This window comes from Hemibagrus wyckioides, linkage group LG11, assembly GCF_019097595.1.
Source record: "Hemibagrus wyckioides isolate EC202008001 linkage group LG11, SWU_Hwy_1.0, whole genome shotgun sequence".
In the NCBI taxonomy this organism is placed as follows: domain Eukaryota; kingdom Metazoa; phylum Chordata; class Actinopteri; order Siluriformes; family Bagridae; genus Hemibagrus; species Hemibagrus wyckioides.
The window spans coordinates 28,158,846-28,267,790 of record NC_080720.1 but is presented as its reverse complement, the minus strand read 5'-3'; the positions used below and the strand labels follow the sequence as shown (position 1 = coordinate 28,267,790).

At 40.8% G+C, this 108,945-nt stretch overlaps 7 protein-coding genes across 13 annotated transcripts; 2 read left to right on the top strand and 5 right to left on the bottom strand.

Annotated features, from left to right (window-relative positions):
- Positions 1-1,998: 1,998 nt before the first annotated feature.
- On the bottom strand, positions 1,999-17,255 carry acox1 (acyl-CoA oxidase 1, palmitoyl). 2 transcript variants are annotated; one of them, XM_058402528.1, is made up of 14 exons: positions 17,008-17,255; positions 15,030-15,189; positions 12,719-12,879; positions 9,954-10,061; positions 8,810-8,929; positions 8,359-8,474; positions 8,079-8,248; positions 7,662-7,824; positions 7,023-7,213; positions 6,677-6,853; positions 6,171-6,276; positions 5,034-5,177; positions 4,355-4,561; positions 1,999-3,312 (listed from the first exon to the last, which is right to left on the bottom strand). In XM_058402528.1, exons 1-14 carry the CDS (start codon positions 17,114-17,116, stop codon positions 3,262-3,264), a joined length of 1,983 nt encoding a protein of 660 aa, XP_058258511.1. In that variant the 5' UTR covers positions 17,117-17,255; the 3' UTR covers positions 1,999-3,261. The 2 variants fall into 2 exon arrangements, with proteins under 2 accessions (XP_058258511.1, XP_058258510.1); XM_058402527.1 differs by lacking the exon at positions 12,719-12,879 and adding an exon at positions 10,698-10,858.
- A 24-nt stretch (positions 17,256-17,279) lies between these two features.
- On the top strand, positions 17,280-20,832 carry ten1 (TEN1 subunit of CST complex). The gene is made up of 3 exons (XM_058402530.1): positions 17,280-17,516; positions 19,477-19,634; positions 19,717-20,832. Exons 1-3 carry the CDS (start codon positions 17,428-17,430, stop codon positions 19,848-19,850), a joined length of 381 nt encoding a protein of 126 aa, XP_058258513.1. The 5' UTR covers positions 17,280-17,427; the 3' UTR covers positions 19,851-20,832.
- Positions 20,579-40,032, bottom strand: evpla (envoplakin a). Its single transcript, XM_058402526.1, has 22 exons — positions 39,743-40,032; positions 36,399-36,498; positions 36,021-36,175; positions 34,860-34,983; positions 32,496-32,627; positions 32,349-32,390; positions 31,896-32,057; positions 31,691-31,798; positions 31,366-31,461; positions 29,860-29,970; positions 29,055-29,201; positions 28,427-28,581; positions 28,158-28,255; positions 27,889-28,058; positions 26,684-26,862; positions 26,413-26,551; positions 26,094-26,287; positions 25,853-26,003; positions 25,645-25,728; positions 25,440-25,547; positions 25,263-25,355; positions 20,579-24,628 (listed from the first exon to the last, which is right to left on the bottom strand). Exons 1-22 carry the CDS (start codon positions 39,811-39,813, stop codon positions 21,227-21,229), a joined length of 6,021 nt encoding a protein of 2,006 aa, XP_058258509.1. The 5' UTR covers positions 39,814-40,032; the 3' UTR covers positions 20,579-21,226.
- A 4,991-nt stretch (positions 40,033-45,023) lies between these two features.
- On the bottom strand, positions 45,024-64,139 carry srp68 (signal recognition particle 68). Its single transcript, XM_058402529.1, has 16 exons — positions 63,981-64,139; positions 63,400-63,466; positions 62,885-62,998; positions 61,949-62,144; positions 59,685-59,767; positions 59,113-59,222; positions 57,309-57,391; positions 56,495-56,635; positions 51,933-52,031; positions 51,760-51,827; positions 50,914-51,067; positions 50,356-50,450; positions 49,928-50,057; positions 49,129-49,204; positions 48,949-49,001; positions 45,024-47,355 (listed from the first exon to the last, which is right to left on the bottom strand). The coding sequence occupies exons 1-16, from the start codon at positions 64,066-64,068 to the stop codon at positions 47,128-47,130; spliced, it is 1,785 nt and encodes a 594-aa protein (XP_058258512.1). The 5' UTR covers positions 64,069-64,139; the 3' UTR covers positions 45,024-47,127.
- A 1,646-nt stretch (positions 64,140-65,785) lies between these two features.
- On the bottom strand, positions 65,786-74,022 carry polg2 (polymerase (DNA directed), gamma 2, accessory subunit). Of its 2 annotated transcripts, none has more exons than XM_058402060.1 (8): positions 73,509-74,022; positions 71,785-71,902; positions 70,334-70,439; positions 69,677-69,862; positions 68,371-68,511; positions 67,171-67,251; positions 66,166-66,266; positions 65,786-66,084 (listed from the first exon to the last, which is right to left on the bottom strand). In XM_058402060.1, exons 1-8 carry the CDS (start codon positions 73,900-73,902, stop codon positions 65,919-65,921), a joined length of 1,293 nt encoding a protein of 430 aa, XP_058258043.1. In that variant the 5' UTR covers positions 73,903-74,022; the 3' UTR covers positions 65,786-65,918. The 2 variants fall into 2 exon arrangements, 1 of the variants encoding a protein (XP_058258043.1); XR_009205964.1 differs by having other exon boundaries at positions 66,037-66,084; positions 66,166-67,043.
- A 1,855-nt stretch (positions 74,023-75,877) lies between these two features.
- Positions 75,878-83,876, bottom strand: LOC131361612 (probable ATP-dependent RNA helicase DDX5). Its single transcript, XM_058402945.1, has 13 exons — positions 83,712-83,876; positions 81,654-81,825; positions 81,442-81,538; positions 81,168-81,301; positions 80,793-80,858; positions 80,246-80,387; positions 79,949-80,109; positions 79,662-79,834; positions 79,432-79,542; positions 79,033-79,094; positions 78,886-78,945; positions 76,962-77,183; positions 75,878-76,667 (listed from the first exon to the last, which is right to left on the bottom strand). Exons 1-13 carry the CDS (start codon positions 83,750-83,752, stop codon positions 76,273-76,275), a joined length of 1,836 nt encoding a protein of 611 aa, XP_058258928.1. The 5' UTR covers positions 83,753-83,876; the 3' UTR covers positions 75,878-76,272.
- A 122-nt stretch (positions 83,877-83,998) lies between these two features.
- Positions 83,999-104,770, top strand: LOC131361610 (centrosomal protein of 95 kDa-like). 5 transcript variants are annotated; one of them, XM_058402941.1, is made up of 22 exons: positions 83,999-84,489; positions 84,648-84,721; positions 86,899-87,027; positions 89,224-89,331; positions 90,179-90,295; positions 91,419-91,491; positions 93,827-93,951; positions 94,386-94,603; positions 96,146-96,200; positions 96,417-96,484; positions 98,164-98,357; positions 98,485-98,602; positions 98,716-98,830; positions 98,918-99,096; positions 99,727-99,819; positions 99,995-100,148; positions 100,913-101,079; positions 101,528-101,602; positions 101,705-101,857; positions 102,287-102,433; positions 102,680-102,751; positions 102,890-104,770. In XM_058402941.1, the coding sequence occupies exons 1-22, from the start codon at positions 84,359-84,361 to the stop codon at positions 103,064-103,066; spliced, it is 2,742 nt and encodes a 913-aa protein (XP_058258924.1). In that variant the 5' UTR covers positions 83,999-84,358; the 3' UTR covers positions 103,067-104,770. The 5 variants fall into 5 exon arrangements, with proteins under 5 accessions (XP_058258924.1, XP_058258922.1, XP_058258923.1 ...); XM_058402939.1 differs by having other exon boundaries at positions 84,645-84,721; XM_058402940.1 differs by having other exon boundaries at positions 84,001-84,489; positions 84,645-84,721; positions 96,420-96,484; positions 102,890-104,769.
- The last annotated feature ends 4,175 nt before the right edge of the window (positions 104,771-108,945 follow it).

Sequence of the window (108,945 nt, the reverse complement as noted above, 5' to 3'; positions counted from 1 at the left end):
GGGCAAGCGTAAGGATTTGACAAGGGCCAAATTGTAATGGCTAGACCACTGGATCAGAGCGTCTCCAAAACTGCAGCTCTTGTGGGGTGTTCCCGGTCTGCAGTGGTCAGTATCTATCAAAAGTGGTCCAAGGAAGGAACAGTGGTGAACCGGCGACAGGGTCATGGGCGGCCAAGGCTCATTGATGCATGTGAGGAGCGAAGGCTGGCCCGTGTGATCCGGATCCAACAGGCGAGCTACTGTTGCTCAGATTGCTGAAGAAGTTAATGCTGGTTCTGATAGAAAGGTGTCAGAATACAAGGGGGACCAACACAATATTAGGCAGGTGGTCTTAATGTTACCTGATCGGTGTATCTTTCTGCTAATACTTTTGCGATGTGTTTGTGAGAATTTAGCGGCCATGTTTCACTCTGCTTTCTGTCGCAGTCAGACATTATGAGAATGTTTACAATAGTATTTAACGTTGGAAAAAATTTTCAACAATAAGAGACAACGGTCCACTTTGTTGATAGCTCCAAAAAAAAAAAAAAAAAAAAGATTTCCCATTAACCAGTGAACTCAACACACTGTATCCCATTTCCCCTTCGTATACTATGCACTAAATGCATCTACTCTTTTTGTTAAGGGCGTAGTTGGGACATAGTGTCATATTATGTAATGGAAGAGAATACTGAGAGAACATTTTATTTATTCCTTATCCTTTTTATCATTTAATGTTCCAGTATCTTGACTTATTTTGCCACATTTCATTTATACCTGCCTAAAATGTGGCAAAGCAAACCATCACAAAATTCCTCATCCTTGTGGGGGGTGCTTGTAGCTCAAGTGGTTAAGGCTGTGGGTGTTGATCAGAGTTCAAGTCCCAACAATGCCAAGTTGCCACCATTGGGCCCTTGAGCAAAGCCCCCCACACAAGCGTCCACACCGTCCCATCCCGTTCCAGCTGTCTCAGGGCTGACCCTGTGGTCTGACCCAAACCCTCCAAGGATGGGATATGCAAAAAAAAAAAGAATTTCACTGTGCAGTAATGTAGATGTGACAAAGGCGATGTAACTCAAATTGTGGCATTTATTCGCTTAAAAAGTGTTTAAAGATCCACATTTCGAAAATCTACCAGAAACAGCAGACCATCAAGGTACCTTTTGGATACTAATTTCAACATACTACAGGTTGGGACACACTAATTCTAATTTCAGATAGGACTAATTGAGAAAGCAGGGATTGTTTCCTGAAGCAAATCAGAGATATGGATACCAAGTATAAGCCAGCTTCAGTACATTCATGTCTTTTACGCACAGAATATAAGGATGGCACTGGGGGAAAAAACAGGAATATTTTCATTAAAAAGGGGGTAAGAGTCGGACTTCTCTCTATTTCTACTAATTGCCAATCCTGGTTTTCAACGAATTATAGGATGGTGTTTTAAACAAAACCTCCACAACCCCTTGGGTCATGCTCTATCAATGGTTTCACTGGTAATTGTTTTTGAGGGTTGGGCCAAAATAACATTTCTACAGTCAGTTTCTCAGGAATTCTGTCCTCGCTCTCCTTACACTCTTTTCATTCAACTCTAATAAAATATTCAAAAACATAGAAGTTTATTTCCTCATGCGGTGAATGGTCTATTCATGTAAAATCATCTAAAGAGGAACACAACACTACTTGAATGCAGCAATACAGTCACATTCTGCCTTCATATTAAAAAAATAATCTAGAGTACAGTAGTTTTTCATAAGACATTTGCTCTGTGGACAAATATTTACTCCGGCAACTTCGAATGAAAAGGTTACAAGTTCTAATGAAGTACATGTGGAAAGTCTCCGGTTCATTGTAAGCTGTTTTGGTTTTAAAAATATATGTAAATTTACATACATCATAATTCCGAATTTAATTCAAAGTGTACTGTACTTTTATAGCAATATGTTGGCCTAAGAAACAAGTAATTTCCACTGACTGACACCTACTGGTGAAAATTTGAAAAAAAACAAAATAAAAGGCTTGATTGGGAATATTTTATTTGACATAATCAAGTGATCAACCTAGACACCTGCTATCAGAAATATCATTTCTGTTGTTTTAGCATTTTTGTTCCAGAGTTAGACTGTAGTTTTATGACTAATTCATTGTAGCATAAATCAAAATCCAGACTAAGGTGTACTCTAACAACAGTAAGTTTCCTATAGAACAAGAGACGGAAATGAATTGCCCAGGAATAAAACTAACATGTCAAAAAATTAGGGTAGGATATTATAAGGTGACTAAAAAGATCTGTGCCATCAACAGATACTCAAACATCCATAATATTTAACATTCTAATCTCCTTTCTGTACAATCAGTCAGTGAATCAAGATTCATTCAACTCAATTTATGATGTCTGGTCAGAGAAAAATATTACTACACAACACATGTTGTATAAAGTGCTTTTAGATACTGGCATTAAGTCTAAATCTTACGTTTTCAAAAACATTTTAATTATATTAGCAATTTTTATTGCTGAAAAATTATTTCACTTAGAAAATCCTTTCTGAAAGCGGGAAAAATGGACATGTGAAATTTAGTAACTCGCGGGAGTACACGCTTTGCTGTGAATTTTAAGAAATGACAAACCATTACACATTTTTACATCAAAATGCAGTCTCATCAGGACAGACTGTAGTTCATGTTGCTCACATTTCTCTCCAAATATTAATGCTATAATCAACTGAAGTACAATATCACCTTTCTTTCCCAAAATAAGATGATATGCAATCTCCAAAAGATTCCAAAACATACATATAATGTAAATTTTTATAACAGTACACTTATCTGGACGCCTACAGTGGTAAAAATTAATAAGCGCAAATCAAAATCAATCAAGGAAATGAATCGATCTCCTGATTGCAATGTGCAGTGTTCTTTAGCCACGTACAGTACATCAATCTGGATCCATATTTATCATGTTCTGACCTGGGATCAGCAGCACTGTCTATATTACCAAGTTACCTAAAATGTCTGGCAGTAGGAGCTTGTCAGTTACGTTTCTACCGTAGATGGCTCCGATTTCACATCCTGGAATGCCACAAAGCCACAACAAACTTCCAAATCACTTCAGATTAAAAAATGAATACAAAAACAAAACAAAACCCTGATCCTAGAATAATGCTCCAATTCATACAGGCTGTTGCTACAGAGGATCTGACAGATCAATTATACGTGATTGATTCTCCACCTAGAATTTAGTGCCCTTAAATGTTAGTCGAAGGGAAGAGCCAGCTTCAACGCTCACAGTTTGGACTGCAGAGGTTTCATGTACTTGTAGAATGATTCATGGACCTAAAATGGAGGAGAGAGAGAGAGGGGGAAAAAAGAGACTGGAGTATAAATGGATGTGATTTCTTGCAAATGGAAAAACACAAAATTCAGAAATTTAACACATTATTAACTTACAATCCGGTGAACAAACGGTGCAGAATGTACAAGCAGGATAATGAATACTTCGTTTATTAAGTAAGTAGGGAAGAAAACATGACAGGGTTTGCCGTTATGGGAAAATAATCAACACCGTGATTTATCTATTAATGAAGGACGTTGGATGTTTTACCCATTTACAGATTATATATATATATATATATATATATATATATATATATATATATATATATATATATATATATATATATATATATATATATAGATCTATCTTCGGGTCACAGGGAGCCTCAGGCGTCATTGGGCATCAAGGCAGGATACACCCTGGACGGAGTGCCAACCCAACGCAGGGCACACACACACGCACACACACACACACACACACACACACTCATTCTCTCACACAATCAAACACTACGGGCAATTTAGAGACTACAATTAAAAGCAGGTCTATGGACTGTGGGAGGAAACCGGAGCACCCGGAGGAAACCCACCAAGCACGGGGAGAACATGCAAACTCCACACACACAGTGAGCGGGAGCGAGACTCGAACCCAGGACGCTGGAGGTGTGAGGTGATCGTGCTAACCACTAAGCCTCATTTTAAAACATATTTTTAATTTTGCAAACAATTTTTTTGTGGACAAACTGATATTTTGGTACATTCTGTATCAAAAATATAGCTTATATTTGATATTTCTGTCATATCCCTCACAGCTACTGCATGGTGTGTTGTACTTTGCCTCCACTAGATGAGTAAATGAGTAATTATTTACACAACCTAAAGTAATAAAATACTTGAACCTGCATTGAGGTTTATTCCAGGTATATAAGGACCTGTCTTATATAAGTCAGAATGAAGTCAAGTTACAATAAACTACAATAAAATCCTGTTAAGAAATGACAGAAGATAAAACAATAGTAAAAAGATGATATCGTTCCCTTACCTCCGTATGGTTGAGCGGAGATTTCTTGGCCCACTCGAACATGCTCTCGTAGACGTTCCCGTCGTAGCGGCCTAGCACCGAGTTCAGCATCTCGTCACGGTAGTCAAAGGCGTCCACCAGAGCCACAGCGTTGGGACGGATCTCAGCCATCAGGGCCTTAATCCTCTGAGTGATCTGAGCCAGCTGAGGAACTGTCAGTAGACCAGCCTGGAAAATGCACACGTAACAGAAAAGGTTTTAGTATAGCTGACTGTATAGGATTATATGCAAATTGGACGTCCCTTAATGCCTCAACCAATCAGCATTCACCCGGTTGATGAACAGCATTGTCAATATGTAGACATAATGCGTTATAGAGTGTGTGCATGGCATGTCAGTGTACCTCTGTGTGCCATGCTTTCCTACAAACTCCCTCTCTGCATTGTGACACAAACATGCTTCAATACAGAAGCATACAATAAACCTGGCTTTAGTATCATTACGTGCCGTTTTTCATGTACACCTGATTCGGACTCACTTCTTAGGCACGTTTACCAAATTACTAAATGCTACTGTTAATATATTCCTAAGAACATTGTGTCCTATGTGTTTTGAAATCAGTGCCATTGCTCTAATCAGTTAAAGTGACAAGAGTTTTATTAAGGAATTCATTTCATGGTTTATAAAACGTGTGTGTAACCTGCAAAAAGTCTCCCGAGTTCTTGGCAACACCGTGCAGGGCATAGAGCAGAGCAAGAGTGCTGAGGACAGAGTAGACGGCCGTGTTACTGAGCTCACTCAGCTTAGCAGCAAACAGCTTCACCACTACAAAGTGACAGTGGGCCTGGACACAAGGACGGACAGACGGACAGACACACACACACACAGAGACACAGTAAGAAACCCAGAATCTCATAGGGATCAAGAAAGACTACACATTAGTCTAGAAATGCACAGACAGCCACAAACACTGGTCAAGAATAACTGGAATTCAGTGGCTACATATTACTGGAAAAGAAAAGAAAAAAAAATCCAGGGTGGTGTGATAAAGCTTTAAACAGCAACCACATCATTGTAGAAAGCTGATCATGTCACTCTCACTATGTCTCCATTATAAAAAAAAAAACCCCATCAAATTCATGACAACCAGAGGCTAAAATATAGAATTTGTGTATGTTTTGTTGCGTCCATGTTCAGAATTGAATGTCCTGATCACGTCACTTCACAGCGATGCTTAATATGAAAGTAGAATTTGTAGCTTTTCATAAGTATTTATGTTTTTATCTACCCTACAAGGGACAATATTTTCATAGAAAAGTTCCATAAAACAGTTGTTTCTACCTTCAGAGTAAACTCAGTTCTGCTCTCGGTGATGCCCTGAGTGCTTGTTCATAAGCATCTAAAATCGATCATCTTCAATCACTAAAATTCAGCGTAATGGAGGAATACTCTCACACAGAAAACAGTGTCCTGACTCATTTTGTATCAGACCTACGGCGATAATTCATTTTTTATTAATTATTAATTCATTTTACAGCAGAAAATATCCAGTTCTAACCACATGCTCTGCTAGAATTAAACTCAAACTGAGGTCATTGCGGTACAGGGCTGAATCAGATACACAAGTATACAAGTCATTTGGATAATGACTATATAATATTATATACTATAATAATATAATATAATATAATATAATATAATATAATATAATATAATATAATATAATATAATATAATATAATATAATATAATATAATATAATATAATATAATAATATAATATAATAATTTATAAAAAAAGGTGTGGAAGTCAAACTGAAGAAAGTGTCATAGACGTACGTCAGAGGCACGGAGGAGCTCTAAGGAGCTGTTGTTCCAGGCGTCCTCTTGGCTCTTGCTGCGCTGGAGCTCTGTCTGCAGGCTCTTTGCTGCCGTTTCCACCACGCTAAGATCAAATACGTATGCATCAAGCTGTGTTAAAATAACATGCTGATAGAAGAATCATTAGAAATTGGCATTATTTCATTAAACTAATTGTGCTCAGTTTACATCGGTGGTGTTTTGAAACTTGAACCGGTTTAGCTCTTGCTGATCTCCTGAAGCAATAAACCCCAACCTGAGACTTTCACTCGGTTAAGATCTGCAGCTAGTCATTGAGTTTTATTTCTAAACCTTTTCATTGTGATAATTAAACAAGGCTATTTAAACAAACATATTTGACCTTTTTTCTTTAATATGTGCAATCACTAGCCCTGAATTTTGGCAGCACTTGAGAGTCTATAAGTCACAGTCTACAAGCAAAACTGTGATATTTAGTAAAGCTGTGCTCTGTGTGAGAGACATACTTGGCAGCACGGAGTTTGTAGGCCTCCACGAGGCTCTGCAGGTCGTTGATATTGATGACTGTGGGTCTGGACCCTGTGGGTTGAGGCTGAATACGCTGGTGAGATTCGTTCAAGTATGAGACGATGCCACTGAGCTGCTTTCCATCACGCGCTTGTCTGTAGCTCTTCACCAGGTAGCTGAACCACAGGAATAGACACGAATTCAGGAAACAACGACACTGTTATATCGACTGAGGTAACGCAAAGGGACACAAAAGTTTGAGGTAGATAAACTCAAAGTAATCAGCAGAGCAATTCAAACCTACTAGATGATTACAGTATGAGACTATTGGCAGTGTGTGTGTACCGGGCCGTCTGCAGCATCATGACGGTGTTCTCGCCCTCGTAGGTGCATGTGGCCGTAAAGGTGACGTAGATGTCCGGCAGGCCGCTGCTTCGAGAATAACCGTGACCTCCGCAGGCCATCCGACACACTTCAATCCCTGCATTCACAGTCGAGGTAGTGAACGCTTTCAAACCTGCAGCTAGAGCGTGGAGCTGAGAGAGAGAGAGAGAGAGAGAGAGAGAGAGAGAGATTTACAGTTAGCTAGGTAACACGCCTGATATTAGCAGTCAAGTATACATCAGTCAAGTATACATCATTTTTCATTTTATCCAAGTATGAATGACTGAGAAACAACAGAATGGGTGTGGCTTTATCGAGAATAATTCCAGGATGTGACACGGAGAATCAAGTGTAAATCTTGATAAAAACATAAAAATACAGAAAAGAATAGCATTAAAACTAGCATAGCATTAAAACTGCAATTTATTCAACATATACTCATGTAAATATAATACAGCATGTCATTAGCCACCTCTGTTTTCATAATAAGGACACTAAAATCTCCAGTATAGTTGCACTTCATATAATTCCTCGACTGTGCAAGATTATAAAGATTATTACAGTAACGGCACCCTGTTGACTGAACCCTCGTCCTCATACCTCGGGCAGCTGGCTAAAGTCTCCCTGGTTGATGTCTCCAGTGATGCGATTATACGTGTTCTTCATGTACTGGCCCACAAAGGTGAAGGCGTAGGCCGTTGCTAACAGCGGGAAGAGTTTATACTGCTGAGCCTGGTAGTCCAAGATCTGTGGCTCAGGCTCTCTGTGTGAAGAAGACACCAGATAACATTATGAGCTCATACGACTTCTTAGAAAAACCGAACGTGTGCGATTGTGAAAATAGAAACTGCTAACAACAAACATGGAACAAATAATAACTGAAGAATACAAACGCTTTACAAAGAAAAAACTGTATCAGTGTGTGTATTCATTGATAAAAGGTAAAGATTTAAAAATGCATGATTATTCATAACAGAGCTTTTGCAAATTTCTTTAGTATATGAAGAATGAAAGTACCCGGCTCGTAGCTCAGACTGATGACGGACAGCGCTGTAGCGGATGGCGATGGTGCAGGATTTGGACAGAGCGATGGCCGACAGTCCTACAATCATGGCGCGGATAAACACCATGGTGCCGTACGTCAGCTTATCACTGGGGGGCTTCACGTACGTGCCATCAGGTTGGACCTACACACACACACACACACACACACACACACACACACACACACACACACAAATATGCTATCGCTGGTGCTCTTTTAGTTTGCACTGGGTATAACTCGTGCGCTGCTCACCTTGGAGTACTTCATCAGCATATTCTCACGCGGGATCCGAATGTTATCCAGCTTCAGGAATCCGTTATCCACCTCGTCGAAGCCGAATTTGGGGCCAATGTCACCTACAACCACGCCTGCACACATGGTGGACTCAACAAATCACTATTCCTGCACATGCCATGCATAGAGTGAATCTACACAGCCACTAAATTCTGACTCTTTAAAGGAAAATCAATATAACGCGGTTCAACTTTCTCCGGCCATGAAAATAGCTCCACCCCAAAATGAATGCGAGCTGCTCATATCTGTCCCGTACATCAAACAGAACATTGGGGTCAGAGGCTTGTCACAGTTTACAGAGAGATCTGAAAAATACAAACTGATTCTTTAACATTCCATCAGTATATCCTGGTCATAGCTCTTGTTCTAAATGAACAAATAGCTGTTAAGGCAGAGAAACATAAAATACCTGGCAGAGGCTGGTGGGTTTTCATACAGCGTATAGGGACGATGAAGGCGTGGAGGCCGTGGCACTTGCCGTGTGTGTAGAGCTGCGCCAACACAATGGCGTGATTGGACGTCTTGCCCACTGCAAGACAGACGCACAAACACATCCTAGTTAATTCTCCTTCCTAACACAACTCGTTTCTCATCAGCAAGGGGTTTCTGGCAATTAAAATGCCACTTAACAGACACATGCACTTATGTACATGTTTTTCTACATGCATTTCACACCTAGGCCTTCACTGGTGTACTTCCTGAATTAATCCACCTCTATACCATCATTATGACGACACGTCAGTAGATACTTATCAACCACTAACTAGCAAAGTACCGCTCGTAGTTACTGATTTGAAAGTGGCGGACAAACCCCTTCCCCGGGTGGGATAGGCTTGCTAGCTTCGGGGGTTGGCTGACCTTTCTTCACGATCTCTAGCTTTTCTTGAAAAGTCCGCCTTGAAAATGCATTTGTAAGGACGTCTGCGACCAAATCGATTTCTTCTCCTCTGTCAGGCATTGTGAGTTAAAATATATATTTTATTTAGTTTGTTCGGTTCGCCGCCTCTGACTACTCCAATTATCCAATCAAAGGACGGGAAATTGCTGACGTAATCGTATGCCTGCTAGATGGCCCCAGTGACGCCAACTCGAAATCTGATTGGTTAATGTAACACTTATTTTAAACCACGGGCGCCTGCACTATTGATTCTGAAGGCCTTAAGGCAGATTTCTTTCACCCTGGCAACACATGATGTCAGCCACTGGCTGAAATATGATTGGATAAATACTCTTATCATAAATATACACTACTGGAAGCAGCGCAACCGAGAGAAAAGCTATGAAATGTAGAGAATAGACTATTGGGAATAATTTAATACAATTTTAAAGCAGAGAAGGCCTTGCTGGCCCTGACGGCCCATCACTGCTGTCTTCCCATTCCAATTTGTATAGTTAATTCTATCTTTGGACAAATTTTATTTCAAATTCTTCTCTTAGTTTAATAATACATTTTTGTATACTGTTGTTCTTATTCTTTTTTTATTTATTTTTTTATTCTCATTGGTAATACAGTAATTGAGTGGAGTGAAGAAAAAAAAAAAAACATCACTCACGTCCTCCTGGCCACCATTTGATGGAAGTGACCGTGGGGCTGTTCAGGACAAACTCCTGTGTGGAGGGGTCGTAGGTCGCTGTGGTCTCGAGTCCACGGATGTGCGTTCCTGAAGAGTATGGATATGAGCTCATACAGGACAAAAGCAGTGGAACTGAACATTAAACTTTAAAACACAGACAAATAGAAATCTGTTATAGAGAAGAAACAGGGGATGTCAAAGTCTCTAGCTTGCAGTCCAAAGTATTAAATATGGCAAGAAACAAAAGCTGAGGAAGAATTTAAAGTGATAGTTCTGCCAATAAATAAATAAATAAAACAATTTAACCTAAATGTAGTTGAGACTCGAGGCGTGTCGTAAGAAGCTGTAATGAGTTTCATGCTCATCGAACTGAACAGACTACATTTTGGGTAATTTGGGGTCAATGTCTTTTCATTTGTATCTATTTATTTTATTCACACAGTGGGTCTAGTAAATGTTTGACAGCCGTAACCTAGTCTGATCTCAAAAAAAAAAGTCAGGATTTGTTAAGAAAAACTCTGAGAAAAGAGATGTCAGGAGACTAGCAGGGTGTTAAGGGTTAGCATTAGATGCTGGACATGATCTGATTATAGTCAGGAATACAGAATGCTCCGTTCCACCACCAACAAAATATTTTTTTTTCCCCCTATCATATTTTCCCTGGTCTCTACACTAAAAAGTGCTTCAGATCTAGACATCTTATCTCCATAAATGTGAAAGTACCGTGCCCGAGCTCTGTCTGGGCATAGGTGCCGATAATCTCCAGGTTCCATGCGGGTGTGAAGAGGGTGTCCAGCTGATTCGGCGAGGCCTGGTTCAGCAGCGTGGTCAGAAACATGCCCAGGTGCAGGTCCAGAGGTTCCGAGCGTCCGTTGTGTACGCATCTGGGGTCGCAGGTTAAAGGGTTAAAGCAGGATAGAGTGTTTTTGGGGAGGGCCAGGCAGGAATTAAAGATGAAAAGAAGGTAACATGAAGGTAGTGATTAGTGAAAAGATATGAGTAAGCACGTTGGGTAGGGATAAAGATAAGGATAGTGTGAAGGGTGAAGAAATATGGAGAGAAAAACAAAATCTTGAATCTTGGTGCTGATTAACCATCACATCCAGAACATATCATTATTACTGGGTTCACAGATATGATCAATAATCAATCAGTAAATATATTATGCAGATAATCAATAGGAAATAAATAGATTTAAATGGTCAAATGTCTTGGAAAAAAAACAAAGTGAATAGATTCAGCATTTAAAATACAACATAGATCAAGACAGGCACAATTTAAGGAAGGTGTCTTTATGCTTGAATTCTGTCCCACGTGTAAATTTCTTTAGAAAACAAACAAAAATCCTAACCAATTGTTTGTAAGGCAAAAAAAAAGTTTGAGGCAGACTTCCTTAAGCATCATCACATAACATGTATCACCTGATAGATTATGTTTGGAATGAGAGGGAATTTCAATAAAACAAATTATAACAAAGTGGATTTCTTTCATTTCTAAACAGTGTGTTTTAAAATCAGCACAGAGCCCAGAAATCTGTACAGGAAGGAAGAAGGCAAGTCAGATTAATCCACCAACCATGCGCTTAGGTTCGTTAAGTTCACTGTCACCAGCCAGACATGCAAAGGAAAAAAGAAAGTAAGAAGAGCGAACTAAAAGATGGAGATACGGTAGGAGTCCTGACTGAGGTACTGAAGAAAAAGAGAATGGATTCTGTGCACAAAGGTTTTTCCTTCAAAAGCCTTTTTTTCTCTCGAGCGCACGTCCAGTGCTGTTAAAACGACACAAAAAGCGCTTGTGCTAGAATGCCTCTGGACTGCTGTCAAACACCCACACTGCCCACTAAGACTGCTGTCAGGGGTCAAAACCTTCACTCAGTCAGACTATTTACTTTGGACCGCAGTGATACAGAGTCTGCTACAGGACCTGTGCTTATCCCACCAGGTCTATATCCATTCCTTAAATCTCTGTATTTAGTTTTTTTTGCTATATTTTGTTATTTGTTATATTTTTATACCCTTGAATTCGGGTATTTAAGTATTTGTTTTTTTATATTCCTTCTTATTTTATCTATTACCTGTGCTTGTGGATATTGCTGGAAGCTGTGAATTTCCCTTTGGGATGAATAAAGTATCTAGCTATCTATTAAATCAACTAATACAGTTTTAAACAATTATACAGTGGTAGGAAAAAGGTTTTTTTTTTTTTTGCAAACCACTGTTTAAGTTCATCAAATATAATGTGCCTTATACAACACGTGCAGAAAACATTTTTTTTTTTTTTTTTTTAAAACAGTTGGCGGCAGAAATTGTGTTTAAATTAATAGAATGTAGTTTGGCGATGGGTGCCAAAACTTTTGCATACAATTGCAATTTCCCAAATTCTCAATTTTTCGATTCCATTGGCTGTTATGGACTGATTTGGTTCATTGAAAGGATTTTGCACATTATGTATTCCTATATACATAATATATAATATTTTATTTATTTATTTAGTAATTTATTTTAATGTGACTGTTAGGATTAGGGGTGGGTACTGTAACAACAAATAGCATCACAATTCTCGAAGTGCACGATTTCAACAAAATATACACGCCGTCACAATGAATAGAAAAAGAAAGAAATATTTCTACATGAACGTATTATTAGTTGTGATGAAATAAGACCAGGTTCTATTAGCAGACTCATGACACCCTGTGGATCTGAATGAACATGTCCCATAATTCCATGAGAATGAGAATGACTGACCGTGCCCCATTTCGGTCTGGGCGTACGTGCCGACCACCTTGAATGAATCGGCAAGCAGCAGCCATTTGTCTTGCTGCTCAGGGGTGCACAGGCTGGACAGTGTAGGGATGAACATCATGAAATGGATAGCGAAAGCCTCATGCGGGGCTCTTTGTGCCAGTCTGCAGGAATGTATGCACAGCTTAGCTACGCTTTATATGTTCATTGCCCTATTTGAAAGATTCTGCATCAGTATTGCTGTTATATACACGATTTACAACCCTAGAGCAAAGGGTCTGAGGTTTTTATCTGATATGCATGCATGACTAACTGCCCTGTTGCACAATTGCATATAATCCTGAATGCTGTAACCCAGTGAGTATCGATAAAATCGAGATCATGTGCGATAACAAACACAAATATAAACACACAAAAAAAAAACTAAGATTTCTAATCTTCACTGTCCAGAATCTGAGCTCATGATTCCTGCCAGGAGTGGAACCTGATCTTGGTGGTCTTCTGCTATGGTAGCTCCAGTTTGTGGCCATGCACTGGAGAAGGTCTGTGGTTGGTTTTGTGGTTCTGGCTGGGAAAGATCTCCTAACCGATGGGTCACAGACTTGACTTATTATATTCTTAAGATAAAAAAAAGACGTTCAAATGATTTAATACAACAGGGGAGGCTCCCAGCTACAAAGGGAATATGATTTCTTCACTGCCTGGTCACTAAAGAGACACACCTTTTTTTGGCTTCATAATTAATTCAATTCTAAGTGCTTTGTCATTGCTGAGGCGTAACAGAAGCTGAACTGTGTGACAGAGAGAACACATGTTTGTCTAACCTGCACTTCTTCAGTTTAAGCAAAAAATCTAACATTATCATCCTTCATTTTTTAATGAAGGACGCACAGCGTGACTACAATCTGACAACCTTTTAGCATAGGATTTATTCTCAATACACACTCTGATCCGGAGTACTAGTGTACTATCACACTCACAAACGTTTGGGACGTGGCCAAAAACCTGTACGGGCTATGTTAAAAATCAACTGCTAGAGGCAAGCTTTAAAAAATATATATATATTTATATATAAATAAACTGTACTTTGAAATAAACAAAGTATGTGGGATCCTATTAAAGTGAGCAGTAATATCAAATATTTTCCACTTATTCAAATATTCAGTCATCCAGTCTAGCTATTTAAAATATTCCCATGAGAACACACATCAAAATGAATAGTACAGAATGTAACTTAAAGGAAAGCCCACAAGGAAATAATCAATATAAATCATTCGTAAATAGATCCCAGGATCTCCTGAGGTAAAGTGTCGCATGTGTAAAGATCTATTATGGGGAAAACTAGGAGGTGGCAAACGGCTGTTGATCCGCACAAGCCAGGCAATGGATATAAAACTCCTTGAACTATTAAGCACAATCATAATTGTCATAATAAAAACAAACAAAAAAATCTAAATGGTTACAAACTTACTAGAAAAAATGCAAGCAAGCAAGAAACAAGAAACTAGTATAGTAGAGAAAATTCACTGCTTAAGAAAAGCTTCTTTTGTTATTCTTTTTCTATATGATCACGATAATAATATATATCAATAATTTTGGAACACAGTGTATATGCGCATCAATTTCACCTCAACCTTGCCTCCTGTAATAATAATAATAATGTCTCAATTCACAGTAATAATAATAATAATAATAGTAACAGTAAAAGTGAATCATTCAGTCTCAACCATCTTCTCTCATTCAGTTGTAAAAACTGGTTATCTGTCATGGCTATACTGGTTATCCTGCTCATGTTCTGGAGTCTACAAGTCCTTGTTTGACTCCTGAGGGCTGGACTAGGACAAACTTTTCCAGTTTATCTACAATTTATTTATTTCAGTGCTATGTAACATGACACCCAGGGCTGAGCTGAAGAGACTGGTCAGGTTTCTTCCTCCTAAATCCAGTCTACATAGTTTTTTTCCTTGCCACCATCCCACTTGGCCTGATCACACAGGACTAAAGCTTCTAAAGTGATCATAATCTGAGATGATATACATGATATGATGATATTTTTCAACATGATACAGTGGTGAAGAAAACTGTGAAGTTAGATCTTGTCTAGATCTACCCTAATGCCACATCTGAACATGATGTTTGGCTTTTGTGGATGGAAGCTCTCTGTGAAATATAATGGTACATGCTTGCAAGAAAATCTTGATATAGACTGGACGGGAAAAAAAAAACCCCAGTCATGCAGATGTGGAAATGAGAGACAGTCTGCAGCACAAGGGGAAGAAAAACAGTCTATAAACACTTTATAGAGTCTCAGTACCTCTTATAGAAGTATATCTCCTCAGGATCAGAGATGCCGTACTCCCGGATCTTTGAAAACATCTGGATGCTCTTCTTCACGGCCGCGTCATAGCGCTCACTGCGGGACAAGAAGTTTGGGTCTTCTTGCTGGAAGTCAGGGTCATTAATCACCAGAGATTCTGTAGCACAATGACAGAGGAGCAAATTAGCAACAGTAAACGATAACCAAGCAACATGTTTCAAATATTCTTTAAGGTTTAGGTAGAAGGATATGGAAAGATACTAAACGACCACAAGCTTATTAATAATACATAGTAAACAAACCATTTACATCCAGGGTGTCCAATATTATCCACAAAAGGGCGAAAGTGGCTGCAAGGTTGAAACATGATTTGATTCAGTGCTAGAGCTCATACTATGAGTCTCACTGAAAATATTGTCATGTATGCTGATCAGCCATAACATTAAAACCACTGACAGGTAACGTAAATAAGACTGATGATCTCATTACAGTGGCACATGTCAAAAGGTAGGCGCCAAGTGAACGGTCGGTTCATCGTTTTTTAAGAATTACAAGCGGGCCAGAGTAAGGTTCGAAAAATTGCCCGAATACAAAGTGCAATGGCATAGCCACAGTGTCCGTGCTGCAGACAGAATATTCACCATTTGCATTTACTTCAGATTAGATATATAGCCGATTATTCAGGGCAAACAGATATAAATACAGATCCTAACAGAAGGAACACATTTTTAAAAGCTTTCTACAAAAGTTTCACATGCCACTAGAGACGTACATCAGAACTGGGATCCTGCGGGACACAAAAACATTTAAAAAAAAAAAAAGGTGCATGTTTTACCTTTCCGCTACTCAAAGGAGGTCAAAGACCACATTGGACATACAGCATATATTCATTCATCCTTAGTAACTGCCTGATCCAAGCAGGGGGAACAGAAACAACTGAACTTCTTAGAAATGATTGTGGATGGGTAAAAACTAAAATAATAAGCTTAGATAGATAAAAAAAAAATAATTTAAAAAAAAGTGCACAAGTCTAGTAAACACCAATTATTACACAGAAAGAAAATTATAAATAATGTTTTAAATTGCAAAATAGATATTAGGAGCACTGAAGTGATTTAAATACACACACCAGCACTGCATTACACCTGGACTTCATACTGTATGTATTAGAGACTACTAAAATCTCTGTATCCAAACATCTGGAGAATGTGTGTTTCTTTTTACATTTTTAGTAATACAGATAGGATGTGTAATGTTACATCGTCATGGTGTAAAGTCATTTTCCTGCCCTTCACCATTAAAAAAACTAAGACTTAGTATTAGTATAGTATACATATAAGAGATTTAAAAACACACACAGCAGCACTGCATTACACCTGGACTTCATACGTATTAGAGACTATTAAAATCTTTGCATCCTAACATCTGGAGAACATGTGGCTCTGTTTATAAAACCTATAGTATACAGACAGGATGTTTAATGTTACATTTGAAGTGAATCGTCATGGAGTAAAGTCATTTTCCTGCCCATCACCATGAAAAAACTAAGAATTAGTATTAATATTAGTATAGCATAGTATATTTAAAAGCGAATAATAAACAAGCTGTAATGACTCCGATTAATGTAGGGATGAAGAATTAAGAAGTTTAACGCATTCAGAAGGTAAAACCTACAGAGTACAAAGTACTTAAGTAGGAATTTGTTGCAAGCAGTTTTGAGAGAATACAAAACTCATAAGTTATCGCAATAAAAAAATATACAGAATCGATCAAACCCAGTGTTTCCCCAAATACACTAAATTAACTGTAGAAGACGAAACAGTAGCTCTGCAGCCGCATGCAAGCTCTGAATGCAAAATAGCACATTGCTGCACAGTGTAGTGCCGAATAATACATTTAACAACCTCTATGTGTATTTTTTGTTTTATAAGTAAAAGATGATTAATATTCAGCCCCATGTCCTGTAAACCCAGACCTATTTCTCTTCTCCTTCTGGTCTTCTCCACGCTTCCGTCCAGTACGTTTGTGAGAATTTCCGTCTGGAATGTGGCATTTTCTCTTTCTCGGCGAAGATCCGGATTCATCGTTGCAAATCTGTTCCTTGGTTAAAAAAATAAAAAGCAGCACGACGTTCACACACACCTAAAGCGGATATTTTCTTTTGAGAAAAGAGGCGTATTATGTAACGTTTCAACTCTGGCCTAGTAGACGTGAACTTCGCTTCCGCATTAGGGGCGTCACGTGTTTGGACGTCTCGACCAATAGGAAGCCTGGAGTAGATGGGGCGGAAGTTTGCGTGTAGCGTCGAATAGCTTCAAACATGCTATTAAAAGTTCAGATTTGAGAAATAATTACCAACTTTAGCTATGTTTATCAAAGCACTTTTGATGTTGTGATGCTTCCCGCAGCGGCGGTTTTCCACTTCCCCTGGGAAATCAATACTGATGTGGTAAAAGACGGAGCCTCTATACGGACATTTGGCAGGTACACTAATCTGTGTTCTAATAACAGGCTGGTCGATATGTCGAACACATACCGTCACGATACTTGAATGGCGATACTCATGACAGACGATATCTAGTTTTGCTAACAAAGTGCCAGTAATTAGAAAAGGTTTTGTAGAAACTATGGCCATGTTTGTGCTAGTTTTTTCCCCTCCCTATTAGACAACATGTAACAGGTTCATATATCTTTACACAAAAAGCATATTATATTACTGTTATTTTTTTAAGGAGCCATTTTAAAGTGTAGGTTTATGAATATATAATATAACATTATGGCATTTGCAGCTATGACACCTATAAACCTCAACTCTTTTCACAAACCTTTCAAGACTTTGGAGCGTGGTGGTGGTGGTGCTCATGCAGCAAAAAGTGGATTTATGAGGTCATTGGGTTTATTCCTAAAGGTGTTCAGTGGGTTTGAGGTCATGACATGGACATAGTCATGGAATTCCTCCACAGCAAACATGCGAAACCATGTGTTTATAGACCTTTTTGCACAGGGACACAGTCATGATGGAACAGGAAAGGCCACCTTTGCCATACGGTTGCATAAAATGGCCTAAAATTCGTCCATCAGGCTGCCAGGTAGTGAAGTACAATAAATCAGTCCAGAGAACATGTTTCCACTGCTCCAGAGTCCAGTGATGGTGTGCTATATAATACATTATATGGTTTTGTGCAGCTGCTTGTCTATGAAAACTCATTTCACGAAGCTCCTAACACTTGATGTTGCTTCCAGAGACAGTATGGAAGAATTTAGATTTTTCACAGTACTTGGCTGCCCAGCTCTGTGAGTTTGCATGGTCTACTGCTTCAGGGATGAGTATTTGTTGCTTCTAGACATCTAGACCATTTCACCGTAATAGCCTTTACAGTTGACTAGAGCAGATCTAGCAAGGCAGCAATTTCATAAACAGACGAGACACCGATGGCATAATATGACAGTGGCATGTTTAAAGTCACTGAGCCCTTGCCATAGTTTTTCTGTGAAGATTGCATGGCTTTGCGTTTGCTTTAGTGCACATTTTAAGCAATGAGTGTGTCTGAACTCAGTAATTCAGGGTGTTGTCCACATACTTTTGGTCATATGGTGTATTTTTATGCGGCTTTAGGTGAATAACCTAAAAAAAAATGTTTTAATTTTTTAACGTTAAAGCCTACAGGTTTTGGCAGCTTTTTTTTTGTCAAAGTAAATGAAGAACAGTATCCAAGCAATTATTTTAAAAAGAAGAGTTTTATGCTTTTTATTTTGAAAAATGTGATGTAGTAGTGTGGCCCCCCATCAAGGGTTAATTCTCCCACCTTGCACCCAGTGTTCCAGATCCATAATGATCCTCCTGACTAGCGTAAAGTACTTGCTGAAGCTGGAAGAATAAATAATATATATATACACAGTAAGTGTATAACTGGACAAATTTTCCCATAATTTAGAACATAACACTTAAAAATAATACCACGTGGTTCTTTTCAGAACAAAGCTCTTATGTACAGATCACTGGACGGATGAAAGAAGGCCATTTGAATGTGGTATATATGTCAAATATTGTCTTACGATCACTTCCTGTCTTTGTAGAAGGCCCCAGAATGCATGATCCCACACACAAGAAGGTGTCCATGTGATCTGCTGTACATAGAACCACAGTTACATATATAACTTTTCTACAGAAGATTTAAATCACAGATCCATGTCCTAAAGTTACTCTCTTATATGTCCTCCACACTTTTTCCCTAGTCTAACACACCAGATTCAACTATTCAGCTAATTCACAGCCTTTCCTGACCTAAAGTGAGTATATGAGAGCAGGGAGAAAGTACACTAAACTGTTCAGTACAGAGGGTGAACTCCAAGAAGTCTGGTGAACTGTAATGAGTTGATCAGTGCTGGAAGAATACCTCCATGTGATCATGATAAGTTATTTTATGTAATTTTCTACTCCTAGACTTACAGATTATCTGCCGGAAGAGTCCAAGGCCATTCTTACATCCCATCACGCATCAGTGCAACACCAGGTGTCAATCCAGACCTCCTTTGTTGAGCCATTTGATCCAATAATTGGGGCTCAGTACATTGTACTCGGAGAGATCGAAAAGTCAGAGGGTATGTTATGTTTTCATGTACGCTGAATACATTACGTAATCAAATGACTTAACAGTCATGCTTGTCACATTTCTGCTTTCAGACCACGGCGAAGCCATTGTGCGTGCACGGGTCTTTAATTGTGTGGACGGCGTCGATGTTGCACTGCTACAGAAGGCCGTGAATGAACAGAGGGCATTTTTTATGGAAAGAAATGACGAGGCTAGTGCACAGTAACATCAATTTCTGAAGAAGCATAGCACATGGAGAGCTACAGCTGGGAACTTTAGACTGTGGCTTGGGCCAGGTCAAATAATAAAGATAGTGTTAAAATGGCATTATTAGCATTTTCATCAGACACACAAAAGCTTGTTTAAAGTCATAATCTCATGCATAAGAAATGCTTAATTGATTATTACACATCTTGGTGTGATATTAGAACCTATATGACATAAAGCTATTATGCAAAATAATAAAATAAATAAATATGGAAGTTGTAATCTTAGATTTAACCTGGACCACCAAGTTGCCACTGCTGGGCCCTTGAGCAAGGCCCTTAATCCTCTATTGTTTATGTGTAAATGTGATAAAAACAGATCTGCAAAATGCCGTAAATGTAATCTTAAAGAGTAGTGGTGACTCGAATATTTAAGGCTCTGGGTAACTGGTCAGAATGTCAAAGGGTCAAGCCCCAGGTGGACCACCAAGTTGCCACTCATGAGCCCCTTAACTCTCTCTGCTCCAGGGGCATTATATCATGGCTAACTTCTTAAGCTGAGGTATGTGAAGAAAAGTATTTCAGTGTGCTGGGTTTCTTCTTCATCTAGATAAAATGATACTGCATCAGGTATAATTCCTACGTAAACATTCAACTGTGTAAAAGTCATATTTTCCAGTTTGTATGCAGTGTTTGGTATGCATGTATGTAAAATGTCCATCATTTTCAAACCAAACTCACTAAAGTATTATGTACTGGTTGTTTTATTTGCTTTTGTGTTAACCAAACAAGACCTTATTTTTTCCATTTTATTTAACATTTCAGCGAACAATTATGTATATTTTATAACATTGTCAAGACGGGTGAATCTCTCAAAAACAATATTTAAATAATTATCCATATTTTAAGCAAATAACAGAAAAAAAATACCCAGCCCATCATCCCAAGTAAGATAAACTCTGAAAGATTTTTTTTTTTAATAACCATTAAGTAGAATATCTATATATATGGTTGTTATTTCTCACTCCATGCAAATAAAGTAAACAAATCTCTCCACAGCAGCAGCGAAAGCCCTTAAAAATGCTATTCTATCCAAAATTGTGCTAATAATTATATTCACTGTATATTAAAAAGAGCCAGTGCATGCCAGATAATAAGTATAATAAGCAAAATGCAGAGTAATCCCTATTAGCTGTGACATTAAGACACGTGTGTGCTCCAGTATTATTAGATATTACACAGGTGGTGTGATTTGGCAGCTCTTTTCTTCCTGAGATTTACAACAATATGAGCATCATTAGTATAAACATTACTGGGTTGCACTGAGTGGATTATTGTTCGTTTGAAAAGAATCTTCAGAACCTGCTGTGCTCTTCACTTAGGCTTGAAACATGTCTTAAGAGTAGTTGCCGTATCTGTGGCTCTTGTACGAAGGCGTGTAGCCGGCATCTGTAGAAGCTGCAGGAAGCATAGGGAGGCCTGAGTAAGGATCTGGCTTGCAGAGCGCCAAGGCTTGCTTGTAGTTGATCTTCTGCTTGGTAATTGGATCCGCTATGTCCTTGATGTAGTTTGCCTCTTCCTGAAGCTCTCTCATCATCGCACTGTCGATCATTTTTTCTTTGACCGCATCTACTATGTTTACTCGGCCCGGTTGATTGGGGCTGACGAGGCCACCCGTCAGATACTGCACCTCCATGTAACGCAAGGCCGTGTCTTTAGGCAGCCACCCCTTCTGAACAGCCTCTCCGATCGACAGACGTTCTTTAGTTACCGGATCTTCAACCCCGGTGAAGGCTTTCTGGGCATTGAGCAAGCGCTGCAGCTGGCTGGATTCGATCAGGCTTCGGTCTGCTGCTTTATGGACCGAATATCTTTCTCTGTTGTTGACATCCACAATACCGCCAGTGGCTGCTTGTGCCTCCAACAACCTCTGGGCTGTAGTGGGGTCAATCATCTTTCGGGCCAGGGCCGAGCGCACTGAAAGGCTTGTGTCGGTATCTTTGTCGTAAATTCCACAAATTGGGAGTTTCTCCTCAGAGGTACTGGGAGTGTATTTTTTATAAGGAGGAGGTTTCTGGGAAGTTGTTTGGCTGGTAACGGATGTGAGGGTAGATGGCTTATTCTTTTCTCCAGCCACGAGAAGCGCAAACTCAGAGATGTGCATCTTTCCATCTTTGTATTGCTGCAATTGATACTTGGTCAATCTGCCATCTCGGAGGGCATTTTTAATGGAGTATTGCTTTCCACTCTTGCGATCTTGCAATACAGACGTCTCACCATCAGGTCCCATTGTAGTGATCTCCTCCCAGTCACACTCCAGCTCCTGCAAATTGATGTACTGTATACGATCGATCAGCCCTCGACGGTAAGCATCATATGGTGACATGTCTTTACCGGTCTCAGGGTCCAGGATGCTAATTTTGGTGGAGACGTTCTTCTCCTGCGTACGAGTTTCTGAGGCGCTTTCCTCTTTTTTCAAGCTGTTCCTCAGCTCACTGATGGTGTTTTCACGCTTGTAAATCCGATCCTTCTCATCCAGAATCTCCCTCTCCAAGCGCTGAATGTCAGACTCCATCTTTATGCTCTTTTGCCTGTTCATTTGGGATCTTTCACTCATGAGCCTGGACTGCTGCTGGAATGAGATGCTGACTTCTTTTTGATCGCTCTCCAGGTCTCTCAGTTGTCGTTGGAGATCCTGTTTTTCTTTCAGGAGGTTATCCCTTTGACGTATAAGATTAGTCTCCTCTTGAGAAGTCGTCGTTCTTCTGCTATGCAGGCGCTCCTGTTTCTCGTTCACACGACGGATTTCATCCTCCAAGTCTAATCTGGCGTTTCTCTGCTGGAGCACCTGATCTCTCAAGCGAGAGAGCTGAGTCTCTACTGCTGGGTCTTTTTCTACCCTGACCACCTCTTTGTAGACCGTTTTCTCATAAGATTTCTCCTTTTGCAGGATCTCGAGCTGGATTTTCAAATTTCTGATGTCTCGTTCCAGACGCATGACATTGTTGCTCTCGTTGTCAAAGTCTGTCCTCAGGTTATTGCTCAGTTTTTCCAGTTTTGGATCCCTCTCTACTTTCAAAACTTCCTCCATAACAATATACTCCTGAACTGGTGGGGGTGCGTTCTCTAGCTCATTGATACGGTATCTAATTTGGGACAACTCGGTCTCCACCTGTATCTTCTTTTGCCTCTCGTCACTGTTCCTAATAGTCCTCTCCAAATCTTCTATCAGAGCTCTTAGTCTCTGCACTTCCTGATCTGCCTTCCTACGACTGTTTACTTCCTCATCCAGGGTTCTTCCCAGCCTCTCAAGCTCTACGATCTGCCTTGGATCTTTCTCTAATTTCACCACTTCTTGTACTACCACCTTCTCTTCTGGTCTTTGTCTCTCCAGCAGTATGTATTTGTTCTGAAGATCGAATACCATTTCCTCTATGCTTCTGCGGGTCTGTGCCTCATCGCGTACCTCCTTCCTTAGACGATCTGCTTCCTTCTCCAAGAGTGGATCGTTGATATACTTGACCACGTCTTTAGTGACCACCTTAGTCTCTATCTTTGACTTCTCTGCCTTCAGTTCATCCCGCTCTCTCCTGAGACGGCTCAGCTCGTCTTCTAAGGAACTGTAGTTTCTCTGCAGGGAATAGACGTGGTCTGAGAGCTTCTGAATCTCTCTCTGGTTCTCTGGGCTACGTTCTTCTTTCACCACCTCTTGGACCACTTCTTTGTACTCGATTGTTGGCTTCTGAGAGCGGAGAGCTTCCAAATCAATTCGGACCAAATTGATCTTTCTGTCGTAATCAGAGGTCTGCCTGTTAGTATCCTGGAATTCTCTCCTCAGACGTGCTATCTCTGCTTCAGTCTCTGGGGAAACCCTGTAGATCTCGTTAACAATCTCCTTGATGTCTATCTTTTGCTTGAGCTGGTCGATTTGGGCATACCGTGCCTGAAGATCAGACATTGCATTGAGAAGCATTTTATTCTGGTGTTGTTGTTCCTCGATCATAGAACGAAGCTTGCCAGACTCGCTAATGAGTATAGGGTCTTGTTCAACTTTCTTCACTTCTTTGGTCACGTACTTGGGCTCTAAGGTAGGGATGAGTCTTTCAAGATTGCTTATCTGACTGTTGATTTGGACTATTTGATTGGTCAAAGTACGGGCCCTTTCATCCTCATCTTCAATTGCCATCTTGCATGACATAACAGCCTTCAGCATCTCAGGATCTTTCTCTACTCGAACAACCTCTTTCTGTACCACTCTTTCTTTGATAGTGGGTCTCTTTTGCTCCAAGAGGAACATCTCAGATTTCAGTTGACCTCCTTGGCTTTCTTTAACTTTGACCTCATTCAACAGTTTGTTTATCTCATCCCTCAGTCGTTTAGCTTCCACATCCAACTGAGGGTCTCTTTCATATTTGGTCACTTCTCTAGTCACCAGTTTTGGCTGCGCACCCTTAATTTCTGTTTCCATATTCGAAATCTTTCTAGTAAACACCTCAATCTCACTTTGGATTCCGGTTCGTCGCAAGGCCTCCTCGTGGACTTTTTTCTGAAAGTCGTTCAAATCAGCCTCAAGCTTTGGATCACGGTAGTACTGTACGACCTCCTTCTCTTCCACACGTTCAACACCTTTCCTGCTCTTGAGGGACAACATCCTATCTTGAAACACTCTAAGCTCGTTTTCGACCTGGTTGCGTCTGCTAACTTCTTCTTCCAGTTTCCTCTGCAGAGTTCCAGCCTCTGCTATGCTTTTTTGTTGCAGTTGCTGTTGCTGCTGTACCATGGCTACTTTATCCTCTTTCTACAGAAAACAGAAAATCATACAGACAGTCTTGTTTTATATGTGACATCTCTAATAATCTGAATGATACTGGTAATTCCCAAAATATATCACATATTTTTGAAAATCTATTTTCTCTGGAACAACTTGAGGGTTCAGACAGCAGGGCAAACTCTTTTTGCCTTTGGAATTTGTGCCTGTTCTGGTTGTGCCTACATTCAGCATTGAATTTCTTTGTCATGTCGCACTCCAAAGAGGTGATTAATGCCTCATATAAACTTGGAACTTTATAGAATTTATAGTTTTCATAAGTTCTGTTTTTACCAAGCTTACAAGGGACAAAATATTCATAGAAAAGTTCCAAAAAACCTATTTCTCTGGCATGCCCCAAGTGCTTGTTCATAAGCATCTAAAATTGTCCCATAAGCTGATTTCTGTCCCACTGGCAGACTGGACTCCAGCATCTTGGTAATCTGATGTGTAGACTGTATGTTTGCATGGCAAATTACAACCAAAGCCAATTAGTTTGACTGAACTGTAGTCACCTTAACTAATTGGTTGTCATAGGAATTGGACAGAAAAATCAGATTTGGGCTGAACATAGCCTTCATAAAGCACACATCATAAGTAACTTGTAATAATGGCAGATTTATACCTGTGCAAGAAGATTCTTGGCCAAGTCCATCTGGTTGAGAAGCTGGCCATTTGAAGCTGCTGAATTAGCATAGCGGTTCACTAGGGCTTTTTCCTATATCAAAAATCAAGAAAGGAATTTAATGAACGTCAAATGCATCTGATTTGTTGTTGTGTGATTTTTTTCAATAAGTCTTACCTGTTTTGACACAGACTCTGCCAGAGTAGGGATGGAAACCATTCGACTATCTGCTGCGTCAGGGTTTTTCAGAGTAGCTCTGTACTTGTCGGAGTTGACACTGTATTCCTGTACAGGGTGGGGGAAAATGTTGACATGTTGACTTGTCTGTGTTTAAAGTTGGTTTAGATAATACATTTACATTCAACATAAATTTTAAGCTTACACTGAGGATATCTTGTAGATCCTGAGAGAGATCGACCATCCTGTCCACTTCATAACCTTTCCTTTTAATGTCCTCTACTACTCTCTGTGGAAAACAAAACCATTTTTTTAAAAAAATAATCATCGATTCTATCTATTCATAAGTTGTCACTTGGGTAGATAAAGTATTGTTGTAGTAAACATTGTGTAAATAGATGAAGTCCACTGACCTCTTGAGAAGTTTGCTTCGCGTGGACTTCGGCTAGGCCGTCCGATGGTCTGATCTTGTTGTTGGGCAAATTGTCCAGGAATGTGTCAAGTGACTGGGTAGCATTCTGGAAGTCATTATTCTTGCTGCTAGCCCCTTGTAAAAGGCTCTCCCTATGCACAATTGTAAAATAGGATTTGTTACAATAATAATAATCACATACAAGCAATTCACTTGGTGGGAAGATGCTGTTTTGTAGCTACCTGTCTACTAGCTGGTTGTTTATGTTAGCATAGCGGTTTTGCAGGCTTTTAACCTGAGTCTCCTGCCTGCGTATGTCAGGGCAGTACTCTTGATATCCCTGCTGGAGGGAACTGCACAGTTTTTCGGTCGTCTCTAGTTCCTTGTTCAGCTTCTGCATCTCAGGTTGGGCAGCGGCCACATCTTTCTTCAGATTCTGCGAATAAATTCGACAGTCAACAAGGGCTTGAAGGTTTATTATATACACATGCAAGTGGAACTTTTTCAGCTTTGTGTATTTCTTTTGGATTTCATTGCAAAGTGCCAAAATTCCTTGCTTACTTGGATGTCTTGGATGCGATTCGGAAGGCTGTTGGGAAAATCTAAAACAGCACCATCTCTACTCAGCTGCTTCTCGAAACCAGAAACCAACCCGTCCACTTTTCTTATTTGGTTCTCCAAGTTCAGGGATGCATTCGCCCTGCAACAACATCATAATAAGAGTAAGACTATGTATTAAACAACTGTAAAACATATGACGATGCATTACAATACAAAATTTTTTGACAAACCCTAAAAGGATTCTGTTTTATAAGCTAGATTTTTCACCTACTTCTTGGTGTAGAGGTCATTAAGAGCAGCCAGGCTTTCTTGTTTGTTTTTGGCCTGGCCCAGTCTCTCAGGCAAACTGGAGGACACTGGGCCTCTGAAGTCCTGGGATATGAGAGGATCGAGGTCCCTCTGTACAGCCGCTTTTTGTTGCTCCAGCTGCCGCAGAGTCGCTGCAGCTTTCTGCAGGAACATGGAATAAAATTGAACTGAAATTCATCTGAATTAATTGAAGATTTATACACCTAGAGGTGTTTGAGTCTGCTTTCCAAAGCTTTGGAGTCTGGAGGCTATCCCAAAGGAACTCATGGGACAAGGCAGGGGACATGCCGGCCAACCCATCACCTTCAGACACACACTCACACACCTATTCACACACTATGGACAATTTAGAGATGCCAATCAGCTTACCACGTGTGTCTCGGATTGGGGAGGAAACTGGAGAACCCATAGGGCACAGAGAGAGCATGCAAACTCCACACACACTCACTCACTCACTCACTCACTCACTCACAGTGTGAATCAAATATATATTGCAGTCTGGGAAAACCCTTCACATGGTGACATTGTGAAAACCACACAATTACAGCCCACAGATATCTAAAGAACTTGATTAAAATATGGTGAAGAAATGACAAAAGGGTTTCTTTTTTTATCAGACTTGGTCATTTTGCTGAAATCTATTTCAAAAGATGTCAAAGTGTACATAACTATATGGCTGAAGGTGTGTTCACACCCCATATGTGCTGTTTGAACATCCCATTCCAGATTTATTCCAGCGTTACAATAAGCTCCACTCTTCTGGGAAAGATTTCCAGTGAATTTCGGAGGGACTTCGAGTGTTCATTCAGCCATACGATCATTAGTGAGATCAGGCACTGATGTTGGGTGAGGAGATCTGGGGTGCAGTCAGCGTTTAAGTTTATCCCACAAGTTTAAAGGACACTCAAGATCTTCCAAGACAACATGGGCAAGCCAAGTCAGGGGAAATGGTGTAATGCTAAAGTGTACAAGGACATTCTATACAGTTGTGTGCTTCCAGGTTGGTTGGAAGACCCATGTGTGAGCGTCATGGTCAGGTGTCTACAAACTTTACAAACAAGTTTCCTTGTACAATGAAATTCTTTCTTTGCTGCCGACAGTAAATTTGATGGGCAGATAATAGGCAGAAACTCAATTTTTTCATCTGTTGGTAGTCTATTTTCTTACTTCTTGTTCCTTCAGACGATTATTAAGATCTGCAGCAGGGTTGCTGCTGATCAGTGGAGCTCTCATTCGGTTCAGCATGTCCTGTTCTGCGAGAGCCAGGTCTTTGTCCAGCTGATTCAGACGTCCACTGAGTTCTGTCGCTTTAGGGCTCTCCAGAGAATTCGAAAAACCTTTGGCACAAACGACACGTTAGGGATTGGTGTGTACACATTGTATTTTTGTAAAGTGTCTCCTCTGTGAGTTTGTCTTATGTACAGTGTGTTATGTACCTGATTGCACTGGTCGTGATGCTTCAGGGGCCTGAGTCTTCAGTGTGGACCTGACTGCTGCACGTCTTTTCTTCAGGTCCTCCAGCTCTTTGCCCAACCTACACACACATAACTTTAACCACTGCATTCTCAAATACCCTTTAATTAAACATTTGTAATGTTCTGAACATTTGTCTGTATTCTGTATGTTTTCTGATGTCATGACACCAAATTGCTCCCGTGACAAACCTTCTATAAACACTTCTAAAAAGCTTTCAAATGAGACTTACAGGTCCACTCTGTCAATGGCCTCTGTGTCAGGTGGAGGAATCAGGAAGCACACTCCAGGAAACGAGTTGATGGCCCCATCACTGGAATGCACGTCCCATTTCGCATTGTTGTTGTTGGACTTCAAGGCAAGCTTCTCACCTCTGGATACGGAGCCCTGGAAATAAAATCAAGTGTGTGAGAATATGTAGAATACATAGTGAGGTTAAAAGAGAACACACAGAAAAATACGAGATAACTCGTTTCAAAGGTTACGTGCTTAAATTGTGAGTTTTAGATCGAAACTAGTGCCTTGATATGGCAGCTGTAGATTAACGGCTAAAGGAATAATAAAATGTGAAGTTTTCCATCTTCTCCACTTTAATGTAGGCTTCGGAAACTTTGTATTTTATGAAACTGTTCAGAGGTGCCAGCTTCAACAACATACAGTATACTACAGGGGTGTTTTTTCCTCTCTGCCTGCTATGCATGATGTTATTAGCAATATTAAACTGTGGGTAAATAGTATTGAGGTGAATGTGTGCATTTAGACATGCACACTGGACTAATTTCCTGTAAGGGTCTGTCCCAGTTGCCTGCTCTGTGAAGGAATGGAACCGGGTCAGTGTGAAGTGTGTTAAATTAAGACACCTTGGGTGTGTTCCAGTCACACAGAGACTCGATGGTGGTGGCTCGGCTGGGGGCTGTGCGGCGGAGTTTGAGAGGAGCGATGGTGGTGCTGCGCTTTCTCAGATCTGCCAAGAGCTGCTCAGAGCGCTGAAGAGGCCTTTCCTCTGCCTGAGAGAGAGAGAGAGAGAGATATGAGGGAGAATCTTCTTCATTCAGCTTTTCCCTTCAGGGGTGGCCACAGCGAATCATCTCTCTCCACCTATCCCTATCTTCTGCATCCTCAACACTTGCACCCACTAGCTTCATATCCTCATTTATTCCATCCATATACCTCCTCTTTGGCCTTCCTCTTTGCCTCCTGCCTGGTAGCTCCATGTCCAACATTCACCAATATACTCACTCTCCCTCCTCTGGACATGTCCAAACCATCTTAATCTGTCCTCCCTAACTTTGTCCCCCAAACGTCCAACATGAGCTGTCCCTCTGATGTACTCGTTCCTAATCCTGTCCAACCGTGTCACTCCCAAAGAGAACCTCAACATCTTCAGCTCTGCTACCTCCAGCTCTGACTCCTGTCTCTTCCTCTGTGACACTGTCTCTAAACCATACAGCATGGCATAGAGGCAGTGTCACTGAGGATGAGACAGGAGTCAAGAGAGATGAGGGAGAATAATAATGATTAAATCACACCACAATCTCTGTTTAGTTAAGTTAATATCCAAACCATTGAATACAGAAATCCCTAAACTAGACTTTTATTATTTTATATTTTTCACACTTTTCCCCTCATATACATGGATATCATGTTGATATATTGAAATCTTACATCTAGCTGTAGCTGAACCTCGGTGTTAGACTTCTTCGAGAGAGTTTTAGGGTCCAGGGTGGAACTGAGGCCGGACAACGATTCGGACAAGGTCTCGGCATCCATTTGGTACTGTGCACAGAAAAGATAAATATCTTTTAAACATATCTGAATATTTTATACAGTGCATGAATTACAACATATTTCATACAGTCCATGTTAATCAGAAGTGTTCAATATTTACTCTTATAACTATGAAAGAAATGATATATATGGCTGTTCAGCAAAGATCCCACTTGAACACACAAGATGTTATACAAAAGGAGAAAACTTTGTCTAATGCACACTTAATTGTGGAGTTTTTGGTTAAATGTCACGAAAGAAAGGGAGAAAAGAAAGTATCCTAGAATATTCAACTTGTAGTGGAAAATATAAGCGGAGGGAAAAATCTGCACGCAAAATACATTTATCTTTACAGTTGATAATAAAACCGTCTGTGGGTCAGTTATCTTTAAGCTTCAAGTAACTGGTCCACGTTGCCAGTACAATGTCCTTTAATAAATCACTCATTTAGATCCCTGCTCTAATTTTAGTGCATATACTGAGACTTTAAAATTAGTGATTATTTATGATTTAGAAGAATTTTTCTTCATCTGATTGCAGAAAAAATATCTTGCAAGTCCATTATTTTTAGTATTTCCTATTAAAAGGTTACAAAAAAAAACCCCAAATATAATATTATTAAACTAAAATTCTAGACATTCTTCCTGATGTCAAGCTTGATATTTTAGCTCATTTTTCCAAGATTACTTCACCTGCTAATATGATACGTGCCACGGGAACTTTGGACACTTCCCCTGCCAGACCACCAGAGGGCCCCCTCCCCCCAACCCCTCAGCATTAACCCTTCAGCATTGAAAATTACTAATAATTATATATTATTATATATTATATTATAATTTGTATCTGCCTTCATTTTCCTGATACATGCCTCTAAGATTCTTTGCACTGTTAAAAATGTGTTTAGTGCCCGTTAACTTCTAACAAGTGACGATTATGATATGGGGTTCGAGTATCAAGAACGTCTTGAAGTATTGGTGTTTTAAAAAACTCTAACAAACTGTTGACACTAGCTAGCTAGGACCCGTAAGATAAGAGAAGATCGATTCATGCTCAATATTTTTGCATAAGAGAGTCTTAACACTTATTGCCTCTTACAACAGTTTTGTTTAAAACAGATTTTACCGCTTTTAGATTTTCATGTGCATGGTCTGTCAATCACAGGCTAAAATCCTGATTAATATGTGCATTTGGCTGACCGCTACATGACCCCCACCCTGAACAACCCTGTCAGAGAGCTTTCAGTATGACCGTATGACTCCAACTATCCCCTGACACGTCACCACACCCAGGGCATTACAACGCCTGGCTGACTTTCAAGATGGTTGCTCATGTTTGGCTGTTCAAAGCTATTCTGACTGAACGTGCTGTGCTTGTTCTGCCCGAACTCCTCCTGTATCATCTTACCTTTTTGTATTCCTCCACATTCTCCAGGTGTGTTTCCTGGCAGATGCAGAGGTTCAGAAATTTCTGCCATTCGTTCCTCAACTTGTCTCTGTGGCCCTGAAACACGAAATGAAGCTTACATATAACTGACAGTGTAATTAGCACTGGTGTCATTGGCCACACATTGTGTTTCAGCCTTGTCTAATAAACCAATAATGTGTGGAGCATCAGGAGTACACTCAAATATAATTTACCTACATAAACAAGAACTTTTTACGTTTTCTGTATTGTTCAGCAGTTCTAATTCAAATTACAGGATTACTCTTGCTCTCTTTCTCTCTCTCACCTGAATGGTGCTCGCTGCAGGGTGTTTCATTTCTATCAGACGATCTCCATCGTCCTGCAGTTTGTTCACCTCGCTCTCATGAGACAGCAGGCTGTTGTTTTTAAAATGCTACAGCGAATCACAGAGCACAAAACATTCAGCCTTCTTCAAACCTTAGCCTTGCTTTTAAACTTATGGGTAATATATAAAGAATCGAGAGCCTCACCTCATAGCGGCGCCGGACGTCGGACGGATCCACCATGCGGTCGCTCCAGTCCTGTTGGAGGATCTTGGCCTGCTCGTCGTTCAGGTAGCCGACTTCTTTGTTACAGCACTGCATGTAGTCGTACAGGCTGTTCAGGTAGTGCTGGCGCCATTTGGAGTTGTCCTGCAAACATACATGTGTAGTTCGTTAGCCTATTTTGCATCATTAACAGCGCTAACGTGGAAAATATTTGTGATAAACGCCTCAGAAAACAAAGCACACGTTTATATCCATTAAATTATTCATATTATTTAAAGTCATGGGTCAACAAATGTATAAAGGTTTATAGTTAGAGGCCTAAGGGTTGGGTGCCACTGGCTGAATTGACCACTTGCTAAAATACAAAAAACAATTCCTTTGATATCAGCGCTCCAGAGCCTTATTTTGTTTAATACTGAAGGAGTAATATCTTACCAAGAGATTGGCGTATTGCTTCTTGAGCTCAGCATATTCCTCCTACCACAACAAAGCAAAATGTCAGCATTTATTTTATGAACAGATAACAGAGCACTTGAAAACAGATCTTTGCTGTATGGTCTGAGTGGTAGGATCATGGCTGACCTTAGAGCTGGTGCTGTCTGGGCTGAGCTGTGTGTTGTAGGCTTCGATCTCCTTGTGTAGAATGTTGTGGGCTGCGATCTGCTTCTCCAGTTCAGACATAGTGGGCCCATATGCCTCTGAGTTGACCTCTTTCTGCAATGCACACACACACACACACACACACACACACACATGTAGTAAATATAAAGAGGCGAGTAGTCTAGTGAGAGCTACACGTTGTTCTTCTAAACAGGTACAAATGCAACACAATCTTGAATATGTAGTTATTTTGCTCCAGGCTGTAGCATAGGCTTCTCTTGTTGTTCCCATTTGAAGGCAAATGATAGAAGAAATTGATACCCTGTCTTTTCTTAACCTCAACTTGGCGATAAACCGTATCTTGATCATTCATAGTGAGTATAAATGCATGTATCAGTTCATATACACACAATATGTGTGACAGATTTCCTACTGAGGTGTGACTTCACGCCCTGTATGTAGGTGGGGTCTCTTTTATTTATACTAAATCTGAAAAGAGAGCGGCAGCACGGTGGCTTAGTGGTTAGCACTGTTTGAACCAGGGTTCGAATCCCAAGTTCAAACAGACAGGGGCCTTTCTGTGTGCATGTTCTCCCCGTGCCTGCGTTGGTTTACTCCGGGTACTCCGGTTTCCTCCCACAGTCCAAAAACATGTACATTAGGTTGATTGGTGATTCTAAATTGCCCATAGGAGTGAGTGTGTGTGGTTGTCTGTCTATATATGTGGCCCTGTGATGGACTGGTGACCTGTCTAGGGTGTACCCCTGCCTTTTGCCCAATGTGTGCTGGGATAGGCTCCAGCAGATCCCCTAATTAGGAATAAAGCTGCTATAGACAATGGATGGATAAAAAGAGAGCTGTTTGATAATGCTATACATTATCCAGTATCAAACATAACTGTCTTATTTAAGTGTGTATATAGAATAGGCAAAAGAATAAGGCTTTAAAGCTATCTCAAGCTTGCCATACATTATATCATACCAGCTACCAAATGCTTAACTCTGATTGGTCAGAAATTGTCGATTAATTTTCTAAACTAGACATTAGTTTCGGCTGCAAGGTTTAGATCAGTGAGCGTGTTCAAATATGCTGTGGCTATTTTTAGAAACTGTATGCATAAGGAATCGAACATCGGACATTCCAGAGACATGGATTAAAAAACGTCATTACTGTCATTGGTGTTATGGTGAAATTTTCTGTATGAAGAGCTCTTTGTATGTTGAATGGAGATAAGAGGAACTTGTTTCACGGATGTTCCTCAATAATAAACATAACTATAAATGATGATGAATTCTCCTTCTTTAATTAAGTATAATGGCTGTGGTTATACAATAGATGTATAAACATGTTGGGAAAAGAACAACATGTTTACCTGATGCAAAGCAGAGGCTTTGCATCAGTTATTTACATTTATTTCAGCTTTTTGAAATGATGCAATTCAGCACAGATATGATTCAACTCAGCTCTGATATGATTCAACTCAGATCTGATATGATTCAACTCAGATCTGATATGATTCAACTCAGCTCTGATATGATTCACCTCAGATCTGATATGATTCAACTCATCCCTGATATGATTCACCTCAGCTCTGATATGATTCACCTCAGCTCTGATATGATTCACCTCAGCTCTGATATGATTCACCTCAGCTCTGATATGATTCACCTCAGATTTGATATGATTCAACTCAGATCTGATATGATTCAACTCAGATCTGATATGATTCAACTCAGATCTGATATGATTCAACTCAGATCTGATATGATTCAACTCAGCTCTGATATGATTCACCTCAGATCTGATATGATTCACCTCAGCTCTGATATGATTCAACTCATCTCTGATATGATTCACCTCAGCTCTGATATGATTCACCTCAGCTCTGATATGATTCACCTCAGATCTGATATGATTCAACTCAGGTCTGATATGATTCAACTCAGGTCTGATATGAGTCAACTCAGATCTGATATGATTCAATTCAGGTCTGATACGAATCGATTCAGCTCTGATATGATTCAACTCATATCTGATATGATTCAACTCAGGTCTGATATGAATCGATTCAGCTCTGATACGAATTGATTCTTCAATTCAATGCTGATCCAATAATCATTCAGTCTTCCACTCTCTCTGTCTCTCTCTCTCTCTCTCTCTCTCTCTGGAAAAGGGAATTTGATTCTCTGTCCAGACTGAAGTTGGAGTTCCATTCCACCACTAAGGGACAGTCAGTTAGAATGTTTTGGAAAAGGGACCACACTCAATGTGAGACATGGGAGTCTGATCATAAACATGGTGAACATGGAGAATGGAGATTGAGTGATTTCCACCTTTGCTGCTTACCTGTTTCTGGTTAAACACCTGGATCCAGTTGATGCGCGGCTGAAGGCCAACTTCATTCATCTGCCTGTAGAGATCACGATAAAACACGCAGTCCTTCAGCCAGCGCTCATGAAGTCGACTCACACTAAACACACAAACACAAAACAGCGTCAGCATCACAACATAAGAAGTCATGCATATCAAAGGCAACACAAACACTATACGGCAAAGTGACGCTCATTTTCCTTGCAAAACCTGCTGTGTATGGATTGAGATTCAGACCCTGCGCCATCTAGTGGCCATTCAGTGAACTGGCGTGTGGCACACTTCTTTCAGGGTTATAATATAATATTTTATTAAATAGGAACATTTTGGGATGAATGTCTGTTTTATTTATAGTTTTTTCATGAAAAAAAAAAGATTAATCAGAAATGATTTGCTAGTAATAAATCAATAGTAAGTTACATTTAGATTTTGAATTAGATTTTAGAATTAATTTGCAAAAATCTAGGGTGTACAAAATACTTCTGAGTTTCAGATACAATTATATAGATATATGGATATAATCAGATATAATTATATATATTTATAATATTTATATATATAATTATATCACTGTATATCTCAATTTATATCTAAAGATATTACCTAATAATTTATTATAATTAAACACAATAAGATAATTACACAAAAAAAATGATATGATTTGCGTGTTCTTAAAAAATCAAGAAAAGAAGGACAAGGATAGAAGGAAAAAAATATTTAGAGAGATTGTGGAAAATAGTCGTTCCCAAAAGTCTGATTATATTATAAAACGTTTCACTTATTTTTCACATACAACTAAAGGGTATAATTATGAATGATGAGAAATGGAAAAGGGCTAAGTGTTTGCTTCTACAGCAATTACACAATATGTTCCAATATTTGCTAAAGCTTCAAGACTTTGGGATGCAGTATAGTGAGTGTGTTGAATAATAGTGTAACACAAGTGTGCAAACAACTCCTCCTCTTATATGGTCTTACATGGCTCCGTACAGCTACACAGTGAAGCTTGTTCACTTTTTATGAACTGTGTACCGTGTCACATGCATACAAATGCCCTCGATGCGACATTACTGAATGATTGGATGCAGTGTAAGGGAGTCTGATAGGGTAACTATCACCCCGTGTACGTGTACGCACTCTTTCTCGATCTCTCCTGCCTGTGGGTGATTCATTTTCTTGGCTTTGTCCAAATCCAGGAAAAGATCCTTGAGGAGCCCTTCGGCCTCAGCCAGACATTCGGAATTCTCCTTCTGGTGTTTAAAGGGAATGTTCTTCTTATCATTTTCTGCATCCTGAAAGAGAAACCAAGGCAGAAATGATGGTCTTTTTAATCATTCCTGTTTCTTGCATCTTCTACAGCCATTTTGGATACAGATTTATTGACAGTGCAGTTGAGTTACAGCCTAAGAAAAAGATGATGAAGAGAGAAAGAATGAGAGAGAGAGAGAGAGAGAGAAGGTGAAAAGGATGCCAAGAGTGGGATTAACAGAAATAGAGAGATAAATTTCGACTCACAATGACCATCAGGTCTTCAGCCCTCAGCACGTCTTTTTCCACTGTGTCAGCATACTTCTGCATGCGTGCGATCACTAAGGTCAGGTCATTCACCTGGGTCCTGTAGGAATCAAGGTCAGAAATCATGGTTAATGTTCATCCTGCAGTAATTAACAAGTTGTTGAAGTAACTTTGTCAGATTTTCTGCAGCCAAAGAAGAAGGCTCGGTGATGTCATATGATCAGGTTGAACCACTGTCACTTCAGGAAAACAGGACATGCCGGCATTTGTGTTGGAAAATAGAGGCAGCAAGAGCAACAGCGACACTGCTCTACTGGGAATTGTCCCCAGTAAATAGCATGTGTAAGGCATAATACATCCATCTATGTGTGGGACAGGATAACATGCAGGTCCTGATTGTTCAGGATCTTGTAAGGATGATGTGGTGGAAGTGTGCAGGGTGATTACACTATCAGAAACAGGAAGGGATCATTATGAATTAAAAAAAAAATATTTGTGTGTGTATGGATGTCAGTTGGCTGAGGGCTTATTCTCAACATCAGCATGTTAGTATTAGGGTGTGTGTGGTTCTATCAGCTGAATTTATCACATACATCAGTGCTGCTGTGGTTAGTAAACATTTAACACCATACCAACATCCAGGTGAAAATACTTCTACGGTCTTACATCTGCAAGACCGACCAGCAAGGTGAGCATATTTAATAATATTCAGTAAGAGCTCAGAGCTGAAAATAGTATAGAAAGAGTGAGATTTTCAGGTCTTTGTTGCTTGTGCCAGGCAAAGTGGCCAAACGAGCTGAGGCCTCTAACAGGTTTGGCATTATTGCTGACATGTTCAGCTGGTATGTGCAGTTTGGGTGTGGGGACAATGAAACTAAAGATACCTGGGTTCTGTGAATTCAGTGAATGTCTGTCATTCCACAACTAACATGCCCCCCCCACACACACACTTTCTCTCTCTATAATCTTTATCAGTTCATCTGACTCTTACTCTCACACTCAGTCGCAATCTCTTCATCTCGCTCTCTCTACCTTCTATTTTTTATATCCAGCACAAGCACCGAGCTATTGTTGGATTTATTGTCTTTCTTTCTAACCCACAGTTCACCTTGATATAAGTAGAACTGCAGTAGGAATTAACGCAGTACTCTTTGTTCACTACGTCGCAGTCACAGTAGCTATGCTGTATCTCGTTTTGTCCTGACCGTCTGCACGAGACTAAAAACATCCCACACCCACCGCTTTGTTGCTGTCCTGACATACAATTCAACCTGCTGTACAGTCCTGGTCAGCCCGAAAACATGACAGTGCGTGGTATTTTTAGGCTGGTGTACACCTTTACACACCCTCGCTCTAAACCAAACCTCTCGGAAAACACCAGCAATCAAAGCCCAGTGAGATAACCCGAGACCAAACAGTGCTGTAATCATTTTCCCATTCATTGACCAGGCTGGTTTTGTTCCTTCTCAACAATGCCAACAATGTTCCATCCGCCCTCATGTCACGGGCCTTCGCTTCTCTTCTGTACACACCCTGGCAGGTTCCACCTCCCTTGGACACAGATCTGAGGGGAAACCCCCATAAATCTCACAAGCCTGAGGAACTACACCGTCTCCGAGAATGTCAAACATGTACAACACAATTAGGCTGCGATTAAATGCCCATAAAGCTTTGGAGCACCATTTGTACACACTTGTAAAACCTGATTCTGCCTGGCTATGGGGAAAGACAGTCGACATTCTGATGCATATATTCATCATCGTGTATAGTTTTCTAGCGAACTAGACAAATGGATGTTCTTCGCAGCTTTCCATATTTCCACTCCGTAAATCCATTCTGTACTCAGTGAAGTTCGTTGAAGTTCAGTGACGTTATTTTATCTGGTTACACAAGAGGTGTGTCTGAACAAACGCTAACGGAAAATATTTGTGGTGATACACAGCTGTCAGGAACCTCGGTCCTTTCATCCTTATGGATAAAATAGGAAATTATTTAAGAGAAAATGTCAAGGTTTTCAGTCATCCAGGTCATTTCTTGATTTCACTTCTATCTCATATTTCTAATTTAGTCTTTTTTTTTTTTTTCCCCCTTGCTTCTTCGTCCTACTTTTTTGTATGGACAGGTCAATTGTTTGGATTCTGTTCCCATGAGGGTTAATTAATGTACAATTTATTTTCATCATTCTTGACCCATTGGCCTTAATATGCTACCAGCAGATTGAACATCCCAGTTGGTTTGTTCTTCTGGACCTTGTCATATGCAAGCACATGATGTTACTGGCTCCTCCTGGTGGAGCGTGTGAAATGCGTCTCATCCACACTCACGTCTTATGCAATCGTATCCCACACCTGCATGTCGTGATACATCTTTTCAGCCACTTATTAGCACAAACTGACCTTTAAAGACCTACAGTGCATCAGGAAGCCAGGAACATTATTTACCCGATGTTGCAAACTAAAGAAGCAAGTTCCTCTGGAAAAGCCACACTGGCACAACCATGACTAAGAGCTAAGCCAACACCTGTTAGAGGAACAAGTGGATTCGTTATGACAGCTTAACCACTCCAACATTCCTGGGTTGTACTCTCCCCTCTGATGACACTTCTTGTATTTCTTATATTCCAGGGTGGCACCAGGGTTCTACCTTGAGCCCACTCGTCTCTGAAGGGTATGTTTACAAAGCAAAGTGAATGCTTACTACACCACATCCGTAAGGGTACAGTGGGAAGACTGGCAAACTCATCGCTCATAATTCATCAAGGGCCAGGCACTTTTCTTTGATTCATTAACTCTGAGGGATTTTTCTGGCATGAGCTTTAGTCTTACACACATCACAATGACAAGAGTTCTATCCACACACAAGATCCTGATCCTGTGCTCTGCAAAACAGGAACTGTCAAACTGCACAAACAAAATTGTGTAAGCATTTGGTAACTTGCCACGGAGTTGAGTCAGGTGATAAACAAGGATTATTGTGAGGCAGTATTGTTGCCCTTCAGGACTGATGTCTAAACGATCAAATATCAAGTGTCATCTGGAATTTGACACTTAGCTCAAGATTGCAATTTCTCCGCAATTTCTCTTATAACATATACAATACATTCTCTGTTGTTTTAGGGGTTTAATGTGTATTCAGAGACAGCTATTTGAACAGTTTAAGAAGAGTTAAGATGATCTCATTCATGTCACACTCTTGCAAAGTGTGCAAAGGCCAAGGCCAAGTGTGAGATATATGATAGACCTGAGCAGCCCAGAGCTGACCGACTTTAGCCTCCTCCACCTGAGCTCCGGTTACAAGCACCTCCTCAAAACCATTCACTAACTCACACACACTAACACACTCACTTGGTCATCCTGGACGAAGCCTTGAAGGTGCTGCTGTCCTTGGTGACATCCTTGGTGCTTTTCTTAAACATCCTGCAGGTTCGATGTGAGGTGAAAAGTCACCCGTGTGTATATGCGTATATTTTTCTCAGCCTCTCAGCTGATCTTAAATCCCTTTTTTCGTTCACTGTTCGACTTCTTCTGCGCTGTGTCTGTGTCTCGTCTCGGTCACACACGCGTACACACACACACACACTCTCTGCACGACTCTGGTGGTGTGTGTCTCCTGAAATGTGGCGAACTGTTAAAAGATGGAGAAGTTCGCTTGTTTCTGCTCCGCCCTGAGGAACAAGTGTCGGACGACACCCAGGTGTACTGAGGGACCGGGCAGACCTGTTCTACGCACCCAGTTCTCTCATATACACACACACACACATACACATACACAGAAGTTTGTCATACATTCACAATGTGGGCCAACAGAGAATGCCTTCTGGAGTGTGTGTAATTTGCCAAAACCTATGTTGCATGCATCTCTTCATTCTGATGACTGTGCTAATCATTTCTATCATACAGGCTTCTTCCGTGTGACCTGTTAAGGATTTTATGTTTTCCATAAAGGGTCTCACTTTCTATATAGAACTTTCTAGAAAACTACAACCATTGAACATACAAAGGTCTTTCAGTTTTAGCTTCAGTTATCTTCTAGTTTCATTCAGCCCGCCATAGCCTCTGATTCATGTTGTTAGCTGTTTTCCTTTGACCTCTCTCATCTCTTGCTGACCCAACAACCATGCTGTCAGTATCAGTCCAGTCTCATTTTCCCAATTCTGATGTTTGATGTTAACTTAGAAAGACACTCTTGACCTAAGTGTATGCACTGCACTTGTTTCCACATGATTGCACTGGCTTATTGGTTTCCTAACACCTCCTGGGCTGGAGGTTCGTTTCCATCCTCGTGTAAAGTTTGCATGTTCTCCACGCACTCTGGTTTCCTCCCCCAGTCCAACGACATGTGTTGTAGATTTGCACCGCATCCAAGGTGATTTGTACCCAATGTCCTTCACAGTTTCCTTGTGGCCATGTGTAGGATTCAGAAAATAGATGGATGGACAGACCAAGGGCATGTTCTCCCCATGTTGCTCTGAGGATCTTCCAGGTTTCCTCCCATCTCCTCAATAACAAGCTGGGGATCAGCTGTACTAAACTGAGCCTAGATGTGATAGAAAAACCTATTTTAATTTTGTTTCAAAGTAAATATAAAGCAGTGACAGTAACTTATTCCAATATTGAGCAATGTAATCTTTATTGATTTAGCAATATTTGTACAGAGGCTGCTCCAGAAGACCTTCAAACACTGAATAAATAATTTCTCTAATAATTTGTCTATTATTAAAAAAGGTGGTTCACAAAATCTATCTATAAATATATATATATATATTTTTCTATAAATATATATATATATATATATATTTTTGTGATTTTAAAGAATGCAAGGTTATTTATTTATTTGCTTAAATGCATTTCTTGTGAGCGCTGTGAATGTACAATGAAGGGCAGCTTATGTTTTGGAATGTGGCACAGCCACTTTCTTTCAGCTGGGCCGTGGCAGAAAGCCCGCATTTCTAACACACTCACTCATCAGGGTGGGTGAGTGTGAGTCACAACCCATCTCTCTTTTCCTCTCACTCCCTTCCTTGCCGTCTCTCTCACTCCATCCACACTGTATGGGAATGTGCTGGGAAACAGCTTTTCAAACCGTAATCATCCTCTGGGCTCAGAATCTGATCCTTTCCCATTTTCAGTTGATGACGTCGAATGCATACGTGTTCAAATATTCAGTGTCATGTTAGTCATGGAGGAGTAAAAATACGCATGGGGTGTGTACAGAGGTGGACCTGGGTGAAATTATCCATGTTCCTGCCCCCTTAGAATCCAACCAAATTGAATGATTGCTTCCTAAAAATATTTGCAAATTAGTTTAAATCAAACTCCTCCTGTTTATCCAGTGAAGGTATGCTAATCTCCGGATGCTATTCTAGACCATTATGAAACATAAACTAATTTCTTTTTTAGCCAATGATAAATGTTCAAGGAAATAACCGTAGAAGATGTTGAGGTTCTCTTTGGGAGAGACACGCTTGGACAGGATTAGGAACGAGTACATCAGAGGGACAGCTCATGTTGGACGTTTGGGGGACAAAGTTAGGGAGGACAGATTAAGATGGTTTGGACATGTCCAGAGGAGGGAGAGTGAGTATATTGGTAGGAGAATGTTGGACATGGAGCTGCCAGGAGGGGGCAAAGAGGAAGGCCAAAGAGGAAGTATATGGATGTAAAAAATGAGGATATGAAGCTAGTGGGTGCAAGTGTTGAGGATGCAGAAGATAGGGATAGGTGGAGAGAGATGATTCACTGTGGTGACCCCTGAAGGGAAAAGCTGAATGATGATGATGATGATGATGATGATGAAGGAGGAGGAGGAAGAGGAGAAGGAGAAGAAGGAGAAGAAGAAGAAGAAGAAGAACCAGACCTCCACTATTAAAAAATGGACATTGCTTACTTAAACAAAAGCCAAACCTAAACCTCGGTATCCATTAATAATTCCACACCATCTAGTACAATACACAAAAAGGAAACCTGGTAAACTCCAGTGACTCTGTGGATGACTTCAAAAACTCCAGACTCCAATTCATCTTCAGCCAGAAAGCTTTTTTAACAGTTTTTCATTTTCTCAATCAACCAGTTACAAAAAAAATGCAGTTTAATTCTTGTCTAAATCAAACTTCCCCTTTAATCAGAGCTCCCGAGACCCTCCATTAAGAGAGCCAAAGCTAGTAGGGAATCAGTGAGCTAAGCAGCTACTTTCATTCCTGCACACAGTCTACCTTGAACAACTCCATTTTTCATTGCCAGCATTTTTAAATGGAGTATTTGTTCAAAGGCACCCATGACATGCTGTTACCATGATAGCTAAGGAGTCTGTTTGCTCAGAGGATGCCTTCTTGGGGTGTGTCGCCTACCTGTCTACTATTTGTCAGAGCTGCACATTCTCACTTGTTAATCTGGCACCCACAATTTAGACGGTTAGGCTAAATTGCCCCTAAGTGTGACTTAACCCTGTAAATGTCTTTACTTGGTGCCCTAGATTCCATTCGGGGTAAATTTCCACCTTGCCTCGACTCGGTCTCCACTGCATGTCTGATCAGGATGAAGTGATGAATGAATGAATAAACTCAAGTCTTTTAGCAGATGAAGTAGAATTTGGTGGAAAATACAACAAAATGTAGCTAGCAGAATGCATACAGGATGGCTACGTATAAATGTCTCAACAAAATGAATAAAATATAGCATCTGATACTTACTCTAACTACAAATAATAACCGGCTGTTATATTATTTTCTCCTGTGTGCTGCTGAAAACATGCTAGCATTCGATTCACAAGCTAGCTAATCAGCATGAAGGATACTGCAGATCATATTAAAACAAAACAAAAAACAAAACAAAACACTTCAAGCAACTAGTAAACAAACTTTAATGGCTTTTCTAATTACTGCTTCTCCCTTTTCCTCGCCGACAAGTCATTTGGAAGAAATGTTGCAGCTAATGCGCTAGAAAATACTTCCGGCTGCTTGCCAGTTTTTTGTTATTAAATTGTTGAATAAAATCTTATTCTACTTTCTTATTAATAAATGTAGTGTGTGTATAGTATATTTAAATGATTGTAAAAAAAAAAACTATAAGGTGCACAATTTATTTGGAATGGGATGGCAATCTATCACAGGACACCGCACACACACACGGGGGCCATGTCCATCTAACGGCATGTTTTTGCCAGGGGGAGGAAACCGGGGAACCCAGAGGAAACCTACACAGAATCTTAGCGTGAACAGTAACCCAAGCTCAGGATCGAACCTTGGACCTGCTGTGCCGCTCATGTTTGTTGTCTCAAAAAGAATGCTAGTTGTACAATTATGCTAGCTATACCTAACACAAATTTTTTTTTGTAAACGTAGAATTTCATCCTGATCATCTTTTTTTCCTCCGTTTATTCCCAATGCATGACATACATTTTTTTTTATAACAAGCAGAACAGCATTCATGCCGTCTCACTCACACGAGAATCGAATGAATGTCTTAACATTCTCGCCAGAACTGGTTGTACCGTGCAGGAGAGCCTCGGATGCTGATTGTGGCTGTTTTAGATATACGAGTCAGCTTCCAGAGTTGACTGAAGATGGCTAATTTACGATTGCATTATGTACCGATTCTACCCATCAGAGTATAAGGAAGCCTTTCATATTCCGAATCCTTATTTCGTGCATTATCCTTGCAGACATCTGTGTTTTTGCATAGGCATCAGATTGTGTGTGTGTGGTGGTGTGTGTATGTTGGTTTGCCTCAGGCCCAGAATTCATCTTGGCAGCTATCTGTGTTATGTTGTGGAATGTGTATAATGTGTGTCTTAGGCCACTGTGATAAAGATCTCTGGTGGAATTCTGGGAGGGGAATCAGAAAAATGAGACAGTCAAGGAAGGTAAAAATGCAAACAATGTGCACACACACACATATAGACAGACAACCACACACACTCACTCCTATGGGCGATTTAGAATTACCAATCAACCTATTGTACGTTTTTGGACCGTGGGAGGAAACCGGAGTAAACCCACGGAGGCACGGGGAGAACACGCAAACTCCACACAGAAAGGCCCCTGTCTGTTCGAACCCAGGACCTTCTTGCTGTGAGGCAACTGTGCTGCCCTCTAAGCAACTGTGCTGCCCCTTACTCCAGTTCAGTAGTCTAGTCATTACTGAATGGTCTCTCAGGTGTGTTAGATGGACAATCCACACGCTAAAGATAGAAAAGGAAGCAACACTAAGTTTGATTTAAAGCTAACAGCTAGTGCACTTTGACATTGTGCCATTGGGGCAGTTTGTACTCCAATATTGGTTCAAGTACAAGTTGACTTTCTAATATAACAAACATTAGACACCTCAGAGATCAGCAGCTACCTACTAGTATCTGTTTTGTCTAAAATTCTTGACTGTAGACAATCACCTGTCTCCTTTTCTTCTGTGAGATCCTTAACAGTCTGGCTTCATCTTGGATGACGTCTATTAGAAGGAGATCCCAGTTAGTGTGTAAGCAGGAGACTGAATTAAAAGCTTTAACTAATTGCTTAGGAATAAAAGTAGTATTAAATTGCCTTTTTCCAGATGTGTCGTCAATTTCAGTACATCGCTGTCGGAATTTATTTCCACCCAGTTGATACCATCAGAATAAAACACCATTCACTGCTTCTTCATTTATAGTTTATTCTTCTTTCTTTCTTTTTTTAAAATTTTTATTAGGAGCACTCAAACCAACTTTCATTTCATGGATCAACTCGCTGACAAAAACCATTTCAGCCGTTCAGCTCCGTCTTCCTATCTTTGCCACCATTTCTCTCCGTAAAACAATTATTAAAAAGAACCGAAAATAAATCGGGTACAACAAGTAAGCCAGAAATGATCAATAACGTAAAATAAAATAGAAATAGCGGATGAGACGAGTAGAGATGAAGTGTTGAGATGCAAAAACGGCAGCAGAGGTTTGCTTTGGTACGAGTCGGTACGAGCGACAGCAGCACCTGGCTATAGTCACGCTCCAGAGAGAGACCAGTAAACTTAGTAGTCATGTCGTGTGTGTGTGGGGGAAATGTTACGTTGCCTCAGGAGGCTCTCAAACGTGAGGATTGAGTGAACCTGTATGACTACTAGAACCTAGGAAAAAGGATTTCCTCCCTGCTTCTGGTCATCTACTGAAACCAGTCATTAAAGAACATGCAAACTGCGTACAAAATGAATAATGATTTTCCAAAGTAAATGTTACAGATTATCGGTTCATCTACAGGTCTACAAATTACACACAATGACTGAGGAGAGTGATTTTAAAAACACTCCATTCCATACAAACATTTTTTTAACCATGTCCATGGTGCCAGTGTTGATTTTCTGTATTGATCTGGCATCATTCAATGCTCTTCTACTGGCTACCAAATCAGTTCATTTCCAGCATGTAAAATGAACTGAAAATGAGGTGGGATTTAAAAGTAATATAGTTGTCAAATGTTTACCGCAACCATAAATCAGTGGTCTGCGTAGGACTGGCGAATGCAGTGATTAGGGATGCATCGATACCGGTACTGGTATTATAACTCCTTTATAAAAAGAAAGAAAGATAAACAAAAACACGATGACCTGGATCGCCGTGCTAAGAAGAGAAATCATCTGGACTTCTTCAGTTAATGATGACAAACTGCGCCTATCAGGATTCATCATCTTCCTAGGACACAAGCGTCCAGATAAATGTTTAAATATCGTCTTTAACAGAGAGTTCGACCTGTGCATGCAGAGCAGAACCGACATTTAGTAAGAATATTTGATTTAACTCTTTATAGAGAGCACAAGAGATTTTACTGCTCTGTTTCCATTATGCTTCAATTGCTTAATACTGACTATACAGGTTACTCATTCTGGTATTTGTGTCAAGAAATACCCCGATGCACGTACTAGTATTCGATCTAGGGAGGAAAAAGAAAGACAGACAGACAGACAGATATCGATGCATCCCTAGTGCTATATTTAAGCTGTATGTAAACGATTAATGATTAAGATGGTAAAAAAAAAAAACCATCCTCCGTTTTGGTTTTTTAATGCCGTGGACCAGCACCGGCTCTGTGATGGTGGAACAGGGTCTGAGAGTCCTTTTCATGTTTTGCTGAATGATCAACATGCCAGTTATATCAGTTCCAGATGCAGACTGACAAGCTGCCGCTTCCTGGTTTTCTATATCTAGTGTACATTTTTCTGTAGCTGTGAAACAATGGCTTACTTGTGTATTTAACCTGGTCAGTTTTTTTAAAACGAAACAAACTTCTTTAAAGGATACTAAATTAATACCTTTTTTTTTGCACTAAATGAAGAAAAGAGACATGGACCCTTGAGCTTGGAATAGTCCGAAATTGCCCCTGAACCCTTGTGCCCTGCGCCCTTCTTGCATAAATAAAACAGATCTAGACGATGTGGTAGAACCCACTATGAATATGAGTTCAATACCACTACTACACACACACACTAGTGTTCTTCTCTCCCAGACCTACACGGCCACATTTCTGTACACAAAAGCGCTTTCCTTGTTCACCGCACACAATACAACCACATTGTGTTTGCCGAAGCTTTGGTGAATCAGGTAAACCCTGCGCCGTGCACATCTGTGACCTCTCAGGTCACGGAGCGAAGGACACGGACAACTGATTTCAGAAGAACATGACGGACAGACAGGGAAGGGATTAAGGGAGCAAGTCCAGATCGAGCTCTGACTCCCTCCAGCTCTCAGGTACGAGGCCCGGCGAAGCCTCGATTTAGCTGCCGAAGCCGAAGATGCCCTTGATGTAGCCGGTGAGGCCGCCCTTGCCCTTCTGCTCCACCTTGTCGTCCAGCGGTGGGAAGGCCACGTGGTTGAGGGCCAGGTCGAAGAACAGAGGCTTGCACGGGATTGGCTGGAAGTCCGGCGGGAACTGGACAAGATTGGGCTGCTTGCCGAGGAGGGATGGGTCGAGATGGAAAGTGTCCAATCGCTCAGAGAGAGGCTGAGGAAGAATAATGATAGAAGGATAGAAGAGTTTAAGAGTTCATCCATTAGGGCTAATATGTAATAAACAGATACCGAAAAGATTTACACTTCCCAAGCTCCATAAAATTTTAGCAGTGGATAATAAATCCACTACTGACATTTCAATACTGTACTGTAATGATTATTAATCCCACTAGATGACAGGTTCCCTTTTAAATCTGTTTCCTCTGAAGGTTTCTTTGCTCATTAAATCTAAACATACATCCAGAATACTGACTTAACTAGGCTTACATTCAAGACTTATGGGTAACACATTACTAGTTTCTGGAGCAGTGCCATGAACTTAATTCGTAATGTAAACATAAAAAAAAAAGTCAGAATTATGGGTTTTGTGTCAGGGATTTGGAAAGATCTGGCAGGGCAGATTTGTGAACACCAATACATTTGTGTGGGAGTGAGTATGAAACCTGTCAGAGATGCCAGTTCAGGGTGTGTCTCTCATCCATGAGTGGTTTCTATTGTAGCTCAGCAATGCTTTACGCCTTCAATAGATTATCGAGGATGCCCGTTTAATTGTAAACATTTAATAGGGAGGAATTTGACGTCAGCTGATTGTCTATTGGTCCACATCACCTGGACATAATGATTAGGCTCGAAGGGCTGGAGTGAGCTTTCACCCTAGAAACAACAAACTTGGTAACTAAAGCTCCAAGACAAATAAAACGTATATGACCATGACTACCTTGGGCTTTCTTTAATTGTTGACAGAGCAAATGATGGAAGTGGTTTGTTGGTCAACGAATGTATCCAGGTTTTAGTTAGGGATCAAAAAAAAAAAAAATCTATTCATTTTGCTTTTCGCTCATCAGACACCTAGTAGCATTTCCGCACACAAAATTATAGCTGTTTGTTCCAGTTTACAGTATTCCTCACAGGCTGTATTCATGCTGTGGTCTAAAAAGGGCGTGTCTGCTTCAGTAATCCGTCATACTGAGAATACGTTCAAGGTAATGGACTGTGAAGGAACAGTGCAGGAAAAGAAACGGAAATGTAAACATGAGCCACGGCCAGATATTAGACGAGGTGAAGGGTTGTTGACATCAAAACAGAGACAGACAGAACAGTTCACCCGATGAGACGCAGCACACCACACTGGAACCCTGCCCTGTAGCAGCATCCTACGCATATCTGTGTCTTTAACACACTGAGGTCTGCCTTGCAACATTCCACTGAGCTCCACCTCTTTATAGTAAATGTTAGTGGTTGTGTGTGTGTTTTTAAGAATTACAAATGGTCATAAAAAAAGTTTTCCGTGGTTTTGGGGTAGATTATAGTAGATTAGCATGAATTCCATGTTTAGGGCTGGTTTGGAGACAGATGTACTGGTTGACAGCTAAATCCTCTCATAACCGTATTCACATAATCACTTCTGTGGTTTGTAACACACTGTGTGGTTTTAGTGGTTTGTATCACACACTCTGAGTGGCTATTTACTGTAGCCCTGTTTATTCTATGCGGTTTAGAGTAATGGTATTACTTGAAGAAATTGTGAAAACGTCATAGTTGGGACCACTGATGGATGGAGAATAGTTTCTGGACTGTTTCTTACCGAGTTATCTTTGACCTGCTGCTGAGCAGAAGCTTCAGTCACGTCGTCTTTATCTAAAAAAAAACCACACACACACAGAGAATAAGTCACAAGACAGAAACTTCATATATTTAATACGCACAGGATACATCCCCTTTTCTAATCCAGAGCAGAGCAATGCTCATTGAGATGAAGACCTACCCAAAATGGCTGCTGCCTGAAGGGAGTATTTCTCCGAGTTGACTTCGGCTATGAGTTCCTGAACATCCGGAAGATCCTTGTGACAGTGACACAAAGAAAGTTTAAGAAAAAGTAAGGCAATGGCATTCTTATCATATCACATCGCACCTCACACCTACAAAAATGAAAGAAAGAAAAAGAGAAACCCGTCAACTAGTAAAAGTGTCATTCATATTTTTATACAAAAGGAATCAGCACCTCGTGACCAATCAGAATCGAGCATTCAACAACGCTGTTGTATAAAAGATTTGACTTTATTTCAGGTTAAACAAAAGGTTGATCTTTTTCTTTTCTTACTAGTATAATAAACGTGGAAAATGAATGAATGAATGAATTGTTTAAGCCAATGTATCAGAACAAGTGTAGCTGGAAAAACACCAAGATGAAAATGTGTCTGAATTTGGATTAACTACTTGTCAGTCATTTTATAGACACACCCCCAATGCAATTCGGGACAGTTTTGCATGTTTATATGGCACGAGTTGCAACTTAAAAACTAATGTTATGTCTGCAATGCTAACTGCAGTCGAACCACCCTAGGATTTGGGGGGTGGAGCTTGTGTACATGGTCAGGAATGGGGGTATTTTAAAGGAGTAATCCACCCAAGCCTTACAAATACAGTATAAACACATTCTCTTAGCTTTCTTTTTACATTAATAAACTAGCTCCATGTTGTCTTGTTTTGATACATCAAGTCTTTCCAAGTACACAAGGCCATTTGTGTCAGAAGACAGAAGTTAGTACGGTGTAAAGTTGTACCTTGAGGCTGTTATTGAGATTTTTGGCCTTGGACTGGACCTCTTTGGCGTATTTCAGCACTCTTTCGTACAGAACCAACGCCTCGCTCCACTTCTTTACCACCACGTATGACTGGGCGATGAAGAAGCACCTGCACACGAACGAGAAAGAGTCAGATAGAGACAGAGTCTTTATGTGTACTAAAGACAAAAAGGCGCGTTTCCGGTGTGCAGCAAATCTGAACCTTCTTGGAATTTCAACAAACGTGGTGGCGGAATTCCAGAAATGTGCTGGCATAATGCTTACTTACAGTTAAGGCTAGATAACACAGTGAGGGTGTGTCAGTAATGAGAGTGCCCATGCACACACACACACACACATATACACATATATATACACATACATACACACACACACACACACGTGTGCATATACACACATGTACACACCTGTAAGCCTTGTAGACCAGTGTCTTAAGGGCCACCTCTTTCTGGAAGGCATGATCCTCTTCCAAACCCTGCAGAGTAGACAGCTCTGCCAGGCTCTGCGCCCCAAAAAAGACAGATTAAAAAGAACAAAAAAAGTGGAAAATTACCCATGAGGACAATAGAGAAATAATGTCACATTCTAATGCGTCAGATGAAGTGAATTGACCCGGGTTTCTGATCTAATGAAGAAATGATCTAGAAAAGTTTAAAATCATTTGGGGTCAATTAGAATGTTCACTGTGTAAAACAGGAAAACGGTCAGTGGGAAGTCTGAGTATTGCTGACCATGTAATCAAGACGTTATAGTCTGATATAACTTAAAAGCGAATAAATGTTCCACTATGTAACTGATTTGTAATGATGTCTGTTAATAAAAGGTGACCAATTAATTTATTTTAAAAGTCCAAATTCAACCATTTGTTCCTGCCAGGTCACAGCAATGCAGGTAAAGCTGTAGGACAGGTAGGTATTTTTGTTATGGTACTCTGTGTGTGTGTGTGTGTGTGTGTGTGTGTGTACCTGCAGAATAATATCGTAAAGCCGGATCAGGTCTTGGGGTCGTGGTCCTCTCTTGTTCTCATCTGTCTGTGGCTCCTTCAGTTTGGCCTGCAGTGCCCGAGCCATGCTCTCATTCCTCTTCACCACCGTCCACAACTTTATATAGGTAAGGTAGCTGCATGCGCACACACACACACACACACACACACACACACACACATTTAATATACTTTCACAGTAAAGGCATTGTAGCAAGTTCAAGCACACACCCACAGAAAGATGCTCCATGGTTTTAATTTGTAGGTAGACAGACAGACAGAAAGAAGTGTAGATAGATAGATAGACAGATAGATAGATCGAAGTGTGTATAGATAGATAGATAGATAGATCGAAGTGTGTATAGATAGATAGAGATAGATAGAGATAGATAGATAGATAGATAGATAGATAGATAGATAGATAGATAGATAGATAGATAGATAGATAGATAGATAGACGGACGCATCCTTTGGGAGTTCTCTTTTCACTCTACATATTTTCAAATATAAAGCTATGGCAGAGTTTTTTTTTTTTTTTTGTAATGCTAATATAACATTGGAGCTGTTTAACACTGGATCTTAGTGGATGTGAAATCTTAAGAAGTTTGGAAATCACAAACACACAGCAACAAGTTATGCATAAAGACAAATAAAATATCTTCCCCTGCTGTCGGATCTCTAAAACCCTCTCTAAAACTGATTTCAAGTCTTCTCTCACTCTTTGTTGCTGGGGTCTTGAAAGAGCTCTTGAAAGTAAATATGAACCACACGAATACCTTTTACCAAACAGAGCAATGATATACACACATTCAGGGAGGAAAACACTAACCTGTGCAGGTATTGCAGGTTGGAGACCTTTCCGCTCTCTGCACTGTCCGCAGCTCTCTCTCTCTGCTTCTGTTAAGAGTCAACAACACGAACGTTTCTGAATTCTGTGGTCCATCAATTATTCCCTCCATGATGCCAGTATGTGTATGCTGAGAAGCAGCGTGCTTTTCTTACCACGTCAGTGCGCAGCTCCTCTCTCACGGCCTGGATGGTGTCTCTGCACTCGGCCAACAGGGTCTCATACAGGCGCTCTTTCGTCTCGTCATTGGCTGCCTGACCGAGAAATGGACAGATGTACGTATTGCATGAGCCATTACACAGGGCATCATCATCATGCTATAGAATAACTGAAGGAAATAAACACGCATTTATCTTTGCTGATGGTGAAGTGTGAATAAGAAGGTTGGAGATGTTTTGTTTTTGGTCTTCAGTATGGAAAATGGTGCTTCATAGCTCATATATGAGAAAAAAGGAGAGCATGACAAAAAAAAAAAAAAATCTAATCATTGAAAAAGTGAAAGTATACAGTGTTGAATTCTCGATTCTGATTGGTGAGAACGTGGGCTCATCCATCATAACAGCACCTCAGACATGGATTCTGGCTGCTAGGCAAATCCTAGGTTTATAATAATTGCTTATTCTAATGATTGTTACTATGGTAACAGCATACATGGTGTCCCGAGTCCCCTGAGGTACACTATAGGCTTTGAACCCTGTGTAGGATAAATGGATGGATTGCAGGACATGCTGTTACAGGAAAATAAGCAACAACAGGATTGTGTGATGCACCGTTTCTACGCCACAGCAGCTTCCCCAAAGATTCAGAGTGGCACATGGTACTGGCCAACCCATCACAATTGCACAGAGACACATACTACGGTCACATTTAGAAAGGCTAATCAGCTTACAATGCATGTCACTGGACTGGGGGGAAGAAACCTGATTAACTGGAGGACATCCTCACAGCATGGGGAGAACATGCAAACTCAGGACTTGAACTCCAACCCCTGAGGAACTTTAATAATAACTTTTATATCAAGTATAACCCTCCCCAGCCTCCTTGTGGTCCAGCGGCAGGATCCCGCGTTCGATTCCTGGGCAGGACGCTAATCCAGCCACTGAAGAGTTAAACTCTCAGTGCCGGTCCCAAGTCCGGATTAAATGGGAGGCCAAAATTGAAACAAATGTGCAAACCAAATGTGGCGACCCCAAACATAAAGCAGCCGAAAGAACAACTACAACATCAAGTAAACACCCTGTTTTTGGAAAGGGATTGGTTTTGTTGAGCAAGCATTTAAAGATGAAAGCATCCTTTCTGTAAAGTTCTAAGGATTCTGTTTCAGAGAGTGCCTCACCCTCCTCCTTCAAACAGGTCCGGTTCAAGGAATTTGAACTCTCAGAATTTAAATTTCTTGAAATCTATCTTGCAACTTTCCACTAGGGCAGAACCTGAAACACCGAGAGCGCCCGGACCGAGGCTGCATGCTGAAAAGACCGAAGAAAATAAATCACACAGTAATACGTGTGAGTCACGGCTTGGAAGAGGTATCCGATCACTCGGATAAGAGCTTGCGCTGACAGCAGTGGTGTTTAACTATGCTGTTCTTACACAATATGATCTTCATATGCAAAAATCACACCCCAGCTGACACTTCAGATAAGTGTTAAGCCACTCGTGAGCCGAGGCTGTAAGCACTTGAATTAGACACGGACGTGTTTAGTGAGAGATAAATCTTGAACAAAAGAAGGATATGAAGGCTGCTGGGGGAGACAAATGAGTGTGCATTCTAACATACTGTGAGCTGACAACACACACACACACACACTAATCTGAACACAGCACACATTTATACAGGCGTATATATAATTTCCTTCACCATTTATATTCAATCATAGAGGAAACGCATTCAGACGCAAGAGAAAGATCCTGTGCCACCCTAACGTTGATTCTTTTCCAATAAGAGCATGCCCCCAAGTGTTTTATTCCACTTACACCGCCATTTTAGATTTTTAAACACGATGTACTTTTTAATCCGTTTAGTGCGATATTTACAGCTGTTGAAAGTCAATGGACCCATACCTGTTATTACTCACGTTATAACCATTCTTTCACCCAAATCTCTCTCTATCTTTTTGTTAAGCTGGTCAGAAAAATGCAGCTTTGTCACGTTACTGAGAAACCACAAATCCCTCTGATCTGAAGACACTCCCATTTCGGAAAACTTTAACCCTGACAATCTTAAAAAAAAAACACAGACATTTGACACTCCTTCCAAACATTTTACATAATTATTTCCTGACATGATTATTTAATGAATGGGTATGTGGCTCGTTGCCACGCATGTCCATGTATTAGTTGTTACTATAGAAACAATAATGCCATCGTTAGACGGAGGCGGGGCTTGCGATCAATCGTCCAGTTACCGACTAGACTGGAAAAATGTCACGAAAATGTCATTAAAAAAACCCTACAAACCCTAAATTCTTTAAATACTCAGGTAAAACTACTGCACAATGCTGTAGACCCCGCCCCCTTTTTTCCCCACCTGCCTTTACATTCTGACGCCTTCAACATGTTAGGCGTTTACATTTCAGGACGCAATAACCTCTATATAATACATGGTCAATTTTCTCTCATCTTGTCTTCAGTCCCTTAAACTATTACAGCCATCTATACACTCTGTCTGTGCGCTCACCTTTTCATTAAAGATTATCCAGGATACTGTTCTGGTGTAATAACAGTGTATATAGAGATTTATTTTTCCATTCCCATGTACATCGTGTGTGTGTTTGTTTTCTGTATCATTAAAACAGTGTTTGGTTGTTCTATTATTTACACGTCATACATTTGGGCAAGTAACACCTATGAATTGTTGGAGCCATAACTTGGGTTTACAAAAGAATTAAATTAGAACATGTGATTATGACTGTCACTATAACGTGCACACACACACACACACACACACACACACACACCGATGGGTTGTGGTCAGGTGTGTCACACATCCACCTTGGTAACACCTCACAACGGTAACAAAGACTGGGGGAACCAGTTCCTTAACCGGAAAGAGGGGAGAATGTGTGTGTGTGTGTGTGAGAGAGAGATTTTTCCATAGGGCTTCAAGTTTTATTGCCAGCTATGAACATTCTTCTTTCTTCTTCTTTTTTTCTTTCTTTTGGAAACTCCTTCCTCAACCTCTCCTTACTGAAAACTGCATCACATCAAAGATTGCATGTTTTTTGCGTTGAATAAAACCCCTCATTGCCCCTCCACGCCATTTCCCCCCCTCTCCCTTAATGCACTACAGCTACCAATCACGTCTTTTTGACCTGCTGCTCATTCTGGGTCACAGGTCAGTAATGAAACACACTCGTCTTCTACAATACATCAGCTCACAGACACCCATGATCCCTGTGATTGACAGGGCAGAGAGAGAGACTGAGTATGCAACACTAATATCGAATACGTTACGTATTCTGTAGTAAGAAAGCGTGGGAGTTGAATTATATCCAGTACTACAGTCAGAGCTGCTGCTGTAGAAAATTAATCAACGCTGGCTCACCAATCAGATCTGAGAATTCGGACACTGTGGCTAGCTCGGTGTCATGGGCAGGGCATTATGTAACTGGGCTGGGACATGACTAAAAGGCAATAATTAACACAGGCTTGCTGGACTGGTCCTGTACCTGGAGATTCATAGGCAAAAATGTGCAATTAATCACTCAAAACTCAAACACGAGACACTGACCACAATATATTCCCTTTCCTGACCCACTTGGACAAGTTTCTGCACCGATCAAAGAACCTGGAACTGATTGGCAGCGTGAAGTGGGGTGTAGAGTGCATGCAGAATGCAGTTTAATGGTGACAGAGCAGCATGCCACGAGTCTGGGGAGTGACACGGGTGTGGTAGATACTAATTTACACCCACAATCACATACCAAAGACACGACCAAAACACATCAGTGTGATGGAGAGCTCCCCCATGTGGAAGGAGCAGATACATTCCCTGTGTAACAAGACCACTGTGTTTGATTTTCTATCATTTCTATTGATTGGTGAGTTTTAGCATTCTTGACCAGCAAGAACGCTGGTTATGATCATTTACTCACCGCATCGTTAGGGAAAATTAGCATTCATTTTTATCAGCAGTGAAATTAAAGCGAATTACAAGATTACAGAATCAAGGCTCGATATAAAATGACTTCATTTTGCGAGTGTGTGTCAATGATTATTATAATGACCCTATAATAAGACCTATAATGACTAGATGTGAATTTTTTATTTTTTTTTTAAAAAAGAAAAAATTGATGTCCATAAAATACGAAAAAAATAAAGAAATACGAACAGTGGAAAAAAGCATGGAGGAAAAAAACAAAAAAATTTTTTTTAAATATTTCAAAAAATAAAGCTATTGAGAAAAGTATAAAAAGGTTTAAAAATGCATAATAAAAAAAAAATATGGGATGAACTGACCGTTGCTTAGATATACAAATGTATGGTGTTAATAGTAGCTGACCAAAATAATAATTATTTTTTAAACAATGGCATTCTTTACCAGTCTATATCCAATAATCTGGAATTTATGTGAAATCCACATCAATAGATTTCCTATTTTATGTAATTTCTGTGGTACAGAAAAAAATAATGAGGTCTGGAGTGCTTAATGATAAAGCATGTGTGTTTAAACATTTACATACATGATAAGTGTGTGTGTGTGATCATTAGTCCTAACCTGTGCGATGGCAGCCTCGTTATCAGCCAGCCCAAGGAGAAAGATCCGGGCTTTATCGATTTTAACAGGAACGGTGCGACCCCTCCACTCCACCTCACTCATGGTGGCCGCCTGCTTTGCTCGCGTCTGAGTGAGCAGAGCCTGGATAAAGAAAGTAGAGCCATATATTATAGGATCCATAACCTTCATTACAATCTGCTTTTAGAGTAGTTATTACTACAGCATCCGCCAGCTGCAAAGCTTTCTCCCAAGCAACTCCAAAAAGCTTGTACATGTGTCCTGAATTGTCATATAGAACTTCTGCCATGAAACCTAAGGTACATCATCAGAGCTTAAATTATAGAGCTTTCCATTGGCATATTTCTAATAAGCAGGGTTTTACTAAGAGGAGATCTTAAAGCACCATCTCCAGACAGACAAACCTGCTCACCGAGGAGAGATTTTTAAACCATAGCTAGCTGAAGAGAGCAGTGATGCTATAAGAACAGCCACAATGTGCTGACCTGAAAGAAAAAGGCAACTCTATCCGTCTCTCTATATGTATAATATCAAGAATTACATACTGTTTGTTTAGCGTTGCATGCAATATTGTCAATAAACAACAATAAACATTAATATTTTAATGGAACAAGGAATTCCCTGCTTCTCTTATTTTCTCTCTTCAAGGAAAGAAGACAACAGTAGAAGCCTGTTTCAGACACAAGCTTTCACAGACTGTCTCTGCTCACACGTGATCCGTCTCATCACTGGTTTTAGGAATGTCTTAATTCCACAGGAATACATAACCAGACAGTGTTAACATCTGGTGTCTGACCTCAAGCTTCTCAGCCATCATGCCTCCGCCTCCTCCGGCATTGAGCCTCATCTGCATCAGGTCATTGATAGCATTCTGGTCACCTTTAAATAAAGGAAATACAAATCAGCCAGAGTTAGTGTGTGTCAGAGGCAGTATGGCTCTTAATGAGTCCGGTAATCATCGAAAGGTGTTCCAGCATTTAATGTCTGCCAACCTGAAAGCGAAATGATGAATCAGCTTCAGCGACATGCAGAAAAAAGTCTGCATACCAATGTGCTCATGGATTTTTTTGGTGTGCTTTAAATGCTCCACTTGAAACCCAATTAGGTGTTTTTCTATTGGGAAAAACTAACAAATTCAATCTTTTTACGAAACCAATATACGTTATCTATGCAAAGAACACAAGAGAATAGACTGGAACGGAGCAGAAAATAACAGAAAAAGGAATGAAATGGAAAGAAACTGATTGGAATAAAGGAAATGAAATTAAAGGGAAAATTAATGGAAAAGAAGTTCATTTCAGCAGATAGGGAAAAAATGAAATGAAGCGGAGAGAACTGGATGGAAATAGAAAGGACTGGAAGGGAACAAAAAGGAATGGAATAGAAATACATATAATGAGATAGAAAGTATAAAAATGGAAAAGAAAGAGAGCAAAGGGAATAGAATAGAATGAAAATGAAGGGAAAGGAATAAAAAGGGACTGAATAGACTGGAATGGAAGAGAATCGAATGAACAGAATGGAAAGGAATAGAAAGGAATTTAATAGACTGGAATGGAATCGGACAAACAGAAAAGAAAGGAATAGAATGGAATGGATGGGAATTTAAAGAAATTGAATAGACTGGAATGGGATAGAATGGAATAGATGGGAATGAATGAACAGAACAGAAAGGAATTGAATGGAGTGGATGGGAATAGAATAGAATAGAATAGAATAGAATAGAATAGAATAGAATAGAATAGAATAGAATAGAATGGAAAGGAATTGAAAAGAATCTATGGGAATAGAAGGAATATAATGGAATTGAATAGAATGGATGGGAATAGAAGGAATAGAATGGAATAGAAAGGAACTGAATAGACTGGAATGGAAGGGATTTGAACGAACAGAACACGAATAGAAAAGGAATTGAATAGTATGGATGAGAATAGAAGGATTAGTAAGGAATTGAATAGAATCTATGGGAATAGAAGGAATATAATGGAACTGAATAGTATGGATGGGAATAAAAAGGAATAGAATGGAATGGAAATGAATTCAATAGACTGGAATGGAACAGAATGGAAAGTAAGTGAATGAAACAGAATGGACAGGAATGGATAGAAATTGACCAGAAAGGAATGGACAGGAATACATTGGATCATATAACATACTGGTCAATATCTTCCACACTGCAGGACCAAAAGGAGTGGAATCAGGGAGTGGAGACTTATTCAGGCTGTGTTATTAAGTGTGGTATTTTTCATTACAGTAATCTCATGAGTAAGCGTTAGAGTTAAAAGTGGTGTTGGATCAGATCCAGGTATACATTCTGGACTTCTTGGTCTGCAGGAAGGACTATTATTAGAGAAATAATGCAGCACAACTAGCAGTAATGATAATGAGACGATGAGGATGACCTTGAAGATGAGATGAGGCTGTGAAAGCTCAGATATAATCACTGAGTAGATGCACAGATATAGAAATTAGTCAAATCACTGAACACCAGTACTGATGGTGAAGTCTGCATATACTCATTTAACATCAGATGTAATGGTGGTGTTTTTCTAATGACTGTGTAGAAGCAGTGTGTGTGTGTGTGTGTGTGTGTGTCTCACCGATGTTGTATGCACAGTAGCGGATGTTGGGCGAGATCTCCTCTACTCTCTGATGGTATAGTACAGCCTGCTCCTCAGTGAAGGCGCTCGCCAGCTTTAGGTAGATAGTCCTGGAAGGTCAACAGTCATTTAAACAATCACGCTATGAAAGTCCACTATTCTAAGACAAACTGTGCTTTCAAACCAAACACATCATACACTCGAGTAGTGAAAATACAGTTGCTAGGCAACTGATGCCAAAGTATACTCTAGCTAGGGATGATGCTAATGAAAGCACCGTGAAAGTGAGAACATGACAAATCAGTCAACATTTCCCTCAGAGGTGTGGGGGAATATTTAGATCGGCACTGAAACTAAAATCAACTGCAAGCTGAAATGAGCCTACATGGATATGACCGCAACGAAAAACTCTGGACTCCTGATGTTATCAACGGCAGAAGCTGGAAGATCATCTCAATCTCACACACACGCTGACCGGGACACTGTTTATATGTAGCACCTGATGCTCTCCAAGCCATGTATGATTAAACAGAAAATCCTGGAGCTGCTGTAGTATGAAAGGAACGACTTACTTGCATTTGTTGAAGGCCTCCATTGCAGATTTCCACTCCTGCATTTCAAACTGGACCATGCCGGTCAGGTAAGCAGAGTACGCCTGCACACAGGGGTCACACAACAGGCTGGACATTTTTATGCTGCATTCATAAGGTATAATATAATATGCTGCATGTAATAAATACTAATATTCAGAATAGTGATGGGTCAGTGCTGAGGAAAAAAATAAAGATTATGCAAAATAATACCACACAGACGGTGAGAAATCACTGGCCAGTCCCAGTACTTTGTGCTACATTAACACAATGGGCAAGCCTTCAATCCCCACACTCTTTACTAAACCCTGGGTGCCTGTACCTCAGGACTGACCACTGCATAAAGGGAACACCTCACAAGACCTGCTGTTTTTGGAGATGCTCTGACCCAGCCGTCTAGCCATCACTATTTGTCTTGTCAAATTCACTAACTTGCACTAGCCCATTATCCTGCTTTCAACAAATCAATTTTAAGAACTGGTGTAACTTCAGCTTCAGGAACTGGTCTATGTTTAGGTGTAATGCCCTACACGAGGAGGACATACTCAATGCTGTGACCAGACACAGCCTGTGCTTCTCAACACAGAACAGATGAGTACAGTGACTTTTCACCCACACACATCAATAGACAGGCGCACATCAACAGACACACACACAGGCACACACTGACAGATAGGTAGACAGACACACATCGACAGACAGATGGACAGATAGACAGACAGAGACACTGACAGACAGACAGACAGGCGCACATTGAAAGACAGACTGACAGAGAGACACTGACAGACAGACAGACGGACAGATAGACAGACAGACACACATCGACAGACAGACGGACAGAAGACAGACAGAGATACTGACAGACAGACAGACAGGTGCACAGCGACAGACAAACGAACAGATAGACAGACAGAGACTGACAGACAGACAGGTGCACACCAAAAGACAGACAGAGAGAAAAGCACACACACACACCAATAGACACATGCACACACAATGACACACGCACACACGCAATGGCACGCACACACAGACATACAGGCACACACTAACAGAGACACGCACATACACACAATGACAGACAGACAGGCACACACCAAAAGACAGACAGACAGGCGCGCACACACACACCCCAATAGACACATGCACACACACAATGACACGCACACAGACACAGGCACACACTAACAGACACGCACATACACACAATGACAAACACCGACAGAGACACACACAAACACAATGACGAACGGACACAAACACAGAGACAGACACACAGTTATGAGGAAACGATTTTCTAATCGAATCACGAGCCTAAGCATCACATCTGAGCTTTCTACTTCATTCTTCTAGTAAATGAGAGATATTTGGTCAGGCGAGGGTTCTGAATGACTTTGTAGAAACAGGGTAAATATAACGCACTGATAAAAGGAGAACAAAATGCCTCCGCTTTGTTCAGATCACTGCGGTTCAATGTAAACATCCCTTCTGTTCGACTGACTCGTCTACAAGGCCGTGCAGACGATGATTCAGCACGGGGGTTAGTCAGAATCAGTTCTGAAAGGGTAGAGTCATGTTTTCATATTTCTTCTGTTCGCAGACCAGCGTTATGGTGATCCGAGAGAAATCAGAAGGAAGTGTGATGATGGAAGAGCACGCATTTCAGCCAGAGCTTCGGAACGGGACGGCTGTTGCAAAAAACTGCACTCGGACTATAATCACGAATAACTATGCTTTCACGCCAGCGCACAACAAGTCACACTCTGCCATGTCATGACATCGTTATCCCTTGTGGGCGTGGCTTATCCTTATCCTAAGTCCTAACACTAAATACACAACAATTGTCTGCTGTAACGTCAATAATTTAGAATAATTTGTTTTATAGATATTTTCAAAAATCAGACCTGAACAGATCAGACCCGAAGCTGAGGCAGTCAAAAGTCAAAACTGGCCTGAGGCCGAATTTTTCATTCCCAGTTGGACTTCACCATCAAAGCTGAACTGAACTGAAAGCAAGAATATGACGATGGAAATATTGTTCCGGCCAAACTTAAAGCTCCATGTCAAAAACTCCCATTAGACATAAATCAGATTTGTTTTTAAACCTATTCATACCTTCTGCCTTCAGTCCGAAGCGCTGGCTACATGAGACTAGACTAGACTCAATCCTCCTCACTGGACACCTGACTCTCCTAGACATCATCATACTCAACATATCCATATTTACATGAGACTGCCATTTTTACCTGGGCCTCTAATTTGGTCTTGGCATCGACACGCTGGCTCTCGCACAGCTTCTCCAGCTTCTCTCCATGCTTGGCTGCTTTACGGAGACGTGCGAGGAGGTGGAAGCGTTTCCGTGGCTCGGTGTTGGCCTCCTGCTTCAGCTGCATGGCGTAACTCCACGCCCGCTCGGCTTCCATCACAACCAGCAACAGATATCTGTTGGCGGGAAAAATGAAAAGGAAACAAAATGTGTCGTCAATGTGGATCGTGAGCAGGAAAATAAAAGTAAATACAAATCACAAGAGCATAGAGGAGAGAGTATAGAAGCTGGAGTACAATATTACTGAGATACTTTTAGTCTTTTCTTTGAGCATGAATTAGAGTCTGGTCCTGGATTAAACCTGACATGCATCATTTAGCTTAGGATTTAATAAAGTAAACAATCCTGTGAGGTTCTCTGTTAGAGTAAAACAATCAGTGCAGAGTAGTGTGATAAACCCGAACATTGCTTAATTCCTGACAACAGCATGTCCCAGAGTGTTTTATTCCTGTGCAAAATGTATTAAAGAACGACACGACGCCACGTATCTATTTAGAGTAATAGCTAATGATTGGATCGTCAGAGAGACTGTTATTTTGTGTTATTACTTCACTTTAGAGCTGCTATAAACTGTAAGATACTGTTTCTTCAGTTACTCATTTCTGCTCTCTAATAAAACTCACATCAGACAAAATACACTGCATCAGATTTCTCTCCATGTTCGATGACCTTGATATCGTAGCTGTCATTATAACAGCCACTTCAATCCTGCATGACTGCACTTTATTCTTCTGAAGGGAGATGAAAAGGCTACAGTCTTTCATTCACTCACTGATTCACTTCCTGCCACTGTTAACGTCTGCTCACACTCCTCTCTCTTTCTCCGTACTACTGTTTTCAAGTGCCGTTAACTCACCGGTTGTCCGACAGGATCTCCACGGTCACCTTTTTGCCCGTGAACTTGTGCCGGTTGCCCATTCTGAAGCCCAGCGTCTTGCGCAGACGTCGCAGTCGTCGGGAGCAATATCCCCTGAGACAAAAGAAAGGAAAATAGAAAACGTTACACATCTTTGGGATTGACACGGTTGGACAGGATCAGGAACGAGTACATCAGAGGGACAGCTCATGTTGGACGTTTGAGGGACAAAGTCCAGATTAAGATGGTTTGGACATGTTCAGAGGAGGGAGAGTGAGTATATCGGTAGGAGAATGTTGGAGATGGAGCTGCCAGGCAGGAGGCAAAGAGGAAGGCCAAAGAGGAGGTAATAAATGAGGATATGAAGCTAGTGGGTGAGGATGCAGAAGATAGGGATAGGTGGAGAGAGATGATTCGCTGTGGTGACCCATGAAGGGAAAAACCGAAAGAACCACCATCAAACCCACCAGCTGTGTCACTTTAGAAAAGTAACCTGCCATGTGTGAAAGTCTCACCTGTAGCGCTGGTAGTCTCCATGCCTGAGTCCATGCTGCTGCTGGGAATCTTTTATTATCTGCAGGACTGGAAGAAGACGTTAAGAAAAAGCCAGGACGTACGACATGTCTGCCCTCATCTAATTATATGGGCATCCATACAATTACTACAGCTAAAACAAGGTCAACAATCTTACTGGATATGACGATTTTAAGGAATCTGAATGAACTACTTAATTATTCAAGGTTTTGTTGCTGGTCTCAGACTTCATTAAGAAAATCACTTACTTTAGCACAATATTAAGCGATGGCATTCTGTCAAAGTAATTAACAATATAAGCATTGAATTAGACCATGACTAATTGAATACTAATGACACGTATACTTAGCGTAAATCCTCATAGAGTTCCCATTAGACATATAGGGCACTAGGTAGGGTGCAGAAGTCAGCGCTGTGTGCAGCCTACGTAGTGCGCACTTGTAGGCAGCACGGGGACATTTGAAAGACAGCCGCAGGCATGCTGGCTAGCTAGTCGGCTAAACTACGAAAAGAACTGCATACATTCATTCACACAACACCGTCTTTCATTCGAGAAGGATACTTTCCAGAGCAAGGCCCTCGTCTATGGTGTTCTCCTTGTTTTCCTCCATCGATGGAGTTTTCGCTTCATTCGCCTTCTCTACGGCCATCTTTCCCCCCTCACTAGCTAGAACACGTCTCGTAAAAAAAGCGGATGTAGAAATTCTTTGAGCCGGAAATAGACATAGACACACACACACACACACACACACGAAAAGCGCAGAGGCGTGGTTTAGGAGAAAGTTATTTTCATCCCATTGACTACGCCGACAAATTTTACTATTTTAATTGTGTCGTGATGACATTTAATTAGTTTATATAAATCATATTAACTGAGAAATAGAAATAAAAGAAGCTTTCGCCTCATTGAGTAACGCGTCATGTGTAGTGCGGCAAGCTGATTGGACAGTCTAGATGTCTTTTTAGATTACTGTAGCAACCACGGACCTAATACGGAAACGTAAACCCTTCTGTACTATTAACCAATCATCAGGAGGAACGGAATACTACTAGCCAATCACAGATGAAGGGGTGGGGTTTGGTGGAACGCTGAAGAAAAACAAAACAAGCCAGGATTCCTTCTCGTTCTCAATTTGTTGCTGATTATATTCAATTCCTCATTATTTTATGGTGTGAAAAACCACGCAGAATACTTTAATTTATTTAATTTCTGACCTGTTCTTTTGTTTATGCTTCTTTAATCGATTTGTTGGTCCGTTTTCTTTGCACCGTTTCCTTTATTTCGCATTAAAGTGATGCAGCAGCGCTTTATTCTGTCTACATCTTTCTTTGACCAACCCGTACAATGTGATCAAACTCATCATGTTTCACATCTTCAATCAGACAGCAATTTTTAACGAGGCGATCCTTAACAGCAGTAACATCAACAACAAAATGGCTCTCAAATACGCAGAATCAGGCCTGATGTGGTCAAGTAAAAAGGTTAATCCTGGCATCATTAACCCTCCTATCATTTGTTGTCTCATGATTGTTTTAACTCATTAGCAAACTTTTCTGAGAATTACTATACCCTATAAAAACGACCCCTCTAAAACGACATGGGGATCTGCTAGAGACTATCCCAGCACACATTGAGCGAAAGGCAGGGGTACACCCTGGACAGGTCACCGGTCCATCACAGGGCCACACATATAGACAGACAACCACACTCACTCCTATGGGTGATTTAGTATTACCAAGCAACTTAATGTACATGTTTTTGGACTGTGGGAGGAAACCGGAGTACCCGGAGTAAACCCTCGCAGGAACGGGGAGAACAGGCACACAGAAAGGCCCCTGCCTGTTCGAACACAGGAATCAAACCCAGGAAACCCCTTCTTGCTGTGAGGCAACAGTGCCAATAGTACTAATTTACTAATAGTACCAGTACCAATTTATTTTTTATTATTATATCCCATACAGTTGTATAATTGTATTGAGGATCATTTGTGGTTACTTGACATCTAGGTACTTTCCCCAACTCTTAAGTGAGGATGCTATCCTTATTTACTTACTTACTTACTTACTTGTGTCAGAAAAAGACGTCCTTTCATCGTCACGTCCAGCGTGTCTGTCATCCGGAAGATGTGATAACTAACCAAGTCCAGTCTCTGCTGTAACTGCAATCAATTCTGGAACTTGCGCTTTCGTTTTTTTGACTCTCTAACAGCAGCATCTGATTAGTTATTACTAATATTTTTTGTCCTATTAAACACCTTAATAAGTGTGCTTGCAATGTGTCAAAACAGAGTAACACAACCTCTAACTTCTCACAGGTATAACAGAAATACAGCACCATCCAACACATTAGCACCAGAAGTACTAGCACATCAGGAATATTTTAATATAAACATATTCACAGAAGAGTTTCACTTCAATAAAAAAAAAATTAATAATAATTAACACATTTTCAAAGTATCAAACTGAGTATAATAAATTTCTGGTCAAATCCAGTGGCAAATCAGATGTTTTCCGCCTTCGATATGCATTTGAGAATAAACTCTCTGATCTCGGAGATGTGCATCGTCTCTCTGACGGTGGTGTCACGGTTGCGGACCAACAGGAGCCCGTTCTCCAGAGTGTTCTCTCCGACCATCACCGTAAACAGCACTCCCATCTCATCATACCTACACACAGCACCAAAGACACATGATTGACGTACAGTATATTGGTAACAGGGTAAAGACTCTGTAAAGACAAGCCCTTACTTGGTGTGCAGTTTGTCCATGGAGGAATGTGTGGTGTCCATGTATCCAGGCCATGCACTGATTCCTACTTCTAGGAGTTCGTGAAGAAGACCCTCACACACCTTTAAGATATTTATAACCCAAGTTAGGACTCTTTCAGTATGAGGGGTGTGTTTTTTCTCCTCTGTTGGGATAACCTTACACGGAGTTGTCAACAGTGGTTGATGATAACGCCTTGAAATGATAGATGTTTATGATGGGGCGTCTCAGAGAGCAGACATGGGTTTGATATCAACATGATAGAAACAATTCGGTGGAAAAATATAACGATTTATTCCCCTAATCGGCTAGATTAAAGAAATACTTATTAAAAACTATAAATCCTTAAGGTCCCGAGTGTCTACTTTCATATGAGCTTCATATTATCCACCACTGTGGAGTGTGACATGACAAAGACACGACTAAACCAGCCTAAATTCCATTTTAACGTCGTCCTAATGTTAGTTTCAACCGGCACTATTTCCAGAGCTCCCTAAGACTAGTTTTACATTTCTGAGTCGAAAGACAAAGTGAGATCAGAAACACGCATAGTTAACTGAAAAACCGACATCAGCCTTGTGATTTGCGAGGACACGTTTAGCTCCCCCTTCTTAAAACGGATAAAAAAAAAAAATCACAAAATTTTATTTATTTATTTTAATATTTGTTGTAGAAGGGAAACGATTTATAAATCACACTCGTCCGGTATCACCCAGACGAGGATGCGTTTCCTTACGAGTCTGCTTCCTCTCATGATTTCTTCCTGATGTCGTCTCGGAGTTCATCCTCAACATCATCGCGTCTGGCTTGCTCATTAGGGATCAATGGTTGATGTAATAAATTCTGTTAAAAGTTCGATTCTATGCAAATAAAACCGGATTGAATTGGTGACACACTGGACTGACAAATCGAACAGGAGTTTCATTCAGATGTCCTGATTTGTAGACAGAGAATAAATGAAATGAAATGAAATGAGAGGTCTGGTACCTGTCTGAGCTCTGAGGTGGATCCTTTGCCCATATCCAGTGCCACTTTAACCGGAGCTAATGTAGGATGTAGCTTCAACACCTGGAGGAAACGGAGAAGGATCTGAGCAGGTAGGAAACATATGCAATGCTGAAAAGTTCAGTGCTTTTCTACTTAAAGCTGAACGGTACAGTCTCCAGTAGAAAAATGCTATTGTGAGATACTTGTAGAAAACTTTTCATTTCTTTCATGAAAAACATTTCCACAGCTGTCTATTTGTATAAAAGCCTTTTCAGGCTTGATAAAGATAATGGAATTATCACAGTGGGAAAAAAAGAGTTTATGATTTGAGCGTGTATTTTCACACTCCAACCCCGAAGCTGGGAATCGAACCCATGCAACAGAACCACTGTATTTCCACGGCACTATTCTACCATGCGCGTTTTAATCGTGTAAATGTAATACTAGTTATAGATCAAATCAGCGCCGACATCCTCAAGAGATTTCACAATGTAACATCTGCATCATTTAATGCAATCATCAGAATCTACTTTAATCTAAGCAGCCAAATGACTGTAATGTTGTTATGTAAACTATATTTCTTTAATCTGAGTGACAGAATATTTCTTTTTTCAGGGCAGCAAATGATATAGAAGAAGATTACTGATCGGAAGGTTGTGGGTTCGAATCCCAGGTCCACCAAGTTGCCAGTGCTGGGCCCCTGAGCAAGGGAGCAAGGTCCTTAACCCTCATTTGCTCAGTTGTTTAAAAAAATTGAGATGTAATGTAAGTCGCTCTGGATAAAGGCGTCTGCCAAGTGCCAGAAATGTAAATGGAAGAAGAATAAGAAGTCGTCCTGACTTGTTCCATGTACATTACAGTCTTTGCATATCTCGGTGTGGAGTCAGAGCACAGGGTCAGCCATGATACTGCACCCTGAAGCAGAGAGGGTTAAGGGCCCAATAGTGGCAGCTTGGTAGTGCTGGGGCTTGAACCTGTGATCAGTAAGTCAGAGCCTTAAGCGTTTGATTCCTCTATGAATCCATGAATATGAGCATTGGATGTCTGTGAATCAGAATTCTGTCCACATACTGCACTTTGTCCTTAAGCAAGACCTTGTGCAAACCTCTCATCTTCTAAGTGTCTCTGAATACAACAGTCTGCCAAATTCATTGAACTGTAACTCCAATTAAAGCGAAACGACTTTGCAGCATGACATACTGTTCTCTGATGAAGCCTCTGCTTGTTGTCCACTTTCTGGATGTCCTGTAAGGAGTTCAGGAGGACAGCCAGGACTCCCCTGTCCATATTCGCACCGAGAGAGAGGACATGAGGCACTACAGCTTTCTTCCCGTCTCTGCACTGTAGGCCAATAGGACAAGCGTGAATTAGAAAGATAATTGCAGGTAATCTGTGGCACTTTATAAGCGAGCCAGAGTCTGAGCCAGAGACGGGAGATTTACTTTTAAACACAGGCACTTGTGTTTACACTCCAAAAAAAATAAAAAAATAATGTGGGATAGAAAATACGGACTGTCTAATGTAACACTATGCAAAAATAAAAACATATTAATGCAAATATGAAGATAGCTAAAAAGGTGAAATGTGCAGTACTAATAAGATCTTAGTATATTGTTGCATCATATGAATCACTGCAAACTGGTTTTAATTTAACAAAATGGCTTCCACCCTCCATTATATCCAACATGTTATATTATTATGCACATTATTGTATTATTGTATATTTTATTTGATTTTTTTGGTTATTTATTTATTTAATATTATTAATGTTTTATTATTATCATGCTCCGACCGGGAAGTTACTAAGATACTAAATCATGTTTATGAACCATCACAGCTTTGAATTCATTAAATCATGCTTCCGATTTGTTGAATGATTATTTTATATTTGTTTTTATTTTGATTTTATATTTGTTGAATGATTATTTTATATTTGTTTTTATTTTTATTTTATATTTGTTGAATGATTATTTTATATTTGTTTTTATTTTTATTTTATATTTGTTGAATGATTATTTTATATTTGTTTTTATTTTTATTTTATATTTGTTGAATGATTATTTTATATTTGTTTTTATTTTTATTTTATATTTGTTGAATGATTATTTTTACATGCTTCTGATTTGTTGAATGATTATTTTATATTTGATTTTATTTATTTGTTTGTTTAGTTATTACTATTATTTATTTATTTATTTATTTATTTATCTATCTATCTATCTGTCTAATATTATTTTTTTATTATTGTCACGCTCCGACAGGGAAGTTGCTAAGACACTAAATCATGTTTATGAAGCATTACAGCTTTGAATTCACTAAACCATGCTTCTGATTTGTTGAATGATTAAAAATGATGATTTGTCCTCAGTGCACTCAGCTGTAAAGAAGATGATGTGAATATTTGGACATAAACAGCAGCAGTAATATTGGACACACTTTAGTACTATAAAGCAAATAAATGGATCTGGAGTATTCAGTATTCAGCAGGAAATACATTGCCACTCACTTCTAGTTTGGCTTGATTGCTCGGGTGCCTCTTGAGCAGCTCCGCTTCGCTGAACATCCACAGTGTTTCCAGCGTCTCTGTGCCCCAGGGGAACTTATAGAGCACCTTCGCTCCACGGGACGCGCCGTCGATTAGCTCATCATCCTGAACGTCACACATGCTGAAGTCAGATGGCCCTAAAGCAAACTGTACAAAAGGTTGATTTATGGTTAGATATAGAGATGGTGCCAAAAAGTATTAAACGAAATCCATAAATAATACATAAATCCATCCTTTTTCATTATCGCATATTCTACACAGGGTCACAGGGAGCCTGAAGTCTATTGCAGGAGACTCGAGGTACAATGCATTGGACACCCTGGATGGTACCAACCCATTCCAGGACACAATCATACACTATGGACAATTTAGAGAGCTTGCATGTCTTTGGATAGAGGGAGGAAACTGGCATATCCAGAGAAAACCACAGCGTAAACTCCACTGGGGACCACCAAACTGTCACTGCTGGACCCTTGAGCAAGGCCCTTAACTCTCAATTGTCAGTTATATAAATGAGAGAAAATGTCGCGATGAACAAATGCTGCAAAACCCTGAGAGCATGAGGTAAATGCAAGCAATAGATCAAATAAAAAGAAACTGTGTTCTCTGAGTGTTCACCTTTCTCCACCACTGTAGTCTGTGTTGTGTCCAGTAGTCGAGCCACTGCAAGGACGTCCGGAAGGAACAGAACCACACGAGCGACGCCTCAGTCACCTCTGCAGAGCTATCAGAGGGAAAAAGCAAAGCAATCTGCTTTAGATGACCAGCTCCACTGATAAATATATATAGAAATGCAATATTGAGTATATCCAGATACACATCGATCAGGCATAACATTATGACCACTGACAGGTGAAGTAAGTAACACTGATGATCTCCTCATCATGGCACCTGTTAGTGGGTGGGATATATTAGGCAGCAAGTGAACATTTTGTCCTCAAAGTTGATGTTAGAAGCAGGAAAAATGGACAAGCGTAAGGATTTGAGCGAGTTTGACAAGGACCTAATTGTGATGGCTAGACCACTGGATCAGAGCATCTCCAAAACTGCAGCTCTTGTGGGGTGTTCCCGGTCTGCAGTGGTCAGTATCTATAAAAATGGTCCAAGGAAGGAACAGTGGTGAACCGGAGACAGGGTCATGGGCGGCAAAGGCTGATCGATGCACGTCGGGAGCGAAGGCTGTACCCGTGTGATCCGATCCAACAGACGAGCTACTGTTGCTCAAATTGCTGAAGAAGTTAATGCTGGTTCTGAAAGAAAGATGTCAGAATACACAGTGCATGTGTATGGTGTGCTGCATAGCCGCAGACCAGTCAGGGTGCCCATGCTGACCCCTGTGCACCATCGAAAGCACCAACAATAGGTATGCGAGCATCAGAACTGGACCACAGAGCAATGGAGGAAGGTGGCCTGGTCTGATGAATCACGTTTTCTTTTACATTCTTTGCACTATGGGAAGAAGCCAAGCCGGCGGAAGCAGTGTCATGCTTTGGGCAATGTTCTGCTGGGAAACCTTGGGTCCTGCCATCCATGTGGACGTTACTTTGACACGTACCACCTACCTAAGCATTGTTGCAGACCATCTACACCCTTTCATAGAAACGGTATTCCCTGATGGCTGTGGCCTCTTTCAGTAGGATAATGCGCCGTGCCACAAAGCAAAAATGTTTCAGGAATGGTTTGATGAGCACAGTGAGTTTGAGGTGTTGACTTGGCCTCCAAATTCCCCAGATCTCAATCCAATCGAGGATCTGTGGGATGTGCCGGACCTACAAGTCTGTTCCATGGAGGCCCCACCTCACAACTTACAGGACTTAAAGGATCTGCTTCTAACATCTTGCTGCCAGATACCACAGCACACCTAGTGTGGAGTCCATGTCTTGACGGGTCAGGACTGTTTTGGCAGCAAAAGGGGGACCAACACAATATTACACAGGTGGTCACAAAATTATGCCTGAATGGTATACTCTAAATCTTTGGTAATATGAGGTTCATACCCACACAAGCAACTGGGTTAATTTTTATAAATCAAGGTTGATGATGATAAAAGTGAAAAGCTGAAACCTCACCAACCGATTGCATCAGAGTCATCCTCTTCAGGCCGGTAACACAGACCCGTTTCAGCCAGACCAAACGGCAGCTTCCTGTTCATGAGCTCCAGGGATGGGATGTACTGCGCCAAAGCACCTGTCCATCCCAAAGCAAAGAACAGATCATTGAACAAATCGGTGAGTTTCAAGACACAGAACTGCCTTCTGTTAACCGCAGTAAAGCCGTGTTTATCACTAGCTAGCTGAAGTATACAGACAATTCTGGAGGTGATGTTCGAATACTTATTTGCAAACTTTTTAGAACGAAACATGACTAAATGCATCTTCACAGGAAAATAATCCACACCGGAGTACCGTGATGCGGCCCAACAAAAAGCACAGTTTCTGTTACCACCTGGCTGCATTTCTATAAACTGTCCACTGACACCACAACAAATTAGCCTCTGTTTATTGATACGAATGTGGCAAGAAATTGTAGCTTGTCATGTTAACGAGAAACCAGAAAGTACTAGCTTCCCCTAAAGATGGAAAATTTCAGGAAATGAAACGAATATTACAAAGCGCTGAAAGTGGAGACTCCTTCCATGAACGCCTCTTTACTGAAAACATCACTGTGTCATCAGTTCTACGTTTTCCTTTATTAAAATTTAACAACACATTAAAAACAATGAGGTCTTGGGTCATGTGGCGCAACCAACATGCAAGTCTTTGTGTACGCTACAGAAAATAACTACAGGCATATTACTATAAATATTAGAGCTGCAAATTCAGCCATAGCTCTTGTTATAGATTATATATATTTTGAGGTGCATACATCATAGAGGAAACTAAATATTTCTCCTCCTCATAAATAAACCCTACAATTTAACGTTAGAGCACCATTTTCCAACTCGTCTGTGCCAGCACACCTGAGCCTGGACATCGCCTCATTATTAAACTTTTTATTTCACTGGGTCAGGACGAGACAGTTGAAAATATAATGATCTATCATAACTAATGTCGATGTTATGGCTTCATCTCACCTAAATACTGTAAATAGAAATGTACGTAATGAAAGCAGAGGGTTATTGTAACTGTAAAGATAAAAGCAAGGTGTCTTTAAGCTCCTTTACATCATTCAGACCATCACGTGACCATATAAATGATGTCTGGCGTTCCATTAAGCGATGCATGTGTATCAGGTACACTTATATTGCCAAAGGTTTTGGGACGTCCGCCTTTACATGCACATGAATGTAATATGGAGTTGGCCCGCCCTTTGCAGCTATAACAGCTTCAACTCTTCTGGGAAGGTTTAGGATTGTGTTTATGGGAACTCCTCTAGAAGCGCATTTGTGAGGTCAGGCACTGATGTTGGACGAGAAGGTTCTGGCTCGCAGTCTCCGCTCTAATTCATCCTAAAGGTGTTCTATCAGGTTGAGGTCAGGACTCTGTAAAGTTCCTCCACACCAAACTCACTCATCCATGTCTTTATGGACCTTGCTTTGTGCACTGGTGTGCAGTCATGTTGGAACAGGAAGGGGTCATTCCCAAACTGTTCCCACAATGCATGAAATTGTCCAAAATGTCTTGGTATGCTGAAGCATTAAGAGTTTGCTGGAACTAAGGGGACGAGCCCAATTCAGTGATTTAGAGGGGCGTCCAAAAACTTTTGGCAATATAGTGTATGTGTGGAGCAGAGCACTGGGGCTCTTTAGAAATGGAGTTGCACATTTTCCTCCCTTTTCTGTCATATAACCCACCTTGAAGGAGACTGGTCCGGAAAGGTTGCCTCCGCCGAACAAGCTTGCTCTCTTTAGACAGATCCTCAACTTCTCCTGCACCCTTATCTCCTACTCCATGAAGGGTGCTTATCCCAAACACCTGAGGTCTTGATCTGACCATAGAAGACCACCACTGCTCTAACATGTTCCTCTTCAGATCCACTCCTAAGGGTCCATACGCACAGGCCTTGCCTTTGAGTAAAGACACAGCATGATAGTCTTCTGGAGGGATGAAGAACCGCCGCTGGAGCAGCTGCATCATGCTACTGGCTGGATCAGATCCTCCATCGCTGCTCTTCCCGTAGTGTTTATAGAACTGCAGCAGGTTCGAATTCACACGACAAAGTCGCTTTCTCATACAGTAGGTAAGCATCGTAGAGTCAGGGCTAACTTAGATTTTCAGATCTCACGCGAGAACCTTTTAACCTTACTGATGTTTTCATAATATTACACGTGGAAACAGCGACCTTAAAGAGACCCGGAAATACGAGATGATTTCCGGATAAGAGGCTTTTATATTATTTCTACGTATTAGTACTGTTGGTTTTCTTGGGACAGTATTTTAAAAAAAATAATAATAAATTTTTTTTATTATTATTATTATTATTTCACCTTGTCATTTGTATTAACATTCTAACTGAAATGATACCTTTTATATTTGGCCATAATTGTGACGGGTGGGAAATTTAGAACAATCGCTTTATAAAATAATATCACGAAATGATATCACAAAATGATATATCATATAAAAATATATAAAAAAAGTAAATAGATAAATTGATAAGCTCAGCGTTCTCCATTTTTATATTTTGTCTGTATGTAAGTGCATGAACTCTTATTTTGTAAGTAAATGTCGCCACCTAGAGGCAGTCTGCCACTGCAGTAAAGTTTTAAGGTGGACCGTATCAGTCTAATCTTATTAACGTATCCTTTAAAATGTTTATATATATAATATAATATTTGGCCTTTGTGTCGGTGTTAACATGTTCAACTTTTATATTATGAAGCGGAGATGCACATACACTATATTGCCAAAAGTTTTGGGACACCCCTCCAAAAATCATTGAATTTAGGTGTTGATTTTCAGGGGTTGGGCTTGGCCCCTTGGTTCCAGTGAAATGAACTCTTCAGCATACCAAGACATTTTGGACAATTTCATGCCCCCAACTTTTTGGGAACAGTTTGGGGATGACCCCTTCCTGTTCCAACATGACTGACTACACACCAGGGCACAAAGCAAGGTCCATAAAGACACGGATGATTGAGTTTGGTGTGGAGGAACTTGACTGGCCTGCACCACAACCCGATAGAACACCTTTGGGATGAATTAGAGCGGAGACTGCGTGCCAGACCTTCTTGTCCAACATCAGTCCCTGACCTCACAAATGTGGAATGGTCAAACATTCCCATAAACACACTCCTAAACCTTGTGGAAAGCCTTCCTAGAAGAGTTGAAGCTGTTATAGCTGCAAAGGGCAGGACAACTCCATATTACATTCATGTGCATGTAAAGGCAGACGTCCCAGTTTTGGCCTGGCTCGGAGTCTCCACTCTAATTCATTCATCGTTCTATTGGGTTGTGCAGGTCAGTCAAGTTCCTCAACACCAAACTCACTCATCCATGTCTTTATGGAGCTTGCTTTGTGCACTGGTGTGCAGTCATGTTGGAACAGGAAGGGGTCATCCCCAAACTGTTCCCACAAAATTAGGACCATGAAATCGTCCAAAATGTCTTGGTATGCTGAAGCATTAGGAGTTCCTTCCACTGATACTAAGGGGCCGAGCCCAACACCTGAATTCAGTGATTTGAAGGGGTGTCCCAAAACGTTTGGCAATATAGTGAATTTTTTCTTACGAAGTCTGTCAGTTTTAAGGGACTGCCTTGTTTAGGTAGTGTGTGGATGCTATGATGCCTACAGAACAGTGCTTACAGTAGATATAATTTACACCCCAATCCTAAATTATGAAACTATTATCTGTAATTTCTTTAAAATGCTCTTTACCCATAACTGTTCAGACTCATAAATATCTGCAGCTGATGTGGTTTTCTAATGTTGAGCCATGAAATAGGTTGGCTATCACACGCGTGTTCTATGGTTGTGACTAGTGGTCATTTGAGTTACTGTATTCTGCCCCAGACCAATCCTGTGTTCACTCATTAACAAGGAAAATGTCACTGGAGGTTTCTTTCACACCGCCCTGCATAAACTTTAAAGACTTTTACTCAAACCATGCTAGAGTAAATATCAAGACATAGTGCAGACATTAAAATGGACATGACAGGTGACTAACACGTTACGTCTTAGCCTTGAGAGTAAATGAAGAGTAACATCATAACACAGAAGTCCTTGGAGTTTTTTTTTTCTTTATTTTGAGGGTCCATGCATGGCCCTCCAATCAACTTTTGTAAACATACCACTGTGAAGATACACTGAAATCAAAAAAAAATAATATACATTACCTAGTAAAAATAAATTACTGAGGAATGTAACAAAACAAGGACAGAAAGAAAAGAGGTGAAGTGTGTACAGCCGTCTCTCAGCTGCACTAAGATCACTTGGACTCAGAATCAGTTGGGTGCAGCACTAATAAGCAGGCCTCCAACCACATGGTAAGCAAAATAAACAGTACAAAGTTTAATTGTAATAATATTAATTTTAAACAAGACTAACAGTTACTTCAGTATCTATGTGTGTGTGTGTGTGTGTGTGTGTGTGTGTGTGCGCGCGTGTCTGATTCTAGGCTACTGGGGGAAAGCAGGGGGCATGGGGTAGGGCACCATGGGCTGTGGAGGCTGTTGGGGGGGTTGAGGGGGGTTAAAGGGGAATGGAGGGTGGTTCATTCCGTTTTGGGCTGGCACCTGGTTCCCCTGGAATGGCTGGTTCTGGAAGTTCTGGTTTCCGAAAGCGTTTGGGTTTCCCCCACTGTTGTAGCTGTTGCTACTGTAGTTACTGCTACTACCGTTGCTTTTGTTGTAGTTGCCGCCACCACTGTAACTCCCGTTCTGTGCTTTGGGGCCACTACTGTAACCCCTGTCACCATCTCTATCCCTATAGCTACCAAAATCTCTCCTACCCCCACCGGAATAGCGGTCCCGACGGTCGTCCTTGTAGCTTCCCCGACCGCCTCTGGAACGACCTGCAAGAGGACGGAAGTAACAGCGAGTTAAAATACAATCGTTGTCCAGTACAAAAAGTCTGCAAATGCCAACTAGCCGAAGGTGAGCACAGCAGAACAACAAAGAAACTTGATTATATATGAATTCTTTTCATCGTATCAGTAGTTGGTGGTTAATTTTCTTTAACAAGCAACTGACACGTTCCGTTATGGTTTCTTAACAGGAACTGACTTAGTTTGCAGATGTTCACATCATTAAACAATTATAAACAGTTTCATTTATTAATAAATCCTTGACGATTTTAGTGTTTTTACCTCCTCGGTCCTCTGCCATCTGGAGCAGTTTGGGGTTGATGGCTTGATTGGCCTCGCGCAGGACCGAGATCAGGTCATTGGCCTGTTTCATGTTGTTGGGCGTAAAGAAGGTGTAGGCCGTGCCCGTTTTCTGACTGCGGGCCGTGCGGCCAATTCGGTGGATATAGTCCTCAGAGGAGTTAGGGTAGTCATAATTGATGACAAATTTCACATCCTCCACATCTGTAAAGCGTTGCAGTGTGGCAAAAAAAGGGAACGTGGTGACAATTTTTTTTTTGCACACCACAGCCGCCACACCGAAAAAACACAAGTTAGCAAAGACAGCAAAGAAATTAGGAAATTACTGGATACTTAGCTGGGCTGGAAAAGAACAGGAAAGTGTTAAGGCACAAATCCTAGGATAAATAAAAAGCATAACTGTCTCAGTGGGAACACTACCATGGGAAGAGAGAAAGGATGCACACTCCATTTGCTTTAATTCCCAAAATTGAAAAAGAAAAACAAAAGAAACAAAAACAGACCTAAAGTCACCATCCACCTCCCTCCCTCTTTTTGTTTATCAAACCATGAGAATAAACGTCTTACCATTAAGGAGTATGCATTCACTAGTCCTTTCCCAATGCAGCCAACTCCCCACAAATTGTCAAGTGACATCCAGGTGCTTCTAACGCAGTAGGGCCACTATGTGCACTCTTGCCTCCTCATGTGCCGACACACAGGACCGTTCGGCTTGGCTTTTTCCCCCCGCTCTATAGGTCCTTTTTTTTTTTTTTTTTAGGATTTCCCCCCCCTTTCAGCACACTCATAAGAAGCTCGCTAATAAAGGCCACACTGCCGTCTTGCCCAGACCAAACAGACCGTGGCTAACGTGAGGGGACCCAAAAGAGCCAAAAGTACAAAAACCAAGGGGGAAAAACAGAGTTGCTTCCTTCCCCCCACTCTGTTTGTGGTTATTAATGAGCGACCGCAAAATCCCTCATCACAGTCTCGTCTAGGCAAGATGCTCCCAGAAGCCAGTGTTCACTTGAGAAAATGTCTCTCGTTGGCAGGTCTCGACATGACTTTTTGAAAAGAATGAAAAATGCAGGCGAGGGAGGAACTTCAAATCGTGGAATTGGATAGTCATTGCTGTTGATTTGTTTTCTTTTTGAGGATTTTTTTTTTCCCCCCTATAATTCAAACGTTCTGCTCCACTGTCTACAGGTGTCCCAGAGCCCCTTTATACATGTGCCAGTCTCACCAATTGAGATACAGGAAGTTGAAAAACTGCTCTCTCCATTCCATGAACACCAGCGCTTTGAGTCAGGAAAAAGAAACTGACTAAACCTCTAATTATTGCTTGTAATCTTCCATGCAACAAGAAGGATCTTTCCAAATCTCAAACAAGCGCCTACTTGCCATACAACGCTCTTACAAACTGCATGCAAGGCATAAACAAACAGCATCAAGCTTTAATTCATTGGTAGTTTGAGATAGAAAGATGGCTAGATCAACCGTTAACAAAACGTCTATTGGGTATAGATAATCCATGGACAGAGAACAGGTGTGTATTATTAAGACTAGGTTATCATAGCCAAGGCTTAGCCACACTGCCTTATTGAAGGTTACTGGCACACAGAGCTGAGCTCGGACATTTTCTTAAATAAATTTCACCTCTCTAAGCGACTGGGTGGCCGCCAGTCGCTCACTTCCACTTCTCCTTCCCCCTCTGCCGGCCTTGGGGCTTGTCATGCCTAGGCCCTGCCACAAAGACTGCACCTTTAGGTGAGAAAAACTCAGAATGCATAGAGAAGAAGTTAAAGAAAGCAAAAATCACTTTCTTTAAAAGTGAAACAATGTTTTTTTTTTTCTCCTTGGGGTTGTGTCTAAAGAAAAAAAGGAAAAGAGACGACACAAAGACAAAGCCATCTCCAGAAATACTGACCTAAGCCCCGAGAGGCCACATCTGTCGCGATGAGGATGCACGCTTTACCGTACTTGAACTCTATAAAATGGAAAGAGGAGGATTATGATGGGAGGAAGGCTGATGACCGAGCGCGGAGAACTTAAGAGTGACCCGTACATGTCTTACCATTCAGGACCCAGTCTCTCTCCTGCTGACTTTTATCTCCATGAATTCCCATAGCAGGCCAACTGGAACACAGAGCACTCTCACATTAGGCTCAAGGTCAATTATATTATTCATAATTGACGGTCAGTCTGCATTGCTAATACAATCATTGCAGAATATACATGGTCATGCTTATTGTTGCTTATTTATTTTCTCTAGTGTCTCTCAGGTCAAACAGGCTGACCCATTAACTAGTATGAAAGAAAAAATTAATATATAGAACTCTTGTAGGTTAGTTAACTGGCAAGGCCGACAGGATTATTGAAAGAAATGAGTCAGGAGATTGAACGAATACGCTTCAAGTAAATAGTCAGTCATTTTCAGGACAGCCTGAAAACAGAAATGACCGAGTGCTCTTACCCGTCTCTCCTCATCCTCCGGGTAAGTTCATCACACCGTCTTTTGGTCTCTACAAATATGATGGTTTTATTCTCCTTCTCGCTCATGATCTCCTCCAGCAAGCGGATTAGTCTGAAGGAGGAAAAACAAAGTATTGCGGTTAATTAGTCTTTAAAATGCAGCTGACATTTGGATGTGTTTCAGGACCTCTGAAGCTCTTTATCATTTTTATTTTTAAAAACAAAACTTACTTGTCATCCTTTTCTCCATCATTACAGACGTCGACAATTTGCAGGATGTTGTGGTTGGCGCTGAGCTGTAGAGCTCCGATATTGATCTGGACGTACTCCTTCAAGAAATCTTCAGCCAGTTGGCGCACCTCTTTGGGCCAAGTGGCGCTCCACATTAGAGTCTGCCTGTCAGGCTGTGGGTGAGAGAAACAACAACAAAAAAAAAGATTCAAACACCGCATTTTCTGTACTATCAAACAAACATAAGGACTCGCACGACATGAAGGATGAATGCGCTTCACACTTACACGGATCTGATCTACAATTTTGCGGATCTGCGGCTCAAAGCCCATGTCCAGCATGCGGTCAGCCTCGTCCAACACCAGGTAAGTGCAGCGTTGCAGGTTGGTCTTTCCTGCCTCCAGGAAGTCGATCAGACGACCTGGTGTGGCAATGCAGATCTCAACACCTGGAGGAGACAGACAATTGCATGAATAAACCTACGCTACTATAGTGCACTTGAATATATTTGAATAGCAAATACAGCATAATAAAGTAAGAACAAAACAGAAACTAGTGTCTGAAAAGCTGAAAGCCTGTTCCACCTCTCTCAAGGTCTCGAATCTGGGGTCCTTTAGGAGCTCCTCCGTAGATGCAGGTGGATTTTAGGCGAGAGGCTCGTCCATACTCTGCAGCGACTTGCTGCACCTGCTGAGCCAGCTCACGAGTGGGGGCAAGCACCAGGCACTGAAAGAGGCGATAAGGGAACAAAGGTCAGGCACAAAACAACCCAACTAACTGCTTAGAACTGACGAGAGTCCAATGCCAATCCTGAAGAGACATAGTCCAGCAGTTTGGTAGCCTTAATTCACTAGTTAACCATAGATTATGAGTCAGACTGCTCACGATTAGAATCCTCTTGTCTAATGATCAGGTGGGAAAAAAAGGCAGCTATGGGAAGTTTGTGATTACTGCTATGTGTAAATTATAAGACTTAAATTACATAACCGAAAGTGTATACCACATGAATAAACAGGAGGAACAGAAAATCCTCCGATCTCATTGACTTACTGTATACATTTTAAAATGACCAGAAAGAACTAAAAAGTCATGCATGACTATGGACTCCAAATTAAAACGTCAAAAACTTACAATAGGTCCATCTCCGTGCTCGAGGAACGGCTGGTGGTTAATGTGCACGATGGCTGGTAACAGGTACTGTCAAGACAAGAGAGCATTCTTTTTTTACTTTGTGTGTCTGCAATTATGACTAAGACAAGTCCGGTTTTCAGAACAATGGAACGGTACACGCGTCAAAAGAAACTAGGCTATGGGTTGTCATGGGCGAGTATAGGAAGGTTACACTATTGACCAATAACAGCATTTTACAAGGAAATAAATCTCTATTCCAGATGCAACAATATATTTTAAGTCTTTAAATTTACTTCAGCTAAATTCAAGCACTTCCAGAATCTTGAACAAACCCTGAGAACTACAGATGTGAATGTTGTGAATCAGATGACTTACTGCCAGGGTTTTTCCAGAGCCGGTTTGAGCGATGCCGACCATGTCTTTTCCGCTAAGTGCGAGTGGCCACCCTTGAGCCTGGATGGGAGTGGGCTCAGACCATGTCTGCTTATTGATAACATCCATTACATAATCTGTAACAGAAATATAGTGTCTTCCATGAACACTCTAGTGCAGAGAATGGCATTAATATCTTGGGTGAGTATGTCAGCTGCTTTATTAGAAGTAACAGCAGAGACATTTTATGGTTATGAAAAAAATGTCATATACTAACTTGGGAAGGTGGCTTCATGAAATTTAATGATAGGCTTTGGGCAATCTCTGCCTTTGACTGTGACTTCTTTCGCCCGCCGATACTGTTCTACCTCTTGCTGTTTTCCAGGAAACAGAAATAAGTGATTAGATTGGACACAGCTAGGTGAAAGTCTCACACATTCAAATAAAACTGGTACAGTGGAATAATCACCAGTTAAAAGACTGACTAACCATTGATCTCCTGGTGACATCAGGATGCTCCTTATAGAAGTTTTTCTCAAATTTTGGAAGCTTGTCAAGGTTCCAGTGTCGTTTGCGTAGTCTGTCGCCGGGATTACCGAATTTTCCGGACGGAGGAGGGCCACTGCGGCCTCCGCCGAATCGAGGAGCGCTGCTGCCATAACTGTAGCAGAAAACACAAATGTTAGGTTAGTTACTTCACTGGAGACTTTCAAAATACCATTTAGGACATTTCCCCATCAGGTTCCTTACTCCAGTGGTTCTCATTCATTTTGTATCTGGCAACAGCTCTTTGAAAAATTTCCACGTCTCCCATTAGACTCATTTAAAATCATACTACAGCATCCTCAGTCTTTCCGGGCAGGGCATGCGGACTGCACTGAAAACCCTTTGGCTGTGCTACAATTGTCAACACATTACACTGTTCCCTCTGCTGCCATTTCTAGCATTCCTACCACCTAACCTTCTCATACGTGACTGCCACCAAACACACAGCATTACTATACGAATACAATGATCTATTTTCGGCTAAGCAGCACAGCACGCTGCCTTTCCCCACAGCCACTCTGCTTTTAGCTTACAACAACAGTGTGATAAAGAAGTTAAGTTGTCACATATAAACATTACTGCACAGGGAAATTCTATCTTCGCATATACCATCCTTGGGGGTTGGGGTCAGAGTGCAGGGACAGCCACGATACAGTGCCCCTGGAGCAGTTGGGGTTAAGGGCCTTGCTCAAGGGCCAAACAGTGGCAGCTTGGCGGTGTTGAGGCTTGAACCCTGATCTTCCGGTCAGAGCCTCTACCACTTAAGCTACCACCGCCCTAGTACTGAAAGTGGAAGAGATCTTATCGCAAAATCTTTTTTCTGTTACCGAAATAAAACCTACGCACCACTGCACATCACGTGTACACAAAGTATTTTGGAATCCGAGTGAAAAAATGGCCAATTTATTCCTATTTAGATAAACCTTTCCCTTACCACCTGATCAGGATCTTAATCACATCAGCTGAAGATTTTACATAAAGACACTTCGATCTGATTGAGCCATCAATCCCATTACTAACAGATTACTTAGTTTCACAGAAAGTACCGAATGTCCCTGTAGGTTGGATTAGGCCACAAATTATTCTAATAGCCATAGGTTGTCATGTGTGAGCTTTAGGATGATGTTCTTTGGGAATTTTGTGTTAGGATTTGGGCCAAATGATCAGATTCTATACTGACAATGTTAAATATTCATATTCCTCGTGCAAAATTTTTGAAGTTTTCCCCAAAGGTAGTGCATGGAATACAAGTTAGATGGACCGATGCATAAAATCTATAGAAAGGTGAGATCAGCATCCATAACCTAAACACACATGGACTAGTTTTCTAAGATTCTCTGTGTAGAATGCACCACAATAAGTCCTGGCTTGTTATTATTATTGTTTTATTACTATTGACACGACACCTTGTGTGTGTTTAGCTACAACTGGGATACATTGGCATGCTGCTACATCCTGCTATGTCGGCTGTAAATCTGCTCGGGAAAACACACTTGTGTGGCGCATTCCTCGCTGCCATTTTAATCCTGACCAGTGCAAGAACAAAGCCAAGGCGAGCCGGCATTTTGAATCCACATTCACGGCTGTAATGCAAATGGCTCCCTACTCGGTATACAAGTGCACTTCCGTGGAGTCGGGGAAAACCTACCTTGGCCGCCTATGTAGTACTCTATTTATACAAAACCGTGAGATTCAGGATTCGGCCATGTTTTTGTCCACATGGTGACCTCAAGAAAAACCAGGCCAACAACGAAACCACTGACTTGTTTTTAAGTTTTGTAAATATTAAGAGCTTAATTATTTTCCTCAAAGTAAGGAAACGCCATTAAATCTTTATCTAATAAGACAAAAATCTAAATAATTAATAAGCAAAAGTGGATAACGTTGGTAGGCGCAAATGTTAGTTATAGCTTGGGTTATAATCGGTTGTTTTTACTTGTTAAGCATATTGATGCGGCACAACTGGGTGGGAAAAAAATGATCATTAAAATATATACTTACCCTCTATCTCTTCCACGATCTCGGTCTGAATATCCAGGCATTGGTTAAACTTTAAATGAGGAAAAAATATATAGTAGAAAATATATTATTAAATTCGTCAGTCCTTTCCGACCGACTATAAAATGGCTTCTGTAAAATACCGGCCGGGTGGAAAAAAAAAACCCCTTATCAGATGCTATACAAGAACATGCAAACGCTGTATCAATCCGCCGCGCACGGAACTACTTTTAACCCTTAATCAGCCAGCAAAACCGTTTTCGCCCTTATTTAGTATGACGAGTAGTAATGCATGTGGTGTATTGTTAATGTTTTTTTTATATTTGCGTTAATACAAATTTGTTGGTCTTGCTTCAAAAAGTCACTCTAGATTTGTATCCAGGGAACTATTTCATGAACCGACAACTCAGGTTGAAGGAGACGGGCGACGTCGACAGACGCTTCACGGCGTAACCGACGTCATCACGGCAACGTCAGACCCTAGTTGTTTTAGCACTTCCGTATTTTTCTTGTTACACACACACACACACATTTGGGAAGTAGTCTCAGATTCTAAAATGCATGACAATAAAACGACTGATTATTAGACGCGGAATTGATTTTTCCTACTGAAGAAAAAAAACGTCACCGAAACACTTTAGCCAATCAGAATGCAGTGGCGTTTTAAATGTCCTTTAGCCTTTCCACATAGGCGGTTGTTTTTCGCTCGGTTTCTGCGGCATGCTCAATCCCCGCCCCTTTGTGTCAGCCACGCTGTGATTGGTCCATGCTCCGTGTACTCGTGAGCATTTTGTTTGAGTGTCTTTACAGTTGGGTAGTGGCGGTAGTTAGTAGACGCTGCTGGTATCCGATTGATTTTATTATAGCTTTTTTGTTTATTATTATTATTTTTTTAAATGTACATTTTTATTCTTTGACATCTTTTTTTACATATAGCAGAATTCCTTGGAAGAGTCTCTCAATTCTTCTGTCGACCAAGAACAAGCTGAATCAGATGGGAACCGAGGAGAGAGGTGAGTCCACAACGGTTGAATTCCAAATGGCTTCCTATTGGATACATAACTAGTGCCTATCGTAGGATTAGCCGTTAATTCATACGGTAATGTAGTGTCCCTGTGTAGTGATCATTGAGCCATTTGGAACCCGACCCCTAAAATGTTCTGTAGCATGTAACGCCCGTTAATACAGGCGACGCTACCAAGTTGGCAACGCAAGCTTAAGAAGTTAGCTAACAGGCTAACAAGGGAAGTAAATATCAGGCGTTTCGAAACTCTTTCGTTACTTCTCATTAGTTCTTTGGAACAGTGATCTTTTGTATTAGAGTGTTCATTTGTTAAGTATAGAGCTCTAAAATCATCCGGTTTAAGTTGGTAATACAGACAACGTTAGCTTTTATACTAACATTAGACCCAAACACTGTACTAACACTAATATTGATAGGAATCATCTCTCAACTACCTCGATTTATTTTTACTAAGTAATCTGAGATTGTAAAAATAGTATAGCGATCGTGGACATTACTATTAACAACCAGTTACTAGTAAGTAGTAACTTAACTGGTTGTTAATAGTAATGTCCAAATGTCGTTAAAGTTAGTTTCCTATTTGGCTAAATAAATTTAATAGGTTTAAATGAAACGTCAGGCACTTATATATATATATATATATATATATATATATATATATATGTACCTTATTGTATTATTTCCTTCTATAATAAGTATAATAACGTAAAACCAGCCCCTGTAATATTACCTGTTATCAAGCCACCGCTTTAAAGAGAGCCTCAGGAAGCGATGTGCGGGGACCAATCACTTTTGACATGGCTTACCTAATCCACTTTTTAAGGCCTGATTCTAGACAAAAATTGTAAAATAGTTATTTGGTCATAAGTTGAGATTGTAAGTGTAATGTGGCTCATAATGCATGTAAACTTTGGTGTTGCAGCTGGTTGAGTAGCTTAGGCTCCATCCACAATTTGGCAAAAGTGATTAATGTGTTTGGTTACAGATCAGAAGGGGGTTCGAGTCCCAGGTCCACCAAGGTGCCACTGCTGGTCCCTGAGCAAGGCTGTTATAACCCTCAGTTGTATATTAAAAAAAAGAGAGATTGCTCTGGATAAGGGTGCCTGCCAAATGCCAGACATGTAAATGTAATGTTTTCAATTTTTTAGGCAGTATAGCTGTTTTGACTTTTGTTGATAAAACGTCCAGGAATTAAGATTGTAATGATCTGATAAATATGATACGGTACATATTTATCGTCTCTTAAGTAGTTGATTCTGTAATATTTGGCCTCATGAAATAACTCTGTGCTGCCATCCTATAATCAAGAGTTCCTGGCTTTAAAAAGAACCCATGAACAAAATGATTTGCTCTTCTCCCTGACCATTTCAAGCACTGTAGCCAGATGAGTTAATTAGCACTGTATAGTTCTTAGATCATGAGCTACTTGGTTGCCTGTGATGATAATCCACCCTTTTGAGACCGTAAGCCATTAATCAAAAGTCAGTCCATGGAACATAGACAATGGTATCAATTTAACATAATATGTGAATATGAATGTTTACTTTAGTATTTTGTGATAAGTTCAATACCGGAGAAGTAAATGTGACCGTCGAACTGATATCGACTTGTGACGGTGTCACACAGGCTGCACAAGCTTAGCAGCAGCCTTGTTAGCTGTGCGTCGCATTATTTACTCAACAGTCAACAAACCCATTTCCGACTCCTCTGCCCTGAAGGCTGTCACCTTACTGACCTCTACAAATCAGCTGACACTGAAGACTCCTGCCATATATGTCTACTTACAGAAAGCTTCACCGTTTCAACAGTTAGATACGTTTTTGTATGAATGTGTTAAACAAATATTAAAATGTTTGAACAAAGTGGTATTTAATAACAATTGCTAACAATGGTCCGTGTTGTGTATGTAAATTTGTAGTAACTAATGTATTTTAAAAGTGTAACCTCTTGCCCATGGACAAACAAATTTAAGTCAACGTAAGGGGTTCAAAAAACAAAGCTTTGTAGGAAAATTGTGGATCTGGCAACATTTGTCTGTATCGTGTGATCGATCTAGGAATGGAGACGAATTAAAATGCCAGATAGCTGTTTATCACAGAAACAGATTTTTTTCTCCATATACATTTTAATTTGAAGTAATGATTTTTATTTTGAACTTTTCCACAGATTGGGTGGATGTGGCCAATGATCTCATCTGTAAGTGTCACATTAATCTGAGAATACAGAGGCTCACAGAGTGCGATGCCAGTGTGTTTGTGGCCTTATATGAAGCCATCTTAGGAGAAAAAGTACCAGGTAAATATATTAAAAAAATGATATTTGTATCTTAATTTCAAGGTTTTTATGGAGGCTCTATCTCGAAAAAAAAAAAAAAAAAAGCTCCACAGGGTTTATGTAAGCGAGAAGATGCTCAGACTGTGTCCCAGCTAGGGCTTTCTGGATGAGCAGTTTGGAGTTTCATCATATATGACACATTTTTGTCATTTCGCTTTTTACTTTATGACCTCTGCATTAGTGTGTCAGTGAAAAAGAGCAGATTTTAGGCTTCCTGTTATTCGTTCATCAAAAGAAGAAATGTTAAAGAGAAATGTCTGTGTGCTGTTAAAGAAAGGTTCATTGTAAGTAATAGAGAAGCCTTCAGGAAAAAAAAAAAATTACTGGCAGTTTTAGTTCTTCGTTCAGTTCTCAAATATTTCCTATAAATTTCTTATCATTTTTTTGTTGACACTCATTGAGGGGAAAAGGGTTTGCTGTTTCATTATTTTTTTAAAATTATGTTTTAACCTATACTTAAATATGTTTAAATAATTACATACAAGTTAACAATTTCTAATTTTTTTGGCACTATGACGTCATTTTTTTCCCTCTGGTGGCTGAATTTCAGATGCCATTTCATTGGGTCATTAACGTATTGTCTAGACTCTAATACACCATCACTTTGATAATGGATCTCAGGTCATCTCAGGCCGCTGTCACAAATGCAGCCCTTTAGTCAGTTAAAATCGAACCCTGGTGCATTTTAATCCTCTGTGGGAGAACAACTAAACCCAGTGTCCGAGCGAGAGAGTCTGATTGCATTGAGAACGCGATCTGACCAATTGCAGGAATTGAACAAACATGTTGTGCATTTTGGTTGCCAGATTTTTTTTTTTGACCTGCTAAACCGAGCCAAAGACAGGGTGCATGAGTAATAATGCAAGGGGTTCTGGATATTTGAGCTGACAAATGGAGGGGAAAAAGAGGAAGTAAATGCTTGAAGCATATCTAGGAAAATTTTAACTAATTATCTAGTTATATAGTTGTGTGTCCTCCATGCTCAGGTGATGTATAGTGTGTGTGTATATAGTTGTGTGATTTGTACTGTTAGACATTACTGTCATGATAGTATAGCGAGTTCATGATAAATTACACCAATCAGGCATAACATTATGAGCACTGACAGGTGAAGTGAGTAACACTGATGATCTCCTCATCAGGGCACCTGTTAGTGGGTGGGATATGTTAGGCATCAAGTGAACATTTTGTCCTCAAAGTTGATGTTAGAAGCAGGAAAAATGGACAAGCGTAAGGATTTGAGCGAGTTTGATGAAGGGCCAAACTGTGATGGCTAGACGACTGGATCAGAACATCTCCAAAACTGCAGCTCTTGTGGGGTGTTCCCGGTCAGCAGTGGTCAGTATCTATCAAAAGTGGTCCAAGGAAGGAACAGTGGTGAACCGGGGACAGGGTCATGGACGGACAAGGCTCATTGATGCACATGGGGAGCATGTGATCTGATCCAACAGACGAGTTACTGTTGCTCAAATTGCTGAAGACGTTAATGCTGTTTCTGATAGAAAGGTGACAGAATACACAGTGCATCACAGTTTGTTGAGTATGGGGCTGCATAGACCAGTCAGGGTGCCCATGCAGACCCCCGTGCACCTCCGAAAGCACCAACAATGGGCATTTGAGCATTAGAACTGGGCCACGGAGCAATGGAAGAAGGTGGCCTGGTCTGATGAATCATGTTTTCTTTTATATCACGTGGATGGTCGCTAACCTGGGGAACACATGGCACCAGGATGCACTATGGGAAGATGGGAAGAAGGCAAGCCGGCGGAGGCAGTGTCATGCTTTGGGCAATGTTCTGCTGGAAAACCTTGGGCCCTGCCATCCATGTGGATGTTACTTTGAGACGTACCACCTACCTAAGCACTGGTGCAGACCATGTACACCCTTTAATGGAAACGGTAACTGCTGCTAACATCTTGGTGCCAGATACCACAGCACACCTCCAGGGATCTAGTGGAGTACATGTCTCGACGGGTCAGGGCTGTTTTGGAAGCAAAAGTTGTAAATAATAAGTAGTCTATTACAAATAACAAACAACTATTAGGGCCAACCCTCCCCTTGGTTCTGTCATAAACACTTATTACTATCCATTACTAAATCATTTACTAAAAACTGAAACAAAATTTAGTTTTCTGCTTTTTTCTTTCTTTCTTTTAGATTACATCGCTGCGCCCAAGAGCCAAGAGGATGACATCCACAATGTACAATCTGTGATTGACTCACTGGCCTTGGACTATCTCCAGATCAGCTTATCTCACATCACAGGTGCAGACTTATTTGTGTTATTATTTTTATGTTTGTGTGTCAGTCTGTTCACACTAGCGGTGTAACGATAAGATACAGTCATGAGTCGGTACACAATACTACTGTGTTTTGATGCAGTCGGATTCTAAGAAAATGTTCTATGTGTACGCTATTTCTTCTAAATAAATAAATGTCATATATTGGTTCAGTTAAAATAGCGGTACCCGAGATGCCATTCTCGTCAGACTTATAGACTTGAAGTCAGCTAAAATAGCAGATTTCTGCAGCCTCTTTCTGTGGCACTGTAGCTTGCAGCATCGCTGTTCTGGTATCGTTTGAAAGCTACTGCACAGACTATGGTTATAACATGGTCGTGTAACCATTTAATCTATAGTGCAAATGATTCCCAGTAATGCTGCAGTCTCGCCAAGGAAGAAATGTGAACATGTGACCGGCGTGCTCACTATTCATTTTATATCTGTGGGTTGCTCAGATCTGGCCTCCCCACATTCACTCTAATACATTATTATTTTTGCACCCCAATGCATTGTGCACCACATTATTTTCATGTTTGTGTCTCAATCTGTTAACACATTTCATGTAGACCCCCTGTAGCTGTTCATGATTTGGATGGATAGTCAGGTGAAACAGTGGCTGTGTTTGCCGGGGGCCTCAGCGTGTTCTGCTGCGTACGCACTCAATAGAGCCTCTTGTTTTTGAGGGAACATTGCCGCTTTTGTACAGAGCCAGTTTCTGAGCCCGCGGGTTTTGTTTGTCGGGCCAAGCCGCGGTTGGTTGCTATGTGTGTGTTTTTCTTTTGTTTCCTTATTATCGTCTCCACAGTTCCAATTCCTGCCTCTCTTTGTAGGTGAGAACATTGTAAGAGGAGATAAGGATTCCATCCGTAACCTTCTGGAGATCTTCGACGGGCTGCTGGAGTATCTCACAGAGCAGCTCAGTGAGGAAGAAGAGCTCCAGAATGGAGGTGAATACTTTTCTTTTGGTGTGTGATTGTTTACCATCCTGCACAAGCACATGTGTGTGAGATTGATCTGAGGTCTCTCCCGTCCTGCTGATCCAGTCTGTATTTCATTCATAAACTCGCCCACATGCACGGCCTGGATATAACCGGCTTTGGAAGCAGCTCAAGCAGGGATTACCGGCGGCTGGTCGGGTATTAAATGATCTCAGCGTGCTGTTTGCCAGGTCATTTCTAACCCTGCTATGACCGAGTGGATGTTTTTGCCTCCCTACTGGGTCTGGCTCTACTCATTACCTTGATTGATGAATGTTTGGGAAGTTCTGACACTTAGTACAAGTATGAGTGTAATATTTTCCAGAAATGCTGCATCTTTTTTTCCCCTTCCTCCTCATTTTCTTAACATTTCATTTGATTCTGATGGAGTTTTCTTTTTTTAATAGAGATTACTCTCGTCATTTCCCAGAACTCTTGAGCTGAGAATCAAATTTGCACCTTTCTCACTTGTTCCTGTCGCCCCAAATGTAGTTAATCAACAACAGCAACAGCATTTCTCATCAAGAATAATTGAGCTGAAAATTAAATTTGCACAGCTCATCACCCGAAGGTAGTCGATGAGCAAAGACATGTTTGGCGTCTTGATGTTGGCTTCCCTTAGTCTTGCGCTGGATCTAAGTGCAAATTACTGCTATAATATCCCCGGTAATTGTTCTGGACCCCAGCTTCGTTGTGGAAAGCTGGAAGTCATTTATTTGGATGATATGATTAATAACTATAGAGTCTTTCTGCTGTTTTATACAATGATTTCATTTAGAAATGGTATATAAAGACTCGGGTATTAGTTTATGGAGGGAAGACAAAGATGTACACTACTCTTAAGCGTACATAACTTTCATTATTTCATTCAACTGTGATGATGTTTAATCAGCACACAACAGTTGAATATGTGATCCGAGATACGATGACTAACATTTATCAAATATTTGTTTTGGCTATCGCACCTTAATAGCCACTGCTACATCGTGTATGTAGTCATTATATACACAAAAGTGTCCCGCGTTAGCACGTGTTGTCCAGTTCACATCACGACGGGTCCTCATCCGCTTTGTCTTTCTTTTTGCCCCCGCAGAGCTCAATGGTACGGTCCATCCCGCAGAAGCACAGGATAAAGAAGAGAAGATGTCGCAAATCTCAAGCACACAGTGAGTACACACCAAAACGCACAGAATAAACAATCACATAGCAGATGAACGTTTGCAATGAACACAAACCGGTTTTTAAAATCCTGTTGATGTGATGCCTTTCAAACAGTATGAGGAAGCAGATAGATGTTTACATTTCATATAGTCTGCTTTTACAGTTCCAAGTATGTTTATTATCGAATATATTTCAGTATAACTTTATAATCTTTTTTAATTTTCAAGTAGGATGTTTATAAATTTATTATGAAATATATTTCAATATAACTTTATAATCTTTTTCAATTTTCAAGTAGGATGTTTATAAACTTATTATCGATTATGTATTTCAGTATAACTTTATCATCTTTTTCAATTTTCAAGTAGGATGTTTATAAATTTATTATGAAATATATTTCAATATAACTTTATAATCTTTTTCAATTTTCAAGTAGGATGTTTATAAACTTATTATCGATTATGTATTTCAGTATAACTTTATCATCTTTTTCAATTTTCAAGTAGGATGTTTATAAATTTATTATGAAATATATTTCAATATAACTTTATAATCTTTTTCAATTTTCAAGTAGGATGTTTATAAATTTATTATCGGATATATTTCAATATAACTTTATAATCTTTTTCCATTTTCAAGTAGGATGTTATTTTAACATGCTAAAACTTTAACAGCGCCAAGGATAGGCCATAATTTTTTTTTTATATTCTGTAAATAAAGGAGTGTTCTAAGTATAGAAATTCTTCATATGAAGCTGATTAATATGAACAAAAGCCAAATCAGTACAGCAAAACCCGAGAGGCTGTCATTCACTGTTAGACAGGAAAATATTTCTGTGGTGAAGTTAGAAACTTTACAAGCAAGCTGTATTGAATCGTCTGGTGAATGCAGTGGAACCGGTCCCGGTGGTGCTGTGATGTTTTACACCATTAGTCATAATGCACCAGCTGGAGTGGCAGCATAAAGCACGTTAAAAAAGTGAAGCTTTCCAGTGGCTCGTGTCGACATTTACATAGTTCGAAAGACAGCTTCGCAGTAGTGGCGCAGTAGGAAAATAATCATCAACAAGGTGACCCAAATCCGAATGACTGAAAGTCGATCAGCTTTATTTTCCTCTTGTGTCACAGCAGTGTGGCAATGATTGCAATTTGTTAATTATTAATCGATTACTAATGTAGCTTTTATCTGATTCCAGCTATATTTAGTGTTGTATAATGTCATTGAGATAAGGTCATGTCTGTTATTGCTTACGTTACAGCAGCTATAAACACTTCCGTCACTGTCTTCTGTTTTTGTGGCAAGTTACAAACACTCTTGATGTTTATAGCTTGCCTCATAGCCAAGAAACCAAAAGGTGCCAAAGACTATCGTTACAAAGCTCTAACACTGGAGAAAATGTCACTTATACTTTGTATATACAGAGATCAGGCATAACATTATGAGCACTTAGAGGTGAAGTGAGTAACACTGATGATCTCCTCATCAGGGCACCTGTTAGTGGGTGGGATATATTAGGCAGCAAGTGAACATTTTGTCCTCAAAGTTGACGTGTTAGAAGCAAGTGTAAGGATTTGACAGGAGTTTGACAAAGGGCTAAGTTGTGATGGCTAGTCGACTGGATCAGAGCGTCTCCAAAACTGCAGCTCTTGTGGGGTGTTCCCGGTCAGTATCTATCAAAAGTGGTCCAAGGAAGGAACAGTGGTGAACCGGAGACAGGGTCATGGGCGGCCAAGGCTCATTGATGCACGTGGGGAGCGAAGGCTGGCCCGTGTGATCCAATCCAACAGACGAGCTACTGCTACTCAGATTGCTGAAGACGTTAATGCTGGTTCTAATAGAACGGTGTCAGAATACACAGTGCATGATGGGTCAGGGCTGTTTTGGCAGCAAAAGGGGGGCTAACAGGTGGTCATTTTTAGGTTTTATAGCAGTTTTTATTTTTAGACTTGGTTTATGTGGCATGTCCACTATATGAGTTCAGATGAACAAGCTCTTACTATAGAAATGATAGCGAATTAGTACAAGTATGCTAATCTAAACCTGTGATTAGCTGACAGCTGCTTTTATAGAAAATGAAACCTCACCTCCTGAACAATCACATCCGAGAATTCAATAATGCTGTGAAATGAACGTGAATGAAACAAGACAAAAAGAGTTACTTAAGAGACCTTAAAATGTGAACTATGAAAACTGTGGTAGTAGAATTGCAATACCACAAAAGAAATTGACCAAAAGCAAGAAGAATTAAAATCCAAACTTGTTGTTATGAATATGTGGTCATCACAGTTTGTCTGCTCCCCCTTTTGTCTTATTTTTTTTTCTTCATCATCTTTATTTCAGCTCTACTGCCCAGTCCAGTAAATATTCCCTCCATTCCTGGAATGGGGGCGAATCTGAGTCAACCGCCGAGCTGATCCGGTTGGGCGATTCAGCCCGTACATTCACCACAAAGCAAGAAGGTGCACGTGAGTTCTTGTCAAGCCAGTACTGTTCCAGCTCTCTGACTCACCTTTGTGCTTTATTTAACTTTTTATTATAGTCTGAAAACTTGGAAAGTGTTCTAGAATAAGATTTTAGGTCTTGGTAGACAGAATATAGTGTCGGTGAAAAAAAATCCTGCTTGACAACCTTCAGGCATCTGAACTGTATCAGACAGATTAGCCTTGACTGGGTCAGTTTCTTAGCAAGGCTGAGCTCTCTGATTTCCATACTGTGGTATTTTAATCATTTGGGTTAACGAGTTTATTTTAGCAGTTGTTTCCCCAACGGTAGTAAACGATTGACACTGTAGTCGAGTAAAGGTTTAGAGAGAATCAGTCTAAATGTACTCAGTTTTGCTCTAAAAATCGGTCGTTGAAACACTAGGATGCTTTCATCTTGTTTTTATTTTCCCTTTCAGTACACTCACAAACCCTGCCCTCGGTCATTTCGACTGAAAAAGCTCCCAATGACCTCGACCCACCCGCAGCTCAACCCCCTCAGCAACTCGAAACAGTCCACTCAGCCATTCCTCTGCAGCCTCCCAAACAGACCACTCCACATCGGGTGGGGAGACCCCCATCATCTCCACCTCCTGCAGAGGATAATGGGGGACATGCCGAGGGGACAAACAAACAGGTACGACATCAGTCAGGGCTTTCATGTGCCTTTTCTTTATTGCCTGATTGACCTAAAAAGGACAGATATTGATCTGTTATATAACTTATTTAAAAGTGAACGATAAAAAAATACAGAATAATTTATTTACTTTTTTTTAAAATTTAATTTAATTAACACACTTTATTTTTATAAATATTTGATAATGATATGGTTTGAAATATTAAAGATTTTCGGGGGTTTTTATGCATGATGCTTTTGTTATAGATGTAATTTTTTTTGGCATGTTTAACTCAATTTGTTTTAACTTTTTTTTATTTCAAATAGAATTATATGATCATTAAATTTATTTATTTATTTATGGCTATTATAACATCATATAACCAGAAGATAATCATCATATACATTATAAATACTCTGCAAAATAATGAAAAAATTTTTTGTACATGACTTATAGAGGAAATTCCTTTGCATTTGTCCGTTTCAGTGCCAAACATTCTACTTGTTCCATCATGCTTACACACTCAAGCACCCAGCAGCTTTATCGTACCTCAGGCACCGGGGCTGCTGGTGATTAGCATCACACCTAATCATCACCACAGAAACTCCAAAACATACCCCAGGAAGCCTACACAAATAACCACATCTGTCTCAGCTGTGTAGACCTGTGTTAATGTTCTAACATGCCTTAACAAAACAGCCCTCTAGTTCAGAGTTCTATGTTTCCTCAAGTGCCTACAGTCACACTTTCCCTGCTGAAAGGAAGCCCAGAGAAAGGGATTCCTGCACTGAAAGGGAACACCGTACCTATTGAAAAAGCTCAATGAGGTCACTTTTGTTGTTAAGTGGTTCAAAGGGACTGTGGATTGCATCATAGTTTCACTCGCCGGTGATCATCGAGTTACTGTCGTGCATCTGAGAGGGGAAACGGCCACGTCTGAGGCGGGTGTGTGGATAAGCAAATGAAGAGCACATAGCGGGATGCAAACATTCAGGCAGGAGAGGAAATGAAGTCTGTCCTGTCTGTCACCATGCAAGCAAAACGAGTTATTGATTTATATTCTGATGACCCGGATAACACTGTTTATTTAGATCAGGATGCACTATTTATATGCCGTCACCGCGTGTCACTTTACTCAGTTTGTTCATGTTTAAATCTGTATTAATTTAGATGTATAGATTTGAAAATTTTGCTGCCACAGGGTATCGTGTTGGTCCTGAGCTCAGATCTGTGCACGTTTTGCATGTGCGTGGGTTTCCTCCAGGTTCTCCGGGTTTCTTCCCACCTCTCAAAAACATGTTTGTATCTTGCCCCTTAATGAAAATGTTTGTGTGCATGGTGTCCAGTGATGGACTGGGGTATCACACCCAGTGATCCACCACAACTGTGACTAAGCTAAAAGAGTGGTGAATGAATTAATCTGAACGATGAGGTAGAATTCAGTCTCCTCAGATAGCCGTCACAACGTCCTATTTGCTAAAACGCCCCCTGCTTTGGATTTTAAGACGATATTATTAATATGTGACATTTTACTGAATATGTCTCTCTGTTCTCTCTTACAGAATGGTCAATCACCGAAGTGTAACGGCGTCCAGACTAACGGGATTCACACTTCTGGTATACATCAGCTTCATACCTATGTTCATGTCTAACACACTGATCTTTTATTCTTCCAGTTAGCACGACATGTGCTAAGCGTTAACCATAGATTTTGCATAAACTATTACTGAAATGTGTGTGTGTGTGTGTGTTACGCTCACACTGAAAGACCTCATTAATACTGTTCTTAGGTTGCATTGAAGATGATTAGTAACAGTGTGGTGTTGTCTCTAGCAGAAAGCGAGCAGTCTGTGCAGAGTCTGAAAGAGACACAGCCCGAGGCTCCCAAAGCACAAGTGGAGGTGGGATATAGAAGTTTTAATATCTATGCCTAAGGCATTTATTTCAACAGAGAACAGGAAAAATAGAAAGAGAAATGCATATATATATTTTTTTCACGATTGAGATTCTAGCATCTAGCGATTCTCGTTCATTTTTGTTCATGTTGATGCACTAAAATTGCACTAATATTGGTATGCTTCCTGCCTTCTTGCTTTGGCGACAAAAGTGCAATACTTTATTCAACACTATATTGCCAAAAGTATTCCCTCACCCATCCAAATAATCAGAATCAGGTGTTCCAATCACTTCCATGGTTACAGGTGTATAAAATCAAGCACCTAGGCATGCAGACTGTTTTTACAAACATTTGTGAAAGGATGGGTCGCTCTCAGGAGCTCAGTGAATTCCAGCGTGGAACTGTGATAGGATGCCACCTGTGCAACAAATCCAGTCGTGAAATTTCCTCGCTCCTAAATATTCCACAGTCAACTGTCAGCTGTATTATAAGAACGTGGAAGTGTTTGGGAACGACAGCAACTCAGCCACGAAGTGGTAGGCCACGTAAACTGACGGAGCGGGGTCAGCGGATGCTGAGGCGCATAGTGCGAAGAGGTCGCCAACTTTCTGCAGAGTCAATCACTACAGACCTCCAAACTTCATGTGGCCTTCAGATTAGCTCAAGAACAGTGCGCAGAGAGCTTCATGGAATGGGTTTCTATGGCCGAGCAGCTGCATCCAAGCCATACATCACCAAGTGCAATGCAAAGCGTCGGATGCAGTGGTGTAAAGCACGCCGCCACTGGACTCTAGAGCAGTGGAGACGCGTTCTCTGGAGTGACGAATCGCGCTTCTCCATCTGGCAATCTGATGGACGAGTCTGGGTTTGGCGGTTGCCAGGAGAACGGTTCTTGTCTGACTGCATTGTGCCAAGTGTAAAGTTTGGTGGAGGGGGGATTATGGTGTGGGGTTGTTTTTCAGGAGCTGGGCTTGGCCCCTTAGTTCCAGTGAAAGGAACTCTGAATGCTTCAGCATACCAAGACATTTTGGACAATTCCATGCTCCCAACTTTGTGGGAACAGTTTGGAGCTGGCCCCTTCCTCTTCCAACATGACTGTGCACCAGTGCACAAAGCAAGGTCCATAAAGACATGGATGACGGAGTCTGGTGTGGATGAACTTGACTGGCCTGCACAGAGTCCTGACCTCAACCCGATAGAACACCTTTGGGATGAATTAGAGCGGAGACTGAGAGCCAGGCCTTCTCGTCCAACATCAGTGTGTGACCTCACAAATGCGCTTCTGGAAGAATGGTCAAAAATTCCCATAAACACACTCCTAAACCTTGTGGACAGCCTTCCCAGAAGAGCTGAAGCTGTTATAGCTGCAAAGGGTGGACCGACGTCATATTGAACCCTATGGATTAGGAACGGGATGTCACTTAAGTTCATATGCGAGTCAAGGCAGGTGAGCGAATACTTTTGGCAATATAGTGTATAGGCAGTCAAAAAGCCTGACTGAAGGGAGAGCCTAATAGGGACAGAGATTTTTTACATCACGTCAACCTTATCCAGCAATCTAGCCGTCTTGTGAGCCAACAGCAAACAACTGTGGTCTGACCATTACTACGTAGCATGCTCACTGTTTCTTGCTGTTGCATCTGACATGCTAGGGTTAATGTGGATTTCAACTCTTCCTTCCAGGGTGGTAGTGAGGGAGCACGGCGTGTCCTGTTCCCAACTCAGCCGGACGTGCTGCTCCTGTCCCTCCCACGTGAACACATCCAGAAAGAAGACGTGCACACACATGCCCGAGCAGAAGAGGTGCAGAGCGATGAAGAACGGCTCCACAGCTCCGATTCATCCTCTGGAAGACGGAGGGGCTACAGGAGTAGGAGGTGGGGAGCTGAAGAGAGCGTTCACTAAAATGATGAGAATGAGTTGATAGAGAGCTTCATGTGTCTTCATTTGCGTTCTATAAAATCCCGCTAGAGACGATTCTCTCTCTCTCTGTTTTTGCCTCAGGCTGGCGGAGGAGAGCGAGGACCCGTTATCCAGACGCAGTCAGAAGAACAGACAGGCCGAGCAGGAGCTACACGAGATGTCTGAGAATCTCGCTCGCCGCCTCGAGGAGCTCGATCTAGTAAGTGGATCAATAGACCTTCTGCGTCTTCTTTTTCCTGTCATGGAGCAAAAAAAAATAAAATGTTCCATTGAGTTTGGCTTATGTGAAGAGTGAGCTTTCTGTGAAACCAGATGCTGAAAAGGGCTCTGGGGGAGACGGCAGACGATTCAAAGCCTGCCGATGAGGACAAACACTCCCACCACAGTGACAGTGTCATGGAGTGCAGGCGTGTCCCCAGACCTGCAGGTATGTCTTGCACTCTCTAGCTTTCCATTCATTTGTTCAGAATTCTCTAGTCGTTGTGATGTGATGCTATTGTACTTCTGTACACAGATAAGGCCAGCGTGGACAGACCTCCTCACACACGCTCCCTGTCTCCTTCTCCTCCTCCTGTACGTCATTCAAGTCAGAGCATGCTAGAGGGCGCTCCGTTCACACACACGCGCCAACACACGGCCCGGCGGAGGCACGACAAGCTTCGACACATTCAGGACCAGCACAGAAAAGGCCAGGTCAGACAGAGTCTAGATCTCTAAAGCAGAGGATCTCAGTGACTGTTGCATTTTCACAAATCTGCCAGCATCTATATAACTAGCATTCAGATTCAATTTTCTTGCCGCTAAAATGTAACATTCCTAAGGGGGATTTGCTGTGTGTGTATAAAATTCACAAGCATATTTATGCATACAAGATGAAGGAGAAGCAGTGTACGCTCCGTGCCACGGATCTCGTGCGCTCTACTGTCTTCACTCCCGTTGGAAGTCGCTGCACCAAGCCGCTTAAGATTTGCATAACTTTTCTCAACGTCGCTGGATATGAGCGGCTCATGTTGCCAGAAATGGGATTTCTGAGATCACCACACATACTTAATTGTGCTACAATCACATATAAGCAAACTTACTTTTCGCTCTGAGCATGTAGCTGCCTTTCTACTACTACTACTACTACTGCAACTAGTAACTGCTTCGCTAGCAGATGCTTGGACACTGGTTAGGATAAATTCCATTTAATTAATTTAATTATTACTTTAAACTGAAGTAACATCTGGCAGCTGAATTATGACTGACCTCAGCTTGGGCTTCTGTGTGTGCTGCTTTTGTGGCTCACTGTAGCGGTGTTGTCTTTCTCCTGTTGTCCTCTAGATGGTGGCTGAAGCTTATGAGGCAGAGCTGAAAAATTTGGATGAGCAGCAGAAAGTAGACTTGGCAATCGAGAGACTGCGAGCTCAAGAAGCTGTAAGGACATCAGAACCATATATTTATATATTTATATCATCTTATTCTAAAGGTCTATTATATACACCGCAAAACCCACTAATATAAAGAATATAAACGAATTATGTCTGTATTAGGATAAATGACTTTGTGTAAATGTAACAGACTGTAATGTTAACGAAACACTTTCTTGAAGGAGCGGGAGTACAGGGAGGCCATAAACAAAGAAGCATCACGCTCGTTGAAATCTTATAACCACAGATCTAAATCCACGCTCTCAAGCAAGAGTCCCCACTCCAAAGCTGCAGCTCCCATGCGACCGCGTGCCCAGACCCGCAAAACTGCCCCACGTAAGCCTTCTAATCCTCCTCTTCATGTGTTTTGTGTCACTTTGCAGCATTCCTGTCATGCAATTTGATTGTATTAAAGAGATTTTCAGCCTACGCGGAGCGGTACGTTTCCACTGTGCTACTTTTTAACAGATGAAGGTGGTATTAAGAATATGACTATGAGACATGAAGTGTATTTCCAGTCTTTCCTCCTGGAATTCCTTACTATCATTTAACACATGCATAAATAATAATCTTTGCACTTTAAAGCCCTGTTTTGTCCGCATGTGCCATATTTCAGGGCTAATATTTATTCTCTTCCTTGGAGCCTTTTTAGTGAAACCTACATCCAGCCAGTAGACAATTACTAAGGCTTGTGACATGGCATGAACAGCAACTCAAAACATTTCTGCAACACTATAATTTTGACTCAAGTGACTAATCACAATCAACCAGCCACTTTTATAGGAAGACCGGTACATCTGATCATTCATGCAGTTATCCAATCATGTGGCAATTGTACAATGTGAATGTTCATATACAAGTAATGTTCAGCATCATGAATGGGTGGAAAAACCATTATTGCAGTGACTGTGGCATGGTTGTTCGTGTCAGACTGCATGCTTTGAGAAAATGCTGACCACTGGATTCTCACACACAGCTACTATATAAAAAATGTGTAACCTTTGATGGAAGCTTCTCATTATTGCTTCTGCAATTTCAGTATTCTCATATCTAAATTTAATAAACATGCTTAGAGAATGAAAGTGTGTGTTTGTGTGTAGTGCGGGTGAAGGAGAACGAATTGTTGCCAGCTCTGTTGGACGACTTCCCTCCCCTGCAGTTCTCTCCTCACGCTCTGTCCCGCATGTGGAAGCAGCAGCTCCGGCAAGTCGACCAGCTCAGTGCTCTGGACAACCAGCACAAGCACACACGCAAACACACCAACCAGGTGAGAACACATATACACACACACACACACACACACACACACACAAACTCGCTAACAGATTGACCACACTGAGCAGTGTTTGGATTTGTGGTCGAATACTCAAATCTGATTGGTCAGAAGATTTTCTCAAACAGCAGCTCACTCTTTCTAATAATTGTTAGAGTTCATTCACAAGGACTCATGTGGCACATACGAACAGAAGAAGGAGCGAGTGTTTATAGCCGCTATAATGTGGTCCTAATAGGAACTAACGCATCTCATGGATATTAAACATAAAAACTGTGATACAAGAGAAATAATACATTTCTTGATATGATATAATTGGAAAATAGTCCCTGCAGCACTGCATACATTGTTGATTAGTTTCCTATAACAGCATGCCTTAAGAGTTTTAGCTATTGTCACAACTTCCATATAAAATATATTCACTTTTATTTTTAAAATAAAGTTAGAGGAAGCCCAGAAGAGGCATGACCTGCTCATGGATATCCTCCGTAAAGAACAGGAGCACAATCGTCGCCTAGTGAGTACACACACACACACACACACATATGTACATACACACAAAAATGAAAAGAATGTGTGTCTTTTCCCTGCATCTTAACTTGATCTCCGTCTCTCACAGAAGGATTTCAGAGAGAGAATCCAGCAACAAAGGTCTTCGCAGAATAAGCTGCGGGAGCAGAGGCAGCAGGTGGCCCGCGCCCGCAAATACCACAGCGATTACCACGTGCAGCTGCGTGCCCGACTCCTCCGAGCCCGCACACGAGAGGAGAGGGTGAGTCACGCTTCAGCTATGTCTCCCTCTGTTCAGCGCTCTCAGTCAGGAGGATATGAGGGACGGAAATCCTTAATTCGGCACTTCCTTCTGTCTAATTTACAGTGTCCTGACTCACTAAAGCCGGGAATCCTAACCCACAGCTTCGGCTCACGTTCACCGTTAGCATTGCTTGATTCAGGATGTAGATTAAAGGCTATGAATTCTTCGGAAACAGTCTTATACGTAGCTTTTCAAAGCAATTTCACAATCAGGAGCTCTGCTAGTGCTCTAAGTATCCATGTACTATTAGCTCCTGTGAGTTCCAGTTATGAGAAGATGACCACAACAAAACACAGCTTTTTTTAAACGAAAACCGGTGCATGTTCTGCTTCTTTGGGCGTTGGAAAGATGGTCTGATGTGTTGTTTCTGTGTCTCCGTGTGTACAGATGTTTCGGCAGGTGTTTGAGGAGGGTCTGGAGCTGCAGAAGGCCCAACTGAGGGAACAGCGTGCGCACGCTAAAGAACAGCGTCGGGAGCACGTTCGCAAACACAAAGACGAGATTGAGGCCATGGAGAACTACTACAAGGACCAGGTAACTCAGAAAGCCTCACAGTGGCCCCTTTAGTGGTTTAGTATAGATTTAGTTGAGAATTAGTTTGTTATAATTAAAGCTGGCATTACAGTGTACAAAACCACTTAGGAGATAAAGACATTTGCATTGAAGTGTGGGAAAGGTATTAGGTAAATATAATATAGACAAAAACAATTAAAGTAACATTTGTCCTCTTTACCTGATTCATTTCTCAATTTTTCATTTTTTATTTTTTTGCTCATTCAGTTTTCCATGCTGGCCGAAAGACTTGCCCTGGAGCGTCAGGAGATCCAGGTGCGAAAGAAAGCCCAGGAAAAGGTGAGTTACTCTCAATATTTGTCACTCAGAACATGTTTAGGCTTCAGACATGAGATGTTAGATAAGAACTGTAGCTCAGAATGAAGCATATATACTCATAAGAGGCATTAAAATCATCTCGATGGTTTCCTCTTTCAGGCTCTGCACAAGATGAAACGGGAGCTGAGGAGCAAGATGGAGCGAGAGATCAGCGAGTTGCAGAAGATCATCGTCCAGGACGACGAGGAAGACTACTTCCGCGAGCTGGAGGTGGAGCGGCTGCGCAGGCGTGTACAGATGGCCTCCTTCCAGTACGGCACGAGCTGCACATACTGACTTCAAGCCAGCGAGCAGCCTGTTACAGGAGAAACCTCGTCATCTAGGGAGCAGTCTCACCCTAACACATTTCCATATGCCATCACTGAGCTGGATTATTGCACAGCGGCGTCTGATGACCACATTTCTACAAAATGTGTCCCGTAGAAGCCAGAGTAAAGGAATCTCGAATTGGGACAAATGGCAAAAAATCGGTCACGTTTCCATCAAGACATTTTCACTATAACATTATGCATCACCATATTTCGTTCGGACGGTAGAAGAAATGGATTCCGCTCATGATTTAATTTAACGTCTATGAAAATAACAAGGAAAAGGAGGACTTATAAGGGCCAAGCTGTGGCTTGTTACTGAAAGTGATCTGTTTTTTAACGGCAGATGGGATGTCATTTATTGCAATATCGGATGCACAATTTAGGGGATGTGACAATATATAGAATCTATAAGAATTAGATTTTCCAATATGCAACCAATTGAGGATTATATCTACAAAAATTATATATATATATATATAGAAAGAATTACTACATTGCAATATATATAGAGATAAAATGCCTTAAGTCTAAATGCCTTAGCTGTGTTATTCGGGGATTTTCCCCCCACTCATACTCTCATATGCCGGAAACTGTGATTGTAATTCAAACTAAGCGTCATACATTAACAAAGAAAACAGCGTTCCACTCCTAATGAGATGATCACAGTGGCATCAATATGATTTGCATAGCATGTAGTTTCTCTACATAGCTAATAACGACATGGTCTTCATCATTTACTCGAGCGGGCGAAAACCTCTGCGTGATCTACAAATCGAGATTTCCTCTCATTACTTATGAAGCACTAAATCATCTCAAAGTTCCTCGTGCCAGTCCTGAGGTCTGAGATTTCCCTAATTATCTACTCTCACAACACAACACATCCTTTATAGCTCCCATTCAACAGCGTCGAGTTTCTCATCATGACGGTTCCTTCTCTCGCTGCGTTTTGTTCTCAAAATTCCAATCGATTTGAAATAGCTGCTATTGTTTCTTACCGGGAACTTTAAAACCGCTGGTCGCATGACACACAAGCGAGTGTATATGCAGGGTTACTGTACCGTTTAATACGAAATGATGTTTTCTGATGTTTAAATCAGACCAGCTTCATGTAGCTTCTGAGGTATATTGACGAAAAGAAACCGCGATCCGTTCAAGAAAACACGTTGCATGCGGACACCGAACCACTGGACGTCCTCTCGAGAACGGTTCTGTATGACGAGTCCTCCACCTCAAACACACTGAACCCTTTACTTGCTGCTAACACAGAGTCTTCCTCCATCACTAAACTGCTGATGCAAGTCTAAATGAACCTGTTTTTATGTTGTTGATAGAAAAGAAGTGATCGTGCACCTTTCCACCCCGACGTGGACCGCCGACTATTACGTGGCTGTTAATGATGGGTTTTTTTTATTATTATTATTATTTCTCATTGCTGGATCAGTCTTCCTAAGTGTGTGAAATCTGTTTGTCATAAGTTAAATATTTATTAAATTGCACAAACTGATTTTGGCTCCATTTCCGTGCTGCATGATTTCTGGCTTACGCTGTTAATATTAACGTATTCGTAAGAGTCATTACCCATGATGTGATGTACACACAATGTATACACTGACCAAGCATAACATTATGACCACCTGCCTAATATTGTGTTGCTGCCAGAACAGCCCTGGCCCGTCATGCACTGTGTATTCTGACACCTTTCTATCAGAACCAGCTTTAACTCCTTCAGCAATTTGAGCAACAGTAGCTCGTCTGTTGGATCGGATCACATGGGTCAGCCTTCGCTCTTCACGTGCATCGATGAGCCTTGGCCGTCCATGACCCTGTCACCGGTTCACCACTGTTCCTTCCTTAGTCCACTTTTATAGATACTGACCACTGCACCCCACAAGAGCTGCAGTTTTTGGAGATGTTCTGATCCAGTCGTCTAGCCATCACAATTTGGCCCTTCATCAAACTCGCTCAAATCCTTATACTTACTTCTAAAACATCAACTTTGAGGAAAAAATGTTCACTTGCTGCCCAATATATCCCACCCACTAACCGGTACCATGATGAGGAGATAATCAGTGTTATTCACGGCACCTCTCACTGGTCATAATGTTATGCCTGATCGGTGTATGTTATAGCGGGTAGTACATGCAAATTTTTATAGACACCATTAAAATAACTTAAAACATTAAATCAACATTAAAATTGGACACACACAGTTGAGGACACGGGTTAACATACACGTAACATCTCTCACTACTCCGTGTATCTGCTTTATTTCCAATAACGGGTCATTACAAATGAATTTCATTTAATATGTAAGATTTTCAGTAGATGGAAAGTTTATATTCTATTTGTCAGTGTATGGCGGCATGACTTTTACATTTTTTGCTTGAATTTTTTTTGTTCTTTTTCCTCCTGGCAGGACTGCTGTTCCGAGTGGTCAGGTTTATGGGTCCTTTCATGGTCATGCTTTTGCAGTTCAAACCAGAAATGTTCTTGGGGATTTAAGTGAAGGATTGGTGATAGTTTCAACTCTCTGGCTCATGAAGGCTGCATCCACCATTCTCTCCGGTCACAATTTTGTTCTACAAGTGAAATCCTCGCGTTTACTCTATAACTAGCATTGATAATTAAGGCCAACGGCTCATTAGGCTAGGTCTGCATCCTGGTGATCACCTGCACACTTCAGCCTGGCTTTTTTTTACTCCCCCAAGCTAGGAGTTTATTTTTAAGTCTTTCCCGAATGATGCAGTATCTTTGTGGTCCCAAGATTTTTAGATTTGCATATGATTTATTTTGTACAGATTCAGATATTTTCATTTTTTTTGCCCCCTTTCATTTCTCTTAATAAGTAAATAGGCAGTGTCTCTAAGTTGGCCCTAGATGCACTGCCAATTAACTGCTAGTTCTGAGAAATGGCCAAGCAGAAGCTCCTGCACTTATCACCACTCTGTCTATTTTCCTTTAACAGCACGCCTCCCATGTGTTTCATTCTTTTTTTCTTTTTACGGAAGGTGTCTTGTGTTTCAGTTTAATACTTGTCTAAAGGGCTTTTCGCACTTAAATTGTTAACCTTGGTTCATCCTAAACCTGGGATAAACTGATTCTGTAATCACGTGTCACACTGCTCATACTATACCTGGGGTTAACTGTTAATCCTGGGTATTCGTTAACTGATATCTCACCAGTGGTGGGCCGTCAGGGCCAGCAAGGCCTTCTCTGCTGGCCTAAACAGCAGTGATCTGAATCACTGACTTGCATTTTAATATTATTTAATATATTTTTCCATGAATGTGTATTAAATTATTCCCAATAGTCTATTCTTTACATTTTCATAGCTTTTCTCTCGGTTGCGCTGCTTCCAGTAGTGTATATTTATGATAAGAGTATTTATCCAATCATATTTCAGCCAGTGGCTGACATCATGTGTTGCCAGGCTGAAAGAAATCTGCCTTAAGGCCTTCAGAATCAATAGTGCAGGCGCCCGTGGTTTAAAATAAGTGTTACATTAACCAATCAGATTTCTAGTTGGCGTTACTGGGGCCATCTAGCAGGCATACGATTACGTCAGCAATTTCCCGTCTTTTGATTGGATAATTGGAGTAGTCAGAGGCAGCGAACCGAACAAACTAAATAAAATATATATTTTAACTCACAATGGCTGACAGAGGAGAAGAAATCGATTTGGTCGCAGACGTCCTTACAAATGCATTTTCAAGGCGGACTGTAATAAAATGGACTATTCCTTGTGAGGTGTAAAATACTGTAGTCTAATTTCTTTTTTACTTTGCTATTTAACAGTTGATTAGTATCTATTACTGTGGCGTCATAATGATGGTATAGAGGTGGATTAATTCAGGAAGGACATCAGTGAAGGCCTAGGTGTGAAATGCATGGCGTTTCACACTGTAAATTCCTAAACCCCGGGTTAACCTTCTCATTTGCATATTTGCGGGTGTCACTGTCACTGATTGGACGAACAGCAGGCGTCTTTTCCCGCGTCTTGCCAGTTATTAAAAAAAATGCTATAAGAATAATACCATCTCCTCATCACTCCAGTTCAGACACTTTCTGTCTTTTGACGTTTTCTTACTTTTCTCTCGCCGGCTGCTGGTTACACGACACGCGTTTCCTGTTACTGGCGTGACGTAAGCCTCGCTGCTCAATTTCTGATTGGCTGTCTGTTGCCAAGCGTCCGGCAGCAACAAGCAAGCGCCGCTCTGTTTCACACCGAACAAACTTAGCATCGCAATGCAGGGTTAACACAGCAAATGTGGCGCTAACCCTGCTACAGAACAGGGTTTCATAACCCCGGGTAAAAAACCCGGTACTAACACCGCTTTCAAATTACAGGTGTGAAACGTTTCTTTACCCTGGGTTAAAAGCGGCGATTAGAAGAACGATAACCCGGGGTTAAGTGCAGTGTGAAAACCCCTTAGGTCTTCTATTCGTCTCCATTGGTCCACTGCTTCTCAACAGTCTAATCAATAAAGTCACATCACTGATGCACCTCTCTGCCGGTTAGTGATGTCACTGTACTGATTGGCTAGAGAAGAGCTGTGAGTTGAGAACCAGTGGACCAATGAAGACTTTTATCCCGCCCCCTAATAATCTACATAAAACTGTATTTGTAATTTTTGGAATTGTAAACCAGCAGCTTGGAAAAGAGAGCGAAGAAAACTGAAGCATGAATAACGAGAAAATAAAATTACAAGCAAAAAAATAGCAGAAAGAACAAGCATCCGAGTAAAGTAAGCACGGAAAATAAAAATTCTGAATATTTTGTGTTCTATTCCTTTAGCATTTTTATGTTTTATGTTATTTTTTTAAATTCTGTGATTTGCACATATTATATTAAAATTTTACAACCACAGTACTTATGGCGTGAAATTGACGCCATAATAATGGAAAAACAAACAAAAGAAAAACATCCAATCAAATTCAAATAAATGTCTCCGACTGTGCTTATTGGTTTTTGAACAGCTGCTGGCCCCGCCCACTAATCAAGCCGAAAAGATCGCCGGTGTTCGTCCCTTTGGAAAATATACCCTTCTGAGGGAATTACGACAATGTGTGATGCGGTGAGTTAAAATTTGAAATTATACGATATTTAGTTAACTAGTTTAGTTTAGTTTAGTTTAGTTAGTGATGCCCTAATCTTAGCATTCTGTCCAAAACAGAGTTATTAGACATTATATAACCAGCTACATTCTGTTTCTGTGTGAGTTTATATCAGAATATTTAACCTGCTTTTTTAATGGTGGTTGTGTGTTAATTTCTCAAGTGGGGGACTGGTGCCAGTTCTGGAAAGCCACAGCAATGGAATATCAGTGGAGCCTGAGGAGATGATCTTAAACGTGAAATTAACCGATTTGATTGGTTGGTTTGTTTTTGCAATGAAGAAGGAGCACAATTACTAGACGACCAGGTCTTCTCTTCATCTTGTCGCTGTTCTTAATCTCTCTCTCCTGAATGCTCCCCAGACTCAGTCTATCAGCCAACGATCTTTACTGTTATAAATATTTACTTCTAAATACACGACTGCCTTAGACTTATTGCCTACTTTTTGGCTGTTAGTCAGTCAGTCAGGTTTTCTGGCTCTGTTCTACTGTTGGGTTTTGACCCAGAGTTTGGCCACAGAGTTTCTGTATACTTTTTCCACCCCAAATGAATTTCCCATAACACACATCATGATTTATCCCTTACTTGCTGCTAAAAACAGTCCTTTTCTCACCAGCTTCTCTCTTCTTCTTTTTTTTTAAAGTTAATAAGACAAAACTAAATGTAGCTTGTCATATTATAGGCAAGCCACAAAGCTCCCGGTCCTGAAACCGGTCCCATTTTGGAAAA

Excerpts from the sequence above, each read along its gene's own strand:
- evpla (XM_058402526.1), bottom strand. The coding sequence starts at position 39,813 with ATGTTTAAGAAAAGCACCAAGGATGTCACCAAGGACAGCAGCACCTTC. Across the intron at positions 26,288-26,412 it reads ATCGCATCCAAGACATCCAA|AATCTGAAGAAAGATGTGGC; the intron begins GTAAGCAAGGAA and ends ATTTATTCGCAG. Across the intron at positions 25,548-25,644 it reads ATCTACAAGATATCCTCAGT|GAATACAGTGTCAACTCCGA; the intron begins GTAAGCTTAAAA and ends CACCCTGTACAG.
- ten1 (XM_058402530.1), top strand. The coding sequence starts at position 17,428 with ATGCTTCCCGCAGCGGCGGTTTTCCACTTCCCCTGGGAAATCAATACT. Across the intron at positions 17,517-19,476 it reads TCTATACGGACATTTGGCAG|ACTTACAGATTATCTGCCGG; the intron begins GTACACTAATCT and ends TTCTACTCCTAG. Across the intron at positions 19,635-19,716 it reads AGAGATCGAAAAGTCAGAGG|ACCACGGCGAAGCCATTGTG; the intron begins GTATGTTATGTT and ends TTCTGCTTTCAG.
- LOC131361612 (XM_058402945.1), bottom strand. The coding sequence starts at position 83,752 with ATGCCTGGATATTCAGACCGAGATCGTGGAAGAGATAGAGG. Across the intron at positions 81,302-81,441 it reads TCATGAAGCCACCTTCCCAA|ATTATGTAATGGATGTTATC; the intron begins GTTAGTATATGA and ends TTTCTGTTACAG. Across the intron at positions 80,859-81,167 it reads GCTCTGGAAAAACCCTGGCA|TACCTGTTACCAGCCATCGT; the intron begins GTAAGTCATCTG and ends TTGTCTTGACAG.
- LOC131361610 (XM_058402939.1), top strand. The coding sequence starts at position 84,359 with ATGCAGTGGCGTTTTAAATGTCCTTTAGCCTTTCCACATAGGCGGTTG. Across the intron at positions 90,296-91,418 it reads AGAAGAGCTCCAGAATGGAG|AGCTCAATGGTACGGTCCAT; the intron begins GTGAATACTTTT and ends TTGCCCCCGCAG. Across the intron at positions 98,358-98,484 it reads AGGGGCTACAGGAGTAGGAG|GCTGGCGGAGGAGAGCGAGG; the intron begins GTGGGGAGCTGA and ends TTTTTGCCTCAG.
- acox1 (XM_058402528.1), bottom strand. The coding sequence starts at position 17,116 with ATGAATCCGGATCTTCGCCGAGAAAGAGAAAATGCCACATTCCAGACG. Across the intron at positions 15,190-17,007 it reads CAGAAGGAGAAGAGAAATAG|AATCTCTGGTGATTAATGAC; the intron begins GTCTGGGTTTAC and ends ATTGTGCTACAG. Across the intron at positions 12,880-15,029 it reads GAGATATACTTCTATAAGAG|ACTGGCACAAAGAGCCCCGC; the intron begins GTACTGAGACTC and ends ACATTCCTGCAG.
- polg2 (XM_058402060.1), bottom strand. The coding sequence starts at position 73,902 with ATGCTTACCTACTGTATGAGAAAGCGACTTTGTCGTGTGAATTCGAAC. Across the intron at positions 70,440-71,784 it reads GACTCTGATGCAATCGGTTG|CTCTGCAGAGGTGACTGAGG; the intron begins GTGAGGTTTCAG and ends TCCCTCTGATAG. Across the intron at positions 69,863-70,333 it reads GACTACAGTGGTGGAGAAAG|TTTGCTTTAGGGCCATCTGA; the intron begins GTGAACACTCAG and ends CCTTTTGTACAG.
- srp68 (XM_058402529.1), bottom strand. The coding sequence starts at position 64,068 with ATGGCCGTAGAGAAGGCGAATGAAGCGAAAACTCCATCGATGGAGGAA. Across the intron at positions 62,999-63,399 it reads GGAGACTACCAGCGCTACAG|GGGATATTGCTCCCGACGAC; the intron begins GTGAGACTTTCA and ends CTTTTGTCTCAG. Across the intron at positions 52,032-56,494 it reads ACGAGGCTGCCATCGCACAG|GCAGCCAATGACGAGACGAA; the intron begins GTTAGGACTAAT and ends TTTCTCGGTCAG.